The 144,179-nt window shown below is 36.0% G+C and overlaps 7 protein-coding genes, 1 long non-coding RNA gene and 1 pseudogene across 10 annotated transcripts; 4 read left to right on the top strand and 5 right to left on the bottom strand.

Moving 5' to 3' along the window:
• Positions 1 to 623: 623 nt before the first annotated feature.
• On the top strand, positions 624 to 2,053 carry LOC135154071 (uncharacterized). Its single transcript, XR_010293513.1, has 2 exons — positions 624 to 974; positions 1,884 to 2,053. It is a non-coding gene; the product is annotated as an uncharacterized LOC135154071 (long non-coding RNA).
• Positions 2,054 to 27,451: 25,398 nt separating this feature from the next.
• On the top strand, positions 27,452 to 35,415 carry LOC129274277 (ankyrin repeat and SOCS box protein 8-like). Of its 3 annotated transcripts, none has more exons than XM_064099252.1 (6): positions 27,452 to 27,559; positions 29,461 to 29,582; positions 30,400 to 30,531; positions 30,821 to 32,545; positions 33,068 to 34,901; positions 35,311 to 35,415. In XM_064099252.1, exons 2-4 carry the CDS (start codon positions 29,487 to 29,489, stop codon positions 31,454 to 31,456), a joined length of 864 nt encoding a protein of 287 aa, XP_063955322.1. In that variant the 5' UTR covers positions 27,452 to 27,559; positions 29,461 to 29,486; the 3' UTR covers positions 31,457 to 32,545; positions 33,068 to 34,901; positions 35,311 to 35,415. The 3 variants fall into 3 exon arrangements, with proteins under 3 accessions (XP_063955322.1, XP_063955326.1, XP_063955317.1); XM_064099256.1 differs by having other exon boundaries at positions 27,470 to 27,559; positions 30,821 to 31,532; positions 33,131 to 34,901; XM_064099247.1 differs by having other exon boundaries at positions 27,471 to 27,559; positions 30,821 to 32,820; positions 33,131 to 34,901.
• A 2,003-nt stretch (positions 35,416 to 37,418) lies between these two features.
• Positions 37,419 to 45,288, bottom strand: LOC129260084 (tribbles homolog 2-like). The gene is made up of 3 exons (XM_054898149.2): positions 43,892 to 45,288; positions 42,605 to 42,897; positions 37,419 to 42,015 (listed from the first exon to the last, which is right to left on the bottom strand). Exons 1-3 carry the CDS (start codon positions 44,144 to 44,146, stop codon positions 41,556 to 41,558), a joined length of 1,008 nt encoding a protein of 335 aa, XP_054754124.2. The 5' UTR covers positions 44,147 to 45,288; the 3' UTR covers positions 37,419 to 41,555.
• A 17,044-nt stretch (positions 45,289 to 62,332) lies between these two features.
• Positions 62,333 to 74,077, bottom strand: LOC129260071 (ras-related protein Rab-20-like). The gene is made up of 5 exons (XM_054898147.2): positions 73,885 to 74,077; positions 70,874 to 70,967; positions 70,375 to 70,434; positions 67,199 to 67,404; positions 62,333 to 66,649 (listed from the first exon to the last, which is right to left on the bottom strand). The coding sequence occupies exons 1-5, from the start codon at positions 73,911 to 73,913 to the stop codon at positions 66,370 to 66,372; spliced, it is 669 nt and encodes a 222-aa protein (XP_054754122.1). The 5' UTR covers positions 73,914 to 74,077; the 3' UTR covers positions 62,333 to 66,369.
• Positions 74,078 to 93,807: 19,730 nt separating this feature from the next.
• On the top strand, positions 93,808 to 100,624 carry LOC129260057 (uncharacterized). The gene is made up of 3 exons (XM_054898140.2): positions 93,808 to 95,522; positions 96,011 to 96,076; positions 96,467 to 100,624. Exons 1-3 carry the CDS (start codon positions 93,821 to 93,823, stop codon positions 96,589 to 96,591), a joined length of 1,893 nt encoding a protein of 630 aa, XP_054754115.2. The 5' UTR covers positions 93,808 to 93,820; the 3' UTR covers positions 96,592 to 100,624.
• A 3,585-nt stretch (positions 100,625 to 104,209) lies between these two features.
• LOC135155163 (sorting nexin-25-like) lies at positions 104,210 to 113,017 on the bottom strand. Its single transcript, XM_064103976.1, has 5 exons — positions 112,928 to 113,017; positions 111,463 to 111,563; positions 109,202 to 109,389; positions 108,497 to 108,584; positions 104,210 to 108,122 (listed from the first exon to the last, which is right to left on the bottom strand). Exons 1-5 carry the CDS (start codon positions 113,015 to 113,017, stop codon positions 108,026 to 108,028), a joined length of 564 nt encoding a protein of 187 aa, XP_063960046.1. The 3' UTR covers positions 104,210 to 108,025.
• A 937-nt stretch (positions 113,018 to 113,954) lies between these two features.
• Positions 113,955 to 118,338, top strand: LOC129274062 (uncharacterized; annotated as a pseudogene).
• Positions 118,339 to 120,261: 1,923 nt separating this feature from the next.
• Positions 120,262 to 127,120, bottom strand: LOC135154065 (uncharacterized). The gene is made up of 4 exons (XM_064099219.1): positions 127,018 to 127,120; positions 126,378 to 126,472; positions 124,879 to 125,838; positions 120,262 to 122,888 (listed from the first exon to the last, which is right to left on the bottom strand). Exons 3-4 carry the CDS (start codon positions 125,698 to 125,700, stop codon positions 122,559 to 122,561), a joined length of 1,152 nt encoding a protein of 383 aa, XP_063955289.1. The 5' UTR covers positions 125,701 to 125,838; positions 126,378 to 126,472; positions 127,018 to 127,120; the 3' UTR covers positions 120,262 to 122,558.
• A 1,579-nt stretch (positions 127,121 to 128,699) lies between these two features.
• Positions 128,700 to 141,507, bottom strand: LOC129265043 (sorting nexin-19-like). Its single transcript, XM_054903026.2, has 7 exons — positions 139,622 to 141,507; positions 137,206 to 137,395; positions 136,416 to 136,566; positions 135,257 to 135,354; positions 134,465 to 134,587; positions 133,702 to 133,992; positions 128,700 to 130,628 (listed from the first exon to the last, which is right to left on the bottom strand). Exons 1-7 carry the CDS (start codon positions 141,406 to 141,408, stop codon positions 130,299 to 130,301), a joined length of 2,970 nt encoding a protein of 989 aa, XP_054759001.2. The 5' UTR covers positions 141,409 to 141,507; the 3' UTR covers positions 128,700 to 130,298.
• Positions 141,508 to 144,179: the final 2,672 nt, after the last annotated feature.

Below are 144,179 nucleotides of genomic sequence, written 5' to 3'. Positions count from 1 at the left end.
TGTTTCTTTTTTTTAAACAACAACAACAACAAGGCGAAAACACTTGTGGGCTTTGTTAGTTATATGTGCAGAATATATCATATTGTATATATTATATCATACATTATTATGTATATATATATATTTTTTCTTCTTTTCACATTAGACTTGTACAAGCATATCCATTCATATTTCTTATAGACAATACAATATTAAAATAGTACATCACTCCTTACTAAAACGTTTCGTTCTTGAAACGAAACGTAAAAATGCTTTCTGTATCCCTGGGTCATCTTTTTTTAAATACTCCATTATTTGTCCTGGCTGTGATTCATTCAATTCTACAAGGAGCATTGATCTTTCAATTATATATTTTGGACAATGTAAAAGATAATGTCTGACAGTTTCTACCTCAGGACATCTATCACAAAACCCTGTTGGATGGATCCCTAATCTTAGTAGATCTTGGTTAAGACCAGCGACTCCAAAACGGAGACGATGGAGTACAGTTTCCTGTCTTCCTAGATTACATTTATATGTGGATAGCACTGATGGTTGCAATTCTTTCAGTGCTGAGTTAGTTTTATTCCATCTTTCTTGCCAAATTATCTTACAACTTTTTGAAATAAGTTGCATAATTTCTGATAATGTTATTTGATTATGAATTTCTATTTTGTTTGATAAAGCTTTTTTTGCGCAGGAGTCTGCTATTTCATTTCCTTTTATTCCACAGTGACCAGGGATCCACTCCAGGTATACCTCTATACCTTTATATTTGAGTCTTGTACTAATAGTTAGAATTTCTGTAATGATAGGATCGTCTTTCCGATTCTGTAAAGATAAAAGTGCACTTAATGAATCACTGAAAATAACAACACCTGTATATATATCTAAATATTCTATCCATTCCAGTGCGAGAACAATCGCAATTAATTCAGCCCTATAGGAGGACGTGAAATTCGATAGTCTTTTGCCTTGGTAACAGGAAAAATAAGGTACATAAAAAGCAGCTGAGCTAATCCCCTTTTCAGGGGCTTTGGATCCATCAGTGTATATATGGAGTTGGTGTGACCATTTTGTATGTATCAATTCCAAACTCAATTGTTGTAATTGTATTGGATGATCCGATTTCTTGATTTGTGAACTCAATTCAGTAGATACAACTGGTGGACAAAATAACCAAGGTGGAAAGGATGGAGAAATAATATTTTCGATACTAATTTCTTTTCCTATCTTGGATTGGAGCCTGTAACCAAACGGTTTACTAACATTCTTACCTTTAAGATAATCGAACTGCCAGCATGGTTTGATTCGTGTTATTAATGGGTGATTATTATGTCTTTCTATATTTTGTCTATACTTGCTTGATAACATTTGCCTTCTTAAATCTAAAGGGGGTTCTCCCATTTCCACCTGCAGTGAAACTAACGATGTTAATGGCAGCCCACCAGCACATATTCTGAGTGCCTGATATTGCACCGAGTCTAACAATTTTTTTGTAGTTACTGGAGCACTATCATAAGCTTGACAACCATAATCAAAAATTGATCTAATAATTGCCCTGTAAACCATAAGTAAGGACTTAGATGAACTTCCCCATTTAGTTCCTGTTAAACTTCGCAATATATTTAATTTCCTTTTACTTCTTGAAACTACGTTCTCTATATGGGGATGCCAAGACAATTTACTATCAAATATCATTCCAAGGAAACGGTGATTATTTTTATAAGTGAGTATACTCCCTTCAAACTTGATTGTTGGAGGGGTAACGTTTGAAAGCTTAGTAAAAAATACCGGAACAGTCTTCTCAATAGAAAAATTGAAGCCCCAGTCTTTAAACCAGGTACATAATACATCTAGATAAGTTTGTATCCTTAATCTAATATTCTCTACATTTTTTCCAGAAAACCATACTGCACAATCATCAGCATATATGGATAATGTCACTTCAGGATCAATTGGAATATCTCTCATCATGACATTATATAGAAGGGGACTCAGAACACTCCCCTGGGGGAGTCCGTTATGGATTTGAAATGTTCTGGATTCAGTATTTGTAACTCTTACCTGAAAGGTACGTTCTGTTAGATAATTTTCTAAAAAATGTAACATTTTTCCTCCTATACCACATTGAGTGAGTTTGTACAGTAATCCATCAATCCAAAGACTGTCATAAGCCTTTTCGACATCCAAAAATACTGCAAGAGTGTGCTCACTGCAATTGATAGATTTTTGAATGTCATTTTCTAATAAAACAATATTGTCAGTAGTACTACGACCTTTTCTAAAACCACTGATGAAATTAGGCAATAAGTTATTTTTATCCATGTACCATTGCAATCTGTCTTTTATCATACGCTCTATAACTTTGGCAAAACAAGATGTAAGTGATATTGGTCTATAGGAGATAACATTTTTTGAGTCCTTACCAGATTTCAAGATTGGTACTAAAATTGAGTGTTTTAGAGAACTCGGGATATCCCCGGATTCCCATATTCTATTAATAATGGTCAACATAATTTCTTTTGTGCTTTTTGGCATATTTTCGTATACAATGTATGGAATATTATCTTTTCCTGGAGCAGCAAATTTACTAGATATAACTGCTTTCTCAAATTCATTCATCGAGAAAGGTTCATTAATAACATGTTCATTTTGGTAGAAAGAATTTTGTACTTCCTTGGTTAATGTTTTATTGGAATCTTTATTTTTTTGTCCTAAGGATTGGAAATAAGTTCCAAAAATCTCTACTCTCTCTGTTAAGGACGTAATGGCTTTACCTTTCTCAATCAAAATAGGCATATTTTGTGATTTTTTGACAGGTACACCATTTAAACGTTTTATACATGACCATATCTTTGTCTCTGGCATGAATCTGTCTAGTCTTCTGCAAAAAGCTTGCCAATATTCTCTTTCCGCTTTCCGGAGAACTCGTTGGGCTTCTGCCTTCTTTTTTTTGTATTCGTTAATTCTATCAAGTGTGATTTTTCTTGATAGGTGGTTTCTTATTCTATTTCTTTCTTTAATCTTTTCAGTACATTCCTTGTTCCACCATGGGACAGGATTTTTCCCCGTCTTTCTTTTTTTCGGGACTGCTTCATGAATACATTCCTTCAAGCGTTCCATAAATGAATAAAAAATGTTCTTAATACCATCTTCAGATTTAATTATTTCATTTTTTATGATATTTTCACATTTGTATGCAAATATGGGCCAGTTAACATTCTTGAAAGAAATATGTTCATGAGGCATGTTATCTTTGGCCTGATTACTTAGATTTTCATGATTTTTACCTTTCTTTCCAAGTGTTATTTGTATAATAATTGGAAAATGATCGCTCCCAAAGGAATCTTCCATAACCTTCCATATCGCCTTACCGGCCAGTGATGGGGAGGACATACATAGATCTAAGCACGAAAGCTTTCCAGTACAAGGATCAAGTCTAGTTCCTGTTTTATCATTCAATACTATTAAGTTATTCTCATATATAAATTGCTCAATGGCTTGTCCATTTCTGTCGGTTTTGTCACTGCCCCAGAGGGTACTATGAGCGTTGAAATCACCTAAGATTATTAGGTTATCTGTTTCATTAACATTCTTCAACAATGTGTTTAGAATTGATTCGTTTAATTTTTTGCATGGATTATAAAAGTTGATGATAGATATTTTTTTATTGGTGACATATATGTTCACATGTTGTAATTCTAGACTTGAATCATTGATTGGATCTTCGTACTTAATCCTATCATGAATATATATTGCACAACCCCCTCTTCGTTGACCTTCCCTATTTCTTGGGAGGCATGTATAATTTGGAATACAAAGTGAACTATTATCATAAAACCACGTTTCTTGAACACAAATTAAATCATATTCTTTATTTATTTTTAGATGATTAAGTAGCTCTTGTCCGTGCCCTAGTAAGCCCTGAGAATTCCATTGAAGAATGGAAAGTAGGGCAAGGAAAGCGTTAGTTCCTGCGTTGTTGAGTTATGATTTCCTTTTTTTGTTGCCGCAATCTTCTTGCAGCGGTTAAAATTAAAGCATTTATTTCTTCTTCTTCTCTCCCTTCAGTTAATGACATAATCAATTGACATATAAAAACAACAATTTGCTCATCACTAGCTAGACTTATGAAATTAGGTGTGGTGTTCTTTGCCGATGTACCGGCTGACCTGGTAGCCTGGTCTTTAACTGCAGACAGTGGCGTATCCCTTTGTTGGGTGTCGACAGGGAGGTTAGTCTCCATAGGTAGTTCACTTGAAACTGTTTCTACCTGTGTATTTGTAACTTTACTCTGGTCATCTGTTAAGTTGGTTTTTTCTCTTAACTTAGGTACTGATTGGGAACATTCTTTAGCATCTTCAGTGACTGTCTGTGTGACCCTTTTTTCACTTTGTGTTTTCCAGACCTGGGATGCTTCAGCATATGTTAGCTTTCTTATTATCTTTATTTCTTGTACTTCTTTTGCTTTTTTTGCCTGCTGGCATCCTTTAAATGCAGCGGAGTGTTCACCTCCACAATTGGCACATATTGGTGTCAATTTCTTTGGGCATTGATCAAAATTATGGTGATCTCCACATCTAACACATCTAATCTGAGATCTACATATATCAGCAGTGTGACCATACCTTTGACACTTAAAACATCTGAATACAGGAGGGATATATGGTTTTACTATAAACATCTGGTAGCCTAGATTGACATTCTGAGGGAGATCTGCCCGACTAAAAGTAAGAATCACACTCCTCAAGGGAATAAAAGTAGGCTGATTGATATCAACATCTTCTCTTTCTTTGTCATTTTTGTTTCTCTGATATTTCTTTACTATTCTTTTTACTGCTGTCACTTTCTGGTCCCTCAATTCTTCAAGAATATCCTCTTCTGATGTTTCAGTTGGGACACCATATATCACTCCTTTAATTCCCGACCTACTTTCCGTGACCTTTACTGGTATATTACCAATGTTTTGCATCTGTGCGATGGATTTCATTTGCTTTAGGTTGATACACTTTACCAGCAACCCAGTGCTAATTGGTTTGATAAACTCTACTGGTTGTGAACTCACGTCTCTGATCGCTCTTTTAACTTTTAAGGGATCAATATTCCTTAAATTCAATTTCTTCTGTCTATCTATAGGTGCTATAAATAGCTTGAAATCAGACAATCTTTTGGTCGAAGTAAAACCTGGAGTACGATATGATGTATTCGAGTCAGAGTCTGACGATGCATTTTGATTAATATTTTCAATTGTAATCTCGTCACTCTTTTCTCTTTTTCTTTTTTCTGGTTGGTACGAAGTGCTTTTTTTTCGACGTGGTCTTTGTATCATCCAAATATTATCTTCATCCGTACTCGTTATTGTGTGGTCCGGCTCGGATGCCGCCGGCCCAGTCGCCATGATTGGCCTTTGGTAAAAGGGCGGGAAATTTGAATGTTAGTACGGTGCGTATATAGGTGCGACCTGCGACATAAAGTAAGTGTGAAGTGCTTAAAAAGCCCACAAATGTTCGCTTACCCTGTCACTTGACCATATAGCGATGTTCCAAATGCACAATTTAGACTAACAACGCGGTATTGGTATAATTTACAGAATTTTCCTGATATTTTCCTGATTTTTTCAGAGAAAGTGAATTGCACGTCCTACTATTGCCACGTAGGTACTAATAGTTTTAGTACCTACTACGGTATCTCCAATCTGCAATCTCGAATATCAAATTATTTTGCATAGTATAGCATTTAAAGCTTTACATGGTGAAAAATATCATATATTTCCAAAAACAAACTTTCGCTCAGCGAAACATCTTATTATTTATTAATTTCTTAAAATCAAAATTTAGTCAAATTTTAGACAGAACGGGGCAAAATATTGTGCACACCCTTAAAAAAAAACAGGCAACTCACGTTTTACAGGATAAATTTCCTATTGCTGTGGACATCATCATGATATAATTTCAATTTTCAAAAGCTTGATTATTCCTCTTCACAATTATGGCATGTGAGGTCCTGATAAATAGGCAGCGATGTTAAAAATGAAATGTTGCAAAATCGTTTATTCTCAATAGTAAAATCGAAGATAAACTGAGTTTGAATGAAGTTGATGTGTTAGCAGAGGCTAATATAAAATGAGATAATCGTACGAAAATCAATTTTTAGCTAACTTTGTCAATTCAGGGGTGCTAAATCAAAAAACAAATTTGGTACCATTTTCCGACCATGTCGTCATCCGCAATTTTAATCTTAAAATGACCGCCATAAAGTATTGCATTTTAGCCCATTGTGGAATGTTCAAATTATGGTGAAATGACTCGATTGTGATGTCCGAAATTTTAATACACTTTTAGTTCAAGTGGGGGATCATCATGCAACACATTGTGACATACACACCTGGTTACAAGCATCTAAAATGATTAAAACTGGTGAAACATAACATAATTCCATCCATTCTTTATATTGAAAAAAAAAAACATGTCCCTAATGGTTGTTTTTATCGGATTGACAGCCATGCTGAATTCCAAAATGGCCGCTATAGAAAATCTCGAGTGGACCTTATAACAAGCTGGGAAACTATTCGAATTTGGGCAAAGGCATTTCTATGATAACAGAAATTACGATACATGTTTAGATAAATTTCTTAACATTTTTATTTACGGCTAATTTTGGTTATAATTTAATGAAATAATTCTGTCACCCTCTATGTTTTTTTATAAAAACATTTCATCACCCTATTGTTTATCTATTAATGAAATCACTTTGTCAGTCTATTAGTTGTCTTTAAATGATCTCATTTTGTCACCCTATTGGTTGTCTTTTAATGAAATTATATCGTCACTATATTGGTTGTCATTTTCATGAATTTAATCAAATCATTTCGTCAGCCTTTTGGCTGTATTTCAATGATATAATTCCTCACCCTTTTGGTCTTTTTTTCATTCAAATAATGTTGTCACCCTATTGGTTGTCTTTTAATCAAATCATTTCATCACCCTATTGGTTATTGTTAAAATGAAATCATTTTGTCACCCTGTTAGTTGTTATTTAATGAAATAATTTCGTCACCGAACTGTTTGCCTGTTAATAAAATCATTTCTTTAGCCCTATTGGTTGTCTTTAAATCAAATCATTTTGTCAGCCTATTGGTTGTCTATAAATCAAATCATTTTGTCAGCCTATTGGCTGTCTTTTAATGAAATAATTTCGTCACCTTTTGGTTGTCTTTTTCATGAAATAATTTCGTTACCCTATTGGTTGTTGTCTTTTATGAAACCATTTCGTCACCCTATTTGTGGTTGAATATTTTGTGGAATAATTTCGTCAACTTATTGGTTGTCTTTCAATGAAATAATTCGTCACTATATTGGTTGTTTTGTGATCAAATCATTTCGCCACCCTATTGATTGCCGTTTAATGAAATTATATCGTCACATTATTAGTTGTTGCCTATCATTTCGTCATTGTCTTTTCACGAAATCACTTTGCCATCATCACTGTTTGTTGTCATTCATGAAACCATTTCGTCATTCTATTGGTTGTCTTTTAATCTTTTCGTCACCCTATTGGTTGTTATTGTTATAATGAAACCATTTGTCACCCTATTAGTTGTTATTTAATGAAATAATTTCGTCAGCGAATTGTTTGTCTGTTAATGAAATCATTTCTTTAGCCTGTCGGTTGTCTTTAAATCAAATCATTTTGTCACCCTATCGGTTGTCATTTTCATGATATTGTTTCGTCATGCTATTGTTTGTCTTTTAATGAAATAATTTCGTCACCCTATTGGTTGTTATTTAATGAAATCGTTTCGTCATCCTATTGGTTGCTATTTAATGAAATCATTTCGTCATACTATTTTTTTATTTTAATGAAATAATTTCGTCACCCTATTGGTTGTCATTTCATGAATTCATTTTGTCAACCTATTGGTTGTCTTTCAATGAAATAATTCGTCACCCTATTGGTTGGCTGTCATTTTCATGAAATTATTTCGTCACCCTATTGGTTGTTATTTAATGAAATCGTTTCGTCATGCTATTGTTTGTCTTTTAATGAAATAATTTCGTCACCCTATTGGTTGTTATTTAATGAAATCGTTTCGTCATGATATTGTTTGTCTTTTAATGAAATAATTTCGTCACCCTATTGGTTGTCATTTTCATGAAATCATTTCGTCACCCTATTGGTTGCTATTTAATGAAATCATTTCGTCATACTATTTTTTTATTTTAATGAAATAATTTCGTCACCCTATTGGTTGTCATTTCATGAATTCATTTTGTCAACCTATTGGTTGTCTTTCAATGAAATAATTCGTCACCCTATTGGTTGGCTGTCATTTTCATGAAATTATTTCGTCACCCTATTGGTTGTTATTTAATGAAATCGTTTCGTCATGCTATTGTTTGTCTTTTAATGAAATAATTTCGTCACCCTATTGGTTGTTATTTAATGAAATCATTTCGTCATGCTATTGTTTGTCTTTTAATGAAATAATTCGTCACCCTATTGGTTGTTGCCTGTCATTTCGTCATTTCAATGGTTGTCTTTTCATGGAATCATTTCATCACCCTATTGGTTGTCATTTTCATGAAATCGTTTCGTCATCCTATCCTATTGCTTTTCTTCAAATCAAATCATTTCGTCACCGAATTGTTTGTATTTTAATGAAATCATTTCGTCAGCCTATTGGTTGTCTTTTAATGAAAAAATTTGTCACCCTATCGGTTGTTATTTTCATGAAATCGTTTCGTTATGCTATTGTTTGTCTTTTAATGAAATCATTTCGTCGCCCTATTGGTTGTCTTTTAATCAAATGATTTCGCCAGCCTAATGGTTGTCTTATAATGAAATCATTCGTCACTGAATTGTTTGTATTTTAACCAAATCATGCTATTGTTTGTCTTTTAATGAAATAATTTCGTCACCCTATTGGTTGTTATTTAATGAAATCATTTCGTCATGCTATTGTTTGTCTTTTAATGAAATAATTCGTCACCCTATTGGTTGTTGCCTGTCATTTCGTCATTTCAATGGTTGTCTTTTCATGGAATCATTTCATCACCCTATCGGTTGTCATTTTCATGAACTCGTTTCGTCATACTATTGTTTTTCTTTTAATGAAATAATTTTGTCGCCCTATTGGTTTTCATTTTCATGTAATCATTTCGTCACCCTATTGGTTGCCTATTAATCAAATAATTTCGTTGGCCTATTGGTTGTTTTTTAATGAAATAATTCCTCACCCTATTGGTTGTTTTTTATCAAATAATTTCGTCACCCTATTGGTTGTTGCCTGTCATGTCTTCATTTTAATGGTTGTCTTTTCATGAAATCATTTTGCCATCATAATTGTTTGTTGTTTTTCATGAAACCATTTCGTCATCCTATCGGTAGTTAATTATTTTTAAAATAATTTCGTCACCAATTTGGTTGTCATTTAATGAAATTATGTGACATTCTATTGGTTAACTTTTAATCAAACCATTTCGTCACCCTATTGGTTATCATTATAATAAAATCATTTCGTCACCCTATTGGTTGTTATCTAATGAAATCATTTCGTCATGCTATTGTTTGTCTTTTAATGAAATCATTTCGTCACCCTATTTGTTATCATTTTCATGAAATCATTTCGTCACCCTATTGGTTGTATTTTAATCAAATCATTTCGTCAACCTATTGGTTGACTTTTAATGAAATAATTCGTCACCCTAATGGTTTTTTTTTAATCAAATCCTCTTGTCATCCTATTGGTTGTCTTTTAATGAAATTATATCGTCACACTACTGGTTGTTGCCTATCATTTCGTCATTCTATTGGTAGTTGATTATTCTTAAAATAATTTCGTCACCATTTTGGTTGTCATTTAATGAAATCATTTGACATTCTATTGTTTGTCTTTTAATCAAATCATTTCGTCACCCTATTGGTTGTTATTTATTGAAATCATTTGACATTCTATTGGTTGTCTTTTAATGAAATCATTTCCTCACCCTATTGGTTATCATTATAATGAAATCATTTCGTCACCCAATTGGTTGATATTTAATGAAATCACTTCGTCACCGAACTGTTTGTATTTTAATAAAATAATCTCGTCCCCCTATTGCTTGTCTTTTAATGAAATTATATCGTCATCCTTGTGGTTGTTGCCTGTCATTTTGTCATTGTTTTGACGATTTATTTACTGTTTCAATTGATATACTAGTATTTTATATAAAATTGCCCTGTTTTTGTTTGTCCCCCCTTTGTTTTCCCCTTAATTATTTTGTAATGTCCTATGTTTAGGTAATATTTTTCATGTTTTAAGTATTTTTTGTATGTGTCACGGTGCACTCATCACAAGCTGTGCTTTCTGACTTCCTACCTCCATTGTTTTGTTGAAGTTCTCAAAAATGTTTTAATTCTTTTATCGTTGGAAATAAATGTACTTCATTCATTTTAATGGTTGTCTTTTCGTGAAATAATTTTGGCATTATAATTGTTTGTTGTCATTCATGAAACCATTCGTCACCCCAATGGTTGTCTTTTAATGGAATGATCTCGTCACCCTATTTGAAATTTGGGAAATACCTTATGAAAAACGGAAAGCAATGACAGTTTTTAGAAAAAGCAATACAGGTATAATTACTGTATCAAGCTGATTAAAATGATATCAGTTCAGCATGGAAAAGGTAGAAGGTAGTAAATCTAGATATTAATTATGTCGTCATGTGCATGAAGAAGAAAATAATTTTAGAATGTTATGTACTTATCTACAAGCATTCAGCTTCTAAGGATTCCTTCGCATATCCGTTGTATGCACTTCATGTATAGCGTATTAATTGAGAATGCTTATAGATTATATTTCATTTTCCAGTTTCAGTCTTTATTTTTTTTCTAATTTTCAACAAACATAAACAATTCATACATATTTTAACAAGTTTAACGAATAGAGTAAGACAATGCATGCAATATAAAATTTCAATTTTGAATTATTAATTTGAAACCAAAATTAATAGTACTCATTCCAATAAAAAGCTACATTGATAAATAATTTATGTTTTGCTGAAAAAATGTAAAGGCTTTTCAACATAATATCAGAGTTTTGTAAAATTACAGATTTGTGGAAATAAAACCCAAAAGGAAATAAAAATGAAGAGGAGTACATCCAAAGATAATGCACTTAACGACAATTTCAATGTAAGTATCTTGCAAGGTGCAATCACTGAAATTAAGGGCACTGCGCCAGGTAAGCAGGAAAGGCTGATATAAAAGCAGGAAAAAAATATGGACCCTACCGGGAAAGTTAATTGACACCATCCTAGACTTATTCAATAAAATATGGGATAAGGGCCATGCCATATCAATGGTAAGACTATACAAATCCCAATTTTTAAAAGGGAAAGGAGCTTCTAATTGATCATCTTCTTGAATGATTCCCTTACACCATTCTTATTAAGATTAATGAAGAGCAAAATATCATCACCCCTTTCCAATCTAGATTCATGAAGAAAAAATATTGATAAGGTAATGATTAACAGAGAATATACAGTGTTTATTTTTATACATGCAGAATGTATATGAATTAGTATGGAGAAAAGGTCAGCAAAATATAAGAACTGGGATTCGAAGGTAACATTTTGTGCTGGATAAACGTGTTTTATATCAAAAATAAAATGCCAGATAAGGATTTATGACCTCGTCATGTCTGTACAGAAAAATGTTGAGATGGTAATAATGCACGGGAGCGTAATAAATCCTTAGTTATTCAACTTTATGATCAATGGACTGGGGAAAATACAAAATACGGTAGAAATATCAGTCTTTGCAGAAGATCTATGTTTACGGTTTCCTACAGGAACCCCTCATTTGTCAGAAAGAAACTGCAGTCAGTGGTAGTTTTAATAGAGGAATGGTGTAGAATTCCTTTAAAATCTGGGTGGAGCAGTTGTTTTTGGCAGGAAAAAGACTTCAACTTTGATATAAGAATGAATAACAAAAACGCCGATGCAAAAAGAACGTATTAAGTAATTAGGGGTATGGTTTGACTCAGAACTGACGAGGTCAAAACACATAAGAAAGACTCAAGTTTTTAAGTGTATATAGCTGATACCAAAATGGGATAAGAAATTTGACATCATGTTATTTATGTAGAAAGGTCTTATTAGATCAGTTTATTTAGCTATGGTTGCGAGGTATATGGAGAGGTAATCTTAAGACAATATCAAGCTATATACAACTAAAAACTATCACAGGAGCGGCACAGATGCTCTATAAGTGGAAATCAATTAAATTACACTCTACAGCGAGAAGAATCATGTTTGAAGGTAACAGTTGGTGGTTTGGGGGCCTGGGACCCCAACAGATTTCATGAACAAGAAAAAAAAAGAAAATGAAAAAAAAGTGTTGAAATATGAGATCATTTTCTTAGTTTAAAAAAAAAAATAATTGTTAGCTCGTTTTGCTCGCTTGCAGCATATCAAAAATGTTGTCCATATACGTCACGTCTGGGCCCCCTCAAACTTTATAGCTCATTGCGCTGCTGATATGAAGCATACTACAATATGGCAAAGGAAACATCTGCAAAGAGGATATTAATCCATGTCCATGTTGGCAGTACGAAATAATTTCAGGGGAAAAGGGTGAAGGTCCTTTATTTAAAGGACAAAAAGCGAAATTGAGGGGATATTGACAAACAGATTTGCCGTACAGTTAGGAGACATTTGGCCGTACAGATTGGCCGTACAGTTAGGAGACATTTTGGCACAATAAAAACCAACTTTTATATAATTATCAAAGAAAGTAAAACAAGAAATTCGCATCAACGTAATTGTATGTAGATGACATAATTACTAAGAAATTGTCTCATGTCCTCATAATTTACATGGATGCTTCTAGCTCACTAGATGGAAGAACGGTTTCAGTTTACATATCGAAGCTTCAATAGTAAATAAGAAAAGGGTCAGTTTATGGGAGCTGACTTGGCACCGAACATTATGGCCTTAGCTTATAATAAAGCCATCAAAAATGTCAAAGAAAGTAGTAGGCCCATGATAGTTGAAATAATGGATGATAATCAATTAGTAATAGAAGTGAATTTCGAATGGGATCCATCCCAGGTCCCAGCACACTGCGACCTCATAAGGAAGTGGACTCTGCATATATAGCCCAAAAGTGGCCTTGGCCTGGACCGGACTATTTTGAAATTGCATAGCCCGGGGCGCGCTGCCCCCCCCCCCCCCCCCTCGATCAGATCTCGTGCGCGATCGCGGAATTGGCACGCACGTCACCTGTAACGTAATCTCCACAATTCGATTGTGAATTGTAACAAAATTATTCAGATTTATTTTAATTAGGCCTAATTAGTTATGCTAATTACATAACATGTACTTTGGGCTGTAAATCTTTGAATAGCCCCCAAATTGCTAGATTTTGGTTTGGACACTCTTCTTAGAATTATAAATCAAATGTCTATTTTTGAAAATGCAATTTCATTTTTTTTTTTTACGCATTTTACTATTTTTTTCTTCGACTTTCATGTTTTTCATTATTTTTCGATTGAAATTGTCGGCAACACTATTTAGTCAGACATAACATGAAATCTATGCCTTTAATCAATAAAAAATAAAATGTACTGTCATGAACTTTGGCTACATACAGAATTTGCATTGGATTTGTACATGAATGATCACATTTATGAGCAATTTTGTGTCTGACATGCACATAATATTTCGTAACTTCGAAACCGCATATCCCCGCGTCGCGAATTTGGTCTGTTGCGCAAGACTTGAAGAAAAAAGTCATGAAACGTCCGACGCAATCTTTTTGTGTTACAGATTTAAAGTGAAAAATGTCGCCGGGAGCTGTTTTTGCCCCCCCCCCCCCGGGGGGGGGGGCTGCTTACGTATACAACTGAATGGCAGAAGTCATAGGAAACGACGGAAAAGGGTTGACACCTTAAAGGGGAAAGAAACCCATGGAACAAGTGGGCTTATGTGCATGGAAAGAGAAAAATCAAAGAAAGTTTAAGAAAAATCGGACAAATAATGAGAAAGTTAAGAGCATTTGGATATTGCGATCACTAATGCTATAGAGATCCTCCCATTGGCAAAGCGATTTGTGATGTCACTGTGTGTAAACTGTCCCTTTGATCAGATGGACAATAAAATACCCCCAAAATGGCTTCATTTTGCTCATTCTATGGTGATACAAACTCTTCATCCATAATATATTCTTTGAAATCTGCCTCCTATAAGGCTATATAGTAAAATTCATGATCAACTGATATATATATATATATATACATATATACATATATATATATATATACGACCATGCGTTTTATGTTGGGCCCGCAAATAGATGGTATCATTGTGGTATCGTTACATTTGCGCGACAAGCACAGAAATAATTAATGGTATAAAACTTTAAATACATGTGCTTCATGGGTATATTTGGTATCACATTTAAGGTAATCTTTATACCAATTACTTTAAAGAAAAATAAAAACCTGAGATTACTTCATTTACCAGTAATTAGCAATTATGTAACATCAATTGGCCATTTTTGCATGGTGGTAGACGAGGGGAGCATGACGAGGGGAGCATAACTTTTTATTTCATTAAGAAACTTAATATGTAACATCACAGTACCTAAATATGTTATAGTTTTGAGGCTCACTGGCTTATTCTTTAATACTAAGTGAATCAAATTTGAACTTGAGTTTAAAGGATACCTAATTAAAGTAATTAGTATAATTAATTGATGTAAATCATTAAATTAACAGGCCTGAAATTGCGGCAGTCTGATGTAAAGAAAATGAGGAGAGATACATGTAAAATATAGTTGTGGATTACAAAAATTTCAAAAGGAAAAGCACAAACTAATTAAAGACAGTGAATGAGACTTGTTGATTATGACCTCATGGTTTCAATTTTGACAGTGTAGACTGACAGTGATGACTTTGATGAGTCCGAATCTTCAGATTATTCTGGTAACATAACAGATAGCCAGTACACCTTTTATTGCAATTTTGATTGCTGAAAACTTGTTTGTAGCAATAAAGACCTCGTCTGATGCCATTTACTCTTTTCTTAATGTTACATCACACTGCATCTATGAATCAGTAGATGACACATTACAAAGTGACGAAACTTATTTAGCTGGCACAAAGGTGTTCAGAGAATATTTTTCCCTATTATCAAAAAACTACTTGAGAACGACACTGGTATAAATATTACTCTAAAACAGAGGCAGTTTTACCCATAGAATGTGTTTTTTATAGACATTGACATTCAACCCAGTACCAAGAGACCATGTCCTGAAGAATGTCGAGAAAGAGGGTATATTTAAAAGTAATTAAAACATAACACTATAGAATAACATAATCACAGTATTTTTGCCAGGTGTAAGAAAAATTTATAACATATTAGTTGTTTTTGTTCACACTAAGTTCAAGCTGAAGCAGTTTTCATTGTGCATTCATATTTTTCATATATTTATGTTAAACCTGACTCAGTTGTCAACCTTTGGTCCACCGGTCTTTTAGCCAAGAGATGACAAATCCCACGATTTGAGTCAAATGAAATCATTTTATATTCATGATAACCACAGTAAATATATTATAATATATTGGTTAGTGTTTGCAAGTATATTCATGCAACTAAGGGCAAGACTTACGTAATATGTTGGGGGTAAATCAGGCATTGTTACATATTTACCTGGAAAATTATGATGTGAAATTTTGTCTTAAAAAATGATTACGCAAAATTATTTTGGTAAGAGTTATCCCTAACAAGTTATATATCATTGGAAAGGTCCACTCTAAAGAGTTGAAATATACATGTTATTTTCCTATAGGGTGTAAAGTTTTTTCTGATTCTAAGATTTATTGGGAAGTATATTTTTTAACAGTTTTCCACATATTTTGACCTTTAACTTTTTAAGACTTTGCCCTATGCCTTTTATGATTGTATTTTTAAATTTCTCAGATAATTTCCTTTCAGAATATATATACTTTTACGGGTATAGGATGTCAAACATAAGGAAAAAAACGCAATTGAATGACACGGTGTGATTTTGGAGGAAAATTTGAGTTGTAACGAAAATGGGCCCAACTCAAAACGCATGGCCTTACACACATGTAAATATACATCAGTGGCGGATCCAAGGGGTGGCGCAGGGGGTGCGCCCCCCCCCCTAATAATTGAGCGGCGCCGCTCAAAAAAAAAAGTAAAAGAAAGAAAAGGCGCTGCTTGAAAAAATAAAGGAAAGAAAAGAAAAAGCGCCGCTTAAAAAAATTATACACTGATATAATATTAGCAACAGTAAGGAAAGACTATCCCCCAGCAAAGCACAATCATATCATCTTCCTTATCTTTTCTTTTAACAACCCTTTTCCCAACAACTTCGCCGGTTAAAAATAATCAGCAGTGCGCTGCCTGCATATAACTGGCGCCAATCAAGAATAATCAGCGCCACCTTAATCTAAATCGGCGCCGGACAAGAATAACCAGCGCCATTTGGTTATAAATCGGCGCCAGTCGAGAAAAATCGGCACTGCCAGAGTCTTAACCGGCGCCGATCAAGGATAATCTGCGCCACCTAAATCTAAATCGGCACCAGATAAAAATAATCGGCGCCATCTGGTTATAAATCGGCGCCGGTACAGAAAAATCGACGCTGCCTGAGTTCTTAACCGGCGCCGATCCAACCGCGTAGCCAGGATTTCATTTTGGAGGAGGCGGTAAATGCACGCGAAGCGTGCCAACCTTGGTGCCAACCTTGGTGCCAACACTTACAGAGCGCGCGAACCGCGCTCCCTAGGGGGTGGGTGCAGGGAGGGGGAGTTTCCCCCTCCCGCGCGAAGCTTTTGGTGTTTCATAAATTAAAATGAAAAGGAGCCGTCTCTCTTGTCTCTAGTACCTATATCAGCTCCAATTCAGTTGACTTTATTGTGATTTTGAACCTTGTTTTCAAAAGTGATTGTGAACGCACAAAAAGGAATACAATGGAGGAAATTACAATCATAATAACCCCGCGCGAAGCGCGGAAGCTAAAGCGTTTTATCAATATTTTTGCCATGAAAAGGGTCCCGAGAAAAGGGTATTCTTAAAGATATAAATATTGAATATTTCCCTTGGAAATATCAGATATGATTACAAACAATTTAGCGACAGTGCATATCTTTAACTCGCGAAACAGAGGAGAAGAAATGTATATGCCGGGAGGAAGATATTCCACCCCGCGCAGAGCAATAAAACTCTGAAATTTCAAAGGGCGGACGTTTCATCAAATGCAGATATATCTAATACCTCATCGGCTCTAATTCAATTGATTTCCTAAGATTATTGAACTTCATTACAAGGAAAATAGTGCGCAAAAAGTTGAAACTTCTGTGATTTATTAAAATTATATAAAAAAGGATGCCTAATTTCTTTAACTTATCCTGAAGCGCTTCATTTTGAATTATAAAGAAACCTAAGTGTCATTCAAAATTTCAAACTGAGGGCGCATAACAGGACAGGAGATAAATGTGCAGGGAAATAACATGAAGATTAATAGAATTTGAAAAAAAATATTGTACTTTTTTTTATTTAATACGACACGAATTTTATACATTCCTCTTTTTAAATTAGGAACCTGTTTGCCCCAAATTATCGTTGTTTAGTAATGACCTGAAACCGGGAGAAGTTGACTTTATGGAGGTGACGGCCGAAATTGATATAAAGATTTTACCCGCCCGGAGCCGACCCGACCAGAAGTTGCGCGATCAATTAAAAAAAAAGATAACTTCATATACTTCGGCCTAACCTTACTCTAATTCCATGCCCTAATGTATACATTTGAACTTTAACTGCATGGCAAGAAACACATATAGCTGAGGTGGAAAAACAGGGTTAGAGAAAGGGTGGGGGAAACACTGGAGAACTTCAATATTGTCATTTAACCGCGCGCAGCGCGGAAGCAAAATTCATATATAAATTTAGAGCAAGAGTGAAGGAGTTTCTCTTTTGAGAAAAAAATAAAGAATAAAAAGAAAAAAAAAACGACAAAGCTACCTTTCTTCCCTTTCCTCCCTTCCCTCTTTTTTTCTCTCTTTTTTCCCTTTTTTTCTTTTCTTTTTGGGGACGTTTTTTTTGGGGGGGCAACCGCCCCCACCGCCCCCCCCCCCCTGGCTACGCGCCTGCGCCGATCAAGGATAATCAGCGCCACCTAAATCTAAATCGGGGCCGGACAAGAATAATCAGCGCCATCTGGTTATAAATCGGCGCTGCCAGAGTCTTAACCGGCGCCGATCAAGAATAATCAGCTCCATAAATCTAAATCGGCGCCGGGCAAGAATAAACGGCGCCATCTGGTTATAAATCGGCGCCATCTGGTTTTAAATCGGCGCCGGTAAAGAAAAATCGGCGTCCCCTGGTTCCAATAAATCGGCGCCGGTAGAATAATGAAGAAGGGCCTATTGCCAACCAAATCTAGATCGGCGCCGGTCAAGAATGATCAGCGGCACCTGGTTATACATTTTATTGTTGAATGGTCATAACAAAGCTTATCGCATGCCCTTACAGACTGGACTGGGGCGGGGCAGTTGCCCACAGAATGACAGATGTCATGAAATCTTTAATTTATTTTAAAAATCCCAGAATCATACAAAAGCGTATAGAGCAAATCCTTTAATTTTGATCTTATTTTCCAATGCTTTAATAAAAAGAAGGTCAGTCACTTTTCTTCTTTACATATTCCACATTGTGCCACCTCTATGGCCTTTAGTTTAAGACAGCTACTATAGTGTTTTATGAAGATGATTCGATATTTTAGCCCAAAACTTTGCTAAAACCCGTTGCTAGTACCGGGAGTGTATAATTACGCAACCAGTCGTATATTGAGATTGAGCTACACAACTTGTTCTTTATTTAAAATCGTGCTTAAATTATCCGCTTCTCAGATTGGAATATAAAAATTTTCAGCTCGCGCTTCGCGCTCGCATCATTTCTGTAGCAAAACCCCATACTTTTCATGATTAAATAGGTGAATAGAATGTCCCTTTTTCAGGACTAAACGTCAAAAGAACTCCCGCTTCGATTTGCAATAATCTTTTGCTGGATATAATCTTGTTCTTTATTACAAACGTCCATTAAACTTTCATTTTTTCAGATCGAAATTATCAAAATTTTAAGCTCGCGCTTCGCGCTCGCATCTATTGTTTTTTTTTAGATACCCATCTTAATCATTGGTACCAAAAATGCATAGAATATCAAGTTTTCTGGTCAGAATATAAAGAAATTTCAGCTCGCCCTCGGCACTCGCATTATCTGTTTAGTGAGATATGTATCCTCCTCATGAGTTACTACAAACAGTCCTAAACAGGCACCTTTTTCCTGTTTTCAGGTCAGTATAACAAAAAATTTCAGCTTGCGCTTCGCGCTCGCATTAATTTGTTGGTGAGATATGTGTTTCTATCTCATGAGTCATATAAATATATATATATATATATATATATATATATATATATATATATATGCATGTGTGTGTGTGTGTTTGTGTGAGTTTGTTTTGTGTGATATCGAGCGCCTTTGGAAAGTTGATTCATGATTTTGCCCCCCAAATCTTAAAAAAAGGATCGACGCCCCTGTGTAAAACAAAACTTGTATCTCTATTAATATAGAAAAGTATTGGCCTCATCGCAATAAAAGGGTTAATACACGAGATTTTGAAATCGCACTTACATGCATAATTTGTGTTACTTTTTGCTTGTTTCTTTCTTTAATAAGTTTTTCAATCTCTCTCTATATATGTTTTAGAAAGATTATATGTTTAAATTGATGTATATTTTCTGTTATAATGAGATATGTTTAAGTGGACTTCAGGGAATGGTCGTACGCAGCAAGGGGGAAGGGGGGGGCACATTCGCGATCTGCTGTTGTGAAAAACAATTTTTTTTCCTTAACATTTCATGAAAACTATGAAAAATTTGCAAATGTGAGATGTGCACCAAATTTTCGAGTCTTGCCCCCCCCCCCCCGGAAATATTATTTGCGTGTGGTCATGCAAAATGGCATGACTGGAAATCCTACATTTTGAAAAGAGCATTTGACAGGGTCAGACTTTACGCCTTTTTCAACATTTTCTTTTATGGCGCCGGTGAAGTGCAAAAATATGTGCGCCGCTCGGCAGTGCGCCCCCCCCCCCCTTTCGCCAAAAGCTGGGTCCGCCTATGTACATATACATCACTAGCGTATCTAAGGGGAGGCAGACTGCCCCCCTGACGAGTCACAACTCATGGAGAGGACGTATCCCTGCCCCCCTGACGAGTCACAAAAAACGCGGACGAAATATCCTCCAAAAAATTTGCCCCCCCTTCTGGAAAATCCTAGGTACACCAGTGATATACATATATATAATATATATATATATATATATATATATATATATATTGTTGTATCTCCTTATGTTTTTCAGACGCTTCTGACGAAGTCTCAATTAAAAGACGAAAGCTAAAGCAAATAATGGTGTCCTGCGTCATCTGTTGAGTTGGCCTCGCCTCATCCCATTATATATATATATAATATATATATATATATATATATTTTGAAAAGAGCATTTGACAGGGTCAGACTTTACGCCTTTTTCAACATTTTCTTTTATAGCGCCGGTGAAGTGCAAAAATATGTGCGCCGCTCGGCAGTGCGCCCCGCCCCCCCCCCCTTTCGCCAAAAGCTGGATCCGCCTATGTACATATACATCACTAGCGTATCTAAGGGGAGGCAGACTGCCCCCCTGACGAGTCACAACTCATTCAAAATATATATATATATATATATATATATATATATAAATATATATTTATTTTCTGGAAAATCCTAGGTACACCAGTGATATACATATATATAATATATATATATATATATATAATATATTTATATATTTATATATATTTAAATTTTAAATTTATATATTTATATATATATATATATATATATATATATATTAGTGGTCCAGCCTTGACGGCTGGACCACTAAACACAAGCCTGAACGAAACATGTCATCTACTACACAGGGAACAACAATGGGCACCAACAATGAGCCTTCAATCTTCAATTATATCAGTATTATATGTTCATATGTCCATCTGTTCCTCCCTTTGTACTATTGATTATGTTTCGTTCGTTTTTGTTTATAGAACCCATGAAGAAGGCCTTAGGCCGAAAGCTCGATTAAATTGTGGTCTTCCAGCAACGTCAAATCGTCTTGTAATTTTTTCGCCTAAGTATTTGGTACAAGACACAGTAGTCATGTTAAAGAGTGGATGCCTGTTTACATATATATATATATATATATATATATAGTCAAATGATCTGCTCGGAGATTATAAATAGGTTCAAACAAAGAAAAGTATAAAAACTCCGTGGACAGTAATATTTTAACGAATTTTCGCCCATAGGGCTTTGTCAAGTTATGACAATATATATATATACAAAAGCAATGGGAAAGTTGTTCACATGTGACATCACACATTTACATTTTTGTCGCATCGCCAATAGGAGGAACTATATGACCTAAACTTCAAATGCTCATAGATTTCTTGTTATTCATTCAATTTTTCTCAAACTTTCGTTGATCTGTTTTTTTTCTGTTTTCACACAAGTTGTTCTGTTCTAGAGGTTACATTTTCCTTTAACTGTTAACGAGAGGTAATTAAATGCAGATGTGTTATAAAAGGTTTTTTGTTTAAAATTTTCACAATTTTATTTTCATCAATTTTTTTTCTTGGGAGATATAGGTTCCATTTTTACAATTATAAATAAAACATGATGATCCGGCCAAACTATAAAGAGGAGAGGGAATTTGGGGCCGCTGAATACAGAGTGTATCGATATGTATCCATACGTAAAGTAGTATGTATATGATCTAAACTTTATATATGAAACCATAGAAAATTTTATGTTATTCTCTTTATAAGTAAAAAGATATAACCATGGACCCTAGGGTCCATTGTATAACTAAGGGGATCAAATCTATCGCAAATTGAAACGCAGGAATCCTATGACCTAATTTTAAAAAGAGAGTTTCCCCAGGGCCCATGCAGCGGTCAGCGGCGGTCATCATAAGGCATACAACGAACTATATAGAGGGCTATATAGGCTTATATATAGGTGGGAAAATAAGGGGAAAAATAAGTTATATTAGGTTGAAAAGTAATGTTACATTATTTTTGCATTGGTATATTAAATGTCATTCATGAATAGAGACTCAGAGTGGCCCAGTAACGTGGGTATACAGATACTCGCCACCAGGCACCCCCCCCCCTCCCGCCGACAGCGAAATTATTTTTCCCACCGAGTTCTGGACCAACATATGAATATTCATGACTTGCGTCTTCGGATTGAGAGTACGCATGCGCGTGGACTTGGCCTCGACCAGTGCCGATCGTAAGCATTCACGTTGCTCAGAATGAATTAGCATGGTCAAATTACCGGTACCCTTACATAGTTACATAGGTCTTATAGGCTTAGATCTATATATATATATATCCAATTCTTAAACACTTAATAAACTAGCTGCCATTAATGGACATGTGCTAGGGTAGGGCTAGCTTAGGCTAGCGCATTAACTTTACCTCAAATCTGGACCTGTCTAATTAATGCCTAGTACTAATCAGTGTTATAATTTCTGAAGGTTTCCATGACAAAGAAGAATAGTGTAGTAGGTTTCACGGTACACCATGTATCTTTCTTGGGCAGATGTTGGTCCTGAAAAGGACCACCCAATATCGACGTTTCGACAAGTGTGTTCTTGTCGTCCTCAGGAGAAAACGACAAGAACACACTTGTCGAAACGTCGAGATTGGGTGGTCCTTTTCAGGACCAACATCTGCCCAAGAAAGATACATGGTGTACCGTGAAACCTACTACACTAATCAGTGTTGTAGTGCCTTGATGCTCGGCCTTGGCCTTAAGAATGAAACTCTTGGAGCAAGTTAGCTTTTGTGAAAGCAGAAAAATAAAAAAATAAGATCAACAAAAGTTTGAGTAAAATAGGACTAGCAATAAAAGAGTTATGAGCATTTGAATGTCGAGATCACTAATGCTATGGAGATCCTCCCATTGGCAATGCGACCAAGATCTGTGATGTCACACACGTACAACTCTCCCATTTGGACACTGAAAATATACCCCAAAACATTTCTTTTTGCTCATTCTAATCATATGACAAACGATTCATCAATGATATAATGTTGTGAAACCTCTGTACTTGTCATCTCATAAAGAGAACACCTCACCTTGTGACAGACTCTATAAAAGTGAGAATATAAGTGAAATAAGTACTAAAGTAATGAGGGAGTTGTACGTGTGTGATATCACAGATCTTGGTCGCATTGCCGATGGGAGGATCTACATGGCACTAGTGATCTCAATATTCAAATGCTCATAACTTTCTTATTATTCATTCAATCTTCCTCAAACTTTCAACAATGTGTTCCTTTGATTTTTCTCTTTGATATGGATTCAGCTGGTTTCAAGGGTTTCATTCTCCTTTAATGCCTAGCTACTTTTTCAAAGCCTTGGCCTCGAGAGGGCCTTGGCCTTGAGGATTTTGAGCCTTGAATTTTTTTTTTTTTAAGGCATTTTCAAGGCATTTTGTATTTTGTACTTTCATTTGTTTTAATAAGTAATTATAAATGTTTCAATTGTTTTTTTAATATATATTTAATAACACTAATGGTCAATACTACCAATCACCAGTAACAGTAGCAGCAGCAGTAGTAAGTGTACTAGCAGTGTCATCAATTGTAATTGTCACCATTATCAAGAAATTCAAACAAAGAATACATCAGTTATGAAAAATAGCATTATGTATTGGTAATGTGTTGAAATCATATGATGATAATGACAGTAAATAATAATGGTCATGATCAAGATAATATTGCTTTGATGACAAGAATAATTTTTACATCTGACTGCAATTTTGACAACAATTTTCATACTTTAAACATAGCTAACTCTAAAGAACGATAACAAGGTTGATTTCTATTCCATTAGGATTTTCCTTGTATTATTTTCTTTGGCCAACAAGAATGTTTTAAGTCTTAATGATATTCTGAAAAGATTTGGTAAACTTGAACACAGTCTCCAATTGTGTCATATCCAAATGGGTTATGTCAATGGCATGATGAGCCAGAAACTTTGAGGGGCCAAGCATGGCATATATAGAGCAAAATTTCTGTCAAAAAAGAAGAAGAAAGCGATTGAAGCGAGCGAGTGAACAAAATTTGTCCCCCTCTTTCTATAAGAAAAGCTAATTTTGCAATAGATTGTTCAAAAAATAATATCACATTTACTCCATCTTTTCCTTTCCCTTCCCCCCCTTGTCTTAGTTTATTCTTGGTGGTGGGACTTCTTCTTCTATCTATCTCTCTTCTAAATTTTTATATTTGTTTTGGGTCAGATTGACAAAACAAAGGGGAAAAAATGTTTACTTCTTTTTAATCATATATCGTTCAACATTGAATCTCATTTCTCTACAGTTACAAGGAAATAAACAACGTATTTGTTTTTGTGTCAATATGGTTTCAAGAAATAATAATTAACAAAAAATAATTTAATAATTAATAATTATTAATATTATCAATAAGTATTAATAATTAATGATTAATTAAAAGTTTAAAAAAAGTGGTTGTAAGCAGAAAAAAATGTGAAAACTGACAAGAGTCCTAAAAATGACTCATTTTCAGTTTAAGCATTTGAAAATTTTAGCTTGCGCTTTGTGCTCTCTTGCCCCCCCCCCCCCCCCCCCAAAAAAAAATCCCTGTAGGATTTTTTTTTCCAAATGAAATATGCCCTTTTTTAAAAAGAAATACCTTCTTTAATAATAAAACATAATACATTTTAAGGTTTGAAAATCGCAGATTTTGAATCGTGCTTGCATCAATTATTGTTTAGTACAGTACTGCTAATGGTTACAAAAATGTATAGAATGTTGCTTTATGGTTGAAATATCACAACTATTTGGCTCGCTTCCTGCACTCGCATCAATTATTGTACTCGTTCTCTTCCCGTTCACAAAAAAATGCTCAGAATGTCCAGTTTTCAGGTTGGAATATCACAAATTTTTGAGCTCGCGCTTTGCGCTCGCATTATTTTTTATTATTGGTGAGTTATGTATCTTATTTAAAATGCAGTAATTAACTGCTTAATTAACTGCTTCCTTTACTGGTCAGTATATAAAAAGAATTAGCGAGCGCAAAGTTATTTTTTAGTTAGATACACATCTTTTTCATGATTACAAAACCAGCTCAGAATAAAATAATTTCCATGTCTTATTACACGACATGTCAAGAAGTTTGAGCTGGTGATTCGCGCTGGCAACATCGCGCAAGGAAATTTCAACAATGATTAGCCCCATAATTGACCATAAATCAAGTTTTACAACATCAGAATTGATTTTTTTTTTCAAAACCGCTTGCTCGCTATGCTTTCTCGCTGAGAAGTAAAACCTAAAGCAAAATATCTATCTTATAATTAAAAATCATTTTAGAAGGCCTTTGCTCAACTTAATTTCTATAAAACACACAATTACTTCACGCAGTTCATAATCTCATTTTGAAAATACATGTATCTGTTTGCACAAAAAAACTCATTTTGATAAATGGGTGCCTTTTTGGCGTTGACCCCCCCCCCCCATGATAATTTTCTGCTGCCCCTGTCCCAGGGAGTGCATGGAGAAAAACATACGTTGAGAATGCCAGGATCAGATGACCGTGGTAATAATAATTATTGCAATGTAAATCGCCTATAGAAAAATTATGGATTATGTGTACACAGGTAACTATATCATTATTTTAATATGTCTCTATCATGAAATTATTTTTGTTTTAAATGTACAAAGGTTAATTTTTTTCTCGCTCAGTCCCCTCGCTCACATACATTTTACCATGTGTGATGTCTGCCGCCTAAGTATTGTTAGTTCATTGTTCTGTATATTGTAAGTTTGAAATGCCTTGGCCTTGAGGTTTTCAGGCCTCGGCCTTGGGTTTCCATGCCTTGGCCTTGGCCTTTGGTATTGAAGCCTTGACCTTGGGTATTAAAGCCTTGGCCTTGGAGGTTTGAGCCTTGACTACAACACTGAATAGCCGACTAATGCCATGGTTAACTTCGAACTGGTTAATTCCGAACTTCACGTTTAATTAGGTTTAGACAAATATCAGCTTATTTGCCATGGTTTAATATGTCTAGTCCGTGTACAAAACCAGTCCTAGATCTAATTTTTTTAAATCTTAGTTCTAGTCTATAGTCTCTATATCTAGACTCTGATCTACGCTGTATCAGCATGGAACCACTAGTGTACCAAGGGGGAGGGGGGAAGACTGTCCCTCTGACGAGTCACAACTGATTCAGGGGACGTGCTCCTTTTGAGAAGCCAAATTAATAATTTGGAATGTAAAAATGCAATGAAAAAGACGTATGTCCCCTTTTTTGAACGTGAAGATCTTTTTCTTTTTTTTTTAGCTAAGAAATCCATAATTTGGGGTGAATACCCTTTTTTTTGGGGGGGGGGCTTGTCACATTTTTTCGCGGACGAAATATCCTCTAAAAAATTTGCCCCCCTTTTGGAGAATCCTAGGTACACCAGTGCGTGCATGGAACGTATTCTAACGTCAGGCACAAATTAACGTCAGTGATCTTGATCCCCGTCTTCACCCAAAATTAAGGATTTCGTAGCTGAAAAAAATTTGAAAAGAAAAAAAAGAAAGATTTTTTTCACGTTCAAAAGAGGGGACATACGTCTTTTTTCGTTGCATTTTGACATTACAAATTATTAATTTGGCTTCTCAAGGGGGGGGGGCACGTCCCCTGGATCAGTTGTGACTCGTCAGGGGGGCAGTCTGCCCCCCCCCCCCCCCTTTGGTACACTAGTGGTTCCATGCTGATAGCGCGTAGATCAGAGTCTAGATCTAGAGACTAGACTAGAACTAAGATATTTATTTTAGATCTAGGACTGGTTCTGTATACGGACTAGACATATTAAACCATGGTAAACAAGCTAATATTGGTCCAAAACTAATCAAACGTAAAGTTCGGAATTAACAAGTTCGAAATTAACCATGGCATTAGTCGGCTATTCCTATTAGTATTAGGCATTAGACAGGTCCAGATTTGAGGTAAAGTTAATGCGCTAGCCTAAGCTAGCCCTACCCTAGCACATGTCTTGCCATTAATGGCAGCTAGTTTGATAAGTGTTTAAGAATTGGATGTATATATAGATCTAAGCCTATAAGGCCTATGTAACTATGTAAGGGTACCGGTAATTTGACGATGCTAATTCATTCTGAGCAACGTGAATGTCGAGGCCAAGTCCACGCGCATGCGCATGCGTACTCTCAATCCGAAGACGCAAGTCATGAATATTCATATGTCGGTCCAGAACTCGGTGGGAAAAATAATTTCGCCCCCGGCCCCCCCCCCCGACAAGACAACAACAACAACAACAACAACGTACCGGTACCGTATGTGTACGTAGTTGCGACGTCGACTGTTTCTCGGCGAAAATAAGGCCAAGCCCAAGCCCAAGGTTAAGCTGAAAAGAAAAGCAGTTTATTCTGGTACGTGTGTTCTTTATAATCCCCATTTGTTGATTAGGAAACTATTTCTATTACCCTATTGTTATTTGCTTAACTGTCATTATTTAGCCTCTTACTAAACTACTACTACTAGTCAGTTACGTACCTGGTTGGTTGGTAGTGGAGTACGGCCGGTCACAACACCTCAGCCCCGAGAGCCGGCGGGCCGACAGCACAGCTTGTCGAGACAAGGAGCTCCGCTGCCGCTTAATCGCGGCGGGCGTCGATGGTGGGCATGCCATTAGGCATTAGTAGGATGGGGGGTCGGGTGTCTGGACACTTTATATTTTTGAAGCCTTCTTTTTTTGTCTTTGGATTACACTAAAAAATACGAAATCAATAGTTGTAATCATCTACTATTTTGTTCTCTATAATATTTCCTGACATTTTGTACTAAAAATTGATAAAACTTCCCTTGTAAATTTTTCCAAATGACTTTCTAAAATTGATCGTCCGGACACACAACCTGTCCGGACACACAACAACTGGGTATACATTGTTGAAAGCTGGGGAGGGAACTGGGAATTTAAGGGGGGGGGGGGGAGAATAATTTGAACTAACTGACGGGGAGTTAAGTTAAAGTTTGAAGAAAAAAAAAATCAGGGGCGGTACCGGTATTCTGAGGTCATTTTATCTTTAAAATATTTTATTTTATCTCTTAAAATGAAATTGGTATTGAGTATTCTGAGTCATTCTGAGATGGCATTGGCCATTGTCATTGACATTGACAATCTCTGACTGAGATAAAATTTCAGTTTGCGTATCCAGACGATTTTAATACTAAATACTAAATTTTATACTAACAAGTAACTTAGATGATATGCGACAGAGCAGTGCCTGCGTAGACTTACCGGTACCAATTGCGTATTTTACTATTGCAACGCGGATGTTCTTGCGCCCATGTTAGTGCTTTGATGAAAAAATGAAATGAATTTAAGAGGGTAGGCCTAGAAAATCTAGGAGCTATTTTATCTCCGCGATGTTGATTTCATCAATATTTTTAGGTAATTAATTCCAAATGTTGACATGAAAATGAAGAAAAATGATATATTAATTGAGAATAACAACACCTTAACGTTATTCCTGTACAATCAGCATGATCAGGAATTACTTTGAATAAGACTTTTCTTTAAATATTGTCTTTGAAATGATGCTTGAAAAGATGTGATATAGATCTAGACTTCGAAAAAGAGATGAGAGTATTGTCGTAAAAAAATAAAATCTCTGTAAAGACGCAAATTGCGTCAATAAATTGACGCAATCTCACTCTTTTGCCACACCTCCTTGCGGAATGGATTTCCATTGGTTGAAAGAGATGAGAGACTCAGAGAGCTATAAAAGGGTGTTTCTCATTGGATATTGATTGAAAATAGGTGTGTCTTACAGAGATAAAATGAAGATAAAATTGTTCTCATAATACCAATTAAGTTGCATAATAAATTGGTAAATTTATAATCTTGTCTAAAAAAGATTGATTTGACTTGTACAAATACTCAATTTATTGAGGTTGACTTGATAAGCATGTTTACATGTATCTAGGCCTACAACATGGCAGCATGGTTGTACAAATTGAATATTCTATGACAAAATTCATAATGAATCATTAAAAATGACAATTTATAGAATCTGTGTTATGATAGATATGATGGGGTATCAACTTGGATTTGATGTTCCTAAATTACAAGAAATACAACTTTGATTTTGAAAACTTTCAACATTATGATGGATTTTCGTCAAAAACTAATTTCTTTAAAACCAGCTTGATGTCATGACAGCCCTTTGAAATTTAAGTACTGTACATGTAGTCCCTGATAGTAAACAATTTACTGTAATCAAATTAAGTCATTTGTTTCTTTTTTCTTTTTTTTTGTTCTCTCTTCTAGATGTTTTAAGCTGATATTTTGTTGTTATGAGCATGTACCACTGCTTTGCTATGGCTCAGCACCGATTTACATTGTCTGATAGGCTTATCAGAGCAATCAGCGGCTGGACCCTATCACCTAAGGTAAGGGCCCCTATTCTCCAGTCATGCTCAAAGTCCATGCTCAAAGTCATGCTCAAAGTCATGCTCAAAGTCATGCTCAAACGCCTCAAAGTCATGCTCAAAGTCATGCTCAAAGTCCATGCTCAAAGTCATGCTCAAAGTCTCACCTAAAATTATGGGTTCAAGCCCCCCCCCCCCAAATAAAAATGAAAAATAAAAATAACAAAATGAATTTAAAAAAAATAATGAAAAAATTGTTTACACTGCTTTTTTCTTCACTTTTATACTGTGTGATGGGATGACAATCAGACAATGTTTCATGAAAACTAAAAAAATAAGTGATGTTTTAATTTAAAATATTTTACAAAATCCATTTAAATCATACATGTAACTACCAGAATAGAAAGCAAAATCATTGAGTCAAATTAATGAGGGCAAAAAATTATTTTGGCCTTCTAAATCTGCAAAGGGCATCAAGGACATTTCTGTGGGCATCGGAAGCCATGTCCTTTGATTGCCTTGGATTTATTTGAGCCCTGGAATATTGATAGGGCCTAAATTATCTGACACGAATTTTATTTTAGAAAAATGGGAGAAACAAAAATGTGGTTATTTTCATTGTAGTCTGGTTCCCAATTGAAATGAATTTTAATGTAGGATCGCGATATGCCTGTATTAAAAAAAAACTTCAGTGTACATTGTACCTGTCTGAGCATGTTGAATAACCAAACTACTTCAAATCACCATCTAAATGTGTTAGAGCCTCTTTGTACAAAACTACAAGGAAAATGTACATTGTCAGCTGTTTGATGGTTTCATTCTATTTCTGTGTATGCAGGACTCTGTAGAATCTGTTCTCGCTGAAGGAGCCGACGTGAATCAGTTGCATGGCACCCTCCTACCTCTACACTGTGCTTGCATGACAGGAGAGGATGATTATGTTAAGCTTCTTCTGGATCACGGTGCAGAGGTATGTTGCAGCTTTTCAATAAAATGTATTTTTATTCTGTACGCTCAGTATTTTAACATTAATTGCATCATTTAAAACTGTAATTAGATGAGAAATGTCTAGTTTGAATTTGTCAGCTATGTATTTCACTTTTTTTCAGCTATCACAGTATATGAAAAGAAAGTTTTAATGTGATCAGCTGAAGCTTTGAAGTGTCATAAGTTGAAAGTCTTTGCACTAGGGCTGATTCAAAAACAGAAATAAACCCCAATAAATGGATGATTTTCTTTGGTAATTCTTTCATTACAAGGTAAATGCTGTTGATGGGTACGGTCGAGCTGCTATTCATTACGCTGCTGAACAAGATGTAGACTGCCTAAGCCTTCTCCTGGAATCTGGTGCTGACCCAAATGCCCTTAACGCCAACGGTGAGACTGCCATTCATTGGGCTTCCTTCCGCAACCAGGTTGAGTGTGTCCAGGCTCTTCTTTCAAAGAATGCATCCATCAACATACCAGATATCCATGGCAACACTCCACTGAACTGGGCAGCAATGAAGGGAAACCACGAGTGTGTGCAGTTGCTCCTGGAGTACGGTGTGGAGACCCACACGTCAAGTGTCGACGGAGTATCCCCCATCTCCCGGGTTGCTTCCTTGATTGGAGCGGGACTCGACGTTGAAGAGGAAGAAAGTTGCCTAAATCTACTTATCAGTGCTACCGGTCAGTTTGACATTCGAGACGAAGATGGTTTGATCCCCTCCGCCATTCAAAATGACACGGCTTTATGCAATATGCTATGGCAGCTTTGCTCCCATCCCCGGTCATTACGCCAGCTGTGTCGTTATACTATTAGGCACCACCTCAACAACACCCATCTTCCTACTGCTGTAAAACTGTTACCACTTCCAGCACGCCTACAGAGGTACCTACTATTGCAAACTTGATGGTAATAATTTCTAGAGAGACTGCATATTTATATAGCTACAATACAATAATGTGGACCTCTTCGAAAATCAGTTTGCTAAAAAGCCTATCCACCCTATCATAATAACCATAGTAAATAAAATCCTCATCAATTGATTGGTTGAGATTGTACATGTGACCAGCATTTGTTTTGCCTAACACAAAATTTTACTTATGAGTAGTACAGTAGTGACCAGGCATATGGCACCTAACACGCCAGCCCAAACCCAACAATAAGTCACCGGAAAGGTTCTCTGTAAATAGCAAAAATAGAAGTTTGGTCTCCAAAAAGCAAAAATAAGAAAATTAGAATAAGAATAAGTCTCCTCCATACTGTCAAAGTCTAAAGTTGCAAAGTTGAATGAAAGCCAAGATAGGAGTTGTTTTGACATTTTTTAATGGACTGCCTGGGAGTTTCACTGAGAATGAACAATGTCCACATCACATGCTTTTAATAGTGGACCCAAACTTCAGTCCTCATTTTCTCCTTTTTTCCATTCAATCAGAGTACTTGTGAGGATTATTGATCAATTTCGATAAGTTGTATTTCAAAGCTTGCGATGTGCTATTTCAACAAGCTCAAGGAAAATCTCCCAAATTCATTTTTGAAGACTTTTTGTTGGTTTTTGGGTGGCTGGTCACAAATGTTAAAGTCACAGTATACTTTCCATCCCTACCTACCCTCACAGTTATTATATAGAAAAAACAGTAGGGAATGCAGTAATGTTCAATGAATGTATGTCTCTTAATAAAAAAAAACATCTTTGGGACCCGTAGAAAAGAACATGCGTGTGTTCTTAGATATTACATTGAAAATGGAACATGGAGCTTGTCCTTCCTGTTGACTGGCTATCCTAATTCATTTTGAATCATGTTGGCACCACATCCCTAGCCAGACAAACCAATTAGAAGATCATCATGTCTGTTCAACTGTTATCTCTTATTGCATGATAAAAATGTTTATCTGCCTTGGGATGTTTTTGAGTGCATACACCCTTCTTCACTTGAGCTTAAAGGACAAGTCCACCCCAACAAAACGTTGATTTGAAAAAAAGGAGAAAATCCAACAAGCAAAACACTGAAAATTTCATCAAAATCGGATGTAAAATAAGAAAGTTATGACATTTTAAAGTTTTGCTTAATTTCACAAAACAGTAATATGCACATCCTGGTCGGTATGCAAATTGGCAGACTGATGACGTCACCCACTCACTATTTCTTTTGTATTTTATTATATGAAATATGAAATATTCTAATTTTCTCCTCTTTATCAAGTGAAAAGAAGTTTTATTTCTCCCTGAACATGTGGAATTACCATCATTTTAACAGTTTATGGTTAAGTTAAGTTGGTCCTTATTGTCAAATCTGTAAAAATTGAAATATTGTATTATTCAAACAATAAAAAACAAAAGAAATAGTGAGTGATGGACATCATCAACTCTCTCATTTGCATATCGCTGAGTCGTGCATTTAACTGTTTTGTGAAAAATAAGCGAAACTTTAAAATGTCATAACTTTCTTATTTCACATCCGATTTCGATGAAATTTGCCGCATTATGTTTGTCTGATTTTTCTCTATCAATTCAAATCAGCAATTTTCTGGGGTGGACTTGACCTTTAAGCTTAATTCCATTTACAAATGATTGGAAAGTAAGAGAATTAAAAACATGGTATCCAAGTTTAAATACCCTTTCTTCATTTGAAAATCATAAGTCAATATGAAGGTTTATACAATGTTAGTCATGATCATTTGACTATTTAATGCATCTGGTAAACATTTTGACAGGCCTTCAGGGGAAAATGAAATATGATGCCTGCAACAATATCATACTGTCCTGACTCTTGTCACATAGGCAACATGATTCTTTAAAGAGCAGCTTTAATCATTACGTACAGCTGCATGTTATATGTCATTTCCGCTGATAGATTGTAGTAATTTGCATGTCTTTGTCTTCTAATATCCTCTGATTGCAGTTTATTTATTCAAGTATTTGTATTCTTATTTGTGATGTATTATTACAACATGCATGTCTTTTTCACATATGAACAGTAACTGCGCATTTGCACTTAGATGAAAGTGTCGGGGTGGAATATGGAGGATTGTTGCCTTCATTTCTTGTACAGGTTACTAAGGAAACGTGGAAGAGTATGGACTATGGTAAATATTGTAGCCTCCTGACTTAGATTTGGGGGTAGTGTGCAAAATATGGATTTTTATTATGCAACTGTGGCAACTTGTGGAGGTAGTACTAGTAATATATTCTAGATATTCCTATTTTGTGCAATATTCTACATGAAATTATGTAGCGATGTTCTTTTAAATTATTGAATGATTTCTCGTTTTAAATTGATACTGCCATAACATAATCATGGAAGGGATTACAGAGTACAGACTGTCAATTTCATTTCAACTTAACATTTTAATTTCATCTTTTAGAGTATGTAATTTTTACTTAGTTTTCTAAGAGATTGTCTTTTGTTGTTTTGGCAATTGATAAATAGCTATGGTTAGATCACATTATGTTAGCCATACACTGAATAATTTAATTTCGCTCCATCTCAGATCTTAATATTTCCCCTTGTATTATTTATTGATTAATTCTAATTTTTGTCTCGCCTGCTTAGCAGAGCGACACTATAGACGCTGCTTTTCCAATGGTGTCATCATCATTGAAATCTTAACCAAGGTTAATTTTTTATGTCATCATAACTTTGTGAGTTTATTGATCTAGTTCATGAAAATATGACACAAGGGTAATGGTCATCACTGAACACGAGTCAGATCACGTGACCAAGGTGAAATGTCATTTAGGGTCGACTAATTTCAATTTAATTGAAAATTATACATTTTAGTTTCAGTAGTTTCATACTGAAGTGAAATCCCATCCATATTCGTACTTCCACTTTGTAGAAAGACTAAGTTTAAAAATCACTTAAAATAAATGTGGAGGTATTTGCACAAGGATTTAAAGGGGGAGTGAACTGTCTGTCGTATCTCATTGACTGTGTGTTATAAATACATAGTCTTAAAATATACGTTTTCAAATAGGTACTAATACTACAGATAATAAATTGACCTATAATTGTATTTGTATAGAGAAACTAAAATGTTTTGAGCGGAAAAGCAATTGTTTTGCTACTTGGTAACATAATTATTGCAGTATAAGTGTATTGATTTAATTAACATGTTATTATTCAAGTGGGTCTATATTATTAGACTACACTAGCATTATGGGTCAGGAAACTGACCAGGTATGAGTAGTTGAGGACTCGAGATGGCGTTATTGGTTCGTATCTGCTAGTGCGACTGAAATAGTTTTATATTTCTAGTTGTGTGATAAACACATCACTGTATAGGCTATCTGGCTAGGTCATCCTCAGGTGGTATATTCTGCTGCATATTAATCAATGAGAGTACACATTAAGGCACACCTTACGATTGGTCTGCGACCCGATTTCAGAATAAAATGTAATAGAATGTGATGCTAATATTGAGACTTGGAATATCTTACTGTGTAATGTTCTAAATCATCGTACGAATACCTATATTCAAATCTGTGACTATGCTATCATCCTTCTTACAATAAAAGCGAATTTAATATCTAGTCGTAATGACGTCATAGCAGTCGTACGATTGGCTACGATTTGAAACTAATTTGGCCTTTACTCCAAAATAAAGGCTTGCAATCTTTCAAAATGGTTATTTTAGTATTCATTCAATTAATTTCAACCTCAAATGAAATTATGTTCCATTCACATTTTCAGAAAATGAGCAAAATGCGATTTGTTCCAAAATCGGATCGCGAACAGTCGTAAGGTGTGCGGTGGCCTTTAGATATCTTGTGCACACTTAAGCCTGACTTTAATTGTGAAATGGACCTTTTTATTCTTCATTAGGACTTTGGTGATTTTTTTTTTACAATAAACCGGACTTCATCTATATTTCATATTTTCTCCTTTGTATTTGTAGGCCTACTCATATTTTGCTGTAGTGGTAGAATTTGTTCATCAAATATGCAGTCCATCCCAGACAAAAATAAAAATATTGATGTTTGTCATACCTCAATCACAATCGTGATATACATGACACATATTTGTAATGCTTGTACCTTTCTCTTTCATTTTAGGCATACTTAAAGGACAAGTCCACCCCAACAAAAAGTTGATTTGAATATAAAGAGAGAAATCCAAAAAGCATAATACTGAAAATTTCATCCAAATCGGATGTAAAATAAGAAAGTTATGACATTTTAAAGTTTCGCTTAATTTCACAAAACAGTTATTTGCACATCCTGGTCGGTATGCAAATGAGGGGACTGATGACAGCACTCACTATTTCTTTTGTATTTTATTATATGAAATATTCTAATTTTCTCATTGTCCTGTGAAACAAAGTTTTATTCCTCCCTAAACTTGTGGCACTACCATTGTTATAACATTTTATGGTTCAGCTAAGTTGGTCCTTGCTGTCAAATTGGTAAAAATTGAAATATTGTATAAATCAAACAAGAAAAAACAAAAGAAATAGTGAGTGATAGACATCATCGACTCACTCATTTGCATGCCACTGAGTTGTGCATATAACTGTTTTTGTGAAAAATAAGCGAAACTTTAAAATGTCAACTTTCTTATTTTACATCTGATTTTGATCAAATTTTCAGCATTATGCTTGTTTGGTTTTTCTCTATTTATTCAAGTCAACATTTCTCTGGGGTGGACTTGACCTTTAAAACATTTGAGAGATCTAATTAATTGAAATAGAAATGGTACCAAATTCCAATTGGTGTATGGGGTTATCTGAATTTCAAAGTCAGGATCATATTTCCATGACTTTCAATTTCTGCTCTTCAATACTCCTTGATGAAGAAAATTCCATATTAAAAATGAGAATATTTTATTAAGAGTGACGCTTGCTTTTCAGTGATTTTATAAACAAAGGGGTTTTTATTGCAGGACTGCCTGCTATAATAACAATCGGAGTTTGAATTCTAAATTTACTCCCTCTTCAAGTTAACTGAAAAATTAACAAGATACTAACATTTAACAAACGGACCTTTGTTGTTCCTTGCTCACTTTTAGCATGATTGAGGTGTCTTATTAAAGGGCAGAAAACTGGACTAGGGCTGATCTTAAAAGTTGTTGATCTATCAGAAATTGTAATTGGTATCATTTTCGCAAATCTACATTCCATCTAGTTTGGCAAAGGGGGGTGCAGCATCCACAAGAATTTTCCTGAAAAAGCACCCTAAACCAGACACTCTAAATGCAGGTTTTGTGCAGATATCCTTAATCTGCATGCCCTAAACCAGGATTTCACATTTCCATTAATCATTTGCACATAATCCCAATAAGATATTCCCATTTCCGCACAAGCACAATGCCCTGTATATTCAAATTCTTGGGAGTTTGCGCTTTAGATTATCATAGTTTTTTTTTTTGGGGGGGGTCTCATTCTTAGCATTTTTTTTTACCTTGCAAGTGCATTCTGCACCTACCCCCCAACACCCCTTTTTCTTCTCGCAGATGCTTTCCACTCTTCGATGGCAGTGGTCTCCTTCCCCCCCCCCACCCTTTGGGCACAGATAGGAAGGGGGTGCATGTACAGGCTTAATGGTCTCCATGGTCTCCAACTCTGCTTAAATTATGGGAAGCCAAAAATGTCAATTTTTTTATTTGTACGATATTTTTTCCTTACATGTAAGTTTTTATGATGAATAAAAACATTTCAGCTATTATTATAGTAATTATGACAGTTATGAATGCATTGGGCATCAAAATATTATTGGCGCTTTAAACCTCTACTGTTAAAAATTAGTGTCACATTAGCTATCCAGATTTAACCCTCAACGTTAGATCAGAGTTTAAATCAAAGTTAAGTATGCAGGCCATTGTACATGTATGTAGTTACATGTATTCACACAAGTGGTAACAGACGCAGAGATGTTATAAACTTTTCATAAATGTATGTGTCATTTATTCAAAATTATAGGCATGACTATAGAACAATAATCATTGGTTTCTTTTGAAGGGGTCACAGTGTGGTAAAAACAAGGGAATAACAAAGGAAAATATAAATGAAGCTCAATATTTCAGATTCTTTTTTCCTTAATGAATAGATATGGAAAGCTTTGTTTACTGTAAAAGTAAAGTACATCTACTGCACTGCAGTTCATTTAGAATAAACACACTGATTTAAAATGTATCACTGATATTTTGGTTATTACACTATGAAGGCTTCATTATTCCCCTTATTCAATATGTATTGATATGAATGTACGCTATGCTCGATGACTAGACATTCTGTTTATGCAAATTAGGTAGTTCCCATCTTGGGTTGGAGACGCCATTAGTTTGCCTGACCTTAAGGCATGTGTTATTCTCTGCCTGTGTAATGAATTAATATTCAAAGTGTTTAATGGAATCAAAGAGTATCTCAACACTTCAACTCAACACGAACAATTTAATGAAAAAAGCACAATTCTCTCTTTGTAAAGTATAAAGAATTTGAAATAATAAACAAAACATACAAATCAAACAAATTTACAAACAATTAGATCATACATGTAAATCTATGAAGTACATGTACAAACCAACAAAAGTCAAACACTATTGAATTGAAAAAAAATCATATACTTTCTAGAATAAACAAATCATATAATATTTAGAATATACAGCATCTGTTGTGGCAGTGATATGATTCCAATAATTTGTATAGGCAACAAGAAGTATATGAAAAAATGTTAAGACCAAACAGGATCAAATACTATATACTTTCAGGTGGTTCGCCACTCGCCAGGACAGGTGATGGGGGGCTGTAAATAAAGTTAAGTACATGTTGATACTAATTTGATTAAATGATAAAGCTTCAAAGATAAATCCTCAAAGCTTTAGCAGTTAGCACCAATCATCATTGTGAATGTGTTTAGAGCACTGTGATTTGCATGTTTCATCTGCTCCTTTGTCCCCTGAAACCATACTCCTGGCTTGACAGAAGTACACTTTTTTAGGAAAGACACCTGTATTTGACTTTGGCCATTTCACAATCAATTACTACCCAATATCACTCCCATTACAACATTCTTCTCTTGAAACAAGCAATTGCTCTGCTCTAAATGCAATTCCTGTTCCTTATGGTATTCAGATAGAGGAAATTGGTTTGCATAAAGCTGATATTCTGATATTAATACAACTCAAGTTCAAAACTATGTTTGAGTGTGTAAAGGTGCTTTAGTCGAGATTCCAACTGACTGGAGCCATAGTATGCTCATCCCTATTCCCCTGAACCAAAATAATAATAATAATGATCACCCCTCTTTATCATGCTTATTTGTTTCATTTCCTTTTTTTCTTTCTTTACTGTGCCATGAGCATCTCTATTCATGATGGATAAAGCAATCATTAATTTCCTCACCTCCCATAACAAAATTTGTAACTTGTAAGAAGATGGGAAGGTAGCATTGCTACAAAGATTGGTACATATTGAATCTCAAATAAATCTACATGTAACATCAGTTCAGTATTCCTTAATCATGCATAATTACTCTCATCTTTGGATAAGAATAAGTCATGCATTCTAGAAATACAGTGTGTACCAGAAAAAAAAGTATTTCTCAGACGTTCACATACATCTGGCCAAGGGCTAAGGACTGCTTGGTTTTCCTACCTTGTCTTCATCTTCTCATGCATTACGTATCATTCATACAGTAACAATATGTACCAGGCTAATTTGAAAGGCCCCCCCAAAAAAAAATCAAAGGGGCAAAATCCCTGCCCCTATGTTGTACCCCATCAACATTCATACCAGTGGCTTCAACTGAAGATCTTTTTTCTGGGACACTCTGTTTTTCCTTTATTAGCACAATTCAATATATTTCATCTAATGTCACATGGACATATCATACAGCACTTTACAAATTTTAGATCACAATCACATTCACTATATCAACAAGTACTTTTTTTTCAGAGCCTGCCTGAAGCCATTCCGCAAACAATGAATGCACAAATCTCTAGGAGCATAGCTTGCACATGCCTAGGTCATTACATAAAGTGAAAATCTAAATGAATAAACATACATGCATCATAATAGACTCATCAAATGCAAAATTTCATCAGATGGAAATGATGCAATTCTATTCAATTATCACTAGTACTAACATTTTCATTCTCCATGCTTTGCAAATTTAGCAACTTTCTGAAGAATAATTACAAACTTGTTTGATGAGTGCATTCTACGGACCATCCTCTACACACCTCTTGTGCATGTGCCGACACATATCTGAATAGCACAGAGAGTATCTCTATGCCTATTATTGCCTGACAGGGAATAAGGAACACAGATGCTCAATGTTTTTCATTCTAATCAAAAGCTTCAACAGTACACTGCATTTTACAATGCTTTCTGTAAATTATCCACTGAGTTTTTAAAATAAAAATGCACCAAACCCATTAATTCTGGATCACCCCTCAAAGCCTCACCATCAAGAAAAAAAGAGAAAATTTTTAGGACAACTCAGTACGCTGCTTGTAGATAAAACTGCAACCAAAGCATGGAATTTAAATTTAATATACCACTGGAGGCTGTATATATATATATATATTTTTATACCTTGATATTGTAAATCATGGGAGCGTTTCATGAAAGGACGTCGGATTATTCATCTGACATATTCCATTTTACCTGACAATTACCATGTACTAACATTGCTTCTCAGCAAATCAAAATAAAGAAAGGTTGTCAGATCCTGACAACATACAGGCCTTGATTGGTTAAGAAACACAGTTCCTTTGGGTAATGTTGAATAAAAAACACATTGTCTCGTAGTTTTATCCAATAGGTCCTTTCTGAAAATATTTTGCCGGAATTGAGTTGATCTTTTGCCATGAAGTGGTTTCTCCACCAATGCAGTCTGTAGACAGGAATAACCATCTTTTCTGGGGATTCATTTAACAATTTCTGACAGTTTTACATAGTCTAGCCAACATAGTTCAGTGGAACAACCAATCGAGACTGAAGCTTTTGGTTTACACAATCTTATGACTGAAAATTAATATTACATGTTTGTCTTGAAATCTTTGGTAAAGGTTCAATAATGTGAATCATATTAGAAAAAACAAAATATTTTAGAGGATATTCTAACATCCTATCAGTCAGGGTAATTAATTTTTTTTCTTCTTTCATAAACATGTTTCTTACAAATTTTATGAATGCATATCAACAATCTACAAAACAAATGGTACAGATGACCACCTGAGGGGGGGCACACACAGGACCCTAGTCAGATTGATCTTGGCTATAGGTCTGAATGGATTGTGGGTACATATCATTCATTTAAAGAGAAATTCCAGTAGTTGCAGTAAACACTGATTTCATGAGAAAGTCTGTAAAACCAGGCTTAATTGTCAGTATATCATCGAGGATCTAGATCTGGTACAGTTACATAAACTGAACTTTGTGAAATCTTGAAATCTACGCTGAAAAATGTTCAGACTGAACTTCCCCAACACAGATAAGCGCACGTGGGACAGCGTATAATTATTGCTTTGAGCGTCGGGCCCGACGCTCTACCCGAATCCTGTGCTTATTTGCTGATTTCTCAGCAATTACACAATTTCTTCCAGAATCCTTTGGCACATGCGTTTTATTTATACAAACAGACACTTTGGTGGTCATTTCATTGGATTCTGTACGAACTCATTTTGATATCGTTACCAAAACTAGCATTTACCTTTAAATTCAGGTCTACAGAAATCAATCAAGAGTAATAACCCTAAAGTAGAAAATGTTTTGTGAATGGCTATATCAATTTATAGCCTATTATATTCTGATGCACATTTAACTAAATTTCTGATTAAAAAAAGATTAGGTAAATCAACTCTTTGACATAATAAAATCACATGACTGATAAATCAAAGGAATACCAATTGAACAACTACCAGTCGGTGCCCATACAGGTATATTAAGACATTTAGACTTGTTAATATCACATCAAGAAAAGAAATGGGGGGAAACAAATTATATCCCACTACTGTACAATCAAATCTATAAGAACTGAAATGGTAAAATGAATAACAAATCAAATACTATGTCAGATCATCATCTGTAGAAAAAAAATCTGGAACAAGTTGATCCACCATCTTAGGTTCTGATTTCCTTGATGACTTCTGACTGGTGGTTCGAAACCAGGGATGCTCAAGGACTTCCTCGGCTGTAAGTCTCTCAGTAGGACTCACCCGCATCAGGCTGTAAATCATTGACTTGGCCTGGGTGGAGAGGGAATCGGGAACATTGTACTGTCCAAGACGGATTTTGGTAAAGAGAGAGACGGGATCGGAATCATGGAATGGGTAACGCCCCACCAACATGGTGTAGAGAATGACGCCCAGGCTCCACATGTCTGCAGCTTTACCAGAGTAGCTACCATTGGTGAGAAGTATTTCTGGACTAACGTAGGCAGGACAACCGTGTTTGTCATTCAAATTATCGTCACTTGGTGTAGCTAGCATCCGGCCTTCTTCAATCCCATCAAGAACGACATCAGTTCTGAAGTAAAAGATTATACAGGAAATTCGGAATAAACCATTTGAATGTAAATGGGATAACAAATATCTTTCATCAAAACTAGATTTGAGGCCTCTATGTTATCGATAATTGTGGTAGCCCTATACTATGTAATGTGGTCCGACCTAAGAACAGTATAGAACTCAAATGACCTTCAACCTTGACCTCGCAACCAGTAATTTGTGTCGCTTGGCTACGGGCTAGGATTTGATGTACCCAATAACCCTGTTGTAAGAAAGTTACAGGTAATTATGATAGTAATACATAAGATTATTGACCTGAATCATCCTTTACCCTGCAACCTAACATGTAACTGTGTATTACATAAATGGCAATAATAGATTACCAGTACTTTCTAACAATTATGAAATGCTTTTGTATTGAATTGATTTTTTCTATTACAAGTACAGTGTAACATAATTGGGTTTCCCATCGATTTAGACTGACATTAGAAGACAACAACTGATAGATATTATCCTCAAGTGAGTCAAATCTCAAATGTACTTTGTGTCAATAAATCAAGAGAATAGTAAAAGCCTTGACATTTGACAGATTTGACACTGTGCAATACCTTTCTTCTTTCTTGAAGACAAACTTGCGCAGCTTCAGGTCCCGCAGGATGACGCCATGGGCATGGCAGTGAGCAACGGCTTGCACCATCTGATGAAAGAGGGAGGCAGCCTCCCGCTCTCGCAGCTTGCGCTTCCGCCTGACATAGGAGTGCATGTCTCCATGGGTGATGGGCAAGATGACATACGCCTGACTTTGACCATGCAACACCTCTTCAACATGGTTAATATGGGGATGATAGCCTAAGTGAAAGTGTACAGCAAATGCCTCCCGGTATTTATCCACATCCACTACCTGTATTAACAAGAATAAGAACAAAATCATCATATTTGTATGAATTGTTGCAGTATACATGACATGTACAGTAGGTCTGTATAAATGACGATATCACAATATTGTCAAATTTCAATGATGTGAATACATGTATATTGAAAACGGTATACAAACTATACATCATAATCCAAGATATGAGGATTCTCGTATCTGGATAGGTTGAAGGCTATATTTACCACTTATTGAGTTTTTAAGACTTAAGAAACCTGTCTTGAATAAAATGCTAATCATTGAGTTACATGTACATGTAGATAAGAGTAATAAAACGTTTTTTTACCATGGTGAAAGAGAAAGTATTGTCAACCCCAATCACTTTCCTTTTAATCTCATCCATTGCACCTGCCCGAGTACTTATTATAGCAACACAAATTTTGCATTACTAGTATATTTATAGAACTATGATGTGACACGCACCAAATACGGGAATTGGCCTGGACTTTACCAGCCTCAAACGTTAACCTACATGTATGTGTACATATGACAGCCATTGACGAACTGTTAGCACCAATCTTTCCTGATGCCTGTGTACATGTTGGAGCGATGATCATCTACATTCATAGAGCACAAATTTTAGATAAATTCATATAATAAACAGAACTACGAAGAAAAAGTGGGGAGATGAAATGATAAGCTTGCTCATTGTTACATCATGCATGTACTTATGAAGACTTACAATGTAAATTGATACACTGACTGAAGTTATGACAAACTTGAGTTTTTCAAAAGTTGTTTTCCTTGTTTAATGAAATTTTCAGTGAAAATTCTATTGGTCTGATTCTACTTTTTCTGTTCAACACTAGTTCAAATCACATTTCTTTCAGCTTGGAGTAACTCTTTACAGTACATTTCCTAAAGGGGTAGATAAGAATTCTGTATTGCTGTTAAGCTTCGACATTGAAGGAAGAAGGACTGCCCATAAAAAAAAAACCTTAATTACAAAATCTTCTGAGCTCACCTTACAAATGCATTCTTTGTTATTTAAAGTATCAATACACTTGTTTACTTTCGGAGCTACTTCCTCCAGGAGAACATAATTTCCAATTCTCGAGACTACATGATCCTCACTGGATACAAAACTTGGCGGACTCGGGGAAAGTTGTGGCTGAGGACTCAATTGTCCACCAGTTGATTCGGAAGAAACGTCCTGAAATATTTGAAATTTACCCCGACCATGATGGATCGGAATAGGGGCAGATGCAAAATTGTTCATCAAGTGACAATTTATTTCTGATTCCTCTCTGACCCGATTCAAGCTCAGCAAATTAAACCTCTGACCAAAAAGAGAAACAAAATTTTGCTAGTTGTTTTTTACATCAACAGTGCTACACTAGAACTTTAGGCTACTCTTTTGGTTTGTAGTTGTTTGTATCTACTATGGTTAAAAGCAAAATTCACTTCAATAGTTCACAGGTTTATTCCAGTATACTTTCGGCCGTGTATCTTTCTCCGTAGTTGTGTCCTGGGCCTCCTGGCTTCTTAACACACCGATGAATGATGCTGCTTAATATAACATTAGCAGCACTTAGGAAAGTTAGTTAGGCCTAGATTAAATTACTAGAGTTAGATGCTCCTTTTCAACAACCCTGAGATTTACTTTTACTTTAAGAGAAGTCTCTGATATTATTTACGTGAAATAGATAGCAAAATATTGGCAACTGCCAAATATCTGATTCAGCTGCGCTGGAAAATGGAATTAAAATCATTCAAGACAATGAAGAGGTCCAGATCCTCTCAATTTTATTAAAAACACACTGAATTGGTCCTGCCAATATTCATATGGAATTTCAGTTCACTTGTCAAGTTGTCTTCAGTTCAGGAAGTTCAGCTTCACAATTCAATTTCTAGGGCAAGTCCAAGAAAAACATAAATAACAGATCCAGCCGTCGTGTTCGGAGCTGAGTCGCTAGTCCAGCTAACGTCAAAGCTTGTGTTGAAGACGGTAAGATGTGCTTGCTTGATATTGTAAACGTGTAAATAATACACAATTCATCGAATGACGCAATACCAATCCGAATCTGATCAATGCAATTGCAATGCAGGGCGTCGTAACGTTGTCTCTCTATGCCACGAAATAGGTTGCACAATGCTGAGTGATGACGGACTCTGTAAATTTTTTTGTCAGGGTGATTTATCGAATTCCAAATTGTTTCCTTCTCTGCCAAAAGTTGAGACTCCAGAGTGATATTTGCTAAGCACCGTTAGATGCTTTCTAACGACGCCTTTACCCTGCTCAGTGGATGGTCTCTGAAAATTCGAGAGCCAAAGGCGGCTAATTGGACTCCGTCGGTGCCATTTTGATTGCAAAATAAAACTTTGCGAGCGCAAAACGCGCTTACGCGCGCGTATCCGAATTATTACACACAAGCAACGAAACCCAATTCAAGCTATGCAAACAATGATTGCGAAATACTACGTGACATGATGACGCAGCGATGAGTTGTCATCCGACACACCATATTTGGAAAACGAACATCCTTATACGTTGGGCATTATAGGTCACATTATTCTATAGAGATATATAAACTCCGTATTATTTAGCTCCAGGATTTAGCTAACATGCACCCCGGCACGCATCCCTCTATAAGAAAAGAGAGAGGGGCGGGGAGAGAGGATATAGAGAAGGAATTAAAAGAAAGGAAAGGAGAGAGAAAACTGAGGAGAAAAAAAAGAAGGGAAGGGATCATGAGGAGGGAAGAGAGAAATAAAGGAGAAGAAAAGAAGAAAAAGAAATTTAGGGGAGAGGAGAAAGAAAAGGAAGGGAGAGAGAGAGAGCTAGCATGATAAGTGGAATGAAAAGTAAATGAAGGAGAGAAAAGCGGGGAGAAAAGACAAACTTAAACTCGAGGGGAAGAAATATCACTGATTTTTTTTCAACAAAATTTGAATATATGAGTCTCAAAGCCCTTAAACCCCTTTGTACCATGGAGGTATGTTTGCACTATATAGATATCATTAGAATTGAAAAGATAATGGGAAGGGATAGGCGGATCTACGGCCCTATGGGGCAAAGCGAAAGAGAGAGAGAGAGAGAGAAGACAAAGAAAAGTAGAAATGGAATGAAGAAACAAAAGATGAGCTGGAATGAAGAGCCAAAAAAAGAGAACGGAAAAAACAAACAAAAGAAATGTGACGAAAATAAGAGGGGGAATGGCAATTTTTTAATCTTAAACAAAATTAATAATTCTTCACAGGTTCCCTTCCGAGTCAGGAAAAAGATAAACTGAATTATCAAAATTGTTCATTGAATACACATCTTTACTTTATTTCATATTGTACCTAAAATGTATAGTTTTCAGATCGAAATATTAAATATTTTCAGCTCGCGACCACTGGACGAGGCGTTGGAAACATAAACACAAAGAAACGGGAAGAGCGGCTTGATTTGATCAAAGTCATCTCATCATACACTCTTGACTGCCTTGCTGTATGGGATAGGACTTTTTTTGTAAAAAAAGGGTATGACCCCACCGCTTACATTCACGCCACGAAGAGGAAAAGGGGAAGGGGGGAGAGAAATATACGCCTACATAAGAGGGAAAGATAAGTTGAAGGGGAAATGGAAAATAAGAACAGAGAGGGAGATTAAGAGAATAAAGGGAAAACAAAAGAAAAGGGAACATACAAAACACGTCAGAAAGAACAGACCCACCCCCGGGGGGGGGGGGGGAGGGTATATACTCACGAAATAAGGCATACGGGGATGTGCCGCTGGAATGGGTCGCTTTTTGGAAGAATTCCCTAAACATGCATGGGTATGGTTTTATGCTGGAAAATCCCTAAACATGCCCCCAATTTTTAGATACTGGCCTTAAACATGGGTCCATGGCCCCATTTTTTAAATACTGGCCTTAAAGATGGGTCCATATTCTCCATTAAAAAGTTAGTTTCGTTCATGCTTGAGCGAACACGGAATGTTTTTGTCTGGGGTTCAAAAAGAGGCTTGCGCCAAAATGGTAAAAAAATAGAAATTTGATGATCAGACTTCTTGCAGCAGACTTCCTCTTAATATTTTTATTATCTTTGCCATGATTTTCGAATTGTGCTGTCAAATTTCACTTTAAAAAATTACTTATTTACTTGAATTATTTTGGTTTTTTTTCATTTAAACTTCTTTTACCTTTGAATTTTAATTCATAAGAAAGAAAAAGAAGAACTTTTGTCAACCCAAGCAAGAAGATTTGCATTATTAATTGGGAGAACTTGTAATTATTTAAATCCTTTTATTATGTGAAACGAATTATATGTTATGGTACCTTTAAAAAACATTAATCCTATTTTCAAGGGGTTATGTGCTGGACAGGACAAAGAGGAAAGGATTCATGTCTTTCAATGGCAATGGTGTATTGAGTCAATTTTGAAGGAGCTAGATATGGCAGATCGGATAAAATATATTAAAAAATTGTGAGCGAGTAAAGCGAGAACTCAAAATTTCCACTTTTTTATTAAAATATCAAATTTTGTGTTAGATTTTGACATAATATCAAAAAATAAATTAATCATATTTCACGTTCTATCTTTTCCTTTATTTCCTTTCAATTTATTTCTGGCCACGATTTTTTTTATTTGGGGGCACCCCTGAGCCCCCACCCATCTGTATGCCACTGTTCAAAGGCACCATAACCTTTGTAGTACACAATGAAAGATGTGAAAAAAAATACACGCTCTCCCATACTTCGGTTGAATAATTTTTGTGTTTACTTAAAGAAGGAATATTCAAAGCTTAGAGAACATAAAAAAGAAACAACAACAGAACAATTCAAGCAAACAAACAGATTTGAAAATGAATTTTGACCTCATAATTCGAAAATTATGGCAAAGATAATGAAAAGGTTAAGAGGAAGTCTGCTGATTAGCAAGAAGTCCGATCATCATATTTATTATTTTATGCCATTTTGGCGCAAGCCTCCTTTTTAACCCCAGACAAAACATTCCGTGTTCGGCCAAGCATGAACGAAACTAATTTTTTAATAGCATTTGAAAGATACGACTTCAGAGCACCTATTAACACCAAAATAATATAGACATCATAATAAGAAATAAAAAATTTAAAGACTTTTCAAATCTGCCCCGTTTTTTTATACGCAATGTAAAGGACACTCATCCAAACTCTTATTCTTTCTTTCAGTCTCTTGTGAGACCTTGAATAGAATATGAACTCCGAATAGATGGCGCTATAAATGCAAATTGTTGTTGTTATTATTATTATCATTATTATTATTATTATCAGGCCCAGGGGCGGATCCAGGATTTTCCAAAAGGGGGGGGGCACAATGATATTTTCCCGATGAAAATTTGACAAGAAAAAAAAGGAAAAAAAAAGTTTTTACCAAAAATTGAAGGTCATTTCGTCCGCGGTTCGGAAGGGGGGGGGGGGCACACTTGAGTAAAACGGAATATTTACATTATAAATTTTGATTTTGGCTCCCAAAAGGGGGAACACGGGCCGGCTATGCACCCCGGGACCCGCCACTGATTAGGCCTACTAATAAATAGGGGAAGTGGGGTGGGGTAAATTAAAGGATGACAAAGTTGATTTCTACTATCAAGTCTCGCGCAACGTTTCTTTGAGACCAAATTTGTGACGCCCGGGTACGCGGTTTAGAAATTACACAACATTATAAAAAATTATTATGTAAGAGCATGTCAAACCAAAAATTGCTCAAAAACGTAATTTCAAAGTCAATACAAAGCGTTTTCCAGCTAAAATTCCCAAGTAACAACTACTCAAATGACTGCATGCAGCGGAGGCAGGGGCACTTGCCCCTCACCCCGAAACTTTGACAATTTACATCTTTTACTGAAAATTTTCCCAAATTCACCCAAAGTATGCACGAAATCCTTTATTTTCACTTTACAAAATGCTAAAGTGCCCCCAATGACAAGCTTGGTTGCTTCATACGCTCGCTTTCATTTTTTTTTCGAAAAAGTTAACACATTCCCCCCCCCCCCGCAAAAAATCTGTGAACGGCCATGTTTACTTTAATTGAAAGCAGTCTTATAATTTGATATACTATTGATGGCCGAAACAATATCACGGACGGATTTTGTATAAAAAAAAAATAATAAAAAGAACATAAAACAAAGACATCTTAGACATTTAAAAAGAAATAGGCCTACATAAGAATTCGAGTTTGGTATCAGATTTTTTTCATTTAAAGTGAAGGTCATTTTGGTTACATTTTTCAATTCTTTACACATCTTCTATAATACCTTGGGGTGCTCCCTATGCAGAATAATATACGCAGCACCCCAAGGACATTTTTTATGGTGCTTCAGGCCTTCAGCACCCCAGCACCCCCGCTTCCCAGGGCCATGATTTTCGTCAAAAGTTAGCCTTCTAGAACCGTTATAGCAAAAAGTATGATTTCATAAATTGTTTAACATAACTATTCGTATAAAATGTATAGATTTATTGCAATTATAACCTATATCGCGTAGATTATGTCATTCTCTACCCTCTTGCCAATTTTCGTCACGATCGCGCGATTCCCTGTCGGAATCTTCGAAGGGGGGGGGGGCAAAAAGAAAAGATTTTGATTTCTCACAAGATAACTGAACATGATGAATATAAATATGATGTGGCAAGTAATAATTCTTGTTGACAGGTTCATCTAGGTTCTTAAAGGTCAAGTCCACCCCAGAAAAATGTTGATTGAAAAAATAGAAAAAAAATCAAACTAGCATAACGCTGAAAATTTCATCAAAATCGGATGTAAAATAACAAAGTTATGACATATTAAAAGTTTCGCTTATTTTAAAAAACAGCGATATGCACAACTCAATGACATACAAATTAATGAAACAGTCAATGATGTCCCTCACTCATTATTTCTTTTGTTTTCTATTGTTTGAATTATACAATATTTCATTTTTTACAGATTTGACAATAAGAACCAACTTGACTGAACCATAAAATATATTAAACAATGCTAATTCCACATGAGCATGGGGGAAATACCCGTTGTTTCACTTGACAATGAGGAGAAAATTAGAATATTTCATATAATAAAATACAAAAGAAATAGTGAGTGGATAATGTAATCAGTCTCCTCATTTGCATACCGATCAGGATGTGAATATAACTGTTTCGTGAAATTAAGCGAAACTTTAAAATGTCATAACTTTCTTATTTCACATCCGATTTTGATAAAATTTTCAGCGTTATGCTTGTTGGATTTTTGTCTTTTTACTAAAATAAACTTTTTGTTGGGGTGGACTTGTCCTTTAAGTTAGGCTTAAAGATAACTTTAAGAAGACAATGAACATGCGCGGATCCATATAGGCCCGACGATGGCTAGCTTGCCCACCCCCCCCCCCCCCCCAGAAAAAAAGGAGGGAAAGGGAACGAAAAAGATCAAGGACAAGTAAAGGGAGGGAAATAAATGAACGAGTGGAACGCCTCTGGCAGTCTCGCCTGCATTACACGCGATTCGGTATAGCAGCAGTGCTGACTTTGAAAACAGCTGTTGAATAATTATTCACAAAAGAAAACATTCATATGATAATAAAATACTACGTCCATTCAGGGGCGGATCCAGCCTTCGCCAAGAGGGGGGCCCGGAAATTTTTTCAGCCATATTTTCCCCGATTGGCCGCTCAAACATGATTTTTTTTTCTTTGAAGGGGTATATAGTCGTAATAATCTTAGCTTTATTCTTATAAATCAACATAAATAGTATCATAATTCTTATTTATATAGTGCGAGCAATTTTTTTTATTGTATTTATTTTTTCATTAAATTTGGACATTCTAAGCAATGTTTGTTATCCTGAAAAAGATGTATATGCAACTATGCTATATACGAACGCGAAGCGCGAGCAGAAATTTTTGATACACGTTTTGAACTGATCGAAAAGGTAGGCCTACGTACTACTTGCAGTTAGCCATGAAGACACTGGCGTACCTAAGGGGGGACAGACTGCCCCCCTGACGAGTTACAAGCAAAAAAAAAAGCGAAAAAAGGAAAAAAAAAAAAGAGAAAAAGAGAAAAAAAAGGGGGAAGGGGGAAAAAGAAGAAAGAGGAAGGGGAAAACGAAAACTGGACTGCGGACTGTCGGAAAAAAATATAAACTGTCGGGCACACGGGGCTGTTCCAACTGATTCGTTTTTTTTAGTTCCACCATCTTTGTCGGTAAATGTCAATTAAACGGTACACTTTTATCGGTATATTGTGATTTTTACGCAATGCGACTTTAGAGCTCTCTAGTACCGATAGTGAGGACGGACTGGGCTGACCAGGGACAGGAAAAAGGTAGAGAACAACTTTTAGGTAATGTAATTATAACAATAAAAATTTCGCTCGCGCTACGCGCTCGCATCAATTTTTTAGTTGGATATTTAAGATAAATGTCTAGTTTTCAGGTTAAAATATCAAAAGATTTCAGCTCGCACTTCGCGCTCGCGTCAATTGATTAGTTAAAAACCAATTTGTTCACGGTTACAAAAAGTGCTAAGGCCGGAATATCAAAAATTTTAGCTCGCGCTTCGTGCTCACATATAACTGTTTAGGTATATCCATCCTGTTCATAGTTAAATGAAGTGTTTAGAATGTCCGGTTTTCAGGTCGGAATATAAAGAATAAAAAATGTCAAAAATATATCATTAGAAACCAATTTGTTCACGGTTATAATTACAAAAATTGCTTAGAATATCATGTTCTTATGTCGGAATACAAAAAAATGTCAGCTCGAGCTTCGCACTCGCATAAAATTCTATCCTGTTCATAATTAAATAAAGTGCTCAGAATGTAAAGTTTTCAGGTCGAAATATCAAAAAATTTCAGCTTGCGCTTCGCGCTCACACCAATTAATTATTTTCAACTACCATCTTATTCATAGTTTAAAAAAAAAGGGTGCTTAGAATGTCCACTTCTCAGGGGGGAATATTTCAAATTTTCAGCTCGCTCTTCGCGCTCGTATAAATTTATCATTCAGTTAGAAACCAATTTGTTCATGGTTACTAAAAGTGCTTAGAATATCAAGTTCTTAAGTCGGAATATCAAAAGTTTTAGCTCACACTTCGCGCCCGCACGACTGTTTAGATACCCATCCTGTAAAACTGCTTAGAATGTCTAGTGTCCAGTTAGGAATATCAAAATTTTTAGCTCGCGCTTCGCACTCGCATAATTTATTAAGTAATATACCCATCACCATTCATAATTAAGTGCACAAAATGTATCGTTTTAGGTCTAAATTTTTAGACAAAATTCAGCTCGCGCTTCGCGCTCGCAATTACTTTTTTTTATATTATTATTTTTAACCGATTTCAATGTCAAATACCTCTTTTATAATGTCTCCAAATGAGCAGATGGGAACATAATGTCAACACCTTCAAAGGGGAATAAAAGAAGTATTTTAATATAGTCATTGTAATTAACACTTGATTAGAAATATATCGATCACGATCCAATACATATCATTTCTGGAATGATATATACAAAAAAGAATTAATTTTGACAATAAAGTTCAATCGCCCGATATCAAATATCAGTAGTAGCAAGATCCCAATTTTTTGGGGGCACCCCTGGGTAACCTTTCCCACCTTCAGTGCCACTGCCAGACCTACACATCCAAACGTGTATGGGAGGGGGTGGGCTGCAAAAATGCAGGGCAACGAGGACTTCGAGGTGCCCAAATATCATCGTGTATTGGTAATTTTATGACCGAATGTATAATTTCTGCACGTTTCACATCATGTAAAAAGGCGAAATAATAATTTGAAAAAATGTTTGCTCGCTTCGCTCGCTCGAAAATTAAAAAATGTGAAGATGATATTTGGGCAATTATAATAAGCCCCCCCTTGAAAAATGTGTGCCTATATACGTCTATGCCTACTAACCCCCCCCCCCCCCACCTTGCTCATCCTTGTCGCTTGCCCCCCTGACGAAATATGCCAGGTACGCCACCGCATGAAGACGTTGCACATTTCAACATTCAAATAATGCGAGCGCCAGGCGCGAGCTGAAAATTTATGACACTTTTACCTAAAGAATGGAAATTCTATGCACTTTTTGTAACTTAAATATAATAGGTATATAACTTAACAATTGATGCGAGCGCGAAGCGCGAGCCGAAAATTTCGAGATTTAGACCTAGAAACGAGAAACTCTATTCATGTTTTGTAAATAATGAAAAGGATGAGTAATTGGGGATCTTCATTACATTAATAATGCGAGCGCGAGCAGAAAATTTTATATACGTTTTGAAGTGATCGAAAAGGTATAGGCCCTACCTGCTAAGGACTGTTTGCACTTAGCCATGTAAAAGTTGAATATTTCAACAATCAAATAATGCGAGCGCGAAGCGCTAGCTGAAAACTTTTGACATTTCTACATAAAGAATGGAAAATTTTAATCAATATTTGTAATCTTGAACAGGATAGCTATATAGCTAAACATTTGATGCTAGCGCGAAGCGCGAGCGGAAAAATTAGAGATTTAGACCTAAAAACGGGACACTCTATTCATGCTATTCATGTTTTGTAAATCATGAAAAGGGTGAGTAATAGGGGATCTTCATTACATTAATAATGCGAGCGCGAGCAGAAAATTTTATATACGTTTTGAACTGATCGAAAAGGTAGGCCCTATACCTGCTAAGGACTGTTTGCACTTAGGCATGAAAAAGTTAAATATTTCAACAATCAAATAATGCGAGCTCGAAGCGCTAGCTGAAAACTTTTGACATTTCTACATAAAGAATGGAAAATTTTAATCAATATTTGTAATCGTGAACAGTATAGCTATATAACTAAACATTTGATGCTAGCGCGAAGCGCGAGCGGAAAAATTCGAGATTTAGACCTAAAAAACGGGACACTCTATTCATGCTATTCCTTTTTTTTAAATCATGAAAAGGGTGAGTAATAGGAGATTTTCCTACATTAATAATGCGAGCACAAAGCGCGAGCAGATGCACGCGCGTGTTTCAGATTTAATCCAAGAATCTAGGCATTCTAAATAAACCTTTTATCATGGAAATCAAAGCGAGCGCGAAGCGCGAGCATAAAATATTTGATATTCCGATCTAAAAAAAAGGGTCAATTTCAGCTCTATATTTTGAGCACTTTGTAGGAAAATTGTGAGGTGGATATGGATCGCACTTAATAAAGGGCCGATGTTTTTCATCATTATCATTTTTTTAGTTTTGACATAGGACCGGGACATCCTTAGGACATGTCATCATATGAAAATGATGACTATTTTTCTATTCCTCTTGCTTGATTGATTGATTGATTGATTTTATTTGTCAGGTAACTATGAACAAGTACAAGAAAATATGAACAGAAGTGTATACCTTGACAGGATTGCCCATGAAAGCCGAGATGGCTTATTTCCAATGGGGTCCTTGCTAAGCGCGAGATGAAACAAAAGGGACAATTAAATTAATAAATTTATATCTTATTTACCAATGCATAATGAGGGCGCGGAATTAATGCGAGTGCAAATCGCGAGCCAAAATTTTTGATAAACTGTCGTGAAAAGGAGATTTTAAGTAGTTTGTTGTGTAATCAATATTGACACAAACGTAACTCGCCAATCAAAATGCGAGCAAGCAGCGCTAGCTGATACGTTTTAACAAGCAGACCTGAAAAGGGATATTTTGAAAACTTTATGGTACACACGAAAATAGTAAGTACCTGATAAATCAAAATTTGCGAGTGCGCAGCGCGAGCAGAAAATGTTAATATTCAGACCATAAAACTGACATTTTTACATAGCACTTTATAAAAATCAATTTGTAAATCACACAAAATAATGAAAGTTCGATTTTCCGAGTTGAAATATGTTTTATATATTGACTTCCAAACTTGGTATTTAAGCTCAATATTGAACAAGTTATGGAAATCACCTAACAGGCAATGCGAGCGCGAAGCGCGAGCGAAAATTTTATACAGTGACATGAAAGATTCTTTTTATTTTCCAAGTTTTCCCCTCATTTCAATATTTTTATTCACTCGTCTTCCTCTTCTTCTTTTTTTCTCCGCTCTTTTCCTTTTTTTTCTTTCTTTCTTTCTTTTTTCCCTTTCTTTCCTTTTTTTGGCTCCGCCAATAGGGGGGCCGGGCCCCTCGGCCCCCCTGGATCCGCCTATGCCATTGACCCAAAATGTTTCATGAACTTGCTCAGAATTTCTAAGTTATGAGGGCAATTCAAGAAATACCCCCAACACACGGCCACAGTTCATTGACCTTAAATGACCTTTGATCTTAATCATGTGACCTGAAACTCAGACAGGATGTTTAGGGATACTTGATTGCTCTTATGTCCAAGATTCATAAACTAGATCCATAAAATTTTAAAGTTATGAGTTATGACAATACCACAAATCCCCCAACATGGAGAAAATGGAAATTGAAGAAAAATAAGACAGTCTCTGCCCATACGCGTATAAGTTGAATAGTTTTTTTTTCTTTCCACATGACGGAATAAAAGAAGGGAAAAGGGTAATTCAGGTTGCCAAAGGACATTGTCTTCAACAGGCTATGACCAAGGGTGGCAAGGGGGACTTGCTCCCCTCCCCTGACCCCAAGCAAAAACAAAACAAAACAAAAAAGTGAAAGAAATAAAACGGAAGAGGGACATTATTGAAGAGGGGAAAATGAAAATGAAGAAGGGAGGAGGCTGTGCCGAAACGGTCCTGCGCCTCCTCCACCATGAATAATAACGAATAGGGAGGGGGTGAAAATAAAACGAAGGAAACAAGATTTCAGGCTCTATTGAATTTATCCGTCATCAAATTGCATTTCATGAAATAAATTCAATAAGGCCTGCAATTTTAATGCACTTAATAAGCTCCCGCCCCCTCTTTTTCTCTTGCGTTCAATTATTTTTTTATCCAGGGGCGGCGCTAGCATAGATTGATTGGGGGGGGGGGGGTCTACAGGTGACGTCATATTTTTTCAATAGGGGTAATATATTATATAATTTTTCACTACTCATGCCTCTCTCTCTCTCTCTATATATATATATACCTTTTCATTCTTTCTTCCTGTTTTCCCCTTCTTTTTCTCCTCTTTTTCACCACTTGAAATACTACAGGGTGCGGCCACCCCTGCCACCTCTAACGGTTTATCTCCAATTCGTCTAATGCCAATTCGTCCATTTACCAACTCGTCTACTATCATTTGGTCTACCATCAGTTCGTCCACTCACCACAATGTTCCACTCCCATTTATTCTCGTGCCATTCCTTCTAATAACCAGTTGGTCCAGTAGCCATTTAGTCCATATACCATGTGGTCTAATTAAACTTAAGTGTTAATTGTGCAAAATGAATGAAAAGAAAATTGATATTAGACCAAGTGGTTATTAGAAGAAATGGTTATAGACGAACTGATGATTAGACGAAGTGATGATTAAACCAAATGGTTATTGGACCAAATGGTTGTTAGACGAAATGTTGAAGGATGGAATGGCATTAGACTAAATGAAGGTAGACCATGTGGTGAGTGGACGAGTTGGCAGTGGACGAATTGACAATATATCACTCTAACGCTGCCCCTGTTTGTATCAATGAGGAATTAATGTCATATACATGTTGTATAAGCTTTTAAAGTATATTATTATTACTGTAAAAAGTGTTTACACATTCCTCGGAGAAAGAAATAAAAAAAGAATGAATCATTTTCAAACATCTCCTCAAATATTTATCATTTATTTAGACACAATAATTTTCATTACCAATTTCATTACAAAAAATAATCACACGCAAATCTTATTTTAAAAATTATTTTGTAAAACCAACACTGTAGGATCACGCCGCAGTCAAGCCAGCGAATCCGAATCCACAACGTCCAAATCCAATCAATCTTTCATTTCCATTCACATATCGGCCAGTTTGGAGTCGGTTTTGCTGGTGTGAGTGTCAAATGGCCCCTTAAATGCAAATTAACTTACACACTTTACAGTTTCGCTAAGAGATTTATCTGATAAAAGTCTCTTAAATCTGGGTGCTTCTTCATTTTACATTTAGGCCTATCCAGAGGGGGGGGGGTGTATTTCATGTCTCCAACACTTATCAACCCCCCCCCCAATTTCTTTAATGGTCAAAAACTGCTTTACATAATACTTCGGACACAATCTATAAGCATGATAAGATATCTTGTATTCCCCTGCTGCATGGCCTAGCTTCTGGCCATTAATTGTAACCAAAAATATTATTCTAATTTTATTATTATAATAAGATTGAATTGTGCCACATGTATATTATATAGAAAACATAATTGTAGAAAAAGTATTGCAAAAGGAACAGAATAGTTCTTTGACGGTCGGGTGGCACCACTCCCAGAGAAGCATAGTATGCAAAGTATCGTTTACAATATTTTGAAACACCTTTTTTTATCAATGTCATTAGCATACTGTTTCTTATCTCACGCTTTTCTTGGGATGACACTTTTTGTCAATAAAAGCCTTTATACAAAATTATTATCTATTGGTTTGCAAGTCGGTTATTATGGCCTGCATGGAAGAAAGTTCGGTCTATATTAATTAGAAAAACTCTATACATGTAAATGATTAAAAACTATTGTTTTTGGCAGCCATGGGCACGTGGTTTCGTTACGAGAGGATCTGGGAGAAAAAGTTAGAATATCCAACAAGAGAGAGCGAAGCAAACTCTTCATGGGTGATTTTGTTTGTGAAAAAAAAACTTTTGAAAATTGGTAGCCCATGTCCTATATCGTCCCCTACCTCAATGTGAAGGACGATGAATAAATAATATTTTGACTTAGCAAATGGTCATCATTTACCCCTTATCAACACAATTAAAGTACAGTGATTGCCAAGATGGGCTCATAAGCTTACGTTACAGTGCTTAGCAACTAAATAAAACCAGGTACGTTTCGTTGCTTGGTTTATTATGATTTTTTTGGTTTCATGTTTCCGATTGTTCTTTGCCATCATAGTAAACCTTAATTGCTGTCTCTCGGACCTCATTATAACGACAAACATCATCAAGGGCTAGAGCTGGTGTTCTTTCTGAACTTTTTTCGACACCCTCTAACCAATGAAGAATCCACTGACGTGTATCCGCATCCTGATCATCGTCGAAATCATGCCCACACTCGTCATCATCTCCTACCAAGTGTCCGTCGTTAGTAATAGGAATAAACGCACAATCGTCCCTTTTGTGCTCCAGACAAAGTGTCTCTTGAGGTGTTTCGTCGACGGTTACTTCATGTTTCGGCTTTCGGTGCCGTCGAAATTGTTCATCGCTCTCTAACTTAAAAGAACTGTTTTTATTTTGAGATTCACTGATTGTCCGACTTCGATTACCAATTACTGATTTTTCCCCATGGTGACGGTCAGTATGGGAGTAGATTGCTCCGTCACTTCGACGTCGATGTACAGTCGGGCGCGATCTTTCAGGGTTAGGTGACACCGATCGCTGCTTCGAAAATAGACTCGGGGGTAGACTTTCCTGTTGAAGTGCGTTTGAATTATGATCCAATCCAGGCCTATCTCTTTCTGATGACAGTTCAGTGCGGTTAGGCCGACTTTGACTCGGAACTGATAGTACATTTTTCCAGTCCGAGTACGAGTTCGGCAAAATTGGACTCAGGGTACTTGCGGGCAACGACCCCCTCCGGTATCGTCCATTTCGCGCTTGCTGAATGTTTTGGGACGAGGTGAAGGGCGATGACGACCGTGGCGGAGGTGAAGGAGCGAGAATATGATGAGACGATGACGAGAGAGACTGGGGACTCGATGGGGAGCTAATCTTACTCCACGGTGACGAACCCCGACGTCTAAATAGTCTTTGCGGAGAACTTGATATCGGTTCGTCATCGGTGACCACCACTGTGATGACGGGGGAGACACTCTGCTGCTGTGACTTAGGGCCTTTTAAAGTTGAATTCTTGCTTTTGGGAAGCGGGGGAAGTGTTGGTCTTCTGAGGTCGATCATACCCTCGCTAGCTCGTCGGCTAGGGTTATGGGTCCGAGTTGCTTGCAAAGATGACGATGTCATATCAGAAATTCCCATCCTAAAAAGTAAAATCTTATGCGCTTTCCGAATACTTCATTGCTACAAACGCCATTATCGAGATCTCCATCTGTATTCAAGGTTCCAAAGTATATGATTCGGTTACAGTTTCAAGATTGTTTATTGTATTTTCATTTCAATAAAACAATGAATGAAGTGAAAAGTTGATGGTTGCATAAAAGCGAATTTGTATCAGTAATTTGATTCACATCCTCTACACAATGCGTCCAGTGCATTTCTCTTATGCACTAAAATTGTCCAAAATGAAGAAATTTAAACTCTGCAAACTGGAGTTTGTGGCACGATGTGGAATTTTCCTGAATTAATTGATGTCGTTTACAGATCACATTGTTCAGGTTGAATACGAACATCCAGAGTAATGTGCTCTTGCCATACAATATTGAACAAAAATCCGACGATTCAGCAAAATGAAGAGTCAGAATAACCATACAGAAAACTAGACCCATTTATCTCCTTTTCAAGTTTCTGAAAATCATGCTTTCAGAATAAAACAGTTTCAAGCTATCTCAAAATATCCATTAAGACTACTAATTGAAGGGAAGAGAAGACTTCATTACCAGTTGTGAACAGTCGAGGGAAGAAATCTAGAGTGATTTGATATTACGCTTCATACCCATCAGACCTTGCCTCCTGATGATAAAAATACACTCAGATATTAAGTCACACAGCCAGACAACCTTCAACGCAATCGATACTCGACTATCCACAGACGTAAGGCGATATTTTCGCTCGGACGGTTGTCGATTTGGCGCCTATTGTGCTGGTGTGACCGTGCTTGATTGATCAAAGGCACCAACTCGGGAGCTCTCCAACAAACTTGTCAGGATTCCGTTTCTCATTGGATTGTTTGCTCAAGCAAGAATACATACTCAAGGAGAACAGGATGAGAGTGCGAGAGATTCTCTTACAAGCCCTTCAAGCGAGTATACAAATGCTTTTAAGGAAACAATGGGCGAACACAAACTTAATTGTTATTCAAAGCATGTCATCAGTGTGCTCTATATATATATCGAAAGAAATGGCGTCAGAGATCATTATTTTCTTCGTGAACATACATGTAGGTTCCGTTGACGGACAGGTGGATCCATTTTAAAACCTCACGCTCTCCATCCACCACCCTTCTCATCTTATTCCATCATGTCCACTCCCCCTCTTTCTTTCTCATCTCCCCTCCCTCCCCTCTCTCATTTAATATATAATATTGCTGAAACAATCTTAAATGCAATACGTTTTTCGAATGCTGGCTACCACCATAATCATGTTAAATCGTCGTTTACAATTAACATTTCATAATTATATCATACTCTCAATCGGAACAAATTATCAAATGAGTTTTCTTTAAATGCAACTTCACGTAGGCCAACACTCTAAACAAATATTGAATTTGATAAGAATTTAAATCGATTGGTGAATTACCTCAATTTTATTTTTCGTGAGAATATCCATGCACTTTTCTATAGAGTCTGAACAAGATCAATACAATGTTTGTTGATCTACGAGTAGTAACTGTCAAAACGTCCGAACTCTACCCATTTTGAGGGCCACATAAAAGTAACTATAGATTGTCAGGGGCTTTTTCAACTCATCTTAAGTTTACTTTGTCGACAATGTCGTCGAAAAAATAATTTGAACAAGAAAATCGCAAACTATCATGGCTATATATTCCACCATGGTAATTCCAACTCCAAAACCAACTATACCTATAATATGCATAAATATTTGTTGTTATTGTGACGGCTCAGAACGAAAGAAAAGCCTAAGGTCAGAATCGAATTGGGTCGATTCCATTTTCCGTTGAATGCTCTCTATTTTACATGCTGATGTTGATATTTGACTGCCCGAATGAATATCGGCATTGTAACTTTGTGAAATGTAAACTATGTAATATGAACTGGTAAAGTATAGAGATACAATTGCTCCTCTGTTTTTCTTAGCTCCAATTTGAAGACTGTAAGGCATACGGTTAAACTCGTACTGAACTCTGGGTGGTATATTTAGACATGTTCGACTATTTTCGTTTCTCATTATATCTGGGTTGTGTAATTTCGTTTTGAATCGTGATTCACGTTGCTGTTTAAATTTGAAAATCAAAATTGAACAAGCCCTTAGACGACTTGAAGTAATCGACTGTAAGAGAGGAATATTCGGGATGAGACGAAATTATTCATAATTAGCACTCATTTTTAGGAGAAGATTAAAATGAGATAATAAATTAAAACATAATCAAATACGACAAATGTAACATATTCAAGGGGGTGAGAAACAAAATGTTATGAATATAATCTTCATTGATAATGGGTTCGCATGAGGGCCCTTAACTTCAAAAATTATCTAAACTTTCATATAAAAAATTATAAACAAAATAAGTACTTATCAAGAAGATAAAGTCAAAGAAATCATTTCAACACACCACTTAACTGGATGAAAATATTCGCTCCTTTATTGTTTTAACATTTCACCTCTCCACATCTTGCTCATCATAAAATCTGCATAAATCTCTCATGATAAAATCTTGCAAATGGAAATACTTTATATAAGTACTTTACAAATTTTGTTAAAATCTACATTGCTGAAATACATTTGTTCCTTTATTTTACTACCATGAGCAATCATTTCAGAAAGTTGTTAACATAATATGAGAGTGACTTGAAAAGGCTTGTCTTTGCTGGAAGATGGAACATATAATTTCATATCATTCATTTCATTTATTGTGTCCATTTTTGTCAAAAGGATAATGGCATACATGATAATTCTTGCTTCTTGCTTAAGAAAATATATTCACATTGATAGGAAGAATTAGATTACATACAATAAATTAGTCATTAACTTAGCCCCAAATACCCCCCCCCCATATTACAAAGATTTCCCCAGAGTAAAATCTAGAGTCTCGGCATTGATTACCAAAGTGATAGGGGTGATTCATTACTACTTTTAATCTAGAGAAGAATACCCCCCCCCCCATTTTCTACCATTAATACATTCTGTAAATGAGCAGAGATATCCAGCATGTATATTACATGACTGCATATTATCTGCATATCACATGACCCAATAATGCACAAATAGAATATACTCGATGGGATCCAGTCTAGCTTTGGGGGGACCCTGTAGATGATTTACTAAAACTAGCTAACTACTATAACGTGCTGTAGTGTAGATGAATGAAGAAGATAATAACAATGGTGCTTTTAACAACAATGCTGATAACAACAACCATAATATTAATAATCATAATAATGAACAATAACAATGATAATAATAATAATAATAAAAATAATAATAATAATAATAATAATAATAATAACAATGATAATGATAATAATATTAATAATAATTAACAAATACAGAAGATAACACTTTTCCAAAGGATGCGAGTGGAACTGAATAAGAATTTTAGTCAAGACTTCTATGGAATGCTATATTTTGCCTTTCTCATTCAATATTCATGAAATAGGATACCGTAATGCATCAAAATATTCATTGAAACTTGATTGTACTCAAATGGTAGTTTTCTTCTCATTAAATAATTGTTTCTCTAAGGGGAGGGGGATCTCTACAAAATTTGACAATTTGTACTTCTAGTATGTAAATGAACTGGCTGGCATTCTATAAAAAGTGTAGTCTTAGTTAACCTTGAGTTAGCCTAGGATTAACAAGATCAATGCCATGAGAAAACCACTGAGTTTGACTGCACTTCCCTTGAAAACATGAACACCAATTTGAACGCCCCCTTTTTGTGACTCCATGATTGTTGAATTCATGAGGGGCCCATTTCGCACAGAACTCATGGTTGTGGTTGCTTTGCCATTACCATACTGTAATTGCCATGGTAACATGACTTAGCAGCATGCCACTAAACTCAAATCTCTATGGTATTTTTCATAATGATATACTTGCCATAATAGTAAGTAATGAAATGGGTACCTAATCAGAGGTCCATACACTTAAAAGGAAGGCCAGGATTTTGACCCATACAGCATTTTTTAGAATAAAAAACAACTATTCCCAAAAATATCCAGTGAAAAATAGAGTAAATTGTTACAAGGTGAGCTTCAATCAATACAGTTGTAGAAAGGTAATATTGATGGCACAGGTAATCATACTGATTTTGAACATACATGAATATCTGCTTATATAAATGAATTGGGACATGATTGTCTTGAAATATATAACTAAGTAATAATTTTACAAAAAAATACAATTTTGGTCCTTGTAGGGAAGTGGATGTAGAATCACTGAATCAGGTCAGTTTGTATATCAAATCAGAGTGCTTAAAAGAGCCACATTGATTTCAACTATGAAATACTCTTATTACATCATATTCCTTTTTTAGTTAGTTCTAATGAAAGACATGTGTTCAACTAGAATCTGTTTGGCACTCTGTGAATTTAAAGGAAGTATATCAGTAATAAACACAGAGATATGATTACGAGTAAAAGTATTTTTTATATTATAGACATGAACAATAAGCCTAGAAGGCTTGTTTACTCTACCATGAAATGGTCAAGTTATATTTAACCCACATTATCAATCATGTCTACATTCATTTTCTCTGCTTTAAATTTATCTTTAATTTATCTCTAATTTCATTTTTGAATGTATACCTACATGTAGTTTACAAACTGTAAAATTCATGCTAAGCTAAAACAACATTTTTCCTGCACAGTCAAACCATGTTTTCGTTTTATTTCAATATTATTCTCAGTCTTAGCTTTACAAATTCATTATATCTCCATCAAAGCTGATTTTTAATGATACTTCATAATTTATCATAACTATTATGCAGGTATATACCTATAATGACTGGTCTTATTGTACACTACCAATTTTCTCAAATCATTATATTGTGTATTTATCTTCTTTTATAATGTTCTATTAATCATTATTATTAGAGACCAGTGTTGGGTATATATGTAGCTTGGTTGTAAAATAACATGTACACATTAACAATAGTAATAATAATAATCAGATTCACATTGATTTTTAATCCTTCATAAAAACCAGCAAAAAGAACATCATCCCCTTTAAAATATTCTCTGTTTATCAAACAAAACAGGCTTTAGCGAAATAATAAGGCAAGAGTGGAGTGTCACTCCCACTGACCAACTTTTTAGGAAAATATTTTGATATACAGTATCAAGTCATGCATGGGTGATGCATACATTGAGGGTGTAATTGTCATTTTAAAAAGTCACATGGTTAATTCATTACGTGAAGTATATATGAAGTAACATTAGATATAAAAAGATGTTTAAAAAGTTGAGGTAAAAGTATTTTCAAAGGAAAAAGTTACTGAAAGTGAGAAAAATGCAGTTCTTATATATTATAACTAATTGATATCAAACAAAATAAGCAAACAATGAATCACTGAGTAACAACATATAAACACAAACACATCAGATAATGTTAGTAGTAAGTTAAATATTGGTGGAATGCCCCTGGCACCCTCGCCTGCACATGCAACTCCATAAAGCAGCCGTGATGACTTTTTGACATTGAGCTTGTCAAAACTGTGAATATGTTATGAGTTAAAACAAATTTACATGTAAGAAAATGTACACGTATCATGGTGAAATAAATTTTCAATTAGATAATCCTCAAATACAAGGTTTTTTTAAAACACAATAGCTATTAATTAAAAATTTTGATCATCAAATACTTTTGAAATCATGATAAAACTGAAGTTGATCTTTACCCCAGCCTGGCGGTCACCATGGTCTTATGTGAGGAAATGGCAACACCATCATAATTACTATGGCAAAACAGTTTCTGACACACTTAAATAATGTATCTTGCACTCTTTACTCCATGACCAATGTGAGTAACAAGTTTCATTAGCATTGATAGGATAAATTGGTAAAGTGCTCTTGTTGCTCTGGGGAACGATCTCAGTGGAGTCAATTGTCTCATGTGAAATTTGAAACCGCAACGTAGACATTCTACACACATTGTATACTGAGTTTGCACAGTCTCATACTTCTGTGCGAAGATAGCTTCCTGAAGAACAGTTGTGTATAATTCACCTACACTTAAACCAGTTTAAAAAGGCAAAGCAGTTTTGAAAGCCACATCACAAGGTGGTTTTCCAAACTGGTTTGGAAGACCACTTAAGATCGCTTCCAAGACTGCTTCAAGCATCTCCATTACACATTAAATTAGTTCCCACTAAACTGGTTCCACTAAACTAGTTTACCAACATAGATGAGAATGGGGTCGAAGATTGAAGTCAGTCCATCAAACAGTTCTTGAATTATCATGAAAATTATATACATGTATTTCAAGATGTATGACCTCTGTGACCTTCGATCTCTGCTTCCCAAAACTAATCAGATCATTTTCAACTTTTGAAGTTGATACCTCAAATTTGTTAATCAGCTATCATAAGTACATGTACAATGCATGCATTTTCAGGTATAATGATCTCTGAATTTGAACCTTTGACATTGTGATCTGCAAAACTTAAAGGGATGCTCCGGGCTGAAGATATTTGTATCTAAGGAAATAGAGTAAAATTTACAGAGCAAAGTGCTGAAAATTTCATCAAATCGGATAACAAATAACAAAGTTATTGAATGTTTAAGATTTCCATTTTTCTTATGTTATTACATGATATTAAAATTAATTCATTTTTTAATTAATGTGTAAATGATGTGTCTCCATTATGATGAAATAAGTTGCAGCAATAAATAATTATTGCACTTAATTATTATTCAATTCAATTAATCTAGTTCTTGGTAGAAATTTTTTGAATAAACCTAATTTCATATAATAAAATACAAAAGAACAAGTGGGGATATGACATCATCAGTTTGCTCATTGAATATTCATGAAGACATGCCTAGAAAAGTTTCATCGGAAAAATGCAAAGCTTTAAAGTGCCATAACTTTGTTATTCCTTGTCCAATTTTGATCAACTTTTCAGTGTTTTGTTTGTATGATTTTTCTTAATCTGTTCAAATCATATTATTTTCAGCCTGGAGTATCCCTTTAACAGATCACCATCACTCCAATATGCTTACATGACCAAAGTTTGAAGATGATATGTCAAACAGTACTTGAGTTATTACAAGAACAAGGCATTTAAGGTATTTAAAACTCTGTGACATTCAACATTTGACCTCCATGCCCCAAAACAAATCAATCATTGTCATTCCCCTATGCATACATGATCCAAATATGAAGTTCATCCGTCAAAGGTTTCTTGAGTTATCACACGAACAGTGCATTTTTCATTAAAATCAATACTTTGCATGCCATATCATACTACGTGTATATAGAAAATTAAGGAATTTCTCATGAAATACCATAATATTAACAACACAAGAACAAGGACAGGACAAACACGCATTTCTTACCACATTGTCTGGATGCTGTGCTGGAACTTCTTATATTAAACATTTCTATCTGAAAAATACATGACGCGAGATGTGTGTCAATTGCAGCACCCTTTCTTTTTGAGCTGTTCTTTAGAATTCCCAGAGTCACCGCTCATATCAACTGTGTCCTTCTTTTGTGCCATATTTCCCCCTGTCCTTGGCAAGATACTGCTGAATATATATTCAAACACTTGGTCCACATTTGCACCGGTCTTGGAGCTGGTCTCGAAGAAAGGGGCCTGGATTTTCTGATTTGGATTGTTTCTTCTGATCTCCTGGAACCGACTTGCGTTGAGTCTACAAGCAAACTCCTTGGCTTCACCATGTGCTACTTGTCTGTAGTAAAATGAAAAAAAAACAGAACAATCAAATCTCACAGTACTATCAGTTTAATCTATAGACTACCAAATTCTGTAATTAAAATAGGCTTAACAAGCATGTGATTGAGTTTTTGCACTCGTGAATCAGGGAGATATGATTGTTTATGTTTGGGACCGACCTTTAACCTCACCATCAGAAAGACATGACCAGAGCTAGAACCTCAAATCTCTGCACCAATTCACAACTTACTAGCATTGCTGGTTGACTGTCAGTGAAAATGGAAAGTTCTATAAACTGCACCCGTTCTTAAGGCAGGCAGTGCTGCAGACATTTTGCAAATTAAAGAAATGCAAGTATGACTTTTCTTTTAATAATATCCAAACCAACTTGATATCAGAATAGTCTGCAAGCAGACTCAAATTTGACAATTCAACAAATTATATCATGCCTGGGGTGGAGACTGGACTCCCGACCCGACAGCATTTACAACATATGAGCCAATCTAGTCTCATACTTCAGACTCTGTGCTTGCAGAACAGCATGAAGGTAGATAGACCTTCCTACCTGGTATTGCTGGTGACAAGGTCATTCTTCATTCCTGTCAAGCAGAGAAGGCAGTCTTCTTTGGCAGATTCAAGGAGTGGAATATAACGCTCCTGTAACAGTTCAAAGGAGTTCTTTCTTGTGATGTCATAGGCTATGATGGCAGCAGATGCATTACGGCAGTAGAACGAACTCAGACCAGAAAACCGTTCCTCCCCAGCTGTATCCTACATGGTTCAAAAATAAAACATTCAGTAAATGTACATTAAAGATGAGGGAAAAAAACAAAGATCAGAATTATATCACTTTTCCAGAGTATCCAATCACAAAATGACAAAAAGTGTCAGTTACATTTTATTTAATAAAAGCAATAAATTTGAATGTACAACATCCTCTTAATCTATAGAGCTGCTGTATGTTTTGTATGTAATATGTCACGCTAGGGTCTAAGGGGGCTTTTACACTTTCATGGATCGCAACATGAATAATCCCTGATGTGGATCCCTGGTGATCTGGGATGCAACACTGATAATTTTCTTGAAGTATCAATGTGGATAGCATACCAACAGAATGGTGTCTACATGGATAGACAAGGTAGCAATGAGGATCCTGCAGGAGAACAGGAGAAACTCCAGGAGCAAACATTAAATATATGGAGGATCATAGGTGCTACCCGGCCCTTACGCAGTTTTTCATGGAGATTCATGTTCTCTACTAGAATATCTCCAGGGCATTACTGCTTTTTTTTTTAATTCATTTACATGTGAAAAGTGTATGTGGTCAAAACAATGGATTGGTTGTGCAGGCAAGCAATAATAGCCACATTTCGAGCAGGGGGTCACCTGTATTATGTGCTCTGGGATGAATTATTTAACAAGCTCAATATTTTTCCCAGATATGCCAGAACTCTATGAATGTCACCTTCGAATCACTGGTGATGCTGGACTGAACATTCATCTCCCTGGATTGACTTGAATTAAATCCAGGACCAGGTTCTACAAGGCTGATCTGGTTAAAGAGTGTGTACATATAACTGCAAACATCACCTTACCAAAAAAATTTGGGCCACTATCAATCCTTGGGACTCAATGTAGGAATCCTACAATTAAGAACCAGAGGGGACCGAAAAAAGGACTAGGGACTTGGACATCGGCCATTCACCGAATCATCAAATTGTACCTTGTTTGTCAGAACCAACAACTATTAGGCTTTCATCACATGACCTTAGATACAACTGTAAGCTGGGAGTTATTAATGCCCAGTCACTCTGCAGTAGAGTCGATCTACTAACTGATCATTTCATTGAACACGACTTGGTCATCGTTTGCTTAACTGAAACTTTGCTATCATCTGGTAACAGACATGAGAAGGTGATTGGAGATTTGACACTTCCTGGTTTCGAATTCAAGCATGTCCCACGTCCAACTCGTCAGGGAGATGGAGTGGGCAGTCTCAATCGTGAGTCGCTTTTAGCTGTTTCCCTCAAAGTTGTCAAAGTATGCCAGTTTTGAATACTTCTGTTGTGACTTCCTGCCCAGTGGTAATTCCTGTGTCCCAGTTAAGCTCCTTGTCATTTATCGACCGCAATACAGTCAAAGGAACAGGAGTTACAATGTCTAGTTTTCTCCAGGATTTTGCAGAGTTGCTCTCTAATATGCTAAACAGACTTCTCAATGTGGAGGATTTTAATAACCACTGGGATGATAAGACAAACACAGATACTCAATGATTTGCTGATACCCTTGATAACTTATTTGGTCTTGTCCAGCATGTCCAAGATGCTACTCACACAAATGGTCACACATCGTTAGACTATGTGCTTACTAGGGATGGTGATAATATTGTCAGGTCCGTGGATGCTACCACATATCTTAGTGACCATGCAGCTCTACATTGCTTCTTGAAAGTTCGCAAACCTTTTCCAAGTCGAAGGGAATTGGAAGCTCAAATCTATCGATCGTGATGCCTTCAAGGACGCTCTATAATCTTCAGATTTAGTCCTTCACCCTTCTACAGATCTTGATGAGTACGATTCATTACCAGTAGTTGACATCAGAAATGAAATCTTGGATGATTTGTAATAAATTACAGTTTTTCAATTGTTTTTTATCATTACGTCACGTAATCAAATGTCCAAAATTCAGTGTTGATCTTTGTATGGTGGTAACTCTCTTATTGATGCAAAGCCCAGCGTACGGGACCTTGGGTTCAATTTGATTCTGAGATCTCAATGGCTTCCATGTGAATTTGACATGTAGAAATTTGTATTTCCAAATTTGTAATATTAATAGCGTTAGAAAATCCATGACCGCAAAAGCAACTTAAAGGAGAATGAAACTCTTGGAGCAAGTAAGCTTTTGTGAAAGCAGAAAAATCAAATAAGATAAACAAAAGTTTGAGTAAAATAGGACTAGCAATAGAAGAGTTATGAGCATTTGAATGTCGAGATCACTAATGCTATGGAGATCCTCCCATTGGCAATGCAACCAAGATCTATGATGTCACAGATGAACAACTCTCCCCTTTTGGACACTGAAAATACACCCCAAAACATATCTTTTTGCTCATTCTAATCATATGACAAACGATTCATCAATGATATAATGTTGTGAAACCTCTGTACTTATCCTCTCATAAAGAGAACACCTCACCTTGTGATAGACTCTATAAAAGTGAGAATATAAGTGAAATAAGTACTAAAGTAATGAGGGAGTTGTACGTGTGTGACATCACAGATCTTGGTTGCATCGCCAATGGGAGGATCTACATGGCATTAGTGATCTCGACATTCAAATGCTCATAACTTTCTTATTATTCATTCAATCTTCCTCAAACTTTCAACAATATGTTTCTTTGATTTTTCTCTTTGATATGGATTCAGCTGGTTTCAAGGGTTTCATTTTCCTTTAATCTGTTATAGATTTATACATTATTTCTTGTTTAGACTATGGCAATACATTGTTGTTCAATGCTAAAGGCCCTGTCACATCGTTCCATGCAAACCTTGCGGGTGATTGCCTGAAACTCCCCAGCAACAGAGTTTTGAGCATGTCCAAAACTTTTCTGCGTGCAAATCTGACTTGCTTGCGCTTCTGCAGGTAACTGCATGATAGATGTGTGCAAGATACTGTCAAACCTTTTTTAACTCTAATCCAACATTGAATTATCGACACTTGAACTTATTACAGTACACTTACCCATAAGGCTATATTGCAGTTCCCCCATTGTTTCAGAAAGAAACATGCCCCAACAGTTTGCTGTAATGGTAAACCAAGAAGCAGGAAGAAAATACAGAATTTAGTTTTCAAACATGAGTAAGCATTAAGCATTATAATTCATCTTTTATCACTCATTTTTTTTTCATTCTAGGTTATGGCAATGGAAATATCACATTTTCATGGAGGAATGAAATACTGTTTCACACAATAATATTAGTAAGAAACACAAACATATTTTATATACATGTATGAAGTACCAGGATAAGCAAACTGTTTTGTAATTCTAAGTGAAAAATCAAATGCCACATCTTTTTATTCTACATTAGACTTTTATTACTTTTATTTAGGTCAGGGTTTAAGCTTGTTTGTTTGATTTTTATATATTCAATCAAATCAAGGATTTTAAGAGTGGACCTCGAGAAAAAACTAAATGTTGATGGTTCATTTGTAGCAATTAATTAGAAACAGGCATACTTACACCAGGATTGTCTGTGAAAACTCCATCCATATATCGTCGAATAAAAGTTGTTTTCCCAACTGTGGCATCACCAACAATGACAATCTTCACATCACTGGTTTGATATACAGGAAAGACATTAAAATAGAAAATGAATTCATATGTTAGGTCAATTTTAAATGTAAAAGTCCACTGAAGTTTGTACATTATACAGATATGATTTTGATAAAGTTGGGAACCATGATGTACCGGTAACGTTAGTTGGCAAAACCCTTTGACCTATATCGTCATAGGATTTAATTTTAGATTTAGACAGCTGAAAGCGGTCTGTTTGGAGTTTTTAGACAGTTTTTTTTTTTAATCCTGGAGGAGGTGTAGTGAGGCTAGACCAAAAGCTTCAGTCTCCTGAAGAAGGACAGTCAACCTGCCCGAAACATAGAGTCTATTCTCTTTGCTCCTGCTACCACTCTAATCGCCGACTCAAGCCAGCCTTCTCTCATACACTCAAGCCTTCTACACAAGCCTGCCTAATATATCAGCTTTCCACTCCTTCTGGTTTACAGTCCTTTTAAGGACTACACTCATTTTGAAAAGAATACTCTACTTTCAAACCTCCACTTTCTCGCCTGTCCAATTCACCTCCAATTCTATCCACTTTTCTTATCTGAGTCCTTCCAGGACTTTACACATGGTGTACAGTAACCCTCTTCCGCGATTGTTCATACCACCAGGCAAACCTTCAAACATCATCAGTCTCTGTTTCGTCGGACTATTCCATTGGACTACATGTATGTCTTGCTTCACTACACCTCCTCCATAGACTGAAGTAATTCTTACATTCTTCTATACTGGGAACCTATGGCATGCCCAAAAATTAAATCTTGATTTTTACCGATAAAACAACATTATTCTTAGACTATTAAGTATAAGTCTATAGATTACCAAAGTTCTGAAAATAATCAGAATATCGTAATAAATACCATCTTGATGTGGAAGCGTCATGGTGTAGTGGTTCTGACTCTCACCTTGAAATCAGAGGGTCGTGTGTTTCAATCCCATCATGGCCTAGCGTCCTTTGGCAAGGCATTAATCAACACTTTGCCACTCTCCACCCAAGTGTTAAATGGGTACCTGGAGCGAAAGCCTATGGGGTATGCCTAGCAATTGAGTGTTATAACTCTTGTTGGAATGCTCCCCGGAGAGTGGAGAAAGTGCATATATTGTGTGTGGGCGTGCCAGGATCTGGTGACCGGGGTAATCATATGTATGTAAAGCACTTAGAGACACAAAGTGATAAGTGCTATATAAATGTTACTATTATCTATTATTAAATTTGTAACAATCATAACAAATTATAGACCCCTATTTTGGGGCAATAATACATTGTTCAAGCCAAAGGGGGATAGGTCCGTGTCATCACACTGTTTGTAAAATGGCTAGCTGTCTGTGTAGGAGAAGCCCCCCAAAATTCATATACATGTAAATGTTTTAAAAGCTCCTCCAAACAGATGGATTTCAACTGTCAAGACGTAGTCCTGCGAACAACCAAGAAAATAGAGGTACAAGCACTTTTGTAACATAGTTTTGGTAGAAGTTAGATCTGTCTTTATTGGATACGCCCGACCCAGCAAAAAGTTGATTTGAATAACAAGAGAAAAAAAATCAAACACACATGACACGCGCTCAATTCGCGTTCACCATTTTGGATGCCGCAGTGAATTAATACATGTGGGGAACTGGGAACCTGCTTCAAATCACTGATTTGGAGACATTTACAAGAAAAGGCAAGGAGTAAGTCTGTGTCCGAGAGTAGGTTTAGTCACTGTAGAGTAGGCCTATGCTTAATGTCTTTTTTTTACATGACGTGTTGCCTTTCTTTAATACCAAAAAGTAACACAGTTTGTCACTGGTTTTTTAGAGTGAGTATTATTTGTTGCCCGAGGGTTTGGGTAGGTGTTGAAGTGTAGTGGAGCCTACACGAACCATCGCCTGAGGTACAATGGCACCAGATCTCGCTGTAACTTTGATGTACAGAAAATTTTCCATGCAAATTCAATGTGGTTGAGTTTTTCGTATTGTGTTTTGGATTTTTCATTTTGAAGATACCATCCTAAATTCACAAACTCTGAAAAAACCCACAGATTTTTTTCATTTTCAGCGCATTTTTTTGTGACCTAGCTCCTTAAATCTGAAATAACCGCTGCATATTTTGGAAATATGGCGCGGATACAATTTCAAGGGCGAAATTATGTTGCAGTGATTGACTGTGCTGGCGCAGAATGTGAAATAAGTTGACATGTTAAATTTATCAGATGGCAATCCATTGAATTATTCAAAAAATTATTTTCAACTTTCAAGTGAGCAGTTTATCAAGAAATTGAAAATTATGAAAAAGATTCCTTCAAAGTTCAAGTTCCAATCCTAGAGTAGTATGATAAACCTCATCCTTCGTTAAATTATACCAATGGACGATTTTAAGTTAGACTTAAGGTTAAGTTATTACTTACAAAAAATAAACATGAAAAATCCCGGAAACAATCAACAATAAATCAAATGGGCCCAATTTACTTAGATCTGATTAAGAATAATGAAGAAAAAATAAATAAACAATATTAAACATGAAATTAATTTGTAAACAAGCAGGACAAACTTCATTGCAAAACTACATGTATGCTCTGAATCCTGAAAAAAAAGAATGGCTCTAGAAAACAGAAAATGGCTCTTGAAATTTTTATCAACATCAATCATGAGCCACTCATTCAATGATCAAAATTAAAACAAGTATTTTACCCCTGTCTACTCAATAAATCTAAGTTACTCATTGTTTCCCTTTGAGCAATTTGGGGCAGGACTTCAGGATCAGATCTTGTTGTCTAGTAAGTTAGTATTGATTTTATTTGCTCAAAAAATAACACAGCTCACAGATTCACGACTCAATATCCTGCCATGCGACACATGAATCCCAGTGTATGGGACTGATGGTGTCACAATTACAGACGCTAATCATTTTTGTGAATCTGCGAATAACTCACGCTTTTTTCTTTTCTACTGCTGCAGCCATGATCAGTTCAAAATGAAGCAACGGTAAGAAAGAACAGCTCTAATCATCTTGCTGAAAGTGATGATGGAAATAAAAACAGGTATACCATAAAAACAGTGAAAGAGCTTGCTTTCGTCAGGCAAGCAAAGACGACGTCTGTGGTTAAATATAGATCATTAGGCTAGAGCGCGCGCTAGGCGGTCCCCCTTGGCGGCGCGGCGCATGCAGAGGGAGGGGAAGACAATAAGGGGCAATAAGGGCGATGTATCCCCCAACTTTTCAAGACAGAAAGTCAGAAACGATATTTTTTATATAATCATTAAATGGTTAGTGTACTGTTAATCTTTGAATGCAGTCAAAGCTTATTATAGTGCTTAAATTGGGATTTATGTTTATGTATACGTCATATGAATTGTATACTCATCTAGCTTCGAGATAGCTAGGCTTCAGAGCCCTTTGAAGATTATAGCAGATGATAATATAATGATGATGATGACTTTTTAAAAATATGGTCTAAACTTTAATCATGAACCAATCAAAATATCCTTTGAATACACTGGCGTGAATGGCGGGGGGGGGGGGGTCAGAATTATCTTAAAACAGCATTAGGATAGCAATAGGCCTATTTCGCACACAAAATTTCATTTATTTATATAGGAGACTTTAAAACACATTAATTCCATAACGATCTAATAAATATTTCAAACATGAATTTTGTTCAAAATTTTCAATGTTGCATCATCTCCTAGAAATATAATAATTATTATTTGGAATCTTTCCTTTCTGAGATAGGCTTCCTTCAAATTTGCATCATTGTGCTATTTTCACATTTTTAGAAGTTGAATTGTGGCCAGTGATGGCCTTTAACCATTTCATAAGGCCCTTAATCCTGATAATCACTTAATCCTTTTTTTTTCATTTTCATCTCACCTTTAACCAGTGAGCAAATGAGTCTTGATTGAACAAAATAATGACTGTTTAATCCTTACTTGCTCTTTATATTTCTGTTTCCTTTTCTTATAAATATATTGCGAACTCTATCATCCTTTGTATCATTTTAAATGACTGAAGCAACTTTTTCATGGCTCGCTCACTACGCTCACTTGCCATTTCTCCAATAATTACACATCCCTGAAATACGATTTGGTCTTCATTCTGTCTTTCAACTATTAAAGGTTTGCTCGCTCATCGATATTTACTGTAATTCATTATTTTATATCCCAACAGGATATTACAATATAGCCATCAAAACAAAAATCGTGATAGACCTTTAAAGGTCAAGTCCACCCCAGAAAATTTTTGATTCGAATCGATAAAGAAAAATCAAACAAACATAACGCTGCAAATTTCATCGAAATCGGATGTAAAATAAGAAAGTTATGACATTTTTAAGTTTTGCTTATTTTTCACAAAACAGTTTAATGCGCAACTCAGCGATATGCAAATGAGAGAGTCGATGATGTCCATCACTCACTATTTCTTTTGTTTTTTATTGTTTGAATAATACAATATCTCAAATTTTACAGATTTGACAATAAGGACCAACTTAACTTAACCATAAACTGCTAAAATAATGGTAATTGCACATGTTCATGGAGAAAATAAACTTTGTTTCACTTGACAAGGAGGAGAAAAATAGAATATTTCATATTTCATATAATAAAATACAAAAGAAATAGTGAGTGGGTGACGTCATCAGTCTGCCAATTTGCACACCGACCATGATGTGCATATAACTGTTTTGTGAAATTAAGCGAAACTTTAAAATGTCATAACTTTCTTATTTTACACCCGATTTTGATAAAATTTTCAGCATTTTGCTTCTTGGATTTTTCTCCTTTTTTTCAAATCAACTTTTTGTTGGGGTGGACTTGTCCTTTAATGGGCTGACAGTAAAATCGTGATACTAGTAAACCTTTCACTGAAAGATGCAGTATATTGTATACACGTTTGAAGTATAGACGGATGTGATAATTACACACCACTTGAAAGGGGGCTGGCCTTTGGACACCATTTTGTCTCACAACAAACTCATTACAATATAGCCATCGACAAAAAAAAAAGTTATATACACGGTCACATAATAGCCCTTGGTGTGTCCCAAAAATGATCAGGTCAATATATTGCTGTCATTCCCCCCACTGCTCGGACCAGATTTACGCCAGTTGCAGAAGAAGGAGGATGAGGTGGAGAATGAGAAGGAATGAGAAATTCAGTAATATACCTATCTTGTTAATCAAAATGATTACAAAAAGTGCTTAGAATGTCCATTTATTAGGTCGGAATGTCAACAATTTTCAGCTCGTGCTTCGGGCTCGCATTATTTGATTGTTAAAATATGAATATCTAACTGCAACCAGGTCCCTCCTCTATCAGGCCACAACGTATATTAAAACAAAATTATGCTCGCGCTTCGCGATCCGCAGTAATGATTAAGTTATATATTTTTTCGCCCCCCCCCCCCGATATTGGCGAAAGCTGGAATGATCCGCCCCCGTACCGCACATACAATGCTAGAAAAATGAGCAATTTTCACAACATTTTTCAACCTTCTGTTCAAACAGACAAGGGACTTTGTTTTGTGGTAATAATAAAGAACTACTGGGTATAGTCATGTAAAAAAAAGGCAACCGACAAAAATATGCTGTTCATGGGTAAATTAGATAGAGGAGAAAATGTCGCGTGTCGTACGGGACATTTCCGAGTCCCCTACGACACACCGGGGCGACATACAACTGTAAAGTTTCACCTTTAATTGACCCATTACCAAACATTTTTCGTTGGTTATCAGTTTTTCATATAACTTCCAACTAGATATACAGTATATCTTTATCATGAACAAAAAGACAATTGTATTGCTCAAGCATTCAGCTTACAGGGTAGAAACTGTTGTCGAAATGTCCCTTACAAAACGTATGGAATCGCGCATGTTATAATTTCCTATATGCATAGGCGGATCCAGGGGGTGAGGGGCCCGCCCCCCCCCCCCTTATTGCGGAGCAAACAAAAGAAAAAAGGGAAAATAGAAGATAAAAAAGAAGAGGAAAATAGAGGATGAAGAAGAGTGAATGAAATAAGGTAAGGGGAAGACTTGGAAAATACTAACACAAAAAAGAATCTTTCATATCACTATATAAAATTTTCGCTCGCGCTTGCATTGCATGTTCGATGTCTGAGATACATATCTTGCTCAATAGGCTGATATGGAGCTTTAAAAATCAAGTTTTGAAATCAACATACAAAACATATTTCACCTCGGACATCAAGATTTCATTATTTTGTTTGTTTAAAAAATTTATTATTTTTTTTAAGTGCAGCTAAAATGTCCGTTTTATGGTCTAAATATCAACATTATCAGTTCGCGCTGCGCGCTCGCTATATTTGTCAAGTACCTCTTCTCTAGTCGTCGTGTATTTCATAAATTCTCAACATATCTCTTTTTAGGTCTGACTGTCAAAACCTATCAGCTAGCGCTGAGCGCTCGCATTTTGATTGGTGAGTTGTTTATATCCTTATATTAATTCTATAACAAACTATTTAAAATCTCCCTTTTCATGACAGTTTATAAAAAAAAATGTCGGTTCGAGATTTGCGCTCACATTAATTGTTAAAAATATATTAACCCATACATCCTATTCATATATACAAAAATGCTTAAAATATCCAGTTTTCAGATTTGAGTGGTCGATAGGGAAAATATTGGTGACCGCCCCCCCCCCCCCCCCCCCCCCCATTGGCGGAAGCTGGATCCGCCCTTTGTATAGGCCTAAATTTCAGCTCGAACAAGTATTTTCGGTGAGAACAACTCTCAAAATGTTAACTTTTCAGTTCAGTTATGCAGCTAGTGCTTCGCACTCGCATTGTAGCAGTATATGTGTGAGAATAGTCCTTTGGCTGAAAATGATTTTTTTTTTCAATCAGTACGCCTCGGCCAATGTAAAAATCATTTGTGAGATACACGTATATCAAAATAATTTGACAACTATTTTTTCTTCTTCAAATCTACACTGCAAAAGGGACCACCTTGATTGACTTCCAAACGTGTGTACGAGAAGAGGCACTAACCTTCATTTACCAATCACGTACAACTCAGTGTGGCGAAGGAGGGGAGAGACTTCCCTTTTGCCCTGTATCCGTTCCTGCTTCCATTAATTTAATTGGCATATGAAGAAACGGACAAGGTTACAACACGCAGGTGGACCAATAATAATTTGTGATATTTTAGAAATCAATATTTTTAAAGGAGACCTTGCATGAAATATATATATAATTGTGAAACTAATGTTATATTCAAAATTCATGGCCAAATAGCTGAGTGAGTAATGTTTTGAATCATGACAAATTATGAAAACGACGAAGAATTAATTATTCGAGGGCAAGTTCATGACAATAGAAAAGTCTGGCTCTGAGCAAACCAAGCGCCAACAGGACTCTCAGCCTTTTGTATATACCTATTCTAACATGTATGGGAGTGTCAAAAGAGGTGTGTTTGCTTAAGTCTGTGCCCAAATTTAGAGTTCTTTGTATGAACACGGAGCACGTTATTGTAAAATATTGTTGTTGTATTATGACTCAGGTATTATTATGATAGCTTGACTCTTTGGACCGGTTATATCTTCTGGTATACGATTCATCCTCGGAAGGTTCTACCTGACATTATTTTGTTCTGAGAGAGTCGTTATCGCTTCATACCTGTATTTCATTTCTCTGCTTCTATCGTCATGATCGTTTTTGAAACAGTCATTCTGCATGATGATGACTATTTAAGTTTGATTGTGCTAACGTTTCGCGTTTCAATTTTGGTTTCTGTGCTTAAATAAAGTCGAGCTAATAGTTCCCTCGCGACATCTAATATGCTCTAAGTCTACGAGTTCATGATCAATTTATTTGTATCTGTAATTCACTTCGATTAACATTTTCCATTGGAAATGTGAAATCTGTCGTAAAAAGTATAACTTTGTGAGCAAAATAACGCTTAATGATATCGCTTAGTATATAGGCCTACTTTTATCGAATCGTGTGAATGCGGATACTAAACTTTACATCCGTGCATGTGAGGATCAAAAGGAAAAGATTTAACAATAAATGAGGAAAACATGATGACTTCCATTCGCGAGGTGAGTAAATTCGTCATTAAAAACGATCATTATAATAATTGAATACTTTATAAAGCACACGATTCAACATCCACGATGGCCGGCTAAACAGGGATAGGTCCCCTGTTTATCATTTAAACGAGCACTGAAAAAAAAAACACCGCAATTCTCAGTGTCAGGGGCACTCTGCCCCCCCCCCCCCCGGTACGCTATATAGTGCTTTCATCTCTTCAACAAGTTCGTGTTAAATTTCAACTTTTTTGTTTGACTTAACATGGATACGTGCGTGCAGTATATACTGAACATATTGCTTTGTGGCATATATATGGCACATGCAAGTATGAGGCCACATGTATGAACAGAAGTTGCTTTAATATTGGTAAAATAATATAGGACACGTCATACAAAATAACATGGGAAATGTAATGCATGTGGTAAATTATGTGAGTGAACAAGAAAGACGGAATACCTCCGAAAAAGCAGAGCTTCGGAAAGTAATGTCACTCAAAAGCCAATATCTATATTCTCAAGAAAAAATCTGGCAAACAATTATGGTTGTTTCATGAAGTAAAACCACCAATAATGTGTTTTGGGACCAACTTGAAGTTTTTACTTTGTCCCCACCGCAAAATTTCAGACGTAAAAAATGTAAACATTGCTTAAGAATTCATCCAATGCTTACATTTTTTTTTGTAAATGTGATTATATTTTAGGAATTAAAAATCATGATATCGGAATGCAAATCATAAACAGCTTGCTTGATTGTTATCGTATGTTTAAAAATAAATTTTCTCGCTCACTATCCTCGCTCGTAAAATCTTAAACTAGGATGGTTTAAGGCAACGATAGACCTTATTCTAGCAAATAGATGTCGGCTATTTTGTTTGTAATTGTTTAAACTTTTCAAACAACTTGTTTTAAAAGTTTAAACAGTTGTTTAAAATTTTTAAACAATAGTTGTTAGAGTGCCGGGCTTAAACAACGTGCTTAAAAAATCAAACAGTGTTTTTAAAGTGTATTAACATTTTGGCAGCAAGGAGCGTCCATTGAGAATAATTATTACATCAATATACAATAAAAATTTATCTCGTTGATTTGCCGAATCATTTAGGCCTTATACAGTGCGTATCAAAAAATGTTTACACTTAGAAAAAATCCTGTAAAATTATTCATTAGTAATATCCTGAAGATTTTTCCACATTTTAAGATTGGTACAGATCCATTTAAGCAAATGACGATGTAACTGTCGAAAAATATTTCCGCTTGAGTGAGCACCACTTACTTTTGAAAAGTTAGTGAAAAATGATTTGCGCAGAACTTTGAAATAGTTAATATGCGAATAAAAGTAGACCTTAATCATGAAGATGAAGAACACGTTGAATTTAGCTAGTAAAATTGATTTGAAGATATCTTTTACCTTTTTAACTTGTTTCCTTGCCCAAAACACTTCGAAGAGTGCATTGCGCCCCACCCCACTCCCCCACACACCGAGGCCATCGTGATGATATTTGCTTTACACTGAGCTGTGATTTACATGAAATGGCTTAGGCTTGATTTTCATTTTGTTAATCATTGTCAAGCTTGGAAAAAGTGTGGAGAAACAAGTATTAAATGAAAAATGAAATGTAAACCCACTTTAAATGATAAAAAATGCTGGAGATGTCTGAACAGTCTGATATAAACTTTTGTTCAGACTTAGTTATGTCCTCAGATCCAGCTGGCACAAAAAGGGTAAAGGTTGTGCTTACTAAGTGTTGAAATTTCAATTTGGGTGACAAAATTGTTACAAAATGCTTGAATGTTTCTATTTATTACAATTGACAAAAAGTGCAATGGGAAATGTATGAGAAATGTTTCGCAGGGTAAGTTTGATTTCGCCCTTTCCCCTTGACACAGCGTGAAAACGAGCATTTCTGCGCAAACAGATTTATATGTCTGGAAAGAGTATTTTCTCCCAAATAATTTGATTCCAATTCATGTTGCAAGTCTTCACGCTTGGATAATTAGTAGGTAATTATTGCAGTGATGTAAATTTGGAGTTGCACCAAAGTATAAGGCAAGACAGCAATTAATGAACCCAGATGCCAACGAAGTCAAAATCCTACTAGCATGTTAGCAAACATATTTGCTAATCCATTTTCAATGAAATTAACGTAAGAATTAATACTAAAATGTGTTTATTAAACAATCGTAATGTAAATTACTGAAAAGGTGTGTTGAAATAAGATTTTAATGCAACCCTTGTAGGTTTATGACATCAGGGCCCCGTCTTACAAAGAGTTACGATCGATCCGATCAATCACAATTATGGACGGCCAGCAACGTCAACATCTAAAAATGCAAATTTGTTCAAAATATTTTCTAGATATGATGTACATTCATACATTTATCGTTCTCTTGAAGATTCAGTGTGATTCTCTTTGTTTTAAGGAAATTGTACGAATTCCCTGTAGCAAAAAAATATGACACTGATAGATTTCCATAGAGAGTTACGATTGATTGGATCAATCGTAACTCTTTGTAAGACGGGGCCCTGGATTTATTCATTGCAGTCATGCCGTAATATGGCGCAAATCGAAATTGCATTGTTGCAAAGAATACCTCCTGGTCATCGAAGCGTTAACACGTACCACATAAATATGGGATCAATTATTTGGGAGAACATACTCTTTCAGACCATAAACAATAATCATGTGTTCATGGCAATTTTTGACAATTATTTTGGGGGGCAAATTTATGAGGTGTCAGGTTTTTTTTACTCACACGGTATAGAAATGTTCTGCAGCTAGACTGAATGTCAGTCTTACATCTTACCGGATATGCGACTCATATTAATGTATATTTTGATCATGAATCGATTATATTTTAATACTTCTGACGTAGATCTGATTTACACACAATTTTACACTCTCTTGCTTGCACCGCTCGCTTGTAATATCCAAATCAATACAGCAAGTGATATGCCCCCGGCCTAACTATGACGCCCGTGACTAAATGAAAAAATAAGAATTTTTCATGATAAAATCCCAAATAATGAGCGCGCATTTCCGTCAAAAATGACCTTAACCTGGTCGTTTGTTAATTCGGAAGTAAATCTGATTACTTTTCCATCTCCAGAAGAAAGTTACTTAAGATTGTGACGTCGCTCAACCCCCCCCCCCCTCCCCCCCCCCCCTTTCGCTATGAGTGTAAAAGGGGGAAGTAAACCTCACTGAATAAAGAGAGATCGTTACATCAATAGACAAACTGTAAAAAAGCTTTGTTCGTGTGATACCGTTTTAAGGATTTAGTTTCCCCATGTATTGATGATGACAGAATAGAATGATGGGGGTGGTACCTAAAGGCAGGCACTGGACCGTAAGTTCGAAAGGGTTTTCACTGTATATCTGATCGTGGCCATTGAAATATAGTGCTGTTAAGTTTTTAACATGTTTAATGCAGTGAGCGAGGATCTTCGTAATATATTTTGAGGGCGTGTGGATAATATGATCAGGATGAAAAAGCGGATGATTTGTTGTTAATTTCTGGTGATATATCAGGCTATCCGTAGCTGCCATCGAGTGACATGGATCCGGATCGCTATCCTACCATTCCAATGGTCGATTATTCTCTGGTATGTGTTCCATTATTTCCCACGAATCTATGAAGTGTATTATGTTTGCACTGCATGATATAGTGGCGCCATTGATAGGTTGACTTTTTGAAGTATGTTTTCATAATGGTTGGGCGAAGCTTGGCATGATGTGAAAAAAATGACAGCTAAACTACGTGTGTATTCATATTCAGCATTGTTTGTAAAGAGGGTCATGTTGGTAGTCTCTGTTGATCCGAAAAGACATATGATAAGATTATATTCCATGAATAATTATGCGGATATGCCTTTTATACTGAATTCCGACGAGGTTGGTACATTAATAGAAGTGTGGGTATGTGGGGGGGGGGGTAGATCTACTGAAAAGTAAAACGCCCCATTTGAGAACATGATCAAGCTTATATTCTTTATTTTTCAAAAGTTCCACATTTTTCAGATCAAATTTGTACATATTAAGTCTGTTCTTTCGAATCCCACTTCTATTGCAATTAAAGCATTCAAACTAGCAAGATTGTCCAATTCCCCAAAATGCACGTTGCTCTCCTCCCGTGTTTTGCAGACCAATCAATTGGTATTATTTCTCGCAGTATAGTTTCATAAGAGTAGATGAAGATACCACATAATTATTTCGCTGTAATGAAACACGAAGGGGAATCCAGAGAAAAAAGCCCATCTCTGCATCCATCCCCGGGGAACGCGATATGCTGTGCTCCTTTATTTTGGAAATAATCTGCAATTGAAGATTTGAAATGCCACACAGTATGGAAGCTTAAAATTGCCACCAAGATGTGAATGAATGAATGAATCTTTATTTCGTTTCAATTCCGATATTAAACAACAACAACAGTAAATGATTGCGATACAAGTTGAAAAGAAAAGAACAAAAGTAAATAATTACAGGATAAAATACATAATACATGCACTACTTTTTATGGAACATTAGTAACACCCATGAGAAAAGATGGAAATGAAACGTGGTGACCTACTAAGAAGCTTAGCTTGTGGGCCAAAGGCCATCAGAACGTTATAAACTTACATTAGCAATCATTTAATCTTGTTCAGATAATCATCTTGTTATGTCTACATCCCTGACAAGATGACGAGTTCTCGGATCTCGTCATGTCAACATTATTTTGGAGAGATGATCAGATGACAAGATCTTGGATCTCGTCGTGTCTACACCCTGTAGGAGAGATAAGATGACAATATATTGGATCTTGCGCAAGTCTACATCCTGTGGGAGAGATGATAAGACGACAAGATCTTGGATCTCGTCGTGTCTACATCCTGTGGGAGAGATAATAAGAAGACAAGATATTGGACCCATGATCATGACTTCAGATCATCTCTTCCACTGGATGTAGACATGACGAGATCTAAGATCTTGTCATCTGTTCATCTCTCCCACGGGATGTAGACATGACGAGATCCAAGATCTTGTCACCTCATCATCTCTCCCACTGGATGTAGACATGACGAGATCCAATATCTTGTCATCTCATCATCTCTCCCACTGGATGTAGACATGACGAGATCTAAGATCTTGTCATCTGTTCATCTCTCCCACGGGATGTAGACATGACGAGATCTAAGATCTTGTCATTTAATCATCTCTCCCATGGGATATAGACATGACGAGATCCAAGATCTTGTCATCTCATCATCTCTCCCACGGGATGTAGACATGACAAGGTGATTATCTAAACATCTTCGTGGCACTTTTATAAGCTCCCATAAATCTGTTATGGAAGCTTTGGGATGCCACACAGAATCAAATTTTATTATGTCTACATCTCGTAGAAGAAGGAATCATCATATAGCAAGATCTCGAATCTCGTCATGCTATGTCTCCCTTAAAAGAGATGATCGGATGATGAGATCCCGGATCTCGTTCCGTCTACATTCCGTGGAAGAGACGATCGGACGATGATATCTGGATCTGATCATGTCGACAGCCTTGATCAGATGTTGAGATCTCGGAAATGATCATATCGACAGCCTTGATCAGATGATGAGATCTCGGAAATGATCATATCGACAGCCTTGATCAGATGATGAGATCTCGGAAATGATCATATCGACATCCTTTATCATTACAAATGATCAGATGACAAGATCTCGGAATCATCATGTCTACATCCCTTAGAAGAGAAGCTCAAATGACAAGGTTTTGAATCTCTTCATCTCTACATCCTCACTTCTCGAAGATATAGACATGACAAGATCTATAAGATCCAGATTTTGTCATCAATTCATCTCTTCCATGAGATGTAGATTGGTAAGATGATTATCTGGACATCTGGATAGTACGTACATGTACCTCAGGCATCCATAGATCCATGATTATGTCAGATCCTTATCCGCTTGACATTGCATTACAATACATGTATTTTCACACTTAAGAGGTTTTATCTTTTTTTTTTAAAGGTCAAGTCCACCCTAGGAAAATGTTGATTTGAATAAATAGAGAAAAATCAAACTAGCATAACGCTGAAAATTTCATCAAAATTGGATGTAAAATAAGAAAGTTATGACATTTTAGAGTTTCGCTTATTTTTCTCAAAACAGTTATATGCACAACTCAGTGATACTAGTTGATGATGTCAATCACTCACTATTTCTTTTGTTTTTTATTGTTTGAATTATACAATATTTCAAGTTTTACAGAATTGACAATAAGGTATAATTTGACAGAACCACATAATGTTAAACAAATGTGAATTCCACATATTCAGGGAGGAATAAAACTTGATTTCACATGAAAAGGGGGAGAAAATAAGAATATTTCATATTTCATATAATAGAATACAAAAAAATAGTGAGTGGGTGACGTCATCAGTTCCCTCATTTGCATACCGACCAGAATGTGAATATTATAACTGTTTTGTGAAATTAAGTGAAGCTTTAAAATGTCATAACTTTCTTATTTTACATCCGATTTTGATGAAATTTTCAGTGTTATGCTTGTTGGATTTTTCTCTTTTTAATCAAATCAATTTCTTGTTGGGGTGCACTTGTCCTTTAATGTGTATTTTCCTCCCTATATGCAAGATGGCATTCCATAAGTCGATTAATACAATATCAAGAAAACTTTTTTATATGGATATCAAGAAAACTTGAGTAAACGGACATATCCTAAAGTCTGATGAACAATTTCAGTAAAATAATGATCACTGACGTAAGTGTAGGGGAAAAATACACTGAATACACACCCTGCCGCTTGAATATAGAAGTCTAAATATTGATAGAAGTGTTCTCATCTCTCACAATGAAAACAATATTATAACAAAACTTCTTTTTCCCTATAACACTCGACGCCCCTTTAGCAAACTCCAAATAAAAGTAATATTTGCATTTCTGTGAGATGACAGGGGTGGTTTAACTAGATAGTGGTGCTTTATACAGATCTAGGATTGAATTGGATTGGTCTGCAAATACTATTCTTTAACTTTAATCACAAAGAGAGTATTGCAATGTCTGGACAGAGTACAGAAAGTATGTTGGATTTGGGGTTTGAACAGTGCATTGGATTTTGTAGGACAACTTTGATCTTGACCAGTGGAAGGGAGTACATACCCTGTTCCCCTTCCTCCAATTTCTATGTTTGTTTTCTTCATTTTTATTGTCAAAAAGTTTGACATGTTTCGAATCGAACGATCGTATAGCGATGCCTGGTGGACTGGAGAGGTAAGCGATATTCATTCTTAGGTGTTTGCATAATCACGGACCTATTATTGATTGCCATTTAATCATGATTATTTTGTTCATCATAATTATGAACAGTGGCAGCACCAAGGGGGGGGGGCACAGGGGATACTTGCCCCAGTCAGGATCGTTGCCTTACCCCCACTTACCCCCCCCCCCCCAGAATGTTGAAAACTGAAAAAATGTATAGTAAATGCTGTCATAAGCATCCTACTATAAAGCTGTGAAATTGAAAATTTTCTCATCCACCCACTGTTAGCTCCCAACAATATTAGTCACTAACATAAATTTTCAGGTCATTAAATGAAATTCAAAATTTCGCTCGCGTTTTGCGCTCGCAGTGACTGTTGATTGAGATAAATAAATGATCTGTTCAATATGATGACATGGGGCTAAAAATCCAGTGTTCAAGTGAATATGTACAAATTATTCTTCTCGTGATTTTCATTATTCATTTTAGCAAGACATGCATCGTGTATGTCATAATAAAAAAAACCTGCTGAAAATCATAATTTTTGTCAACTCGAGCTACACACGTCCAATTATCATCTCAGGATGCTAAAATATTTTAGCTCGCGCTTCGCGCTCGCATTATTTATTTGGCGAAATATAATCTTCACGAGTGACTGCAAACAGTCCTTAACAGGTTCCTTTTAAAGTCAGTAGTGCCTAGATTTATATTGAAATTTGTAGCTCGTGCTTCGCGTTCGATTTTTTTTTTGAAACATGTAAAAAAATTGTGTCCGCCTTTGCCCCCATTTGTCCCCCCCCCTAATTAAAAAAAATCCTGGTGCAGCCACTGATTATGAACACGTCTCCGTCAACATTTTAATCGTGTTAATATTCATCCTAAATATTTGTTCAACTTCTCATCAAGTCTATCGCCAATAAACTGGAAAATATTCAAAAGAGCGATTTAATATGCATTGTTTAATGTGCTCAAAGGATAACAAGCCACCGAAATCAGTGGAGTTCGATGAGCAATGCTGGTTTGTAAGAGACATTTATTGTTCCACGGGCCTCCTTTTGCATTGGCTATACTACGATAAAAAAGGTATACATTTCAAGAAATCATTTTTGATTCAAAATCCGTCTTTCCAATTTGCTTTACGTGTTTTCTTTCACAAATGACTTTATAAGGTTATGAACCGATAATGTGACGAGACGAGTGTTTTTTAACTCGTTCTCACGACATACTTACTCTCCGTTCCCTTGACTAAATAGACTTACATTCAGTGGCGTACCTAAGATTTTCCACAGGGGGGGCAAAATCGGCCGCCCAAAAAATTGACAAGCAAAAAAAAAAAAAAAAAAAAAAAAAAAAGGTCTTCAATCAAAAATAAAGGTTATTGTACCAGAAAAATAATTGACAAGCAAAAAAAAAAAAAAAAAAAAAAAAAAAAAAAAAAAAAGGTCTTCAATAAAAAATAAAGGTTATATTGTACCAGAAAAAAAATTGACAAGTAAAAAAAAAAAAAAAAAAAAAAAAGGTCTTCAAGCTCGTCAGGGGGGCGTTAAAGGTCTTTCAAGCTCGTCAGGGGGGCAGTGATATGTATTTTGTATGGGGTGTGGCTCGTCAGGGGGGGGGCAGAGTGCCCCCCTGCCCCCCCCCCCCGTAGGTACGCTAGTGCTTATATTCGTTCCTCTACTTACTGAAAATGTGGTCCTTCGACTTGATTCGTTCCCAATAACTCGTTCTCTTGGTCTACGACAAATTATAAGTCGTGGGATGGTGTTAATTCCTAAGGAGAACCCGAGTTAGTAATTAAGTCGAATGGAATCGATTTTAGTTCTCAAGAACGAGTTATTAAACGAGGGAATGGGTTAGGAAGTCAGGAAAGTTGGAAACAAGTTTTGAAAATATAAACATGTCATATAACTTCAGGGGCTCGTAAGGGATTTTGAAAGGGCACTCCGGGCTGAAAATAATTATATCTGAATAAATGGAGTAAAATTCACTAAACAAAATGCTGTAAATTTCATCAAAATCGGAAAAGAAATAACAAAGTTCTTGGTTTTTAAAGCTAGTGTAGCAATATTTTTTGAAAAGTTATATACACACTGCCATGGATAATAAGCGGGCTGACGATATCATGTCCAAATTTTCCTTCTTATAATATGTTATTACATGAAATCATGATTATTTCATATTTTCACACATGTATATGTCTCCCTGGTTACAAAATAAGTTGCAGCAATGATTACACGTATAAACTATATAGTTGTCAATCCAATTTTTTTTTCACTCTTGGTGGACAAAATTTTAATAAACACAATGTCATATAAAGTGCAAAATAATATGTGGGGATATAACATCATCAGCTTGTTCAATGCATATTCATGAAGAAATTCATAGAACTGTTTTCACCGAAATAATTCATTACTTTAAAATGTCAGAACTTTATTATTGTTCATTGTCCGATTTTTATTAAACTTTCAGTGTTTCGTTTGTCTGGTTTTACTTTATCTGTTCAAATCATACCATGTTCAGCCTGGAATACCCCTATAAACGATATTAGGCCTAATACATTCTATTTGGTATCAAAGAAAGAAATATGTATTTGGTATCGGATGAAGGGCACACCTATTTTATAATTTACACCCACCCGGTATGCGAGGTCAGGGTACATTTCAAACAAATAATCGTTGTGATTTTTGCCGTCATGGAGCTAATATCAATGTGCATGACAAATACTATATTGAATAGAAATCGATGCACTGTCGAGCTGAGGACAATACAAATATGAATGAAAAAATTAAACACAGCGATGGAATGGGAAGAACAGAGCTTATCAGGTTTTTTTGTTGTGTGTGATTTCGTATGGTGTATGAAGCGGGTATTTTGTAGCAGTTGGATGGGAAGTCCTTACTTACAGCGTCGATGTCATTGTGTTTCAACCGACCTCGATTTCACCGAGAAAGAAAACGATGGTGATAAAAAAAAACGTTCGAAGTATAAATCAAGGTTATGAAATATCTGTCATCGATTATGTATCCCTTTACGGTATTTCAAAGAAAAGTGCAAGATTCGCAGCAAGACAATCGCAATGCTCTGAGAAATGATAGTATAGGCCTACTTTAAAAAAAACCGGGTTAATTTGAAAGTATTTAGGAACATTATGTATCAATTGAAAGGATAATGATGTTCTTCAACTTCAATGTACAAAATTCCAATTCGGAAATTACTTTTAAAACAGCTATGTGTGTTTGGAAGTTGGTTTGGTACATGATTATTGACAGGCCCGTAGCCCTAGCCCGATTTAGTGTTTCCTTTTTTGGAGAAGGGGGGGGGGGTACAAACAGGAGCTGATTCTCTTCAGGAGATTTCATAGGGGCTCCAAAATGCATACATGATATAACACATCAGGAATAGAGTATTGATATGCAAATATACACATGCATATCTCATTTGCACAGATCCAAATTTGATATTTCTGATTTTGCTAGCGAGCAAAGCGAGCGAGCTAACTAAAAATTATAAACAAATTATGCGAGCGCTAAAGCGCGAGCTGAATTTTTATTTGTGCGCAGGGCGTCCCCCCAAAAAAATTGTCTCTCTGATATTTGGCTGAATTAATTCCAAAATTGAAAATCATTATCAATGAAATGTTTAAAAGTAAGAAGCTCATCTCATGTCCTAACTTCTATAAAGATTTCATTGGTCTCGCTTCAGTGGTTTTGAATACACAGTCTTTTATGTAACACAATTGGTGCATTTCAGCCCATTCCAAGTTTCCATTCATGCAACACTACTACTACTGCTGTATGTTCTGCACTTTCTAGCATATTAACCCCCTTAGATCATTCAGAATCTGACCAGTAAATTCTCTGATCTGACCAGGGAAATCTCCATGATCTAACGAGGCTCATCAAATCACAAACTTGAGCATGTTCAGAACGGCAACAACAGTATACAGTTCATTTCAAGTTTGATAATAAGATATATACAATGATGGAGGCAACAGATCACGTTTCATATGCCAAATTCAAACAATATTGCATTCTTGTTTTCAAATAATACTTCTTAAAGTTAGTTCACTGTACCTTTTTGAATAAGAAAAAGTCAATATCGACTGGAAATATTCGCTTTCGCAAAGTGTGATACACTTTGTGGTATGCTCTTCATTGTTCAGCTTATTGTTATATTTTCTTTAAGTTGCTGCATTGATTCTCCTATTAATCATACAAAACTTCATTTCTTTATGTTTCTTACCCTTCTGAACATGCCCATGTTTGTGATTTGATGAGTCCTGATAGATCAGGGAAATGTCCCTGCTCAGATACTGGATGGTAAAATTTTAACATGCTAAAGACAATGCAGAAATACAGCAGTGCTGCAAACTTGGAATGGGCTGAAGTGTACCACTGTTACGTAACAGAATGTGTATTCAAAACCACTGAAGCGAGACGGATGAAATTTCATGGAAGTTAGAACATGAAATGAGATTTCTACTTCTGTACATTTAATTGAGAATGCTACCACATTTTGGAATTAATTAAGCCCGGTGTCAGAGGGGACGCACTGTACTGACCGGTAAAGGGACATTTCATTCATATATTATCATTTTTATCATTATAATTTATTTGGCATTTATAATCGAACATAATTATAAATGATATATACAATTAATAGGATAAGGAGTCACATGGATAACATGAAATGATTGGTATGTACTTGTACTCGGTAATTTGGCACTATTGGCTGAGTAGCAAACAAGATATGAGCAGTATATTACCCTGACCCCGTGCCCCTTGCAGTATATGGCAACACTCTAAAAAAAGTTTACCCAATATTGGGTAAAATGGGAACATGCATGTTGGTTCGGTAAAAAGATACCCAATATTTTGTAAATTTTACGCAACGTTGTGTTGAAATAGCCCAATATGGGGTAAAAAAAGATACCCAGCAAACATGCATGTTCCTTTTCTACCCAATATTGGGTGGTTCCAGATACCCCTATCCGAATTTGCTTTGTATGCAGAAGGTGAAATGATCGATGATGATTGGAGAATGCAAATCAAGTTATGGCGAATGTGTGAAGCAATAATAATACAATTTGAACAGACCTTGACATTTGTTTAGGAGGGCACCATGTACCCCGGGCGATTTGAGTCTGAGAATAAGCAGTCGAGTGAACCAACAAATTTGAGAGGGTCAGACACGCCGAATGGGACAATATTTCTTTCAAAGTTGCGAGCGAGAAAAAAAAATCAAATTTTTATACGAAAAAACTTATTTTTTGATAGATTTAGAATACATGTATCAAAACAAAAATAGTGTCACATTTCACCCTCTTTCCTTGCCATTTTCTTTATTTCTACTTATTTTCTTGGTCGTGAAACATTCTTTTTTTTTGGGGGGGGGGCGGGGGCATGGCCTCAAGACCCTATCTATACGCCATGCAGTGTTGAGTATTGTCCAGGATTCAGTATAGAATCTTTAAACAGGTAAAATCGATTTGCACTTCCTGGAAGAGGTGTATTGTATTGTATTGTATTCATTCTCCGTCAATTAAAAATTATAACAACGATAGATATATTTACAATTACAAAGAAATGATCATTATAAAATGACGGAGGGATTGCCCTACTCAGCGGTGACAACATATCAACGCTGTTTTACAGAGGGGTCCCTTACATATATATATACATGTAAAAATAATACAGGAAAAGAAAAACTTACTTGACTTACGATAAAGACGTTGATAAAATGTGAAAAAGTAAGAAAAACGTATTTACAATATATATACAAGATAACAAAGTAAGAAAGTAAGAATGAGGGATCTGAACTAAAAATTACAAGAAGTCTGGACAAATGTTTTTAAGGCCTTTTTGAATGCATCGATATTTTCCAATAATTTCATGTGATGGGGACGGAGTATTATAATGAGATGCACCTCTGTATTGGATAGTGCGACGAGAGTATTCTGTTTTGGGTTTGGGTAAAGCAAAGTTATGAGAATTACGTAGTGAATAATGACGAGAAGATGGTTGAAACATATCGGACATGATTGGAGACAACCAGGGGCGTCGATACATTTTTTAGATTGGGGGGGGGGGCAAAATCATGACTCAACGTTCCAAAGGCGCTCGATCACACAAAACAAACAAACTCACCCACAAAGACACACACACACACACACACACACACACACACACACACACACATATATATATATATATATATATATATATATATATATATATATATATATATATATGACACATGAGAAAGAGACATATCTCACCAACAAATTAATGTGAGCGCGAAGCGAGAGCTGAAATTTTTTAGTATACTGAACTGAAAACAGGAAGAAGGTACCAGTTTAGGACTGTTTGTAGTAACTCATGAGGAGGATACATATCTCACTACACAGATAATGCGAGTGCCGAGAGCGAGCTGAAATGTATATTCTGACCTGAAAGCTTGATATTCTAAGCATTTTTGGTACCAATGATTAAGATGGGGTCTAAAAGAACAATAGATGCAAGCGCGAAGCGCGAGCTGAGAATTTTGATATTACGATCTGAAAAAAAAATTAAAGTTTAATGGACGTTTTTAATAAGGAACAAGATATATATCCAACAAATAAAGATTATTGCAGATCGAAGCGGGAATTCTTTTGAGGTTTAGAACTGAAAACGGGACATTCTATGCACCTATTTAATCATGAAAAGTATGGGTTTTTGCTACAGAAATGATGCAAGCGCGAGCTGCAAATTTTTATATTCCAATCTGAAAAGCGGACATTTTGAGCACGATTTTAAATAAAGAACGAGTTGTGTATATCAATCTCGCTTGCTGATTTCTTTGTAACATTTTTTAAATATTTTTTTTATATTGGTCAAATGAATAATAATAATTACAATCTTATTTTATTTTTGCACATGCGGAATTATTTGGGGGGGGGGGGCAAAACGATATGTTTACCCACCAATATTTTCATTGGTAGGGCGATCGCCCCCCCCCCCCAGGATCGACGCCTCTGGAGACAACATGTCATGAACTGATTTATAAACAAATATGTTACAAACAAATATGTTGTTAATGTTAAAACATAAACAACGAATAGTAAAAGGGTAGCGCACGTGTACGTTCAGAAATTATGATTATGATTGAGATACTGTAAAACGGGGAATACCAATGCACGAACTCCATCAATATGGCAAATTGCCGCTTGGTATACATCCACGTTGACTAATGCTCCTTTTCTTCAACAAGTTCTTGTGATAACTACTTGGCCAAACTGGCAGTTTCTGTCTAATTTCCACTTTTGTTTCAGCCTACATTTGGCTACAGCCTACTCACTGTGTCCAAAATTACCATTTGGTCAAGTCTCAGTCAGTACATTTTCATTTTGTCTTTACACTTCTAATCTTTACTTCGTCTAATTTTGATATTTTTCGCAAACACACGAGATCAGAGCTACTATATCCTAGACAAATGCACATATAAGCACTTTCGTTAACAGTGTTGTGTTTTCTTCTTTTTTCTTCCCTCTCTCTCCTCTTACATGCAGCAAGAGGAAGATCATATGACTGGATACGAAAGTATCATCTTTCCTTCTCCAAGAAACAGCAGAAACTTTGATCTTGGTGCACCAGGTAGATCTCCTCATAGACCTTCCCAGACACGCAGTGTCATCATCAACAATGCAGCTAGGAGACCACACTCTGACTTACGCCCAAGTTCTTGGAATACCAACCCAAGGAGTGGTGTTATCATCCAGCATCTTAATTCCATTCCACGGGATGCAGAACGACCAAGGATAGTGGAGGTTACTGGGATTGAAGAATTGGATGAAGCGGATGGCGATGGTCGAGGCATCACCAGCCCGGATTACCCAGTATCCGAACCTGAAAGGGCTGGTCGAAATACTGGGTATCCGACGCTGCCGGTTGACACTGGACCATCGTTACCGGACAGGGACTATCACCCTAACAGCGACAGCAGACCGGATATCCATCGTGTGAATCTGACTGCCGGAGATGAGGGAGATCCTCCTGGGGTAACGGTTATCCCTACATCCTCACCTCCACCACCTGCACCGCCTCCTCCACCTCTTCCCCAAGCACAATCCGAGAATGCCCCCAGTACACAACCGCCCGAAGGGAATATATCAGAGGATCCTGAAAATCAAGGACTGCATATAGTTCTCAGACGAGCACTTGCAAGGAACTTTGATACAACTCAACCTAATCAAGACGAACCTGACCGATCGCAAGGAGAGGAACCGAGGAGAGTTTCTAGTTTTACACAAACTCGGCACGACCCACTGCAGTCAACTCAAGTACAAACTACACTTGAAAGACCCTCTCGTCGTGGGGACACAAATGAACGACAATCGGACAATCTTAAGAATACCAAAAGGTCAAGTAAGGGCATGGATCAAAGATCACAACAAAATCAAGAGGCAGAGAGAAGGTCAGGCAATCGCAATAGTGAATCGTTTGAACACAATGTATTTGGGCCAAGATTTCATTCGGATGATTTTCACTCATCCCAAGGCTACCAGCCATCGCGACCACGTTCGCGAGTAGAAACCGACGACTTCCCTCGGCGATCTTCACGAATAATCGAAAAAATCATAATCACAAGAGAAATCGATCCATCTTCTGGTCACCCAATTGAATCAGTACCAATGCATCCGCCATCGAGACCCCAGTCAGGACCTAACATTGTCTACAACAACTCCGTGCGTGTAAGTGGCCGCAGATCTCGCGGATGGGGACCATTTGGTGAAGCGCATCGACAATGGTCCCCGCGTGATGGAAATGAAAATTTGGATCTTACTGGCATTGTGGCAGGTATTGAAACTGACACGGACGCTGGAGACGACTACAGCTACGGTTACATGCCTGGTGAAGTGACAGGACGAAGGGGGAGGACAAACCAAGGTTATGATGTGAGTCCTCCAGAAGAACGACGACGTCCTGAGGTTACAAGGATGCCTTCCGGTCAAACGGCATTGAATGAAGGCTTCAATGTTCCTCCACCTCCGCCATACACCGAAAGAGATATTTCACCACCAAACCTTCGGTCTGCTGGAAGATCGACTGGTCATCCTTTGGGTAGATCAAGTAGAAGAAGAAGTTGGCTAGCAGGTGATAGTGACAGATCTTCGACCATTACTACAGGATGGACGCAACGGACACGGGTTGTGTTTGCCGTCATGCTCTTACTGTGCATCCTTCTCCTTTTGGGATTGGTCGTCGTTGTCTGCCTTTATTTTACTGGTAAGTTGATGACACACAGTGACAATATGAATAACCAAGCTTGATTGTAGGTCGAATAATATTGTGGGTCTACATTTACAGGGAGGTATGTCTTATTTGGGACACTCGATTTTTACTTCTTGAAACTCCTCTATTTATAATCCTTTAATAGATGTAACTGTAAAATAAAGAAAATGGCATTCCGATTGCCGAGAGCGTTGTCTACGAACTCAAATCAGGAAGCGTTTTATGAACAAGTTTGATTCATTGTTTTTTTTTCTTTCAGTCAATCAGATATGCAAGGGTTTGAAGTAGCTTATAACAATCTGTTTCATGAAGCACTCCCCATGTTCTACGCACATTAAACTTTGGAAAGAAAAGCGGTCCAAAAGCACACCAAATAGTTATGAATTTCAAAGAGAAAATGGGCCTATAGTTAATTAATATAGACGATGAATTTGGCAATGTTTATAGTATTCTGATTTCTTTCTTTATCAAATTCCTGACAGCTGGACCGGGTAAAGACTGTCTAAGTACTGGACCGTGCGAGGAACCATCAATTGGATATATCGTCGGTAAGTTAATTTTCAAAAAAATCATTTACCCACTTATCCCCAATCTTCGTTAACTTGTCATCTTACGATCCTGAATGCGACTGCTGTTGAAGTCGGGTCTTGAATAGGATCATAAGTAAGATCGTAAACCCAATCATTTTCGATTTTCTTTGAAACTATATAGTGCAACACAATTGTATGTTGGTTAATTCAATCAATCATTTCATACAGTCTATACACGGATCTAGTGAGCCCCCCCCAAAAAAAACACCTATCTTTCAGCACTTCAAGAGGCTGTTTGGGATAAAGTGTGGATGAAATTTAGGGACAATGCTTGATCCGCCCCTGCTGCAGGTTTATAGTGAAATCATATACCATTAAATCTCTATATTCTTTCCCTTTTCTGTGCAGCATTTGCTGTTATCGGATTTCTAGCATTCGTTTTCATGCTCATTGGCATCATCCTCTGCTGTTTCGCATGTCGGATATCCAGAGAGAAACGGATGCAGAACTACCCGGTCTCGGTTCGTCGGTAACAGCCGCTCTCGATAAATTGAATTGTTAACAGCAGGAATCATCCCCAACCGAATCGGCACAATGGACCTTCTCAGCAAATGCGATGTTCGTATCATGTGTGGCTGCAATTGTCAGCAAACATTATACATCAACTTAATTTCCTTAAGAAGAGCATGCAGCAAACCTTTAATTAATCGATCACTTTAAAGGAATGGATTCTTTGGTACAGAAGGCAATTAAATAATCTTGAACATTCACGGTCGATCCAGTCAGGGTTTTTTTTAAGCATAAGCAGACCTCATTAAGTTGTCTGTAGGCTGGATGGATGTGATACATATATAGTTTCACAGTAAACGTACCGGTGGGCTTTTATTTTGCATGTATTTGTTTTATTTTGGGCTGAATTCCTAAATAAAAAAAGTCTTTCAAGTATAAACATATATATTATAATATCTCTTTTTATCTTTACCTCAGTTATTTCGGTCTTTCACTAAATGCCAAGGGCGAATCAAATTATATCATCCATGAAATATATTGCAAAATTGATTTATTCAAAGTGTTTATTCTTTCATTGCTTGATTCGCTCTCTCGTATATCTTAGATATGACGATGAACCGTGTTCAGAACTTCATCCCCCCAAAAAAACATAAATCAATTGGGTATATTGCACCACTATAGTTATTAAATTTGATTTTTATTACATCTCAATTCAATTGTTTATTACGTAATTGTAGAAAATACAATACTGCCTTGTGTATTCTAATGCAATTGCAGTTTTACGAATTGAAATTAGTATATCAAACCTATATTCAATATTTACAGAGTTTTATATATTGTACAGTATAGACATTTTTAAGTATGATTTGTATTACTGTATAGAGAGAAATTTCGTTATAATTATTTTTACTTTTATAAAGAGAATGTTATAAAATTTTAAGATTGGGTGATGGCGAAAATTTTTACTGTCCGCAAACTTAGATCAAATAAGCATCATATACTGTAATGTTGCCCGCCTGGGCTTGGGCGAAAGGTTTTTTTTCTGTACCGTATCCAGCATCATTTATTTGTCTATGTCCATCATAGGAAATTCGCATTAAAGTATAGCAAAATTAGTTATACTATATTGATCATTATTCGTAGCGAGGGCTATAAACTTTGCAACAACAAATTTTACTATTTAGATGCACCACTAATGTAAGAATGATATATTTAATCTAAACATAACACACACATAAATTCCATCTTCAATCAAAAGAATGTAAGCGCTAAGCTACCGAACGAGTCGGAAGTAACTTTAGACCTCACAAATACCAATTTAATGATGAAACTCGTCATTATAAATACAAAATTGTTATGTATATTTTTGCTTTAAAGCATATCTTCCCCGAGTAATTTGATACCATTTTAGGCCCCCATTCCACAGAACGGAGACCATTGAAAGACCACTGAAAGACTGAAAATTGGTGAGGTCTTACAGCGGTCTTCAAGATCACTGAAATTTTTCATCTCTGTGGAATGGCTCAGAAAGACCCCCTCAAAGAACTCTGAAAGACTGATGGATATTCCTTGTCTTACTGGTCTTAGACTAGTCCTATAGAGATCTTTCAATGGTCTTTCAGAGATCTTTTATGCAACAAGTGATCTTTCAGAATTCTTTCCATGGACTTTGCCTGGTCTTTCAATGATCTTTGAATGATCTTTCAATGATCTCTCATGAGTCTTACAGTGATCTCCGCGAAAATCTTGAGAGACTGCCAAAAGATCATTGAAAGACTATAAAGACCTTTGTAAGTTCATCGGAAGACCGCTGAAAGACTGCTGAAAGACCACTGAAAGACAATTTTCCTGTAAGACCGTTGTAAGACTGTTTTGAACAGTTTCAAAAAGTTTTGGAGCCCCTGAAGACCACGAAGACCACTGAAAGATTGGTCAGGACCCGTGTAAGACCTGAAAGACCATTGTAGGTTAATTGAGAGACCTCTGAAAGATCAACCAAAATTCATGGTCTTTGAAAGGTCTTTCAGCGGTCTTGCTCTCTGTGGAATGGCCCCTTTAAGGTGCATGTTTACGCTTAGATATCATGATCCAAGAGGCATTCTTTGGTGTGATGTAAATTCGATCGTGTCAAACCAGTAGCATCCATTATGAAATGTCCTTTTCAAGTAAATAAGGAGTATTGTTGATAAATACTTTTAGTATAAATTGTGTTATGTAAGTTTAATTTAAAAGGTATTTTGAAAGAAGTTAACGGCAACTCCTGTAGGATTTTGACTTTATAAACGTCTGAAATTCTGACTCATTCATTGCAATCATACCTTTGGCAGAAATAGAATTTTACAAAATTTACATCACTGCAAAGAATACCTCCCGACTGTCCGAACGCAAACATACACCACAAAAAAAAATGTATCCCATTGTTTGGGAGGAATGTTTCAGAACTTTTAGGGCATATACAGTATAATAGTTCTGTGTTTATGAATTTCCATTTAATTGGCAACTTTTAATTAAAACGGCTTTTTAAAAAACTATTTCTGTATACGTTTATACTTAAGTGATATTAATTGGTTAGAGTATTCATTATGCGTCGACTCATATCTGCGAAAAATGAAATCGGTTCGTTGAGCCATGTCATGGTGAAACTTACATTATTACACGCAAATTTGCATTTTTTCCAAAATAAATCACAAGTTATCTTTGGAGTAGAAAGTACTGTGGTTGTCATTACTACACTTCAAAAATTCCGGTGTTGATTTAACACCAGTCCGGAATCTTATTATGTCCACACCAGAGAAGTAGTTAAACAACACCAGTTTGGAATCAAACCGATACTGTTTTAATACTAATTGATGTTAATATAAACACCTATCTGGTGTGAACATATATAGATTCCAGGCTGGTGTTAAATCAACACCGGAGTTTTTGCATGACACCTCTCCTGACAACCTATATTTTGCAGTGAAAACAATTCAGTGCTGAATTTCTGATGTTCAAAATTCCAAAATTTGGAATAACCCTTTTTATCCACATCTTTGACAAAATAATCAAAACACATTTCAACAGAAGCGTATTGTAAAAATTTGTTGAATAAACACAAGAGGTAGTTTTGATGTCTCAGTTGAGCGGGCACATAACCGGTAATTTGAGAAATGCTTAAATTAAATTACGCAATCATGTATCCTGAAAACTTGAAAGTGACATTTCGCCATGAAAAGACTTCGTCGGAATAAGGCAACTTTGCTAATGACAGAATAAGAGATGGGCTTATAAGGTATATTTTCGAGTGTATAATCAGCAATATCTGAAAGTTTTATAGAAAATGAAAGTAAAAGTCTTTAAAGCTCATGCGATTCATATTGAGGCCTAAAGTTTGCAACCATGAAGAGAACAGTAGGTGGAATAGTGATTTTGATTTTGAATCCTGGACAGAGTTGAATGTGCTCATTCATGCATGACTTGATTAATCAATTTTGTTTTAAACGAAAGTTGTTCTGAAACTATACTCTCTCATACTTTTTTGTAGATATAACTATGATAATGCTCCTTGTTATTGTCGTTCGTGTAGGTAGCGCCTTTTCATCAGAAAATGCACAAATCATTATTTTATGCACTTCCAGCATATTATATTACTCCATTCAACTTTATTACAAAAAGTGTTATGCTACTTTGATTAAGGGGGAACTTTTATCATCATTCTATTATGTTATCTATACAATCATACAATCCCATTATATGGGATGACTCATCGATGAATGATCGCGACAGGCAATAACAATATCTATATATTTTGCAAAGCATATTGCAGTATGCTTATTTTATGCTTAATTATTTCATTATAATCATATTTTAATTGTTCTTATGCAGCTTAATTATGATCTCTTATATGAGAAAGTCACTTAAGTAATATTTTTACTTTTTGGAATTGTAAAACATAAATTTCTTATTTCAGTGGTAATCATTACACAAATGGAAAGTTATCCCTTATCAAAATAAAGTCGCCTTTTACTAAAAAGAGCAAGCAAAATTACATTTTGCTAAAAAGGTAAAACAATTAAATGATATTAGTTGAGTAGTAATGTACGAGTGTAGATACATCAAATGACAAAGTTGTAACTTAAAAAAGTAAGAAATTCATTTTCAGAATTCATTTTGTTTTATTTTTCAGGTGAATGTGTAACTTCTGTATCGCACCTATTTCTACAACAATTTTAATCAGTGCTATTAGTTGTATTTAGCCTGTAACAATGAGCACGGTTTAAAGGATCTATATAGCGATGTTCAACCGTTGAAAATTTGAAATTAACCCATCCATCAGATTATATAAAAAAAAATGAAATGACATTAGAAAACGCAAATTATATTTTATCAGTTTTTTTTTTAATGTGTTTACTGATGCGCGACTCGATGGATTTAAATGTCATTTATTTTTTTAAACACAGAAGTTAAAAGTTAGGCGCAAGTGCTAAATTTGCAAAAATTTTTGATAAAAGTTCATTTCGATTTCAGTAGAGTCTACTTGGTGTTATGTTGAGAATTTTATTACGTTTTAATTGCAAGAAGTTTTAAAATTTACATCGTTGATTATCAAATTCTAAATCCAGCAAAACTGTTACCCAATTCCATATTATAGATAACTCCAATAAGCCTCAGGGGGCATTGCAAGAAAATATTTGCGATCAATTGCAAATATTCTGTTGCAATTTTACAACTGATAGATCAAAGTTAGCTGTAGCAAGTCAGACTAAACTTCTTGTTTCAAGGAGCAGATTAGCAATCAATCACCAATTTGTAATTAACTACAAGACATATGATTGATTTAGAGACCAAAAATAGACTTGCAATTGATCGCAAGTTTCTTGCAATGCCCCATTAGTGACTGTTGAATATTGTTCAATTCAAATTGAATCAAGTGAATGTTTTCATCTGATACACGGAAGTGAGAGCCAACTGATCTAACGGGTGATCACAAGATTTTCTCAAAGTTTGATTTTTAATTCGAGTTGCATTTTTCGATCAAAATTTCATCATGTTTGGGCGAGTAATTCTAATAACACATTTTGTATAATGTTTTGTTGCTACTTTGATAAAACAAATATTGAATATGAATTTGAAATAAAGATTTAATAGACCCAACAACTCACAATGGGCTTGTCTAATTAGTATTCATCAAATAAAAGCAGGGAAGGCGAGTTTTTGCCATTCAAGAGAGAAAACAATAACATACATTGGCCTCTGTAGGCACTAGGAAACATAATGAATTAAATTCAAAGATATCATTGGCGAAAATCTACAGAAATGTTTTTAAATAATGAAACCTTGAAACCAGCTGAAAGTTGGATTTTAGAACAAAATTCTCTCTCATCTAGTCTATCGCAAGATATATATTTTTTTTAATGAGAGGACATGTATTACAAGTTTCAAAAACATGATATCATGGACGAAGTACTTTCCCTATCATAAAATGTCCAAGAAGGGGCGGGGGATTCATGTGTAACAATATGTTATTCGCATTGCCAATGAAAGGATCTCCATAGGATTAGTGTTCTCAACAATCAAATGATTATAACTTTCTTATTGTCTAATTTTACACAAATTTACGTTGATCATATTCTTTTTTATAATTTTTCTACTTTCACTCAAGCTTACTTCCTCCAATGACTTCGTTACCTTGGAATCACTACACAATGTACATACCAAGTTTTTAGGAGATGGAAAATAGGCGCGTCAACGATAAATGTGTACAGGCCAAACCTTCACATTCTACTCGTTTGGGGATATATAAAAGAGAGAAAATAGAGGAGATGGGGATTTCGGAGAGAGATCGATAAAGGAGAAGCTAAAGAGAAAGAAAAGGGATAGGAGGGAGTAAAACAGAAGAAGGAGAAAGGAAGGAGCTGAATAGAAACACAAAGGGGTAAGAAAGAAAGAAAGAAAGAAAGAAAAAGAAACAAAAAGAAAGAAAGAAAGATATTGAGAAGTGGGAGGGCTATACATGTATAGAAAATGAGAGGAGGGATTAGAAAGAGAGGAAGATTATGTGTGACATGGTTTAGATCATATTTATCTAACCGTCATCAAGTATTTACCATGCAGACGGTTCTTTCTGATTCACTGCCTATTAAATGCGGAGTCCCTCAAGGAAGCATTTTAGGCCCCATTCTTTTTATGTCTTACATCAATTATATGTGTACTTGTATTAACGAATCTAAATTAATTTTATATGCTGATGATAGTGTCTTGCTATATTCAGATACAAATCCCAAGATAATTGATAAAAAACTTAGTGCAGATTTGGCAAATTGCATTGAATGGATGTCTGACAACAAGCTTAGTTTACACGTTGGGAAAACAGAAAGCATTTTATTTTGTTCAAAACGGAAGTTAAGATATACACACGATTTCAAGGTTTCATATAATAATCAGGTAATTGACAGAAAAGATTCTGTGAAATATTTGGGAATTAATTTAACAAGTAACCTATCATGGACGGGTTTGGTAGACTCAATCGTCAAAAAGGCAAATATACGCTTAAAAAATTTGTATAGATATCAAACCTGTTTGAATATGAAGTCTAGACGTATCTTATGCTTTGCTTTAATACAATGTCTATTCGACTATGCTAATGCGGCTTGGTACGGTAGTCTGGGTGTTACGGATAAGAAAAAGCTAAGAATAATTCAAAATAAAATTGTGAGATACATAAATGTTTTAGGACCAAGAGCACATGTCGGATGTAATGAACTTGAAAAGGCAGGATTACTTCATGTAGATCACAGATCACAACAATTAGTATTACACCACGTGCATAAAATATTCCATTCGGATACATTAGATCATTATATAGCAAATAATTTCACCCGTGTATCAAATATCCATAGGTACGATACTCGAAATAGTAATTAAATTTTGTTTTACCAAAACGTGAAGGACATATAGGGAACATTTTTTATTTTAATGGCATCCAATCTTGGAATGCTCTTCCTAACCAAGTAAAAGCAGTTAAAATATTTTCTCAATTTAAGAGTGCATTAAAGAAGCACCTAAAACTGGAAGCTACTCGAGAGCAGTATTACCAGTAAAAATAACACACTTTGTACAGTTGGTTTCTAGTATTGTAGATAATGCAGGGTAAGTTAAAATATAATCTTGTTTCATATATTAGGAAGATTGTTGTTTGCTTCAGATGTTTGCATATTATTTGACTGATTGATATGTATGTATTTTATTATTTTTCCCCCATATTCCAGTACGTGTCGTAGTTTATACTTTTTGTTACAATATGTTAATGTTTTATACTAACTATAGGACCCCATTGGAAATAAGCCTTTCGGCTTTCATGGGCTATCCTGTCAAGGTATTCTTAAATTTCATTGTAATCTCCTGTGATATTCTTGACGAATAAAATCAATCAATCAATCGATAAAAAGGGGAGCTAAATAGAAAGAGAGAAAGAGGTGTAAGCAAAATATCCATAATGTAATCGGAACACCTACAACCACGTCAATATCCTCATATTGAACAAGCCTGTTAGTCATTTTGTACAATCACACTCAATCATCCATTGTGATCAAATTCCTACTCAACTAATTCTACCAACTTAGATTAATTAAAGAAACACATTTGAAAAATACGCTGAAAAGGTTCCATTATATATTAAATTCTTTTATTTCAGATTTCAGAAAAAAATCGATAAAATGCAGTAATTTGGATAACTACAAAATACATGCATACATAATTATATTTTTGGTGACAGCATGGAATGAGTCAAAATATGCAGCTAAAAATAGTACATACGATAAGGCACTTATGACAACCAAAATGAGTTTGTTTTTATTATATGTCTAATACTAAGTGTATAATAAAAATATATATATCTATATGAATCATGACAATCAATTTTCAAGAATTTTCCTTCATCAACATACAAAAATGCCAAGAATAAATGACAATAGGAATGAATGGGCTAAAATGACGATTTGGGGATTTTGCTTACGTTCTTTTAAACAGTATTATCCATCTCAAGCACAAGATAAGATGAAAAAAAGGTTCTTTGGTCCATGAAAGATCTAATAAAGGTGCAAGAAAAAATATCCAAGATGGTCGCTATTTCCCCTTAATATCTCCCTTCCATATCTCTACTTTATCTCCTTCACTTTTCTTTCTATCTTTCTCTTTTCAAATTGACCAGGATAAGAAGCCACTTCAAATAAGACAATTGATGCTAAACATGCTTTTTTAAGACATCAATTCTAGCCAACCCATTGTAAAAATGGTAATTCATGGATAAAATGTGGCAAATTTGGTCCAAAATGATACTATGCTTACTATCTCTTATCCTTGATTACATTTCTTGTAAACATTTAGATAGCTTTACTCTTAAAAATTGGGAAAGAAACAAAAGACTAAAGTACCTTGAATAGAAAAAGTAATGAGATTTGAGAAAATGGTGACTACATTTCACCTTTTTTTCTTGTATACTTTTTGTTTGATTAGATCAAGACAAGTAATTTCATACTCTGTATAAGGTTGGTGAAATACAAAATGTTTCAAAAAACAATATATGAAATACTGTAAAAGGGAACTAAAGGGGAAAAAATAAATGCCCTAAAAATCAACACCTACAAAATAAAAATGTCAAAAGACGGGATAAATACAATGTTTATAATCAAGCTCCTTGTTATAATCAAGTTCTTTAACTTTCATAGTCAAAATTAGAATGATCTTTAGAATTGAAAAAAGGTATACATATAAGTATTTATAATTCAACCATACATCATTCAAAGCAATTCTGAGAATAGATTATACAAAACATGAGTTGTACCACTTCCAAGTCGAATTTCTCCAAAGTTGAACAGATTTTTCTGGTCTCAAAGCAAAGTTACCTATACAAGCAATGGGCAATGATATGGTACTAGCTACACTATATTCACTAATGAGATGTTCCTTATAAGCTCATTAAATATACCTCAAGCATAAAATTAAGGCATAAAAATTCAGAAAATAATAAAAGATAAGAAGAGTTAATATATTCTTAAATGCTAGCAGAAATTTTGCCTACAACATTGTCAGATATAATCAATATAAGATATTTACCTCTAGATTAGTATTAAAACCTCACACAACTTTGACCTTGATTCTCCGACAATATGATAATTTTCTTTTTAAATGCATCAACAGGACATAAATTTCAAGACCAACAAGGCCATGGACTTGGATGCCCTACTGATTGGCCTCAGTGCCCCTTCTTATTGGTCTTGGATATTTTGTGCTTTTTAAAAAAAATTCCCCATTTATGCTGTAATAAATACATTTGCCCTCTAATGCTGGCAAAATTGACCTGGTGCCAGGAATATCTAAATTGAAGGCCTGCCTGCATACATGAGAGAAGCTTGAAGTCCATGTGACACATGGTCTAAATTTATCAAGAAAATGAGCACAATGGATTGGTTGACAAGGGACCCCAAAATGCATTCAGAGGCAAAATATAAATGGAAAAGGGAATTTCATAATAGTTCAAAAGAAATTTGGAAAATGATTGCACCAATGACACATGAGTATAGAAATAATAATAAAGAAAATTGCACATTAATGTTCAATGTAAAGAATGGAATAGTGCCAGATGTTTTCTATTTGATAGAAATAGATACAAATTGTGACACAATGGGGACTGTGTGTATTCACTTGAGTAAATAAACTATGTAAATCACACTCTATTTTCATACTCAAAGGGTAAACACCCCAACAGACTTGTTATGAAAAAAAAAACCCAAGCATAACCCTGAAAATTTCATCAAAATCAGATACGTTAATATAAGATACGATATGTTAACGCTTCACTTATTTTCACAAATAATTTATTATATGCGCATCCTGGTCAGTACGCAAATGAGAGCACCAAAGATGTCACCCACTCGTTATTACTTCGCATTCTATGACATGAAATATGAAGTTTTTTTTTTTTCTCCTCATTGTAATGAGAGCAAAGTTTGATCCCTCACTGAACTTGAAGAGATTAAATCATTGCAACATATTATGATTCAATAAAGAGTTTCCTTTATTGGTCAGATATTGAAAATTGGAAATGTTCTTATTTCACACTAGCATCTTGCTAATTTTAAATATAATATTTTACTAGTATATTTTACTAGTGTTGCTACGAGTTGTATTTTGTTTTGGTTCATTTCATGATATAAGCCCAATAACGTGAGTAAAATTACTTGTTATCTTAATTTCAATTATTTATACTGGCCTTTAAGCTGAGTTGCATTCTGAAATATTTATATTGTTAGGCTTGCAGAACTATATCAGATGGAGAACATTCAGATGAACTGATGTTATAAGCCACATGACTTTGGGAGTGTATCTAACTACCAGTTGCATCACTTTTCAGATGCTCCATAAAAGGAATATCTTATCTACTGGTGATGAATGAAGAAGAAAGAGTACTTCTTTAGTGTTTGCCAAATGTGCAGTCGCACTGCTCAAGACTGGAATTGATGGCAGCAACATTCTCTACCATATAGATGTATGTTTCAAGTTAGTGTTGGTACGAGGCAAAAATAATATTACAAAACTGGTTGAATGGTATTCCAATGGAATTTCATGTGTAGTAGGAATCTTTGGAATGTTAACATATTTAGAAAATCATTTAAACCATTGCCCACTGGAGTCTGATGGCCCCTGTGAAAAGCATATGGGAATGACATGTTGCAGTAGTTAACGGAATAAAACCAAACTAAACCCTGTAAGTTATATAAAAATCAGGCACAAAGTATATCTTTGGTATGTGCTCAAAATGTTCAATCATACATTCACAGTTACAAAAGATTAGCCTGATTGCATGAGCATTTAGCCCTTTGACACTATTTTGCAATAAATTTGTGTCAAGTCGCTTCATGATTTTTTTTCTTTGTACTCGTCTTGCGCAACTTTGGGTACCGATTTGCGAGGCTGGGCAACAGGCTCGAAATTATGCAACATTTTGTGAACGCGAGTCACACCCTGTTTGTTAAAAAAAAGAAAATTATTGAATAAACTCTTTACGAAACGCTCCCCAGAAATCTCTCTTTGAAGATATATTGGTCCCACACATACCACCTCTCACTGTTTGTACAAATTCATGTTTGAGATTTTTTTTTTCTCTTGAATGAGAGTCAATTTACTTTTCACTACCAGGTAAATCAGATTTGCACAAAGATGTAAATAATCCCAGTGATTGCATAAAATGTAATCATTCTTAATGATTGATATCATTCATATATCTATAGCAAACCATGTATCAGAGACTTGCAATCGATTGCAGAATTTACTGACTTTGTTTCTGATACAAGGCACTAGATAATATAAATGTTTGATTTGAAACAATTTGTCAACTCCACGGAACCCCCCCCCCCAAAAAAAAAAAAAAAAAAAAAAAAGAGATAATATTGAAATGATGATAGTTTACTCATGTGGTGATCATGGCATAGCAGCTAAAAGGTCTTGAAACTTAGCATCATGTATCTCTGGTACTAGCTGATCCATGGCATGATCTAAGATGGTGAATAGGAGATGCCTGCAAAGTGAAAAAAAGAGAGAGGGGGAGAGGGTGAGAGATACAGATCACTATATCCGAATTCAATTTTAAAAAATCGCTTTACCATAATTGTATTTTATTATCATCATCGTCACATATTCATCACCACCATCATCATTGTTGTTAGGACGGTAGGACTCAAACCATTCTCTTTGGTTCAATATTCAAATCTTTACCGACCAAGTCAAATTGCTGCCTGTGGTGAAACTTTATTCTTTCTACTGGAAATAAAATGATAAACATGCTACACTTCGCGCTCTTATACACGATAGTAACAGACATGCTGCTCATGATCAGAGAAATCAACATCTGTAAATAGTCGTGTTATTTCAGAAGATGAATTAGGAACTTACTTGTTGAGTGCTTGGTCCTGCAGGGAGTCCAGGATCAGTGAGATTCCTTCACGAAGATGGTCTTCTCCAAGGAGAACACTCAGAACAGCTACAAAATAACAACAAAAGAGCATTGTGATGATAATAATGATGATATTCAGTTCTTGTTTAGAGTATATCGCATAAGATTGACATCAGCACATGCCTTCAAAGATACTTGGATATTATTACCCTGGCTATAGCCCAGCAAGGCCTGTACAGCACGGAAGTATTTGAAGGAATGCATTCATGCCAGGTACACGTTTACCTCATGTGCTTTGATCAAAGCTGCTATAGTTGTACCTGATTTCATGAGCAATTATGGATTTGTCTTCCATTGGTAACATTCACTAACAGAAAATATTCATAGAAGTAGAACACAATATGAGTTCCTACATGTATTAACACAAACAGATACAGTCATAGGTCCTTCTAAGCAAAACAGAGATGAGAAAAACAAATGAAAATGAAGATGAAAATGAAAGTGGAAACGAAAATGAATATGAATGCAAAAATTAAATTGAAAATGAAAACAAATGAAGATGAAAATACACAAAATAAAATAAATGAAAGTGAAATTGAAAATGGATGAAATGAAACAAATTGAAATGGAAAGGAATCAGATAAAATGAAAAGAAATGAAATGGAACAAGATGAAATAAAATGAAATGAGAATTCCAAACTAACCGGCAGCAGGATTATGAGTAAGCTCATGGAGTGCATCTGCCTTGGTTTGATTGATCTCGTCCGGTGTCTTAGTTTCTCGTTCCTTTGGATTAAATACACCACCAGGCCATAGAAGATCACGTAAAAGTGATAGGTAATAACCCCACTGAGCCTCTGTGAATAATAGCTCCACCTCCTGTAATAACCATCTATAACACAGAGCAATAGGTCAAGTTGGATAGTGCACTCAAATATCAAAGATAAATACCAGTTGTGGTGACGATCTCAAAATGAGTTTGAACAGAATCCAATAAACTTACCACCCAAGTGTTTGTAAGTTACTATGTATGAATAAAAAATATGTGGCAAGTGGCTCTAGAAGAAAATGTGAAATTTCTTGAAATGAGCAAAATAAGCACAGGATTCCATCAAATGTCGGGTATTTTCCAAGCAATGTTAATACACTCTCCCGCATATGCTTTTCTGTGTTAGTAATCATCAGAATCATCGGTTTTGAGCCAAGATTTCATGAATTCACAAAGATAAGTTTACAATAATGCACCAGATCTAGATATATGATAATATGGTGACTATTAACCTTGATTTTAAAGACTTTCTCATAAAATAATTATTTGCTGCAACTACTATCTTTTATCTTTAAATCACATCTACTTCAATTCAAGCCAATTTACTTGCTATGCATCAAGATGTCCATTAGGCACATTTGTGGTTTGACCAAAAAAAATATGTATATATCCAAATTTTTTATACAATTCGTTCTCATTATACAATAGAAAATAATTATACTCGCTTACATAGTGCCTAATGTACGGAGCCCGGGAAGGGACATGGTAAAAATATTTTTATCTCGTTAAAACGAGATAGTTATCTCGTTTTAATGAGATAGTATCTCGTTAAAACGACATAGTATCTCGTTTTAATGAGATAGTATCTCGTTAAAACGAAATAGTATCTCGTTAAAACGAGATAGTTATCTCGTTTTAATGAGATAGTATCTCGTTAAAACGACATAGTATCTCGTTAAAACGAGATAGTATCTCGTTAAAACGACATAGTATCTCGTTTTAATGAGATAGTTATCGCGTTTTAATGAGATAGTATCTCGTTTTAATGAGATAGTATCTCGTTAAAACGACATAGTATCTCGTTTTAATGAGATAGTATCTCGTATAAGTCCATTGCATACTGGAACCGGGTGGTCCCTGTATTAAGCCTATGGGAGTGAGAGAATTCAGTAGTCCACGGGTTAACAACATAATACCCGCGAGGCTAGACTAGACTGCGCGCGCTGGCGCTAGCGCGCTCGCTGCTTAATGCAGTAATAGCGTATATAGCCAGGCGGCCATGCCATGCCAGGCCTTGTACGTATGTACTACTAAGTTACGTCTACGGTAGATCGACTGAATTCAACCAGAAGTTGCCGGTTGCAATCGCGATGGATTGAAGGTTAGTTCACTTCTTTTACTTATTTATGGCCGGGTCATTCAATGTAAAAGTGAACAAACAGCTAATTTAACAGATTTGCTCTTTTTCGCGATCAGTTCTAGATCTGTGTAACGTTAATTTTAAGACTGCTCAATTAGCAGACTGCAGTCCCCATCGGAAGCGCCCTGTTCTGGGGCCTTCCTCTTATGTCTTACTCTTAAGCACTATAAAAAAGCGGATTATTATTATTATTGATTGTGTTTTCAATATTTTAATTTTGTATTCATTGTATTTCTTCAGTAACTTAATGCCTGGCTAAAACATTGACAAACTTAAACTAATGTCATACATAAGTGTTAATACATGTGTAGGATCTACATCTATATAAGTTAGTTGGGAGTAGACTCTAGACCCTATATCATACATGTATGTATATGGTCCATCCATGCATGGACCATATACTCATCTCCCATCTTCCAAAAAAGAATAGCTAATGATTTTGGTAACAAAAAAATTGCCTCACTAATCATCACTGCTTCTTTGTTTTCTGTCTTCAGCGTGTTCTTCGGCAACACTGAGGCAGCATTTGAGAAGAAATATCCCTCAGGCTCAGCTCACCAATTGAAGGACAAGGACAAGGGTTCTATCCAGAGTTTCCAAGTAAGATAATTCCTCTTATAATCCTATTCAGTGTAAGTGTTAAAAAAAGAAACTGAATTGAAATAAGAAATTAAATTAGATAGAAGAATAGGCAGCAAGATGAGGGGTAATGGAATGTAAGTTCTAGGAAAAAGTTTTGAAAACGCTTGTAACGATTTCTGGATCTGGATGTATACGATGCTGGACCAGTTGGTATATGATTGCAGCAGATGAGAGAGGGCGCAAAGAATAGATAGTTGAATCGTAGGTGGCTCTTCTCAATCTTAGACTTGAACACCTTTGATGATGGACAGACTATTGATTACTTATTAGAGTACAGACTCAGTAATTTTGAATCCAAAGGACCTGTAGATGGTACGTACTGAACTGATAGACTCTTAGAGCTGTAGCGTACCTTTAGGATAGACCTAAACAATCCAATTTTCTGGGCATTAGTTGGCACATAACCTTATTCTTGAAACTTATGACCTAATTCTTGTGCAGCCCTGATATGGGTATTAATTGCACAGGTCACTTACTGACTTTTTCTTAAATTCTCTTTTTAGGCACAATTTTTGTAGGGTGTTTTCTGCAGCTGTGACCCATGCATATATACACACCCTAGCCTCCAGCACAGCATTGACCACCCAGCTAATCTCATTCAGGTATGACTTTCTGGGATTGATTTGAAGCTCAATGAACAGAAGGCTCAAGATTAGCTATTGTCACCTTCATCAGGGGTGGGTTCATTAGGATCAGGGGTGGGGGCTAAATGGAAAAGGGAACGGATTTATCAATTTTTTGGTCAAAATGCATGATCACATGTAACCAAACTTGGCAGGAATCATTCAAAATTCTACCCATGGATGTACAATTTTTAATCATGCATGTAACTCAATAAATGTCTTAAGATTGTTCTAAAGATAAAAGAAGGGGGCTAAAGTGTGGTTCGATTCACCTCTCATTCCATGTGTATACCTTCACCATGTACAAAGTCTATGGCACTAGACTATGGAAATGGTAAGCTGTCACTGGCAATTCAATGCCAATGATGAAATAAATGGCAGTGCTTGGAGTGGTGACATTAACCATAATGCGATTGAAGTAAATAATGAAATGTTTCATGTATTTAAAAAAAAAATGCATTTTCAGATTGTAACCGATATATGTATGACTATAGGAATCATCCATGAGGATAGGAGCTCAATGTAACTTAATTCAAACTCTCTGCAAGTGAGAATCAGCAACAGGTAAATTATTCACAAGTTGCATATTATAGTAAGTTCATACATGTACCTCTTCAAAAAACAGAAAGACTAAACATTTTATTATATTTCAAGAAATGTAGGTAATTGTTAGTCACTACCTAAGCCCCCCCCCCCCAAAAAAAAATGCATCATTAGTCGTCACTGTTCCCTCCTTTTTTCATTTTCAGCATTTTCCTTGGCAACATTGGGGCAGCATTTGAGAAGAATTAACCTTCAACTCACCAACCTGCTCTTAGGCATTTTCTTCAAGGATGCTATCCACAGATGCCAAGTAAGTGGAACAGATATACGAGGTGTGTCAAAAAAGTTCCAGGACTGATATCACAAAAGAAATATATACCCAAATTACAGACTTTGAGTTTTCCCTTTCGAAGCAATCCCACTGGAGTCTTACACAATGTCCCATCTTTCTCTGCCATGCCTCCATGCACTCCTGAATGATTTTTCTTGGATCCTCTGCAGCTTTTTCCATCCTCATGGCCATGTTTACATCTTCCACATTTGTAACTCTTTGTGCGACCAACCATGAAACCCCTGTGTGCCCCATTATTTTAGGGAGTGACAATTTTGCCGCATTCTGCCAGACACTCCTAATTCAAAGGGCTGTAACTTTTTCTGCAATCGTTATGAAGAAAAATTGTGTCCAGCAAAGTTGTCTAGTTTTGTATTGGCTTTCCAGTCATATATATTTCTCCCAGAGAAACAAGAATTTGGTCATGCAATTTCAAGCATATTATTTGGTTCCAGAACTGAAACATTCAATATAACATTACTACAGTGTTTAGATACCTATACAAGTGGAGAATAAAACTTGTTCATGACAGTTCCCAGAGTAGCCCAATGGACTCGTGTTGGGTAACAGTTTTTTGTTTGTTTGTTTTGTTTTGTTTTTGTTGTCGTTGTTCTTTTTTTTTTTGGGGGGGGGTTATTTGAATTAAATGTGTTATTATTGTAGAGATAGGTAATGCAAGGTTGTGCAAATGGTAATGTGGCCCCAATGAGGTCCCATATCCTTAGCAGCTCCACAGGGAGCATGTGAATTCATCTGTAAGCTCAGGTGAGCATTAATCCCCTTATTTTTCCCAGTGCACATGTGCACACTTGAATTGTTTCCTTGGAAACATGGAATGCACATGGCAACTATTACAGTTACAGTCCTCTTCTTCTTCTTCTTTTTTTTTTAAATGAGACTTTTCCTTCTTTTGAGATGCCCCTCAAAACTCATGATGCATCTTACCAAATTCTCTTTCCATTCTATCTTTGGAAGATGTATAAGCATTCTTTCTTTATTAGTTAGATGTTTGAAGATTTGTGAGAAGGATAAATTAAGACTTGGACATTATGTTTCTTCATTGATTGTAAACTTCCTGATTTTTGCATGTAATATTTATAAATCTTATTTTTTAATTCCCCTGCAGATAGCTACAGATTGTGTTAAGGATATGGACTCCGAAAACATGGCGAAAGGTGGACAGAAATCCTTAATAGATTTCCTGAAGGAACGACAAGTGGAGGAAGCTTTGCTCAGAGCCATGGAAAAAGATAAGGTAGCTCTTTGTGTATACATACTGTTCATATCTCCTTTTTTAAAAGAATCAAAAGTATTGGAAAAGGCACATTATTATGTGACAGAAATGATGTAAGAAACTGGTTATGCCTTTATAATACTCCAGTGCTGCAAACAGATTTCATGTGTGCAGGCTAATGTCTGTTTGTTTCTTTCAAAAGTAATACCAAAGCCAAAAGAAAGTGCTCTGCATGTAAATGTGCTTACTGTCATATGTTGAAGTGTAGAGATAAACATTTAGCTATGGAGATTTGTCACAAGAAAGTCAAGCATCCTATTTCTTTTGGTGATTGCAGTATTATACCTCTGCATATTCCATTGTTATGGGTAGAAAGATATGTGACCATTTGGTATAAATTTTAGAAGTTTTTAAAAGCAAAGTGAGATCAGGTGAGCCTAGTGGTTGCTCAACCCCCTTGTTTGGTGAAATTAGCAAAAAAGGGTACTTCCAAGGGGGCATCTCGAAAATAGTACCATAGGTTTATGTACATGTACATCGAGCACTTTGTCAAGTACTTTAGGTAGGGTTGATGTTGCTACATTCTTCTTTAAGTAGATGGATGAAAATTCTCTAATTAAACAAAGATTTTAAGGGCAAATTGGAAATCAAAACTTGAAAATTAATGATAAAACTACACCCAAAATCTCACAGAACAAAAAACCTAAGTGGTATCGACAATTTATAGCTATAAGGTGAGGTAAGGGACTCCATTGTAGTAATTCATTTTGATGAGAATTTTATTGATAGCCAATGCTTACATGTGATGCTGGTCCAATATGTAAAAGTCAATGTCATAGATCACTCAACTTTGGTGAAGGATGTCTGTTTTCCAGATATTTACAAAAATCAAGATATTTTGCTGATATTCCAAGAAATGTACCAGTCTTTATGTGTTGTAAGTAATGTAATGTAAGTTTACATACAGACAGGCAAATATTTAGGCTTAACCCTAAAGAGGCCGAGTTATTTAGGCTATCTCACAGCAGGGGGGGGGGGGGTCAACTGCGCAATCGCCACAAAAATCGGCGTGCACACGATGCTTGTGACATAATCTACAAAATTGTATATTTAATTTTTCTGAATTTATTGAATTTTATTTTATATTAATTAATTATGCTAATTTATGCATGGAATCAGACATTTTGCTCTAAATCACTTAAAGGTCCAAAAGTGTTAATTTTTGTCTAAACACTCTACGTAGTATTTTTAGCAAATGAACTTGAAAAAAATTCCCGTATCAATCTGAATTTCTTGTGTATTTTATTGTCTTTAAAATTTCTTATGTATTTCTTTGTTTTTTGACCTTTTGTTTTTTTATTGTTTTTTTCGACAAAATTTGTCGGTGACACTTTTGCGATCATAAACAACATAAAATTAATTAATTTTAATCAATAGAAGTAAAAATATTCATACATCTATGAATTTTCTCTGAAAACACAATTTGTATTGAAAATGTACATGAAATCACGTTTTTTAAAGCAGTTTTTGGTCCGACGTGCAAGTGCCAAATGTTGTGTAACTTCGGAACCGTGCGCCCAGGCATTGCAAATTTGGTGTCAAAAGATGCGCGATGTTTGAAAGAAAAAAGTCCTGAAACTTCGCGGTAGAATTTGTTTGCGTTGCAGACATATCGCACGAAACGTCCCCCGGCCCTGTTAGGGTTAAAGAACAGATAAAAACAGCAGTGGTTCAATGGGCAAATAATTTATTCAGTTCACCCATGATCTTATGTATGTAGGTCAAAGGTCATTGCTCATCAAATATGCAAAATAGCTAATTATATATGCAAAAATGTGGTTTCCATTCGATAACGTAAGTAATGTTGTTGAGTATATAAGTCAAAGGTCAAAGGTCACAGCTCATTAAATTGCAATAATTGCTAGTTATGTAAATTTGTACCAGGCTAGAGGATGCTACGCTTTGCGTTGCCCTTGTTAAAGAGTAATTTGGGGTTTATTGAAGTATGGTTACCATGTGTATTATAGAAGAGCATTCGCTTCTAATCTCCCATCTGAAAGATGTGTTTTTTTTTTAATTCCTTCTCAGATTGACTGCCATGCCTTGCTTGAAATGGATGATGAATGCTTGAAGGACTACCTCCCTGCCTTCGGTGATAGACTCGCTGCAAGGGCATTCTGCAGGTGTCAAACTAAAAACGAAAAACCATTGTCAAGCCTTCTGGAAAGGCTGAGAACAAGACTTTCAAGAAAAAAAAAGTCAGTTGATGACAATCCCCCCTCAAAAAAACGTAACAATGCACACAAAGATACACGAAAATTAGAAGTAGGGTGGATGGATTTTGACTATGCAACAAAGGAATTAAAGCAAGTGAGGAGTCAAGGCGGAGGAGGGACAAGAGAAATAAGAGCAAACAAGAGCGAAGGACTAGACAACCTTCTTGCAACTGCAAAAGGGCTATTTTTCCCTGATGGTAAATCCAAAAGGGGTAAAATTTGAAGACTACGAAGTGGACATTCAAGATTTTAGAGGATGTGAGATGGGGAATTCCACTGTAGGCGAACTGTATGAAAATGCGAAATCACGTGTTTTGAGACTATACATGTGCACCCCAAAAAAAAATAGAGACCAACCATCGACAGAAACCTCTTCAGACAATCAAAATGAAAACCAGCCAGAAGAAGAAAGTGATTCAAGTGACTGTTATGTTGTCCAGTTTGGGAGAAAAAGTGATGAAGGCACACAATCTCAGCTAGATGAAACATTACCATTAAACCTTGAATATGTTGGAGGTTGCATGATAGATGATGATTGTGAATTACCACCAATACATTTGGGATTCTCGGACTTTGAAGGTCAATCTGTAAACCCACAACGATCCACTAATATTAGTGCCGAAATTCAACCTCCAAACCAAGCACAAGCCACTGACAATGGTGCTCACACTCAACCAAGAAACCAAACACTAGCTACTGACAATCGTGCTCAAACTCAACCAGGAAACCTACAACAATCCACTGACAATCGTGCTCAAGCTCAACCAGGAAACCTACAACAAGCCACTGACAATCGTGCTCAAACTCAACCAGGAAACCTACATCAAGCCACTGACAATCGTGCTCAAACTCAACCAGGAAACCTACATCAAGCTACTGAAAATGGCGATCACACTCAACCAAGAAGCCAACAACAAGCTGATGCTCAAATTCAACGTGCAAACCCTCAACAAGCTGCCATAGATTATGATCTTCAGTTAGATGATGCGGGAATTCCTTCAGATACAAAAGCTCTGCAAATCCGTTTACATCGAAGCAATATCCAAGCTGAAATGATTGCACTTTTCAAGACGCCTGAGATCCTTAGTATCCAGTTGAAGGTAACTTTTGTAGAGGAGTTAGGAGTGGATGCCAGAGGAGTATCTAGAGAAGCATATAGTGCATTTTGGAACTCCTTTTTTAATACATCTGCAGATGGCGAGGATTACAGGGTGCCTTCATTGAACCCTGAATACGGTTTGGAGGAATGGCTGTCCATAGGGAGGATTTTGTCAAAGGGATACTCTGACCATAACATTTTCCCTGTGCAATTGGCCCCAGCCTTTCTAATAGCCGTCATGTTTGGAGAGGAGACAGTGTCAACTGAGGACTTACTTAAAACATTCCTCCTGTTTCTTAGTCCACTTGAAAGAGCTACAGTGAAGCAGGCTCTACAAGGAGATGTTCTGTCAGATGACGAGCAAGACATATTTGAAGACATTCTAGACCGTGAGGGATGTCACTCTATCCCTAAAGGGGAAAATGTCCGGCCCACAATCTACCAACTGGCCCACAAAGTTATCATACAGAAGAGTATGTATGCACTGGAGGGCATGAGAAAGGTGGTCAGAGATGCCCTACACTCAGCTTTTCCAGATGTTAACTCTATCAAGATAATGTATGGCTCTCTAAAACCTACTCCTAAGAAAGTCTGTGATTTACTTGCCGCAAATCCTCAAACAAGGGAGGAGGCCCAGTCGCTTAGATTTTTGCAGCAATACATCCGAGCCCAAAACGAAGAAGGTCTAGGCACATTGTTGAGATTTTTGACAGCTTCGCCTGTAATGACTGCCACACAGATTTCTGTACAATTCACAAATACCACTGGATTAGCTCGAAGGCCAGTGGCTCACACATGCGGACCAATGCTTGAGCTGCCAACAAGTTATACTTCATATAGAGATTTCAGATCAGAGTGGCAAGCAGTACTTTCAAGTGGCTACCTCGCCATGGACATTGCATGATTTTCTTTTTGTGTTTGTTGTTTTGGGTTTGTCTCGCGCATACTTCAAAGTTAGGAAAATTGGTGTTAACCTGTATTTTCGAAGAGATGTTTTTAAGTGTTTAAATAGATCTTCAACATGTATTGTCAATCGATATGACACAAACTTTGGAGGAAATGATCCTTAAAATGTCAATACTAAATTTCTTTCATGATTTAAAATATAAATATGAAGTATGGTATTTCATAAAGAAAATTCATAGCTTTCATTTGACTCCAATATCTAACTTTAGTCTATTGGCAGTGGAATGTTAAACATTTGATTGTCTTGCTTTAAAACTCGTCCAGATGTCTGCATGAAGTACGAATAGTTTCAAATTATTCTGTAGCAGGTCCCTAACGTCCCTGTCATAATAATGGCCTACCATCAATGCACAGTACACGTTGCATGGTGTGACATGCATTACATGTAATAGCAAGTTCACCTTTACTTGCACTTTTTTTCCCTTCTCTAATGATTATTTTAGTTTTCTTAATTCTTTTTAAATTCCTTGTTATAGATTCTTTTAAATGCTGTGACATCGCTCAATGGCAGTGAATACGGTTTTTAGAACAGGAATTTTTTAATCAAAATTCATGACGATTTTTACAATGCATTATATGGTTGCTAATAACATTGCCTAGGTTTTGTCAGTTATTCCTCCAGCTTAGTGAAGTTTAATTTAACCCATAGAGATACAGAGCTTTCTTCAGGTCTGAATTAATCAGCTTTCACTCCTCAAATTGGCAACAATTATTATCTTTTTCCTCTCATAGTCTGAAAAAAAAATTAAAATGGATATAACATTAATCAAAATGAATAATAATTGCAAAATTTAATGTAAAATTGCCAATTTTCACATGTACTCCTGTTTCCAGATATGAATATATTTGTTATATTACAGGTTACTTTGGAGGAATGGGCTAGAGTGGAATAACCGTAACCCTGAAATTCTGGGAAAAAATAATTTCCTGAAATCATCCATTTTGTTCACGGTCAAGAACAAAGTAGCAAGTTTTGAGTTTGCCCTTGTAGTTGTCTTTTGTTAGGTATTTTTCTTTTAAAATTATTGTTACATTTCCAGCTCACCTGAGCCAAGGACTCGCATCCTGTCAGTTGTGCGCTGTCCATCCTGCCGCATCTGGGAACTTTTTTTACATTTTTATCAAAATTGAATTGTTCAGTTTGAAGTGATGATATACATGTGGGGGCTTGACAAGAAATAGCGTCAAGTTAATTAATTAGCATGCTGAGAAGAGCATCTATCCCCACAGGGCTCTTGTTAATGATGTTACATTTTTCTGACATTGTTTTGTTTCATAATTTTTCTGTACTAGTTAGATGTATTGTATTAATTGTTAACTTATATCAGTGCCCGATGCACTTGTTTTTTAGTTCATGGTTATTACATGAGAAGAACAGTTTTGTCCATTGATAAGTCTTTTTAGTACTGATCTGCTCTATTCTCTTGGTAAAATTGACCATGTCCAAATACGTTGGAAAAGGAAAGCCCTAGGATAGATCTTCAAACTTGTTTACAAATTGCTTCCTACGTCATTATGCGAACACATTTCTTTAAAAGGATGTTCTTACGGGCTCAGAAATTCCGGCCATAAACTATCTTTAGGAAAACTCAAAACAAACAATGGGATTTATCTATACGGGTGTCCAATTATACGTGTTGCCTGAAAGAGTATCTTTTCTCAAATCGTAAGCTCTTTGAAGCAGAGGTAGATGCATTGTACCATTAAAGTGTCAGTCTCCCCCCAACCTCCACCTCCCTCTTTCTCTTCCTCTCTCTCTCTGTCTTATGTTCTCCCCTTCTCTTCCTCTTTCTCCTCAGACTTCCCCCTATATGCTCTCGCGTCCTCTTCTTCCCTCATCTTTGTTCTCCTTTTCCCTTCAGTTACTATACAAATGACACAGACATCTTACATGTATTGTTAGGTTTTCTTGTTTTTATTATGTTTCTCTCATTGTTATCGTATTCATTTCATTATCATGCTTAATTAATTATGCTTATTATTACTAGGTTGTTTCTCTGTGTAGTTCTATTTAATGTAATTTCTGTATGATTTATGTTTAAGTTTTTTACCGTGGTTAAATAAATTCAATCAATTATTCAATGAAGACTTTTTTTAATTGGTCCCGACAGATGAGCAAGCTCCCATTACATAATAGGTATACTATTATGTTCCCTATGGCTAGCCATCTTTGTAGAGCCACCCAGGTGGAGTAAAACTAAGAGATAAAAATGTCATCTGTCCATAGTGCTTACAAAAATGTGAATAATTAACAAAAAAAAAAAATTTGGTGGGTATATTGTTCATGCATGGGGACCCCCATATTTAGCCAAAATCAAAGGTCATGTAAGTATTTTAATATTCCAGCTGTCACTTTAAGGACAATTATACCCATACATCATTAAAATAAATATTTAACTTTTAAGCAGATTAGTGAAAGTTTGAGCAAAATTAGATGATCCATTCAAGAGTTATGATTTCTTGAAATTTGATAAATTCCACGTCGCCCTCTCTTGATAAGAATTTGTGATGTCATAGGCGAACAGCAATAATATACAAAATTTAGGGGGAAAAAATCACAAAAGGTCATTTTTCTTGGTAATCAAAACAAAACTTGACCTATCTCATTCAGAAAGCATACAAAAGATATTAACCTCTACATATTTCAATAAGATGTTGAGGGATTCCTCACTGATTCCATGTTCTGATTCCTGAAATCAAAGGACTGTGTTTGTATAAATCAGTCTGTTGTCGAAGTGTTATTTTTGTTTACTTGCAATTAAAGTTATACCTGTCATTCATCTTGCTCGTTTCCCAAATGTCTTATGTGACAACAATAGTGTTGGATGTCCATGTTTTTGCCTTCTGTGTCAATTTTTTCTTCTTCTTGTAACGTTGCTTTTCATGTGTGTGGGTGCCTATTTTCACCTTTACATCTATATCTATTGAAGATGAAGTACCACTGTGGAGCAGAGAAATGACTGTTATGTAACAATTAGATGGAAATTTATAGAAATTCGAAGACAAGTAAAAAAAAACAAATCACAATTTCAGACATGTAATTGTTCAAATTCAATAAAATGTCTTTTCAACAGAAATTTCAAAGCATACAATTGGTAAATCCTTACATTGGCAATAACTGAGTGAAAAATCTTTTCCAGCACAAATTGACAATGCATTGATCAAGAATGTGTTTGTTTTTTTATTCTTAATGTAATGCATCACTTTTTATGTACCTTCATATTAACTTGTTCTTGGCAATTTGATAATAGAATTCCCCCCCCCCCTGAAAATAACATTTTGAGTCTCTGCCACCACAAGGCAATTCAGGTAATTCCCTAAATTGTGGATTGATGTTTATTGTAATTTTAGTTGTCAATATTGTGATGGTGGTTATTACGATGATGAAGATGTAACAAGTCGACTTGCAACCATTGTATCTTAGCTTCCTAACTTTAAGGTATATATATTGTACTTGAAGGGGACTTCCAGACGATTTTAAAGCTTTAATGTCTGGTTGTACATGTACTGATCTCCTTGACAAAGAATACAAGGTGCACAATTCTTGAGCAAAAAGAAGATGCAGTATTTTGAAAATTTGTAATGATGACACAGGTTCACATTAGAATGCAAATACATCGGCTCCTCGAGGAAGCATGAAGAAGAGAAAGGTACAAGTTCAAAACACACAAATTCAAACGGGTGAATTGGTTCAGAAAGTAGTAATGCAGTAAAAACAAGAGCAACGCTAAGCGTCGCATCCCCTCGCCGAGTACAAATTACCTATACGTTAAAACAAGTTACCTCCAGTAGACTTACTATTATATTACTACGCAAGGAAGTTACTAATACCTGGAGATTGGATGTACAGAAAGTTTACTACTTTATGGAATATCAAATTTCATTAAAATCCGTCAAACATTACTAAAGTTATCGAACGGAAACCATTTTCGCATATTTAATGAGCTATGACCTTTGACCTACATACTCCGAAATCGAACTTAGGCTGTACTTTGATACCATGTACTTTCATATGAAATTTCATTGCGAGATCTTTTTGCGTTAAAAAATTATCACGAAAAATTTCGAGGGGGGGGGGCCCCCCCCCCCCCCGGGCTATTGAGGGTTAAGATATATTTTGCTTCAGGGGTTTCAGCTTAATTTCCTGAATGCATATATTTAAAGCAACACAGTAATCTCCTGCTTCAGATGGATGTACAATTCTAAGGCATCCTGGACTTCCATTGGTTGATCAAGGTTGTCTCTTTTCATAATATACACACACAAGTCATATACATCTTTGTCGCATGGTATGGTAGATCGGAATACAGCATCACTTATGCATGCAGCCAGATCGTCATCATCAACATTGGTGCAAAGCTGATCTTCAGTACCCCAGATTTGTGGAGTATGATACATCATCATTGGATGGCCACTTGGTACATGGAGATTCACAGAGGGTCGGATACGGTGATTGTTCCATATATCAGCCATCTTGTCTAGCTCTGTCTGTAAAATAATTTGTGAAACAATACTACCATGGTGAAATTACTGTGTGCAACGAATCTGATAAATACAACTTTAAGTTATTAGTAATCCAATTACGGCAATATAGAACTACTTGATTAAGAACCTGATATATTATGGCCATATTCTTGGTCTAAGTCCTCTGCAGTTAATTGTATTGTGCACTCACAATATATTGTACGGTACACATATGCTACTGAAATGCCCCAATTTTGTGCCCTAAAAATTCTGATGCATGTAACTTTCAGATTAATTACATGGCAAATTTTCATATTTTTATTCCAGAGCCCACAAATGTTGACAATAAGTGACAATACTTCACCTTTTCAATTCCATTGAATCATGCTTAGTCTTTTATCCTAAACCTTCAAATGTGACACCGGGCTGCCTCAGAGGAGCGGCTGCCATGTGAGGAATGTAATTCACATGGATAAGAGTTCTTTGCATATCCAGCTTTTGTGGCAAGTAAACTGTTCCAAAGCATTACATTATTCAACATGCCTTTACATAGTTAAGTCAGATTTAGATGTAGTTCCAAAGCACATTTTGAGGTCTGAACTCCTTGGATCTTTAGTTCCAGTGAACCCCCATTTTTGGTGAGCCCCCTAATTTTGCCTCTGCTGTACTTGTGGCACATATACCTACATGTACATGTACCAGCATGTGGGGTGAATGCCCCCAACCCTCATAAAATAAAATATATTGTAAATGTAATAAGAAACACAATTTTTTCAATGACTAGATTCCAAGTTCTGTCACAAAGATGCATGGTAACCAGTGCTTTTCTAAATCATTAAGAAGAGTGAAATGCCTGGCCAGAAAAATTAATTATCATTTGGGCATCACTAGTAAAGTAAGACATCATTTGGGCATCAAAAAACATCATTTTGGTACGGTAAGCAATAGGCACCATTTGGTCATCAGGAGGCATCAATGGTCATCAGATTAGGCACCATCAGAAACTGGCATCACAGTCATCATTCAGGCATCACGGCATTATTTGTTCAGAAGAAGGCATCATTAGTCATCACTGTGAAAGTTTCTAGGACAAGGCTTTATGATGCCTCCAAAAATTGAAGTTTTAGTCACTCAAAAAGCCTTAGAAAAGGAAGCCTTTTTGATAGCACAACTATGAACAGGTTATGAATGGAAGTTTATCTGACTTGACTCAGGACGTGTACATATACAAACAACATCATGGGGGGGGGGGGCTGGAGCAACCACGCCCTTTCTGATCTCGGCCGTGGATCGATGCAACATTTTCCACCAATTTACAGTCTGATGCAAACTACAAGACCGTATAATAAATTTTTCAAAAACTCTATTTTTAACTAATTATGCAAATTTATGCAGAAAATCATATTTTGCCATCTAAATCAATTTAAAAAGGTTGAACATTCCTTATGACATGTGTAACAATTTTCTTAACAAAAAAAAATGCAGTAGCAAAATATTTCTTTGTCAAATAATGTATTGTTTAATGAATATCTTATGTATTTCTTTGTTTTTGCAACCTTTTGTTTTATTTGTTTATATTTTGCATAATTCTACTTAAGAAACTTTGATAATTCAGAACAATTTACATGTATTTGTCAGTCAGGGTCAAATGTTACATTGTATGGGTCGAAGCAGGTCAGGAGAAAAAAAAAACCTAAATGATTTACATGTATGACCATTTTCCTGATATCATTTCTCTAATGCCAATTTGATGACTTCTGATGCCAATGATGACTTATGATGCCTGATGCCAAATGATGGCTCCTGATGTCTGTATGATGTCTGATGCCAAATTATGCCTTTTGATAACTGTTTGATGCCTATTTGCCATTAAATCTAATGTTATTTAGAACTATTATTTCAAGGGTTTCAAGGGTTCCAATTGCTGCCTTTTTGATGACTCTGATGCCTCCATTGCATCAATAACTTGTAAATCAGTCATCATGATGACTGTTCTTTCTGGTAGGGTGCTCACCTGTAGAATGCTCATGAAACAGAACTGAACAAGATTCTTGTCTAGAAAGTCTCCAGTGAAGTCCCCTCTGTCTGACAGCCTTCTGAAGGTCTCAATCCAAAAATGTGTACATTCCTTCCGCAAAAATGCCCACCAGTATTCAATCCTTTGATTGCTAGTGCTTGATCCTTCGATGTACACTCTTCGTTCTAAGTCATAATTATGATGAAAGAAGTTTTGAAAGGCACAAATGTGTCCATTTTCGGTGCCACGATCAGCACGAACTTTGCAAGGGAAGCCACCACATTCCATAACAGTTTCCAAGAAGTATCCTCCTACTAATTTTGGATCATTGTTTGTATTATACACATTCAACCACATTACTTTTCGTGAATAGCCATCTATGCATCCACTGATGCATAATCCAAACGGCTTTAGTTTATCATATCCATCAACGTGCCACACATGATTTGGTCCTTTAGCAAAGTAAGAACGTCTGGTTAGTCGTCTAGCTGTTCTGGCTGCTACGCCTTCTGGATCCAGATACTTTAAAATGACACGAACATCCTCCTTTCTCACATGCATACCATTCTGTCTGCATTTAGCATGCATCATGCGGTATCCGTGCAACTGACCTGACCCTTGAAGCTCATGCTCAATAAACTGTACCACATCAGCTAAGTTAGTGTAATGTCGGCGACGAAAGTTATTCAGAGCTAATATCCTCTTGAGATGTCTTTCACTAAGTTCTATGCCATGTTCTTGTGCTAAGATATAAATGATTTCCTTATAGGACATTCCCAGGTTAAAGTACAAACTGATCAAATGATCACGGCCAGCCATTGACTGTGTTCAGTGGAATGCTGACGCTGATGCTAATGCTGATCTTGGCTTTGATTAGTTCTAAGCTTTCCCACCAAGTCAACCGACTATTGGAAATCAATCTGATGTCGATGTGCCAGAGCATATGTATGAAGGAACCTAGAAAGATAAAAAATAACAAAATATTATAACAATATAACAATAATGCTATTAGTAAAATAATAACATTTTAGTCATACTCATAATAATCATAATAATAACTAGAAATATCACTGAAGGTGATTAATACCCCCGCCCCGCGCAGTTATTCATTGCGTCACAGTATGTTTTGTTTTTCAGTTTTTGGAATAATATGCCGTTACCATGGCAACACACATTCTGTCACTGTCCCAAAATGTGTCCTACACATCTACACTTCAAAGCAAACATGTGTGCCAAGTTTAATTTGAAAATGCATTTTCCCCTCAATTGTTGGCATAATATGTCGTTACCATGGCAACACATTTTCCCCCATTCTTAAAAAAGTTTCTTGCACATCTACACCTCAAGGCCAACATGTAAAAAAATTGATAAATCTGTTCCCTTTTCCATTTAGCCCCCACCCCTGATCCTAATGAACCCACCCCTGTTGAAGGTGACAATAGCTAATCTTGAGCCTTCTGTTCATTGAGCTTCAAATCAATCCCAGAAAGTCATACCTGAATGAGATTAGCTGGGTGGTCAATGCTGTGCTGGAGGCTAGGGTGTGTATGCATGGGTCACAGCTGCAGAAAACACCCTACAAAAATTGTGCCTAAAAAGAGAATTTAAGAAAAAGTCAGTAAGTGACCTGTGCAATTAATACCCATATCAGGGCTGCACAAGAATTAGGTCATAAGTTTCAAGAATAAGGTTATGTGCCAACTAATGCCCAGAAAATTGGATTGTTTAGGTCTATCCTAAAGGTACGCTACAGCTCTAAGAGTCTATCAGTTCAGTACGTACCATCTACAGGTCCTTTGGATTCAAAATTACTGAGTCTGTACTCTAATAAGTAATCAATAGTCTGTCCATCATCAAAGGTGTTCAAGTCTAAGATTGAGAAGAGCCACCTACGATTCAACTATCTATTCTTTGCGCCCTCTCTCATCTGCTGCAATCATATACCAACTGGTTCAGCATCGTATACATCCAGATCCAGAAATCGTTACAAGTGTTTTCAAAACTTTTTCCTAGAACTTACATTCCATTACCCCTCATCTTGCTGCCTATTCTTCTATCTAATTTAATTTCTTATTTCAATTCAGTTTCTTTTTTTAACACTTACACTGAATAGGATTATAAGAGGAATTATCTTACTTGGAAACTCTGGATAGAACCCTTGTCCTTGTCCTTCAATTGGTGAGCTGAGCCTGAGGGATATTTCTTCTCAAATGCTGCCTCAGTGTTGCCGAAGAACACGCTGAAGACAGAAAACAAAGAAGCAGTGATGATTAGTGAGGCAATTTTTTTGTTACCAAAATCATTAGCTATTCTTTTTTGGAAGATGGGAGATGAGTATGTGGTCCATGCATGGATGGACCATATACATACATGTATGATATAGGGTCTAGAGTCTACTCCCAACTAACTTATATAGATGTAGATCCTACACATGTATTAACACTTATGTATGACATTAGTTTAAGTTTGTCGATGTTTTAGCCAGGCATTAAGTTACTGAAGAAATACAATGAATACAAAATTAAAATATTGAAAACACAATCAATAATAATAATAATCCACTTTTTTATAGTGCTTAAGAGTAAGACATTAATAATGTATCTAAGCAGTTTACAGATTATTATTAGCCCGTCCCCGGTCATCGGATTCAATCAGGATTGCCCGCACACAATGTATGCACATTCTCCACTCCCTGGGGGAGTATTCCAGCCATGCATGCAGTCTAGGTCTAGTCCTTATTTATAATATTTCAAAACTTATTGATTTTCTACACTCGTAGTTACTAGTACAATAAACCACCCCTGCAGGCATGGGGCTCACTACGTTAGCCCCATGGTGTATAGGCTACCTATCTAAAACGCACAGGCAACAGTGTTTTTCCCCCCAAAGAACTGGTTAAATAAACTTTTCATGCACACTGGTTTTTGTTTATTAATCTTACTTTGCATTTGTCAAGTAACTATTTCAGCAACATTTAAACATTAAAATATTGTAAATTTACTGAGAAAACAAAAATGAAAAAATAATTTTATCAAATAGCTCAACATGTTAGCAATGAAAGTTAATATGAAGACAGTAAATTTATTAAATAAATAAATCCTCTATTTTTAGTGCTTCAACATACTCAACAGTGTTGCACTGATGTTTTTTTATTAGCCTCTAGATACGTAAATGTAAACATTTTGACAAAATCCCAGTTACTGTTAATGTTATTACATGGCTAGAAGTGTAAGGACTAAGGGTGACAATAAACCTACTAGTAAACTGGTACCTAGCAAATAATTTGAACAACATAGTCATAGAATCTAGACTGTGGCGGAATCAAGGGGGGGGGGGGGAATCGGCCATGGCCCTCCCCTTCTCCTTTTTGTTTGCTTGTCAAGGAATATTTTGGGTAGATCTAGACTAGATCTAAACAGACACTTGAAAAAGCTAAGGATCATTTTTTCCACTTTTTTCACTGGTCAGCGAATTTTTCTGGTGCCTGATGAGGCCCTGAGGCTGAGCAGACTTCGGCCTAGACAGGAATAACCATCTTTCTGGGGGCATTCTTTTGACAAAATGACAGAGCTCAGAGGCATTTAGAGAAGCCAGATATGCAATCTCAGCGGATCCAACCGTCAACGCCAAATAGAGGCTGATATTTCGGTCCAACTTCGGCCCTCCCTTTTGAAAAATCCTGGATCTGCCGCGCCGCTGAAATAGATCTAGATCTATACTAAGTTGCGGTGTATTGCATATTGCATAGTTGAATCTAGATCTAGACTCTACACACTAGACATCAATAGCCGTGGAATATGAGGGTTTTTTTTTTTTTTACAATTCTGACATTTGCTTGCTTTTTCCTCGTATATCTAGACTAGTCTAGATCTATACATACGAAAATTCCACACTTCTACTGCAATGCGAGCACGTAAAAAAGTAACGTCTAGATCTAGTTTACTTTGTCTCTAGCTTGCAAAATGACCACAGCCTTCCCAGCAGGCCAAGCCCAAGGCCAGGGTCCCAGACCCAGACCGCGGAGAGCCTGAAGCGTCGGGCCCCAGAACAGGGCGCTTCCGATGGGGACTGCAGTCTGCTAATTGAGCAGTCTTAAAATTAACGTTACACAGATCTAGAACTGATCGCGAAAAAGAGCAAATCTGTTAAATTAGCTGTTTGTTCACTTTTACATTGAATGACCCGGCCATAAATAAGTAAAAGAAGTGAACTAACCTTCAATCCTCGCGATTGCAACCGGCAACTTCTGGTTGAATTCAGTCGATCTACCGTAGACGTAACTTAGTAGTACATACGTACAAGGCCTGGCATGGCATGGCTGCCTGGCTATATACGCTATTACTGCATTAAGCAGCGAGCGCGCTAGCGCCAGCGCGCGCAGTCTAGTCTAGCCTCGCGGGTATTATGTTGTTAACCCGTGGACTACTGAATTCTCTCACTCCCATAGGCTTAATACAGGGACCACCCGGTTCCAGTATGCAATGGACTTATACGAGATACTATCTCATTAAAACGAGATAACTATCTCATTAAAACGAGATACGATGTCGTTTTAACGAGATACTATCTCATTAAAACGAGATAACTATCTCGTTTTAACGAGATACTATGTCGTTTTAACGAGATACTATCTCATTAAAACGAGATACTATCTCAGTGGGTGCGTCGTGGTCTAGTGGTTCTGACTCTCGCCTTTGAAACAGAGGGTCGTGTGTTCGAATCGTAGCCATGGCGTATTTTCCTTCAGCAAGAAATTTATCCACACTGTGCTGCACTCGACCCAGGTGAGGTGAATGGGTACCCGGCAGGAGTAATTCCTTGCATGCACTGAGCGCCGGTGATGGTAGCTCGAGCTAAAGCCGGGGTAATAATAGCAGCGCTTTGTATCCTCTGGCAAAAAGCGCTTTATAAATCCAACTATTATTATTATTATTATTATTAAAACGAGATAACTATCTCATTAAAACGAGATACTATGTCGTTTTAACGAGATACTATCTCATTAAAACGAGATAACTATCTCGTTTTAACGAGATAAAAATATTTTTACCACGTCTCTTCCCGGGCTCCGTACTAATGCCTCTTTATCGGAAGTTTCTATTAAAGTGCCCTTACAGTAAATGCAGCATAATTACAGAAGTGCTTGACAACACACTGAAACTACACAAATATCTGGCCACAGGAAATGAATAAATTCTGCATACATACTGCAAATTTGGCTTTTGAAAATGACATGCTAACAATTAAAAAAATAGTTTTCTCTTTTTACAGCAAATATTTAAAAAAAGTTTTCCATTGCTACGCTTCTTTCACTTTAGATTTTCAATTTTTCTCAAATCAACCTGTTGTTGGGGTGGACTTGACCATTACATAAATTTTGATTATAAACCATGTTAGGAATCCAGAATAGAATGAACTCACTTATCAATCAGGTCTCCTATGACAATCTTCAGGGTCCCACGTAGGTCCTTGTCCAGGATAAAACTCTGCTGATTCAGAAGAGCTTCACTCATTACCCCAAAGATAGCTTCATAAACCTCTACATTGACCTCTGACCTCTCCTGATCCTTCTTAACCTTTGACCCTTCGTTATGGGGTTCATTGGGAGCATCTGATCCATCGCCTTCTGACCTGGGCCCAAGAAGCACCTTGCTGTATTCTTTAGGTGGATCGCCCGATGGTGCATGTTGGCTGAACTGGGAGTGTTTCTCACTGATCAGGAGCTTCATGGCCTGTTGTACATGGGACTGATTTTTAAAACAAATATCAAAGACTTCAGAATTTTGTCCCTTCTTATTCATTTGTCATTCAGAATGCAAAAGCTATACTTTCAAGTTCAGATGTTCAGAAGCTCTACCTTTTCTTCTCAACCTATAGCTTCAAAAACATCAAACACTCCCACAAAAACATAGAGAGAAATTAATGGATTCTCGACTGCATCAGGTAGAAGATGATGCCTTCGCCACTATGAGATCTAAAATACACACATAATTTCTAAAATTTCAAATAGTTTCAATATAGAATTGGTACCCCATAACAGAAGATACAATCAAATGTTCATTTGTATCTGCAAGTCTACAACAAACTATATAAAGAGGTGTTAGTATTTGAAGAGCTCACTTGCAAAAGGGGTTAGGTCCATTTTTCATCAAATTTGATTTTTTTTTGTCTCAATGTATAGATTTTTAGTAGCTCTATAAGATGATACCAAAGAAAAGTTGAAATTCCCATTAAAAAGTGATCTAAAATGGCAAAGAAAAATCACTTTTTTTTTCAAAAGGGGTTATTAGGTCTATTTCAGTTTTGTTGCAAAAGGGGTTAGGTCCACGCAAATTTTTTTTGGAAAAGAATATTTTAAAAAATATGAAGACAGGTAGATTTCTTTTATACCCAATTTTATGTTCTCATGGTAGGGTATCATAAAAATTTAATTTCGCATAAGAATATTGCAATATTGCAATTAAGTTTCGCATAAGAATATTGCAATATTGGAGAGTGGACCTAACCCCTTTTGCAAACAAACTATTCTGAATAGCTCATTTGTCAAAAGGGGTTAGGTCCATTGTTCATAATTTTTTATTGTTTACTGTCTCAAAACCTCTATATTTTTAGTGTTTCTGATGAAAACAACAAAAATTTGAAATTCACATGAAAACGTGAATAAAAGTGGCAAAGAAAAATCACTTTCTTAATAAAAATAGATTGGATTCATTTCAGTTTAGTTACAAAAGGGGTTAGGTCCACAATGATAATTTTCAAAATAATATATAGAAAAAAAATGAAGACAGGTAGATTTCTTTTATACCCAATTTTATGTTCACATGATAGGGTAGTACATCAAGAGTAATGCAGTAAGTGAGAATAAAAAACATGGTTTTTCTCGGAATGGTAAAAAGTGGACCTAACCCCTTTTGCAACTAAACTCTTCATTTATATCTCTCTATCTCCCCCCCTCCCCATCATCACTCCTTTAGGTGACATGACATTTGCTCCGGAAACAATTGCTCCAGGATTTATTTCTTATAAGATATAGAGTTAGGGCCAGGGTTGCAATAGGGTTTTATGTTAGGTTTAGGATAGGGTATAGTGTTAAATCAAGGGTTGAAGTTGGTCATTCAATCAGTAGATTGAATTTTAATACAGCGTAGCAATTGTCGCCGGAGCACGCCATGGAACCCTCCTTTACGGGCAATTCCATGAAATGATCAACCTTTTTGTACGTCCAACCCCCATCTTTCTCAAGTCTTACTTCACTTCATAAACCGACCAAGTCAAGGTCCTTTGAGAACATTACAGACTGTCAATAGAACAAGAAATCAGAGACAGAAAATTTCATGAAGGTCCCACATATAGGAGGGTCGGATGTTCATATTTTATGAAATTTGCATACATGATGGAGTTTGTTGTTTCTTGGAGCTATTAAGTTATTGTGAGAATGAGCTTTCTTTGTGATTGACCTGAATCACTTTTGACCCATGGCCTTAAAATCTGATTAGACCTTTGACCCATGAACTTAATATCTGATTAGATCATCATCAATTACATGCATACAGGAAGAAAGTTTGAAGTTATTCAATGGTTCTTCAGTAAACCATGAGAAAACCCAAATTCAATTTTGTATTACAGTTCACTTTCAGACCATTATGCATACATGAGCAAAGCTTAAAATTGGTCCATCATTTTGTTCTTTAGTTCTCTACAAACTCAGATTCTAGGTGTGGAATTACCTCTGTGAACTTATGTTTTCATCTGAGCTTGATATCACAAAACTTATTTGATCACTACCTAAAAAGTGGTAATTTGAAAAGTTTGAAGTTGATTTTATCAAATGGTTCCTTCATCATATGCGAAGGAGCAATGTTAAGGCATACTGCCAGATAAAATGATGCATATGCAATTGTGACAAGGGCCGTCTTACTAAGAGTTGCGATCGATCCAATCAACCACAACTATGGATGGCCAGCAACATAAACATCTATCATGCATGTTTGTTCAAAAATATTTTCTAACTATGATGTATATTCATGCATTCATTGTTGTCTTAAAAAATTTTTTTGCAGGAAATTTGCACAATGTCCTTTGTAAACAAAGGTAACATTGTGCAAATTTCCTGCAAAAAAATTATGACACTGATAGATTTCCATAGAGGTACGATTGATGAGATCAATCGCAACTCTTTGTAAGACGGGGCCCAGATGTCCCACCAATAAGTGGCCAGAGAAGGATCTCTGAAAATAACCCAAATAGTAATTTGGTTTTAATCTTCAGAAAGTAAACACTTGAAAATGTGCTTATCTGAAACAGTAATTCTTTTTCTTCATTCTGCCGAAATTTGAAATTGTATAACAACGAAATACAAGAGCATCTTTGACACCATTTTTCCAGACTGCTTGGATGTTTCAACAAGATCACACAATAGTGTGTACATTTCATGTTTGAGTGAACCCTAAACTTTAAACCTTAGACTTTGAAACAGAGGGTCATGAATTCAAATCCCAGCCATGGCATAGTTTCCTTCAGCAGGAAATTTATACACATTGTGCTGCACTCAACCCAGGTGAGGTATTCGAATGTACCTGGCAGGAATTGATTCCTTGAAATGCACTGAGCCCTTGAAGGCTGATTGAGCTACAGCTGGGGTAATAATATCCAAGTCCTTTTTGAAGCGCATAGAGACGTTATTCATAATGTGTTATGCGCTATACAAGAACTGACTGTTATTATTATCATTATTTTACGCATCAGCATTTAAATGCAACTCTAACTCATACTTAAATCTTTGTAAAACACCCCTCAGTTTCTATAGTAACTAAATCTGACCTCTTTTATATCATCCAAGCCAAAGAGTCTGATCCTTGATGCATCAACTGCTACACCAAGATCCAATTGGTCCTCTCCTTCCAGAGGCTGTCTTGATACCTCAATCTCTTCTGTCACTGGTCCACTCTGGTCATATGACTGCATCACTTGCCTTGGTGGGTCCACATGGGCAGAGGTTGCCAATGAGGAAGCTGTTGTTGGCTGTGGTTGGAAGGGCCGCATCATCACTGGTCGTTCAGGTAGGATGGTTTTTATTGTACCAACGATGCCCGATACCTGATTGATCAGAAGCTGCAGAAAACAACAGAGAATATAGCCATTCAATAATGATCATACTACTACTTCTACTACTAAAAGGCCTAGATTAGCAGATGGCAAACTGGTGGCTATGGCTGTTAGCACCCTTCTTCATGGCAGCGATGCCCCTCCATTTTTTACTTAAGATTTAACATGGCCATTCGATAATGCTTGTTTTTAATTTAATTTGGCCGTGGCGCCCTTTCTCGCCCTTTTTCCGCAAAGGATACACTTTTAATAAAAAAGTTTTGTTTTGGTTTTGTTTTGTCAGAAAACCAATATTAATGAAATGTTCCCCCGGTGAGCACTTCACAAAAAGTTTTGTCAGAGAATTTCAGACTAATTTGATCTCAGCCAATCAGATGCAAGGATTTGCAGTAGCTTATAACAGTCAATGAAAATCACGGACAATTTGTTCCATGAAAATGTCCCCCCTGAACTCGGCTATGTTGGTGTGAATGCTTACCTTATCGATTCTTAGAGGTTTATTGGTAGTTTTCTTCACAAACTCTATATGACCATCTCCATCGATGGCCAAGAACTCAGCCATCTCTCTACTGTTGTGAATGACAGGACGACTCAATAATTGCTGTGAAAGTGAAAACAAGATACATGTAAAATTATACATCATGTTGTAGTATACGTAGTAGTAGTAATAGTAGTATATGTTGTAGTATACTTAGTACACAGTAGAAGTATTAGTATACAGTAGTAGTAGCATATCAGTAGTAGTAGCAGCAGTAGGAGTAGTAGTGGAAGTAGCAGTAGTGGTGGTAGTAGTAGTAGTAGTAGTAGCAGTAGCAGCAGCAGCAGCATTATTAGAAATAGTAGTACTAGGAGAAGGAGGAGGAGGAAGGACGAAGAGGATAAGTTAGGAGTAGGAGTAGTAGTTGACAAAAGTTAAAGTACATGTAGTAATAACATTTTTTTTAGAAGTAATAGAAGCACTTAGTATTATCATCAACATCTGATAGACTCTATTTGAAGATTTATAATGTTATAGGGGTGGTCATGGATATCATCAGGTGGTACAATTGGGCCTGAGGTCAATCTGTTGAGCTAGACTTGGGTTTTGAATGAAAGCTCAGCACATGGATATAGTCAAGTGGCCCTGATGGGCCCTGAGGTTATTGTTGTGAGTTAGGCTTCAGTCTTAAATGGATATTCAACAAACACAAAGCATTTATACAAAATTGTTTTTAATTTCAAAACATCCAAGTAAAAAAAATGCATCCAAAAGACTTTTGAACACTCTTACCTTGAGGTATGTTTCCAATGAGGATCTCTTCTGTTCCTCCATGGCGGGGCTTAGTCTACTGATTGGCAACATTGACTGCTTAGGAATGTTTCCAATGCCTGATTAACAAAAATAACCAGTAACATTATAATACTTTTCAGTAGGGATTTAACATTTTGATGCACACTGTTTATAATGTTCTTTGAACTTGAATTAACAACATGATATTGAAATCAGATGCAAACTTTTGCAGTATTAATGGGGAAAAGTCCGATGTGATTCATAATCATATTCTTAAATTCATCAAGAGTTTGGTTAAAATAATTTTATTAATCAATCATTTTCTTTGTTTGCTCTGTTGAGGAACTATTTGATGTTAATCAATTTTCATCACATAGCTGATTCTTAGTAACCATCCACAACTAATTAGTTCCTTCTAGTAAGAAAAAATCAGTTGCTGAATATAAACTAAAATAAATGTTGTTAAGTTGAACTCATTTGACTCATGACTCTCATTTGATATTCATGTGATATCTTTTCAGCTTTTCAGTGCTGTGGGCATATGACTACGGTTTACACTTAAACATGTCACTTATGATCAGTAAACCATTGAACCTCAGGTGGAAGTAAATTTCATCCACACACAAAAAAAAAAAATCACTTAGGAGATTCTTTGGTGGTATACCTTAATGCTAAGATGAAGAGGAAACATCAGTTGAGCTCATCATATTCCCCAAAGATGCCTATTGGAAGCAGGGGGTGTTGCAAGAAAATAGCTGCGATCAATTACAAATATTCTGTTGCATTTTTACAACTGATAGATCAATGTTAGCTGTAGCAAATCAGATTAAACTTCTTGTTTCAAGGAGCAGATTAGCAATTAATCACTAATTTGCAATTAACTGCAAGACATATAATTGATTTAGGGACCAAAAATAGACTTGCGATTGATCGCAAGTTTCTTGCAACACCCCATTAGAGGCAACAATGAATATAGTATAACTCAAATGGATGGGGCTTGGTTGGACAACTGCTGAAATGGAATCGATAGTATCATGGACATGGTTTCTGATTCATGAACTTTTTTTTTAAATTTATGTAAATACTATCTAAGAACTGGATTGTGTCTTTTGCAGATGATAATCAACCATGTGATAAAATCCAAATAAAGTGAACTCACCAGTCATATTCCTCCTGAGATGAGGATTGTTTGTTATTCTAGTGTGCAGATTAACAAACTCCCTGTAACGCCTCTGGACTTCCATCTCATCCTTGCTGCTGTACGCTGGTTCCGTTTCATCAGACAATGTAGGCTTTTTCAATAGATCATACTGCAAAAAACAAAAGAGAAAACTTGACAATATACTTCACAATCAAAGATGTGTACCAGATCTATATAGTATGATGGTATGGTGACACTTAATCTTGATTTTAAAGATGTCTCAGAAAGTCTCTGTCTGCTGAACTACAAGCTTTATCAAGATCTGGTTTATTTACGTGAACCTAACTTTATGAAATTGTGAAATCTAAGCTGAAAAAAATCACACTGAAGATTGCCAATAGAGAAAAACACAAGTGGGACAATGTAATATCATTTCTTGGACAAGGACACTTTCTAGCTAGAATATCATGCTTATTTCTCTATTTCTCAGCAATTATGAATTTTCATCCATAAATATTTAATACATACTTCTTATTTACATACAGACCACCACTTGGATGATCATTTTATTGAATTCCGTTTGAACTCATTTTTACCACACCTGGGAGCGGTTTCATTAAGCTGTTTGTAAGTTAAGAGAGACTGGTGATCCTTTCTTGTGGTAAATGATATTCACCATTACCTGTTCATCAGTGATTATTTAGCGCATATGAAAGAATCACCAGTCGTTCTTAAAGTCACTCTCAACTTACAAACAGCTTTAATGAAACATCCACCAGGTATTGATCCCTATGACAAGTTGCCTTACTTTAATGATGAAGTAGACAACAGGTTTCTTTCCTTTGGGATCACCTAGCCAGCTGGTAGTAGGAATGTTCAGGTTGATAACTCTCCATGTGGCCCATTCTAAGGGTATTTCACTACCATTGCTGTGGTCCAGGATATTGCGTGCAGGATGAAGAAGCTCTGGAGCTGTTTCACTTCTGATGAGGGGATACCTGAAAATTCATTCAAATTAGGCCAATCATAATTTTGTTAATTTCACTATTTTTTTCCCATCTACACATTATGTGAGAACACCTTTAACAGAAATTATGAGTTGTACTCTGAATATGAATTTTACTCAAAATGAAGATCTGTGGGTGTTTCATCAATACTAACAAGTGTCAGCTCTGACTGAATTTGAGATTGTTGATTGGTTGAGAAAGACTGGCCTCTTGCAGTTACTTTGACAATTGACAAGGAATAGTGCTGCAAACGTTTATGAAATGGTGTCCAGGTACACGTATTTCCATGTTATGTGACAACAGTCTATCACATGTACAGAACAATATAAAACAAATCAACTTGTTTATCAAGTTTGGGTATAGGCCTATTCATGAATGGGCAAGTCCAAGAATTAACATGTGTTAAGTATGGGACATTTCAGAGGCTTTAATGACCTGAAAAATAGTGTTAAATGACTATAATTAGATTGAATTCCCTCATAATGGTAGACATCAAGGAGAAGAATAATCATGCAAAAAATGGTGACATATGACCTTGACCTTTTAGAGAGAAAAGATGTGCCGTTACGTATGGGACGCAGAAAAGACAATTTTTGAAACATTTTTTTCAAGTTGAGAATTCACTGAAAGTACCGGTATTTCATTTGACAACTTATAACTTAGTGTGATAGAAGTCACAACACTCTAGTAGGCCTATATCTAAGGCAAGTTTCATGTCAGAAGCCAAAATCCTCTAATTACAAACTCTAATTAAAAAAATTAGTGACATGTTACGTATGGGACATTTTGTCCCCATAGATAACGTACACAATTTTCCCCATAATTTCAAGAATTAAAATAATTAAAAATATGGTAATAACAAAATGAGTTTTTTTTTCAAATGTTCTATCGAGATATATTTGATATGACTGAAAAAGGAAATAAGCCATTTCAACAATTTTTTTTCATGTTTTTAATGGTTTCATTAAAATTTCTTATGCATTTCTATTGTTTTTTATTTTTTTCATATTTTTCCATTTTCACAATTTTTTCGCTTCGATTGTTTTCATTAATCAGTATTCATAACAAATCAGTCTTTAAAAACTAAAGAAAAGGTAAAAATCACTTTTTAGAGCACTCTTAAAATTTGTTTTTCTCCATTCACTTTGTACACAAATCTCCCCATTGACATTGTGTGTAAATGTCCCATACGTAACATGTTTTAAATTAAAAAGTAAACTATACTTTTGAAACTTTTTGTGGTATAACATTTTCATACTTAATAAATTAGAACTTCACAGAGATGCAACAATACAAGTATTGTATTATGAGAAATAACTTAAAAACACATCCTCAAAATGTTACGTATGGGACATTCCATCCTTGGACAAGACCTAATTTGCATGTTTAATGAGATGACACCACTTTTTCCCCCCTAAAGTAATAAGATGTTAGGAGGTCCATGTCCCACCTATGACTAAATCTCACAAGTTTTGTTTTGATTTTCCATGAGTTTTTATAATTGTCCCATACGTAATGCCCATTTTACCAATTATGCAAATTAGGTTCCCCAAATTAGCATAAATATGCTAAATATATCATCAAATTTTTCATAATGAAATTTAAAAATTCAACATTTGGGATTTCTTACCCCACCAAAGATAACTTCTTGAATTAAAGATGAAATTTTGCCTTCTAGGGTGACCTTTTCTTGGACTTGCCCGAATTTAGATCTGCTGTTGAAATTAAGGTCTGATCACTCTGATGCAATACCAATAAATGGAATGTATCCGACTAAATCTTGTGTGAAGTCTATACACGCTTGCTGCATTTGATAAAGAAACTTTGCCACTGAAATTTATCAGGGTTCCCAGCTTTTCAAGAAAACAAAATTCCCTGATGAAGTTTAAAGATTTCCTGATAATTATTCAAAATCATTCCCAGTTATGCATGTTTTCTACATGTAAGTTGTTGCAGTGAATTACATGTAAAATAAACACACAAAAAAAAACACTGTAACCAGTCATTCAATGGATGTTGATTTGAATATGCAACAAAATATGACTGACTACCGTGCCTCCAACTTTTGGGTCGATTAATTTCTGATTATTCCCTCATTTGAGACATTTTCCTTGATTTGAGGTATTTTTTTATCAAATTCCCTGATTTTCCCTGATTGGAAAAGAGTAAAATAATTTTCCCTGATGGGCTGGGAACTCTGATTTATTACTTGTATACCTGTGACTAGGAGAAGTTTGTTGGGGAGAACCACGTCCAATATCTGCCTCTGCATTAACTGGGTGTCCATCGGTGTCTGGCTCATCCTGCATAGAGCTGAAAGATATCTCACATGAACTGCTCAGGGAAGACGCTGATTGGAATGATTGCCCCATGGTAAGTAGCGTCCCTTGAGAAGTCGAGACAGAATCCTCTAACTCTGTAAGGCACTCAGCACTGAAGCAAGACCTCATACCTTCAATTCTGGATGACTGGAGAGAAGCATCATTTGCCTTATGGTCATGGAAAGTCCCAACTGATTGTGACACGGGAGTCTGAATGGCTAGGACATTCGAACCCGTGGAGGCAGACCGCCGATGAGATTTGACCTTTAAACTTGGTTCTACATTTGGAAAATCCAGCTCTCCGGATATCTGATCTAGTCCATCTTCTTTGGATGCCTTTTCATCTGCCTGCCTTGAAATGACCTTGCTAGGTTCTAGCATCGTCATTGGCATGGGAAAGCTGAACTGTTGTTGAGGCTCAATGACTTCAAATGGAGATGGTGTTGGTTTCTCAACCTCTATCATTTCATCTCCACCGTTATCAGGTGGATGTTGTATATTGACCTCTGTATCTATTGTATTCAGTAAGCTGTTCTGACCATGAGTTGAAGTACTGGCATTTTGCCCCAAGTCCCGAGAATCTGCAGTACTACTACTAGGCGATACGGCAATATCAAGACTTTCCATGTCACTTCTATGTCTATTGTCTTGGAGATCTTTATCACACTTGCTTTCAATTTCACATTCGATTTCAGGAGGATGTGTTGGTTCCCGTTTCACAAGCCTTTCAGCATGTTCAGATGAATTCTGCCTGCCCTCCCCCAGTGGCTCATCTATCATCAGGAGAATGAATGCCTCGTTTAAGAAGTCTGGCTCCGAAATGAGATTTACCAGAGGTTGCAGGACATTGTTGATAAGGATGTCCTGTAAGAGGAACACTAGAGTATCACAGTGAATCACATCAGATGGCAAGAGGGAAAGAATTAAGGCATTAGATAACTGCGAGAGGTGATCTTTCTCAGTATCTTCATTCTGCAATGCTGGATGGAGGGTCGCAAAGGTTTCATAAATGGACACAACAGAGTGTTTCTTAGCGATCCGCCCTAACTTACTAGATTTACTGGCTAAGCGAGATCGGCTTGTTTGTAGTCTGCGATATATGTCAATGTGAGCTTGAAGCTCACGAAGGAGAATGCAAAGAAAAGTTCTTTGATCAATTTTGAGAAATCTACTTTTGATGTTCTTTATCATGTCCTTGAAATGTAGAAATACATTGTGAGAGAACTGATCATCATCGCTTAAAAGCCTGTACCATCCAACAACAAAGTCACGCAACATCAGTCGAATGTATTCGTTCATTTCATTTTGGAAAGTCGTTCTTATTTTTATTGGCTGAATGGTTTCTTTTAACTCTTCACAAGCTCCATTTACTGCATTTCTGTGATCACCTTTATCCTTTTCATTGTCAATTTGGAGAAGATCCCTGTCTTTTGCAACATGGGGAAGGAAAGGAATGACACTTTCCCACTGAACAACAGAGGGCTTTTCCCGAAGTTTCACAGCACAGAACACCCCCAATGCAGTCCCACACATAAAAATCAGTGTTTGTCCAAACGTCAGAGCAAATAGTTGAACGAGAAATAGACAGCAGATCAGAGCCACCATTCGTTGTCTTGTGTTTGTGCTGATCTTGTATCTCCTCAGGAGTTTCATTCGTGTAACAATTCGCCTGATAATCTCCATACTGCATTATTTTGACAGTTTAATCGAGAATAATTGAAGGAGATAATACAAACATTCACTGAAGGTCTCAATACGTATTGCATCTCCAAGGTGCAAACTAAAAAGAAAAAAAATCTTTTCTCCCTCAGACTCGGAGAGAGTCAGAGTCCCACACTTGATACCCCTTAGGCTTATGCGTGCACTTTCCCACTAAATTTATCACTTAAGTTATAGGAATGTGTATGACCTAAAACGGTAATTATGTGGATAATATAAAATATAAATCTGTTGCATGGGATGACTTTTGCGATTTTACATGAATATATAGGCCTGATTGCACCTGATCAAATAAAATATCTGCATGCCAAAGGCTAAGCAAATATAGCGGGGCTTAATATTCACCACTAAATATTGGGGAAAGGTACAATAGGGGCCGGGGCTTGGGCGCCATTTATAGGACATTTAGTAACACTCGAACTTTAATTCTGTTCTACATTTTATGCCAATATATATCTGTGTATAAGTACATCCAGGGAGTCGATCGAGCACCTTTCCCCTTCGGTGGCGCAACTAAACTAGAAGGGATGAGAAAAAGTGTTTTAAAAAATGGAGAGGGAAGGGAAGTGGAAAAAGAAGAAGAAATATATATATACTCAAATTCACACAGCTCTCGCTTTGCATACTTGTGTTATTAGAAACGCATCCAATTCATGAGTACAAAAAGTGCTTAAAATGTCCTGTTTTTAAGTTTAAATTGCCCCACCCCCAAAAAAATAAATCAGCTCGCGCTTCACTCTCGCATCATTCATTTAATGAGATCCATATCAAATTTGGTCTAACTCCAGCAGAAGGGGGGGGGGGGGGCCTTAACCCCAAAGCATTCATGATGAGAGTGAGATAGATGAAAATTAGCATGTGCTTTGAAAAAAGTCCGTTATCTCTGAAAACTAAATCCGTTCTGTCGATATTTCGCGATGCCAACCAAATTTGTCAAACTTTTCTGATCAAGGACCGCAGATTGATTTTGACAGTAAAGTGGTGTGGCATGTTACATTACAAAGCTGCAGATGAAAACTGAGATATACAGGCCTACGTGCAAAATTTTGGAAAATTGGCTTACCTAAATCACAGTCGTGGATAGTTGTTATTTTCATTTCCGATCTGGAAACTAATGCTTTTTGTAAACATCTCCCTGACTAAAATGATATACGCGGTATTGGATACTATATGTTGGATGTATTTTGTCAGGATTATTTTGGTGAGGCCGGAATGTGATAGTTTGATATATTTTGAAATGACAGAAGACACTGTTTAGTTAGATGAAAGTGTTTATATTAGGTCAGTAAACTAAAATTTGAAGTCTTATTCCATCAGCTATCACTAATGACAGGTTAACTAAGATCATTTGAGTTCAATAAGCTCCAATATGCCCCTGTACTTATTAAAGAATTACAACTTTACCAAAATGTTAAGAATATGTTTTCAGATTAATTTCATTTTTTTTTATATATATAAAAATTAAAAAAAACAGCCGAATAATCAATATTAGATTATTAATGTCAGGTGAATGAGAGGAGTGTGCGGACAATAAACTCTGATGAATTTCAACTCTTAATTATGTTTTTTTAAGCCTTACCCTGATTTCAAAGGTACATGTAGGATATACAGTGGCGGATCCAGGGGGGCACAGGGGGGCACAGGGGGCGCACGCCCCCCCCCCCTAATATTTGAGCGACGCCGAAGGCGCCGCTCAAAAAAAAATAAAAGAAAGTAAAAGAAAGAAAAGGCACCGCTTGAAAAAATAAAAATAATGGAAAGAAAAGAAAAGGTGCCGCTTAAAAAAAATTTACACTGATATATTAGCAACAGTAAAGGAAAGACTATCCCCCAGCAAAGCACAATCATATCATCGATCTTTTCTTTTATCTACCCTTTTCCCAACAACTTCGCCAGTTAAAAATAATCAGCAGTGCGCTACCTGCATATAACTGGAGGGCCTATTGCCAACCAAATCTAGATCGGCGCCGGTCAAGAATGATCAGCGGCACCTGCATGGTTATACATTTTATTGTTGAATAGTCATAACGAATAACAAAGCTTATCACATGCCCTTATAGAGTGGACTGGGGCGGGGCAGTTGCCCACAGATGTCATGAAATCTTTAATTTGTTATTTAAAAAATCCCAGAATCATACAAAAGTGTAGAGCAAATCCTTTAATTCTGATCTTATTTTCCAATGCTTTAATAAGAAAAGGGTCAGTCACTTTTCTTTTTTACACATTCCACATTGTGCCACCTCTATGGCCTTTATTGTAAGACAGCTACTATCATGACTATAGTGTTTTATGAAGATGATTCGATATTTTAGTCCAAAACTTTGCTAAAACCCGTTGCTAATACCGGGAGTGTATAATTACGCAACCAGACGTATATTCATTAGACCTTAAACCACTAAATATCGTTTTCAATGTATAAATACAGTTTGTCAATACCTTTGTTTTAACGTTTAAATGTTTACGCCACAAAATTTGATTTATTTTCATCTTCCATTAAGTTAAATATTATTCATCTGATCACTCAGGAAGAAGTTAAAAACAAAGATAACGATACCTGTAAAACTCGAGAACTATTTCCAAAGCTCTGTCTTGAAGGATCTCTTTCTGAATTCAGGTCAGAAGCATTATATCCAGTTTCATCAAAGTAATTAGATAAAAATTACTCATCATTACGAACTGCATTAGATTTAGTGAAAAGCATCACAATATATATATAAATACCAAATTCTGTATAT

The sequence above is a fragment of the Lytechinus pictus genome, chromosome 1, assembly GCF_037042905.1.
Source record: "Lytechinus pictus isolate F3 Inbred chromosome 1, Lp3.0, whole genome shotgun sequence".
In the NCBI taxonomy this organism is placed as follows: domain Eukaryota; kingdom Metazoa; phylum Echinodermata; class Echinoidea; order Temnopleuroida; family Toxopneustidae; genus Lytechinus; species Lytechinus pictus.
The sequence above is the reverse complement of the archived record's forward strand: the minus strand, read 5'-3'. Positions and strand labels throughout refer to the sequence as shown.

What these genes read in the sequence shown, in the direction of transcription:
- LOC129260071 (XM_054898147.2), bottom strand. Translation starts at nt 73,913, where the DNA reads ATGGCTGCAGCAGTAGAAAAGAAAAAAGC. An exon ending in GCAGTAGAAAAGAAAAAAGC is followed by an intron (nt 70,968 to 73,884) that starts GTGAGTTATTCG and finishes ATATCAAACCAG; the next exon opens with TGATGTGAAGATTGTCATTG. An exon ending in TTTTCACAGACAATCCTGGT is followed by an intron (nt 70,435 to 70,873) that starts GTAAGTATGCCT and finishes TTACCATTACAG; the next exon opens with CAAACTGTTGGGGCATGTTT.
- LOC135154065 (XM_064099219.1), bottom strand. Translation starts at nt 125,700, where the DNA reads ATGGCTGGCCGTGATCATTTGATCAGTTTGTACTTTAACCTGGGAATG. An exon ending in GTTTCATGAGCATTCTACAG is followed by an intron (nt 122,889 to 124,878) that starts GTGAGCACCCTA and finishes ATTATTTTACAG; the next exon opens with ACAGAGCTAGACAAGATGGC.
- LOC135155163 (XM_064103976.1), bottom strand. Translation starts at nt 113,017, where the DNA reads ATGGCCATGAGGATGGAAAAAGCTGCAGAGGATCCAAGAAAAATCATT. An exon ending in TACTCATAATCCTGCTGCCG is followed by an intron (nt 108,585 to 109,201) that starts GTTAGTTTGGAA and finishes GTTATTTTGTAG; the next exon opens with CTGTTCTGAGTGTTCTCCTT. An exon ending in CAGGACCAAGCACTCAACAA is followed by an intron (nt 108,123 to 108,496) that starts GTAAGTTCCTAA and finishes TTCACTTTGCAG; the next exon opens with GCATCTCCTATTCACCATCT.
- LOC129260084 (XM_054898149.2), bottom strand. Translation starts at nt 44,146, where the DNA reads ATGAACAATTTTGCATCTGCCCCTATTCCGATCCATCATGGTCGGGGT. An exon ending in ACAAAGAATGCATTTGTAAG is followed by an intron (nt 42,898 to 43,891) that starts GTGAGCTCAGAA and finishes TTGTTAATACAG; the next exon opens with GTAGTGGATGTGGATAAATA. An exon ending in GTCTTCAAGAAAGAAGAAAG is followed by an intron (nt 42,016 to 42,604) that starts GTATTGCACAGT and finishes CTTTTACTTCAG; the next exon opens with AACTGATGTCGTTCTTGATG.
- LOC129265043 (XM_054903026.2), bottom strand. Translation starts at nt 141,408, where the DNA reads ATGGAGATTATCAGGCGAATTGTTACACGAATGAAACTCCTGAGGAGA. An exon ending in CATTGGAAACATACCTCAAG is followed by an intron (nt 134,588 to 135,256) that starts GTAAGAGTGTTC and finishes TCACTTTCACAG; the next exon opens with CAATTATTGAGTCGTCCTGT. An exon ending in AACCTCTAAGAATCGATAAG is followed by an intron (nt 133,993 to 134,464) that starts GTAAGCATTCAC and finishes TGTTTTCTGCAG; the next exon opens with CTTCTGATCAATCAGGTATC.
- LOC129274277 (XM_064099252.1), top strand. Translation starts at nt 29,487, where the DNA reads ATGAGCATGTACCACTGCTTTGCTATGGCTCAGCACCGATTTACATTG. An exon ending in GCTGGACCCTATCACCTAAG is followed by an intron (nt 29,583 to 30,399) that starts GTAAGGGCCCCT and finishes CTGTGTATGCAG; the next exon opens with GACTCTGTAGAATCTGTTCT. An exon ending in TTCTGGATCACGGTGCAGAG is followed by an intron (nt 30,532 to 30,820) that starts GTATGTTGCAGC and finishes TTTCATTACAAG; the next exon opens with GTAAATGCTGTTGATGGGTA.
- LOC129260057 (XM_054898140.2), top strand. Translation starts at nt 93,821, where the DNA reads ATGACTGGATACGAAAGTATCATCTTTCCTTCTCCAAGAAACAGCAGA. An exon ending in TGTCTGCCTTTATTTTACTG is followed by an intron (nt 95,523 to 96,010) that starts GTAAGTTGATGA and finishes AATTCCTGACAG; the next exon opens with CTGGACCGGGTAAAGACTGT. An exon ending in ATCAATTGGATATATCGTCG is followed by an intron (nt 96,077 to 96,466) that starts GTAAGTTAATTT and finishes TTTTCTGTGCAG; the next exon opens with CATTTGCTGTTATCGGATTT.